Source organism: Ornithorhynchus anatinus, chromosome 12 (assembly GCF_004115215.2).
Source record: "Ornithorhynchus anatinus isolate Pmale09 chromosome 12, mOrnAna1.pri.v4, whole genome shotgun sequence".
NCBI classification, from domain to species: Eukaryota; Metazoa; Chordata; class Mammalia; order Monotremata; family Ornithorhynchidae; genus Ornithorhynchus; species Ornithorhynchus anatinus.
The window spans coordinates 58,745,677-58,886,240 of NC_041739.1; the positions used below are offsets into that span (position 1 = coordinate 58,745,677).

Here is a 140,564-nt window from a genome sequence, read left to right on the forward strand (position 1 = left end):
TGGGGTAGACACAGGGGAATCAGGTCGTCCCACGTGGGGCTCACAGTCTTAATCTCCATTTTACAGATGAGGGAACTGAGGCCCAGAGAAGTTAAATGACTTGCCCACAGTCACACGGCTGACAAGTGGAAGAGCTGGGATTCGAACTCATGACCTCTGACTCCAAAGCCCAGGCTCTTTCCACTGAGCCACGCAATAATAATAATGATGGTGTTCGTTAAGTACTTACTATGTGTCAAGCGCTGTTCTAAGCAGTGGGGTGGATACAAGGCAATCACGTTGAACATAGTCCCTGTCCCACATGGGGCTCCCAGTCTTGAACCCCATTTTACAGATGAAGTAACGGAGGCACAGAGAAGCGGAGCGACTCGTCCGAGGTCGCACGGCAGGCAACAGGTGGGGACCGGGGTTAGAACCCAGATCCTTCCGACTCCCAGGCCTGCGCTCTATCCACCAGGCCACGCTGCTTCCCGCGGCGTCGTTCTCCCCCAAGCACTCAGCACAGTGCCCCGCGCACACAGACTGCTCGATGAATATCACCGATCGGCCGATCGATTAACGGGACGGGCCAGGTCGCCAGGGGCCGGTGTGCCCTGGGCTGGCAGGGGTGCTGTGGTTTCTGCCACCGGTCAGCTGGGTGCCTCAGTTCCCTCATCTGTAAAATGGGGATTAACTGTGAGCCTCACGTGGGACAACCTGATTACCCTGTATCTACCCCAGCGCTCAGAACAGTGCTCTGCACATAATAAGCGCATAAGAAATACCGACATTATTATTATTCTCTGTGCCTCAGGTAGGGAAAGGGGCAGGGTATAAGGATATGAACGTGAGCGCTGTGGAGATGGGGTCGACTCCCCCGCACCGGGCCCTCCTGTCCCATCTCCCGCTCTGACCCCAATCCCCGTCTCCTTCTTCCCACTTGGATCTCCCCCCCCCCCCCCCCGCACCGAGCCCCAGCCCACATCTTCAAGCCCCAGTCATCCTCCTCCTCAGCACCTCCTAAATAACCACCTTTAGCATTCAGGGTTTTATTTGTTTGTTTATTCCCTGGGATCCAATATTTAAATTGCTCACACATTGGTTATTCTGGCTTACTTAACCATTTGGATCCACTCGCTCTCCTCCCTGAGAGGCCAGGGACCATTTCTCTTACTTCTTTTAGGCTTCCCAAATGCCCAGTAATAATAATGTTGGTATTTGTTAAGCGCTTACTATGTGCAGAGCACTGTTCTAAGCGCTGGGGTAGATACAGGGTAATCAGGTCGTCCCACGTGAGGCTCACCGTTAATCCCCACTTTACGGATGAGGGAACTGAGGCCCAGAGAAGTTAGTGACTTGCCCACAGTCACACAGCCGACAAGTGGCAGAGCTGGGATTCGAACTCGCGACCTCTGACTCCCAAGCCCCGGCTCTTTCCGCTGAGCCACGCTGCTTCCCGCAAAAGGCACCCGGTGCAGCACTGGGCACCTACTAATAATAATTATGGGATTTGTTGAGCGCTTACTACGGCCCAGGCACCGTACTAAGCCCTGGGGCGGATACAGGCAAGTCGGGTTGGACGCGGTCCCCGTCCCACGTGGGACTCCCAGTCTCAATCCCCATTTTACAGATGAGGTACCTGAGGCACAGAGAGGTGAAGTGACTTGCCCAAGGTCACACAGAAGACGAGTGGCGGAGCCGGGATTAGAGCCCAGGTCCTTCAGACTTCCCGGCCCGAGCTCTACCCACTGAGCCGCGCTGCTTCCCGTAGGCAGAGTTTACACACCTGACGTTACCTTCCTGTCAATCCGTCGGTGGTATGCGATCGCCGACCGCATGCAAGGGGCTGTACTGAACGCTCAGCAGAGTCTAGTCCGATAGAGTTGGTAGGGAGGATCCCCGCTTCAGAGGAGCTTGCGGTCTAGAGGGGGAAACCCGGAGTGTTTCCCGAGCCGGCCCGGCTGCCCGTCACCCTGGCCCGCCCCCAGCCCCACGAGCAGGTGGGCTCCTCTGCCCCCGGACCGTCCACCTCAAACAAACGAGACCGGCACCCGGCAAACCGTATTAATTGTCATTTATTGAAAGATAAAGATCTCCGTTTACAGGCTTGGAAATAAAATCCCCCTGCAGGGGCCTGACCATTTCATTCCCCGACCCCAACCCCCCCCACCCTCACCCCCCACCGGGCACCCCTCACACATTCAGCACACCATCGCTGGGAAACACTTCAGCTTTTATTATTCTAAAATAGACATTTGGGGACTTTTCAAAAGTGCAACAGTTAAACGTGCCTGTAGGGGACTATCACAGTCAAAAAAAAAAAAAAATTATAAACAAAAGGCAGTGATACAGCTTGTCATAAATGTTTTGGCAGTATTCTAGATGCCTATATAGAAATACATATATACACACCGATGTATAACATCACCATTATCGTCTAACCCTCTGGGCGAAGCCGGAGCGGTCTTCCCAAGCGGACACGCCACGTTCCTAAGGAAATCCTGGGTTGGGGAGGGGAGGAGAGCCATCTCCAGGTGGGAGGGGGCTTTGATTGTCGTGATAGAGGGAGGAGGGCAACCAGAATCTTCGTGTGGACAGAGAGGTCTGCCCCGAGGCGCCCGTCCCAACGCAGCCCGGGCCTGGGGTCGCCCAGAACGGAAGGCAGACTGAGGCGGGAATTTGGGGGGCTGCGGTAAGGGTGAAGCCTCTTGTCGGCTTCAAAGGTGGGACCGTCGGGCCGGGCCGTGAGTGAAGCTTAGCGGCCTGCGCGCCCTCGCGGTGCGGGGTCGGGACGTGGCGGCGGCAGCGTCGGGGGGCCGTTCTGGCCCTTCTGGAGCATCACCTGCCCAGAAGAAGGGCGGCAGGTCCGCCGCCTGCGACCCGCACGCGCCTGGAGGTGGCTCTTCCCGGGGGCTCCCGCTGTCCATTCAGGGCTGACCCTAGGAATTCCTGGAGGGGAAGCCGACCTCCCCACCCCCCGCCCCGTGGACCCACAAGACGTGGCTTCCTCGGCGCAGCAGGGAATGGACGGAAGCCAAGGGTCTGCTGGCGCCCGGGCTTCAGAGGTCAAGGGTGACCCGGTCGGGCCTGATCCAGGGCAGCGCTGGAGATTCTTTCTCCGCCCTGGCCCCGAGTCACCTTCCCCCGGTCTCAGCCGGCCCGGGGGCCCGGAGCGGTCAGTGGGCACGGAGGTGTCGGGGCTGCACGGGTTTGGGGTGAAGCCCGGGCCGGTCTGGGGGGGCGGGGGTGTCCGACGCCGCCGGGGAAGCCTACCGCCTCCGTTGTTCCGGCTCCAGAGGAACGGAGTCCCCGTCTGGACTCCGGCAGCGCCAGCTGGACGGGCCGGAGCACCTCCAAACACGGCAGCCCCTTCCCGTCGACCTCAGAGGGCGGGAGAAACACGGCCCCGCTCGGATCCGGGGACCTACCCCCCGGGGGGCACGGAAGAGGGGGCGCCTGCAAGGCGCAGCCCCTCCGGCCTCCCTGCTTTGGGCTCCCGGCGGGAGGACTTCCTCCTCGGACTCTCCGGAAGGCGCGACGTCGTGCCGTGCGCTCCGCTCCGCTCTCGACTCAGCCGCGGCTGCGACATTACGGGACCCTCAGAGAGACCTCCGGTTCGACGCTTCGAATCGTAAAGACCCGGCCCCTCCCGAGTCCCCGTGTGGGATTGTGCTTTAGCTGGAGGACAACGTGTCACAGGCTCCACGTCTAGAACTATCGAAGACAGTAGTGGTAGTAATATTATACACACCGTTAGTACACGGACAGACTTCCTAGGCTCGTCGCTAGTGGGAATCTATTCGGGGAGGGCTCCCGTCCGTCGCCGCCGTTGGCCTTCCGCATCCCGTGAATGTTAAGAAAGGAGGATGCTATCGTCCTGGTGCCCGGGAACGTCACAAGTGGTTTTGGCTCTTGAGCTGAGCCCGGGTCTGGAGGGGGAAGATTCCACAGGCGTCCGGAGCGGTCCCTTCTCCGGTCCAGGGCGGGCAGAGCAGCGGACGGCATCTTGGGGCGGACGGCTATTTACATAATTACAGGGGGCAGTGGGGGGGGGGGCGGCGTCTGCAGCGAAGGGTCGGGGAGGCCGTGGGCCAAGGGTGGGGCGTTTCCGGGCAGCCACAGATGCCGCTGAGATGCTCCCCCTTCCCCCAGCCGAGAAGCGCACACCGGAAAGGTCCACTTGGGCCCGGCGTGCCCAGTTCCGGGGGCCCCGTCGGGGCCACCCACCTCAGGCCGGAGGCTCCTCGGGGGCTTCTGCGTTGCAATAAAGTGGTTTTCGGCAAGGCGGGGAGGGGCGGCGGGTTGGGGGGGGACGTGGATGCGTCCCGGGACCGGGGGGCGGTGGAGGGTGGGGGACTACAGGAAGCTGTCCTCCACCAGGTCCGACGAGTCGATGCCGATGTCGTCATCCATCAGGTCGATGTCCTCGATGGTCTCGTCCTCCCTCTTGACGAAGGTCGAGCTGCTGGAGCCCGTCTCGATGGCGCTCTCCTCGGACGTCTGGGAGCTGGGGAGTGGGCAGAGGTCCCGTGGGGTCGGGGAGTCGGTGGGGGCGGAGGCAGGGAGGAAGGCCGGGGCTCCCCACTTCGGGGGCAGAGGGCTCCCCCTCCGGGGCAGAAGCGGCTGAGGGGACCCCGACCCCCAGAACGGTCCCACGGCCCCAGGGGTGTCGGAGGGACCGAGCTCCCAGCCCGCCACGCTCCTCCCGCCGCCTCCCCACTCCTTCCGGAAGACCCTAGGCGGGCGGGAGGGGCGGGCGGGAGGAGCAGGGGCCGCTGCCATCCTCCCTCGCTGGCCGTACCGCTCCGCGGGCCCCCGGGGACCGATGCCGGTCGGCCCCTCGAGTTTTCGGCGCCAGGGTCACACGTCTCCGGCGGCGGCACGATGGGAAGCAACGGCTCCTAGCCCGGGGGCTCGGGGACTGAAACCCACAAAACTTTCTCCTTCCCCCTCCTCCCTGCTTTCCTCGCCAACCTTCCCCTAGGGCCGGGAAGAACTAGAACAGCCTCTCTCGATTGATTTGTTCCCGTGAGCGGTCTGTCGCTTGGATTCACCACTCCCGTAAACCCTCGTATCCTTCTGATTGTGCGTCGGTGCGTCACTTGATGTCGATTTGTCACCCTCGTCAGACTGGGCTTCTCAAGGGTCGGAACTGCGTCTCTTGTCTCTGTCTGTCTCCCAAGCGCCTTCTGTTGTGCTCTGGGTGTCCAATACAGTACTCTGCCCACAGCGGGCACCCAGTACACTATTCACACTCCCTCTGCATCAATCTTGCCCTTAGATTCGCACCCTCCCTGAGCCCTACAGTACTTACGTACATATCCATAATTTATTTATGTTGACGTCTGCATTCCCCGCTAGACCGTAAGCTCTTTGGGGGCGGGGAATGTGTCTGTTAGAGCGTACTTTCCCAAGTGGTTAGTACGGTGCTGTGCGCACAGTAAGCACTGTGCGATAAGTACGATCGACGGATCGATCTGCACACGGCAGGCACCCGGTACACTGCTCTGCACCCGGTATGGTTCTGGGACAGTGCTCCGCATACAACGGGCTTCTAGTACAGAGCCTAGGGGAGAGGGAGGGGAGGCTGGCAATTATCTGAAGTCCAGACCCTATAGAGGGCCAATCCCAACCAATCGGGTTGCTCTTCCCTAATTATCGGGGTCAATGAACCGATCGACGGTACCTGTGCCGGTTCCTCTTGCCGAGTTCGTCCTCCAGGCCGGGTTCGAGGTCCGGCAGAGGGATGATGTAGCCGCTGTCGGCGCTGAGCCTCTGCTCGTCCAAGCCGCTCTCCCACTCCTTGAGCTTCTCCTCGTTCTTGTAGGTGACCCCCACGTACGGCTCGTCGCTCTCAACTCTCATCCGGGCCACGGCCGGGTGGTCGCTCTTCAGGAAGTCCCGGTGGATTTTCTCGTAGCTCTGGGGACACACGGCGGGCCCCGGTTACTACGGGCTGAAGCCCGGGCTGCGTTGGGCTTCGGAGTGACGGTGCTAGCGACGACGGGGTTTACTAAGGACGCGCTGAGTGCCGAGCACCGTGCCGAGCGCCAGGCTGGTCGCGGTCCCCGTCCCAGTCCCGGAGGGAGGGAGAGCGGGGATCTTAAGCCTCGCTTTGTGGAGAAGGAAACTCCCAGGGAGGTGAAGGGACTTGTCTAAGCTCATCCAGGGAGCTCGGGACTCCCGGCAGCCCGGATCCCTCTGGAATACCGCAGCCCGGCCCCTCCGCCCCTGCAGCGCCAGCCCACAGTGGGCAAACCTTCTTGTAGTGGCCGGGCAGCAGGCTCTCCACGATCTCGCTCAGGTGGTAGAAGGACGGTCTCTTCTCGGGTTCGCTGTTCCAGCACTTGACCATGATCTCGTACCTGGAGAGGGAGGGGAAGGAGGTGGGCCGGGGAGGGCCGCATGCAGGCGTTGGGGGGGGAAGGGTGCAGGGGCCCAAAAGGGAAGACGTATTAATATAATAATAATTGTGATATTTGTGAAACGCTTACTACGTGCCAGGCACTTTACTAAGCTCTAAGGTGGATATAAGCAAATCAGGTTGGACACAGTCCCTGTCCCACGTGGGGCTCAGGGTCTCGATCCCCATTTTACAGATGAGGGAACTGAGGCAGAGAGAAGTGAAGTGACTTGCCCAAGGTCACGCAGCTGACAGGCGGTGGAGCCGGGATTAGAACCTGTGACTTACACCTCGCTGGTGGCGTGGTCCGGCTTGGCCATGCGGTAGCCGCTCTTGATCTTGTTGTAGAAGGTGGAGTCGACCATCATGCCCGGGTAGGGCGTACCCCCTGTCGACAGAGCAGAACCGTTCTCGTCAACCATCGGGTGCCGTTCTGGCCACGGAGGGCCCGGCCCTAGGTGACCTAGCCAGCGCTCGGGGGGCTGGACTGCCAGTTCCATAGCCATGGAGGGATGGGCAGGGCGGATGGGGAATCCGTGGTCCCCAGAAACCTCGGCATCAGGGCGAGGGACTCTCACAAGAATGAGAAGCTGGCAAGGCCAAAGGGAAACACAAGGAAAGGGGGTGAGCACGGGACCCCCTTCCCCAAGAAGCTGCTCAGCCTGAAACACCAACAGGGACAGAGGAGATTGGATAGAGCCGTGGACGAGGAGTTCATGCTGGATCCGTGCCGGGGCACTGGAGGGAGAGTCGGGGGTGGAGAGGGGAGAATCAGGGGTCTGGGCTGGGTTGACTGGGTGGGGAGACGGGGGTCCGTGCCGGGTCACTGGAGGGAGAGTCGGGGGTGGAGAGGGGAGAATTAGGTTTCTGTGCTGGGTCACTGGAGGGAGAGTCGGGTGGAGAGGGGAGTGTCGTGGGGTCCGTGCTCGGTCACTGAAGGGACAGTTAGGGGAGGAGAGGGGAGAATCAGGGTTCCGTGCTGGGTCACTTGGGGAGAGGCAGAGATGAAGAGAGAGTTGCGTGCCCATCCACCTCTCTATGAGGGTGGGCGTCCAGGACGGCAGCTGGCATCCAGTCCCTTCCGGTGTGCCGGCGGGTGGCTGCCAGGGGCGGGGCAGGGGGGTTGAGAGGGACGTACCGAGAGAGAAGATCTCCCACAGCAGGATCCCGTAAGACCAGACATCACTCAGCGTGGTGTACAGGTTGTCGAAGATGCTCTCCGGGGCCATCCATTTCACGGGCAGGAACGTCTGCGGTGTGGAGGAAGGATGCAGAAAGGACTCAAACCCCCCCCCCCCGCCCCCCCCAGGAATAATAACAACAGGACTAGTCATAATTATGGTACTTGCTAAGCTCTTTCTCTGGCCCAAGTAATAATAATATTAATTGTGGTATTTGGTAAGGGCTTACTATGTTCCAGGCACTGTTCTAAGCACCGAGATGGATCCGAGCTATCAGATTGGACAGAATCCCTGTCCCACATGGGGCTCGTGTTCTCGATCCCCATTTTAGAGATGAGGTAACTGAGGCCTAGAGGCGTAAAATGATTTGCCCAAGGTCACCCAGCAGACAAGCGGCAGAGCTGGGATGTACCGTACTAAGCACTGAGGTAGATCCAGGATAATCAGGTTCTGTTGTATCGTGCTCTCCCAAGTGCTTAGTACAGCGCTCTGCAAATAGTAAGCCCTCAATAAATGCCGTGAATTAACTGAATAGCAAATCCTGTTAATGTTGACGACTGAGATGAGAATACCCTTCCACTCTCTTGCTTTCTTGGTTACAGTTAAACCCCATTCCCAGCCTCCCCGAGAGACCAATTCCCCCTCCCAGCCCCACCGCACTTATGTTCAGATTTGTAATTTTATTTTTTTATATTGATGTCCGTCTCCCTCTCTAGGCGTCCTCCCCCTCTAGCTCCTCGTGGGCAGAGAATGTGTGTGTTACATCGTTATATTGTACTCTCCTAAGCACTGATACAGTGCTCTGCAAAGAGTAAGCATTCGATCAATCCGACTGACTGACCGATTGACTGGACGTCTCCACCCTCAGTCCGCCCCTTCCCCTCTCCTCAAGCATCTTGGAGCTCCACGAGTTAAGCAACCTCCCCCCGGCCCCCAAAATCCACTCTCATGCCCACCCCCGGACACCGCGGGCCCGGCCTGAGCTCATACGTACGCTGCCCTTGGACACGTAGTTGGAGTCGTGCATGATGTCCCTCGCCAGCCCGAAGTCGCAGATCTTCACGATCTTCCCTTGGGCCAGCAGGACGTTCCGCGCAGCCAGATCCCGGTGGACGCACTTTGGGGACGGGGAGAGGCGTGGTCACTGCGGGAGCCACAGGCTCCCCAGTCCTCGGAGGCCGGCCGCTTATGGCGGACCAGGGGCTCTTCCCTCTGCCCAGCTCCCCGGGGTGGGGGCAGAAGTATCGAAATGCCGGAAGGGGATGTCTGGGTACATGGTGGGCAAGGGGTCTAGATGCGCCTGGAGATCTCTAGACATCAAAAGGCGGCATCTAGACTTTGGTCAGGGGCCCGCCGCCCTCTCCAGAAGTGACCATTTCCACCAGAAAAATGGGCCCTGGACAGGGAACCCCGAGCCTCCAACCCCTTCCCTGCATCGCACACTCCGTTGCACCCCCAAGAGACACGCACGTTTTTCGAAGCTAGGAACTCCATCCCGCGAGACACCTGGTAGGTAAAGCTCAGCAGGTCCAGCAGGCCAAGGCCTTCCGAACCATCGTCCGACAGGAGGTCCGTGACTTCAGAGTCTGCCGGTGGTATACGGGGCGAGAGGAGGGTAGGGAGGATGTCAGGAAGCTGGGAGTGTCCCCCCAATCAGAGCATTGCCGTCCTGGAGGGCCGGACTGGCTCCCCCAGAGAGGTCCCCGGAAAGGTTCTCCTGACCCAATTCTGGGCTCCGGGCCCCACCGTGACTGGAGAATGCGCCCTGCCTTCGAGACTGCCCTTCCCAGCCCCAGGAGAAAAAGACCGCTCCCGGTCCACAACCTCCAGCCCTCTATTCCTTGCCTTACTCTGATCCCCTGTCTCCCGCCACTTCCTTCCTCCTCCCACCCCACCTAGGGGAGAGATTATCATTATTATGGTATTTGTTAAGTGCTCACTATGTTCCAGGCACTGTCCTAAGCACTGCGGTGGATACAAGCAGATCAGGTTGGACACAGTCCCTGTCCCAGGTGGGGCTCACAGTTTCAATCCCCGTTTGACAGATGAGGTAACTGAGGCACAGAGAAGTTAAGTGACTTGCCCAAGATCACACCGTGGACAAGTGGAGGAGTTGGGATTAGGCCCGTGCTGTAGCCACTGGGCCATGCTGCTCCTCATAATAATAATTATGGTATTTGTTAAGTGCTTACTATGTGTCAAGCACTGTTCTAAGCACCGAGGTAGATACGAAGGAATCAGGTTGGACACGGTCCCTTTCCCACAGGGGGCTCCCAGTCTTACTCTCCGTTCTACGGATGAGGGAACTGAGGCCCAGTGAAGTGACTTCAGGGTCACACAATAGACAGGTGACAGAGCCGGGATTAGAACCCAGGTCCTCTGACTCCCATGCCCATGCAGAGGACTCGGTTTCCAAGATGGCAGAGCAAATGATCCCCGTAGACGTGCCGTAGCCCCAAAATGGCCTGGCATTCTCTGCCTGGTCCAGCCAGGCTCCACCAGTAACGCCCTCAGCCCTACCCCTGGACGTGCCCTCTGCCCCCAGCCCATCTCCCCACCGCCCAGTCCCACTCACCCGACACGGACTTCTTCTTGTAGGAGGCCGGCCGGTTGTACAGGGATCGCTGGATGTCCGAGTACTTGGACGACTCCTTCCTCTCCAACATGGACACGTACTGCGTGGCGTCCGCCTGCTTCATGTCCATGTAGTCCCCGTTGTTTTCAAATGAGAGGATGACGTAGCTGCGCCGGCCGAGGAGGAGTGTTAGCTGGGGGGCACGGCCCCTCCGAGGGAAACGTTCGTCCAGCAAACAGGCGTTTATGGAGGGGGGGGCAGGGGGTTGGCCCCGATGGCCTCTCTCTGGTTGGGATTCTACAGAGCGGGGCCTCTCCCTCCCACTTCGGCAAAGAGATTCCCGATTCCTCCCCAGCCCCGGGAAAGCCCCCAGGGGCCCAGAGACCACCAGGTCTTGAGCGATATCTGCCCGCCAACCCCCACGGGCCCCGTAGCCCGGGACTCTGACTCTAAAGGGCACCAGGTGCTTGAGGAACGACATGCTGGTTGTCCTCCTGGACACCCACTCTCACCGTTAGGGATGGACCGTCCGACATCCCTGACTCTCCCTCGGTGACCCAGCACAGACAGTCCAACACCCTTGCCTCTCCCTTCTCCGTTCTCGGCCATAAGGGAGGGCATTCAGGAGGGCAGCCAGTACACGGTCCCGCCCGCTCAGGTTCCAGGGTGCTACCCAACACGCCCTGCCCTAGCCCACCTCCTGGTGCTCTCGTCGGCAGGGCTCATGCCGAAGATGTCCAGCTCTTTCTTCGTCTTCTCCGGGTGGCGAGTCAGGAAGTTATCGCGGTTCTTGTGCAGGTAGTTGACCAGGTCGCCGTAGAAGCAGTACTCGGTGATGATGTAGATGGGTCCTGAGGCCGGGGCGATGGGAAGTGAGAGGGGTGGCGGCGGGGGGGGGGGGGGGGGTGCGCCCGTTGAGCCCCAGCCCTCCTCCCCAGTCATCCCTCGCACCCACACCCACCTGATTTGGTGCAGGCCCCCAGGAGGTTCACGATGTTCAGATGGGGGCCCAGATGCGTCATGATCTTCAGCTCCGACATGAGGGCCTGCTTCTCGCTGGATCGAGCCGTGGCTGTCGGGGTCAAAAATCGTGTGTCGGTCGGTCTGGGCGGTCAGGAGATGGAGCACCCACGGCACGGCTGCTGACCCCCAAGGGTCTCCCAGCACCCCAACTCCCAGCCCTCAGGATGTCCCAAAAAAAAAAGTCTTCCTCCTCCTGTAGACCGTAAGCGCCTTGCGGGCAGGGATCGTATCCACCAACTCTGTTATACCGTACTTTTCCAAGCACTTAGCACAGTGCCGTGCACACAGTCAGGACTCAGTCATTCCAAGCACTGCCCCACTCCCTTATGGCACACAAAGGCCTTTCCGTCCACTCGACTCTATGACCCGAACTCAACCACTTCCCCTAATGCCCAGAGCCGGCTGAGGGTCGCCAGTCTTAGAACGGGTTGATGGGTGAAAGTCGAGCCCCCACAGCCACAAAGAGGGGAGACCGAGGTGACAGAGATGCACGAGACCCCCAAGATGTGGGAGGAGAGAACCTTTCTCCAACCTTTCTGACCTTCCCCACCCCGGACCACCAATACTCGGCAATGGGATGGTCGTTTCACCCTTCCCATTTCCCTTCCCCGGCCTCGGAGAGGGGCTGACGGGGGGCAAAGGGCACTGGAGGGAGAACAGGAAGGGGAAGGTGGAGGCCTGGATAATCCACATGACGGAGAAGCGGTCCCCGAGAGTTGCCTGTCGCTCCCTTTGGTCACCGTGAGTGGCGGAGAGCAGTTGCGGTGGGCACTGGGGGCCCTGCTTGGACTGCACTCAGTTTAGGGGATTGCAGGGGAAATGTAAGGCAGATGCCCTGTTCTCAAGGAGCTCCCCCTAGTGGAGGGGGCTGTTCTACACGAGCTCTCCCTGGTACCTTATAGACAGACCTGGGCCCTAGGGAAGAGGAAGAGCCGGGAAGTGGTATGATGAGGGGGTGCGGCACGGGTGTGGTTAGGGGAGGCTTCCTGGAGGAGGGGGGCTCGGGAGAAGGGCTTTGATGGGAGCGGGGAGGGTATTTCAGCTGGGGAGAATGAGGGGCAGGGGCAAGTAATGGCGTGGGAGAGGGGATGGTGGTCGGGGAGGAGAGGCCAGCCAGCTACCGGAGAGCTGAGGGGCAGAAACTCAGTCCAGGAGAGCGGGCAAGAGCGTGTCGTGTGAGGAGGGGATGGGGGCCGGCTGGATGACCTCGAGCAAGTCACTTAACCTCTCCGGGCCTCAGCCTCCCCATCCGTAAAATGGCGGTGAGACTCCTGCTCTCCCTAACCGTTCAGCCGCGGGCCCCGAGCGGGACAGGGACTCTGTCCGACCCGATAATCCCGAGTCTACCCCGGCGCTCAGCATAGCGCTCGGCACGTAGTACGCCCTTTATCGACACCGTTACCAGGCCGCGACCGGCGAGACACGTAGGGGCAGGGAGGCGAGGAGCTGGGGAGACCAGCGGCACCGCCCACCCCGTCGCACCCCAAAAGAGCGAGTCGATCCCAGGGGGTTCGCCCCGGCGGGGTGGGGGGGGGACAGAGAGGGAAGTGTGGCGACGCCTGGGGGGTCTCAGAGGGAGCGCCCTCCCGGTCCCCCTCTGCACCATGGAAGCCCCCAAGGCACCGGGAGAGTCACTCACGTTTTAACATTTTCACGGCCACCTTCATCACGGGCTGGGAGCGGCTCAGCCCGTATGCAGTGCCTTCCACCACCTTCCCAAATGCTCCGGACCCAAGGATTCGGCCTGTGGGCGACAGGGCTGGTCAGAGCGTCTTCCTGGGGCCCTCCTGGAGGGCTGTGACTTGGCCCGAGGGCACGTGTGTATATGTGTGTGCGGATGTGAGTGTGCATTTGCGCATGTGCTGGCACGCGCGTACGCGGGGGTGGTGCACGGGCATGTGCGTATACGAGGGGGAGTGGGTATGTGCATACAGATCCCCACTCTCCCTCCCTTGTAGACTATGAGCCTCGGGTGGGGCAGGTTCTGGTGGTCTCGAGTCTACCCGGCGCTCGATTAAACGGCCCAAAAAGCCGTCATTAGTCTTCGCTATCGCTAGCCCGTTGGCTTCTCCCCCGAGGTCGCTCGCGTGGGGCGGGCGTCCCCGGGGCTCGGGGGCCGCGGGCCGGCCGGCAGGGAGGGCCCCGGGGAGCGTACCCAGCACCAGCCCGTCCCTCGGAAACTCCCAGCGCGAGTCGTAGGGGAGCTGCATCGGGTCCACGTAGATATACTCGTGGCCGTCCGGGCTGATGGACTCGATGACCCGCCATCGGATCTCATAGCGCGGCTTCTGCGAGGCGAGAGAGGCACCGGGGTCAAGGGAGGCCGGGCCGAGCGGAGAACCCAGTCGGCCGCCACGGAGGAGGCGGGGTGGGAGGGCTGTGCCCCGGGGGTGTCCCGACCTGTTTCCAGATGATGACCAGCACGATGAGGGAGACGATGACGATCACCAGGAGCACCAGGACGGCAGCAGCCACGGTCAACTCAGAGCGCAGGGCTGGGGGCGGAGAGGCCCGAGGGTCAGCGCGGCCCCGGACCGGGAGGAGGGATCCCGGCCCCCCGGCTCTCTGCCGTCCCCCCGCCACACCCCCGGCCTACCCGCCCCTCCCCATACGAGAGCCCCAGCTCCCGATTTCGGCACCGTCGACCCTGTTGCCAGCCAGGGCCGACGGGCCCGTGGCTCTCCGCAAGGCCGAGCTGAACGGTGTTCTGATTTGGGCGGAGGTCCTCAGAGGGAGGAGGAGGAAGGGAGGGTTGGCTCCACCTGTCACCATTCCCCTCAACACCCCCCACACCCCGCCACCGTCCCCTACCAACTCACCAGGGGCCACCAGCTTCAGCTCCCGCGTCACGGCCCCAAGGTGGTTCTTGGCCAAGCAGCGCACCGCCAGCGTCTCCTCCACCTGCTGGAAGGTCACCTGACTCTCCATCGTGTCCCTGTCACCCACGTGGGCCTCCACGGCGATGTCGGACGCGTTGGCGGTGAGGAGGGTCCACGAGGTCTCGTTGTTGCATCTGGGGAGAGCAGGGGGGCTGAAGCGGGAGGGAGGCAGGATTTTTCCGGTATGTCCCACCCCGACACCCCCGCTGGTCCCCACATCCTCTGCAGGTCATCCCAGAGAATAAAACAGGCCATGAGCTGCGCTGAGTCCCCAGTGGACCCCAGCTCCTACCCGAGAGCCCTACCGCCTCCGGTTTCCCTGAAACCCTCAGCAGCCCCAAGGTCCCTCGGCCCCTCAAAACGCATCCCCCTCCACCCGGGACCGTAGAGCTCAGGCCACCGGTGCGGACCCTCAGACTGAAGCGGTCCGGCAGCGCGGGCTGCTCTGCGTACTTTTTAATGTCCCTGCAAACCATCCAGTCGACGTCGGGCAGCGGCGTCCCTTCGGCGACACAGCGGACGGTCTGGCCCCCCGCCGAGCCATGGTGGTCGTCCACCAGATCCAAGATGGAGGCCGGCACTGGAGGAAGAGGTGGAGCAGGAGGGGTGGGGGGAGGAACGGCTTTCAGCGCTGGGCCTGGGGCACCTCAGGCGTGCAGGGCGCCGTGCTGGATGCCTACTCTGGGCAGGGCGCTGTGCTGGGCACCCTCTGTGTGAAGGACCCTGTGCTGAGGGGAGAAGCCCCATTTATACAAGCTCCACCCCCGCCCTATACGACCAGCCGTTCTCCCCCTCCATCGAGGACCGAGGAAATGGGCTCGAACCGCAGCAAGAGGCAAAAAGAGCGGAGACTGGCAGTGCCACAGGAACGGGGCTCCCGGGGAGCTTGGAGACTCCTCCTCTGGGAGCCGGCGTCTAGCAGGCGGAGAAATGAACCACCCCAAATACTCTCCACCCTCTTGGAAATAGCCATTTCTGGGAGTGGGGACTGGGGAGCCGGTGTGGTCTATTCTGAGCTTGTCGCTGAGCACCAGCCCCACACAAAGCTCACCAGCCTATGACTGGGGTGGCCTTTCTAAAAGAGCGTCTCCCCAGGAAGCCCTCCTGACTGATTCAATTAATCAGTGGTATTTATTGAACACTTACTGTGTGCCGAGCTCTGTACTGAGCATTTGGGAGAAGGCAGCATAATAGAGTCGGTAGGCTGGATCCCTGGCTAGACTTGATTCCTATAACTCCAGTCACATCAACCTGCAACACTTCCCCATTTTATTCCTATACTCAGCACTCATGCAGGCAATTGATTTAATCCGTATATCTTTATCTCTACGTTTAATTAGTTGTTCAGCCGTTTCAATCAATCAATCCATCATATTTACAGAGCGCTTACTGCGTGTAGAGTACTGCTGTTAATCCATAAATCAATCTGTGGTGTTTACTGAATGCTTACTGTGTGCAGAGCACCGGACTAAGCACTTGGGAGAGTGTGGTGTAAGGGATTTAGTAGATATGATCCCTGTAAATCATTTTTGCCAGCCACCCATAGTAGGTCATGAGCACCCCGAGGACAGGACACGCATCTGGCTGCTGTTGTACTCTCCCAAGCGCTTAGTACAGCGCCACGCACACAGCCAGTGCTCGGGGAACCTTGCCGATTGATCGACTGGCGGACTGGACGGGGAGGGGCTGCCCTGCTCTCACCCCCAGACTGGAAGCGATGGCCCTCAGCCTTACCTTGAACCAGCAGCTCAAAGGTGTAGTTCATAATATCATCCTCGTTTTGCACCACGATTGTGTAGTGCCCACTGTCTTCCTCCTTTGCTCGGATTAGCTTCAGCTTGCTCTGATACCTGGTGACATCAAAGAGGACCGACGTGAATGCACTCGTTAGGCACTACGGAAGACCCCCGCGTAGAAGGTCTCTAGCCAAATTATTCTGCAAAAGGTGAAAGTCTTCATCTTTGCTATTTCACTTCAACAGTAGGGAAGCCCAGTGGAAAGAGCACTGGCCTGGGAGTCTCTCACAGGGTGCCAGGACCGTGGGAGGAACCGCGTGCTGGTTGCCCCGCCGGACGCCCGGTGAGGACCAGGCCCACCCAGCATGGACCGGGGCCCAGGTGCCCACGCCTGTCCCAGGGCGGGCAGGGGAGGGGAAGACAGGGGGCCTTAATTCTAATCATTGCGATTCAGTTGTCTTGTTTTTGTCCGTCTGTCTCCCCCTATTAGAGTCTAATCCCGTCGACGGGCAGGGATCGTCTCTATCTGTTGCCGAATTGCACATTCCAAGCGCCTAGTGCGGTGCTCTGCACACAGCAAGCGCTCACTAAATAGTATTAAATGAATGAATGGGTGGCGACAGACCCGGAGGGCATCTTCTTCACCTGGCCCGGCCCAGGTGGGGCCAGTGGCTCCGTCCCCCACCGAACGGACATTTCAGGTGGAAGGGACCTTCCGTGTTCCGACTCTGAGCTCGTTGTGGGCAGGGGATGTCTCTGTTTATCGCACTGGACTCTCCAAAGCGCTTAGTACAGCGCTCTGCACACAGTAAGCGATCAAGAAGGACAGTTAAATGAGGGAACGAAATACCCCACACCGGGGCCAGAGCAATCCAGACCACTTTTGTGCCGTTCTGTCTGGGGCTGCTGCGGCGGTCTTAAGGGGGACCCGGGAGTCCGGGATCCCCGTGTGGGCAGCCTCCGGAGGAGGGAGCCGGCCAAGCTGGGGAGTTGGTGGGGTGTCGGGGGGCTGGGGGGTGGACCAGGTCTCCCCAGCAATGACATTACCCTCCAGCCGTGGAATCCCAGGGGCCCCGGGCCTGGCCGCTGCCTCTCCCCGGGCCGGGACCCCCCGAAACGTCACCCGAACCCGGGCCGGGCCGGAGCCCAACGCTCACGCTACGGGGCCAGAACCTCCTCAGATCCGCTCCCGGGACACTGTGGTCACTCCGGACCAGGCGTCCCCTCCTTCAACGAGGAAGTTATGGGCCACTAGACCAGAAGCTCCTTTAGAACAGGGATCGTGTCTCCTAACTCCGTTGGACTCTCCCAAGCGCTTAGTGCTTTTCACACCACAGCCCGGAGGCTCCCTGAGAGCAGGGACTGTGTCTCCTAACTCCGTTGTCCTTTCTCAAGTGCTTAATGGAGTGCTCTGCACACAGTAGACTAAAAACCCCTTGGGGACAAGGGTTGTGTCTTCTAATCCTATGGGACCCTCCTATCTAGTCTAGGTGCCCAGTACAGCATTCTGCACACAGTATGTGCCCAGTACAGGGCTCTGCACACAATAGGCACCCAGTACCGCTGCAAGAAGCCGCGTGGCCTAGTGGATGGAACACAGGCCTGGGAGTCAGAAAAACTGGATTCTGATCCCGGCTCCGCCAGTCGTCTGCAGGTTGACCTTGGGCAAGTCACTTCACCTCTCTAGGCCTCAGTTTCCTCATCCGTAAAATGGGGACTAAGACTGTGAGCCCTATGTGGGACAGGGACTGCGTCCAGCCTTGTGTCTACCCCATTGCTTAGTACAGTGCCTGGCACATAGAAAGTGCTTAACAAATGCCATAAAGAGAGACAGCACTCTGCACATAGGTGTTCAACATAGCGTAGGAGTCCAGCACAGCACTTCATACACCTAGGGATCCCCTAGTAGGGGGTGTCCAGCAGGGGCCACAGGCTCATGGAAGGGGGTGCGGGAGAGCAGTGGGGGAGACTCGGCGGGGGAAAGGCTCCGTTACCTGATCTCCTGGATCTTCTCCAGGCTGGTGGTGATCTCGGTCAGGTTCTCGGTGAGCGACACGTCGTTCTTCAGCCAGGACACCCTGGGCGGGGGGTAGGCCTCCAGCTCCACGCCAAAATGCCGGACCTCGTGCAGGTTCACGGCCTCCACGGGGCCGAAGCCGGGCTGGAGCCGGACGAAGCCTCTCTCTGGGGACGGGAGGGGGCTCGGTGAGTGGGGTGGTGCTGGGGGGAGGCCGGTCGGCCACGGGGCCCGCCCCGCCACGGGGACTCGGGGCTCTCACCGTACCGTGGACGGTGATGGTGACCTTCTTTATCTGCTTCGCCTCCTTGGTGGCGTGGCGGGCAGCACACTCGTAATCGCCGCCGTCCTTGGCCGTGGCCTCGGGCACCGTCAGGGTGTACACCAGCTTGATGGACGGGACCTTAATCTCGTCCAGCTTGATGATGCCCTTGTCCCTCTGTGCCAGAGAGAGGGGACGGGGCTCAAGACACCCCGCAGGGGAGATCGGGGGTCCTTGGGGGGGGGGGGGGCTGGATCTGATGTGCCGTCCTTTCTCCCCGAACTGGGGGCAGGGGTTGGACCGACAGGTGCCAATAGGTGAAAATGGGGGGGACGGAGGAAGAGGGTGGGAAGGTGGAAGAGGAGAGCGGGGGCAAAGGATCAGGAGGAGGAGATGAGGGGGAGACTAGGCAAGGAGGCGAGGGTGTGGGCAGTGACGGGGGAGAGGAGGGGAAGAGCTCTCTCCTGCCCACAAGGGCCTGCGAGGTCGCCTCCCCCAGACCTACAGGGGAGGAGAGGCCGTTTCCTGGACAGTGACCGTCAGCTTGGCTCCCCGACTCACGCTCCGCGCTCCTCCCCAGCAGAGGTTGGCCTCGCCTCGCCCACTTCTGATCCCTCCTCACGGCCCCGCCTGGGTCTGCAGCTCCTTCCCTCCTAACAGCTGCCCGACTCTCCCTGCAGACCTTCGAAACCTCCTAAAATCCCTCCTGTTCCTCCTCCTCCTCTTCCTCAGGAGGCATCTCCCCAGGTCCCAACCTCACAACAACATCCACCATAGCACCGGAGCACTTTTGTTCCTCTCAGCGTGCGTTCCCGGCTGCTCAATCACTAAGTAATTCACTTCTTCGCTTCACTCTGCTTCTCTCCGCCTGTCTCCCCAGTGAGACGGGAAGAAGTAGTAGTTATTGGTATTCATTAAGCAGTTACTGTGTGCAGAGCCCTGGATTAGGCACTGGAAATTAGCACACAGATAGGAGTTAGATCCGGTTCCTATCCCTGGAAGGGGCTCACAATCCATGAGGGCGGGGACCACGCCTTTTTCCTCCATCGTACTCTCCCCAGTGCTTTGTACAGTGCCTAGCACAGAGTAGGCCCCTAGGATGGTGTTTTACACCCCCAAGGCACTGAGTAGATTCGCAAAACAGTGCTCCACCCCCCCAGTAAATGCTTAATCGATTGATGGGCGGGGTGTCTCCACCACTTGGTGTCCCTGTCCATCGGGCCTGAGGTCGTGCCTCCGGTGCTCTGCACAGAGTAAGATCTCAATAAATACGATTGAATGAATGAAAGACTCCTTCTGCGTCCCCCTGACTTGCGCCCTTTATTCATCCCCACTCCTAGCCCCACGGCACTTACATCCGTATCTGTGATTTATATATTTCTATTAATGTCTCTCTCCCCTTCGTGTGGCCAGGTGTCGTTTCTCTTATATTATCGTATTGTACTCTCCCAAGCGCTTAGTGCAGTGCTCTGCACCCAGTAAGCACTCAATAAGTACGATGGACTGACCGACTCCTGCTCGAAGCCCCATCCCCACCCCGCCCTCCCCGGTCGGCGCGCCGGAAGCGGGACGTACCACCTTCCCCGGGTAGTTCCACTGGAAATCGACCACCTCGTTGTCCAGGACGGCGCAGGTGACCACGATGGTCTCGCCCGTCTTGTACACCGTCTTCGGGGCCTCCATCTCCACGACGATCTCCGGGGTGGCTGCAGGCGAGCAGGGGAGGTCAGGCGTGGGCGGGGGGATCATCATCCCGGTCTCTGCATGGCACCCAGCCCGGGGCCCCTGGGGGCCGGCGAGGACTAACCTCAAGGCCGAACCAGGGTGTCCCCAAATAATTGTGGGATTGTTAAGCACTTTTATTTGCCAGGCACTGGCCTAAACGCCGGGGTAGATACAAGCTAATCGGGATGGACACAGTCCCTGTTCCACGTAGGGCTCACAGTCTTAATCCCATTTTTACAGTCGAGGGAACTGAGGCACAGAGAAACGAAGTGACTTGCCTAAGGTCACGTAGCAAGACAAGTGACAGAGCCAAGATTAGAATCCAAATCCTTCTGACTCCCGGGCCCGGGCTCTATCTAATAAGCCACGCTGTTTCTGGCGCAGACCCACCCCACCTGGGACTCTTGATCTCTGATGGAGGGGGAGAAGCAAGGTTCTCGGCCCCATTTTACAGATCGGGAAGATGAGGCTCAGAGAGACTAAGTGACTTACTTTCAAGATCACCCAGCCGTCCAGGACTAGGAGTCAGGAGTCCCTGGGCCACACTGCCTCCCTGAAATCCTCCCGTGAGCAGGTGATCCCAGGGAACCATCCCCCCCTCGGAGAAGGAGGCGGCGGGCTTCCGGACGGACGCTCTCGGCCCTCCAGAAAAGGGACCGGGTTCGTCGGGCCTCGGGCGCTCAGGGACCCTCCCCCGTGGGACGGGCGCCGACTGACCGAGGGCAGCAGAGGTACCTCGCAAGGTGTAGACGTTGAACTCGAGGGTCTGGAACTTCCTGCCGCGGATGGTCGTCTCGCACGTGTAGGACCCCATGTCGAAGTGACCCAGGAAACCTTGGCGGCTGTCGTAGAAGGCAGAGACCTCCTTGCCGTCGCTGGCGTGCAGGGTCACCCGCGCCTGCGGGTCGGTGGAGCGACAGGGGATCACGGTGGAATCGTCTTCCTCCACGACGATGAAGTGGTCGACCATGACCGAGGGCACGAAGGCGACGTCGGGGTCTGAGGGGGGATGATGGCGGTGAGGGTGTTTGTTAAGCGCTGTTCTAAGAGCTGGGGTCGATCCAGGCTAATCAGGTTGGACACGGTCCCTGTCCCACGTGGGACTCACAGTCCTGATCCCCATTTACAGATGAGGTAACTGAGGCACAGAGAAGTGACTTGCCCAAGGTCACACAGCAGACAGGTGGCAGAGCCGGAATTAGAACCCAGGTCCGTCTGCCCTCAACGTGGCCGAACGACACCCCGCCATTTCCGTGAGGGGGCCGATCCGACCCCCCCACCCGCGGATCTCCCCTTTCCGGTGCCCCCGTACGGAGGCCGTGGTCGCCCCCCCACCCGGACCACCCGTCCACGGGGGCCCCCCCCCGTACCCACCAGGCACGTAGACGTAGACATCCCGGCCTTCGGCCTCGGCCTCCTGGGTCTGCGTGTGGTTGTAATAGCAGGTGTAGAGGCCGGTGTGCACGGCCGAGGCGTTGGCCACCTCCAGCACGGCCACGAAGGAGCCGCTGTTGTTCTCCTCACTGCGGACGGACACGCCGGGGCTCCCATCGTCCAGCGTGGGGAACTGCCAGCTGACCTCGCTGTCCCCGGTGCACCGCAGGGAGAAGGACATGTGCAGGGACACCACCAGCTCCTCCTCGTCCGGCACGATGGTGGGAAACGGGGGCTGGCAGGCCCCGCGTCGTAGCCCTGTGCGGGGGGAAGCCGGCGGGAGCCGGTCAGGAGAGGGTGGGCGGGCAGAGCCGGTCCAGTCTGGCCGGACCCTCTGCGAGGAACCCACCAGGGGATGCCCCATCCTTGGACTTGGGGGTTCCCTCTCTGGGGGATCCCCCAGACCTCCCTGAACAACAGCTATCGTGCCCAGAACCTCCCCCTCACCCGATCCTGCTTTCCAGAATCTGGGTCGGGGCACCCCGTATTGGCCCCGGGGAGCCAAGGATGTCCTGGGTTCAGCCCAGGGAGCTGTGACCGGGAGCCGGGCCCGGGTAATACGGCCCCGGGACCCCCTTCAGGAGCAAGCTCAGCCTCAGAGACCCCATCCCTCACCCCGGAGCCGGGCCCCTCTCCCGACAGAAGGAAGCCACGGAAATTCCTCTGGGCCACTGGCGATCGCCGACGCTCCTGCTGGGAACCCGAGCACCAGTGGCCGGGGGCAAAGGCAAGGGGAGGTTTGGCCCCGAAAGGGGTGCCACGTCTGGCAGAAGATACGACGGGGAGAGGAATCTCTCATTCCCCTGTGGCAGCTGAGACAGAATCCTGTCCTCTCCCCCGACCCACACTCGGGATCCCACCCCGCCAGCTGCAGACCCCTTGGGTCTGCACGCAGAAACGTCTAGAAGAGGGGAGGATTCTGACTCCCCCCAACTCCTGGCTCTGGAGGGACGTGATCCAAACGCCCTTCATGAATCCAACCTCCCACCCTTCCCCCCTCAACTGTCTTGGGCCTCTGGATCACCTCCCCCTCCCCATCCCCAGGGCTGGAGGGGGTCACGGGCCTTACCTGACAGCAGATACCCCAAGATCAGGCATGTCCATGGGGAAGGACCCATAGTCGCTGGAGAACTGGGAGAACCAAGACAGGTCGAAGTTAGATTCCACTCCAGCCCCAGGGATCCCGCTGATCCCTTCTCCCCCTTCCCACACCTCTTTCAGACTCCCGGGCCCCCCAGAGAGGGGGGGCCCTATGCCATTCCCAGATTTCCATTCCTAAGCAACACTGGGATGATCCAGCTCGCGTCCCCCCTTCCCACCCCCAGAACGGGAAGGTGACCAGTGGGGAATGAGCCAGCTAAGAGCTGGCCACGTCTCTTCTATCAAAGATAAACATCTTCCTTTTCCCTTTGATCTCGCCTTCCCGACTTGCAGACACCAGTAATAATAATTGCGGTATGTGCTTACTATGTTCCAAGCACTGTGCCAAGTGCCAGGGTAGATACAAGATCATCTGGCTGGACACAGTCTCTGTCCCATATGTGTGTGGCTGAAAAAATCCCAGCCACTAACTACCCTCTCTCTCTTTCTCTCCCCACCTCTCCCCCCAACTCACTCTCTAAAGATAATTATGGTACTTGTTAAGCGCTTACTATGTGCCGAGCACCGTTCTAAGTGATGGGGTAGATGCAAGTTAATCAGGTTGGACGCAGTCCCCGTCCCACATGCGGCTCACACTCTTATCCCCATTTTACAGATGAGGTGACTGAGGCCCAGACAGGTGAGGTGACTTGCGCAAGGTCACACTGCAGGCATATGGTGGAGCCGGGATTCGAACCCACGTCCTTAGACGCCCAGGCCCATGCTTTTCTCTCTCTCACGCTAATCTCTCTCTCATGCTCATCTCTCTCTCGTTCAGTTGCATTTATGGAGCACTTACTGGGCGCAGAGCACTGTACGGAGCGCGTGGAAAGTACAGTTCGGCAACCAATTGCTCTCTCTCTCGTTGTCTCTGTCTCTGTCAATTTCTGTCTCTCCCTCTCGCCCTTTCTCTCTTTCCTTATCGCACTGTCAGGAGAGAGGCAGTGCCCGGTACAGTTTTCACTTTTAATAATAATGTTGGTATTTGTTAAGCGCTTACTATGTGCCGAGCACTGTTCTAAGCGCTGGGGGACATACGGGTCATCAGGTTGTCCCACGTGAGGCTCACAGTTAATCCCCATTTTACAGATGAGGGAACTGAAGCACAGAGAAGTGAGGTGACTTGCCCACAGTCAGACAGCTGACAAGTGGCAGAGGCGGCATTCGAACTCATGACCCCTGACTCCCAAGCCCGGGCTCTTTCCGCTGAGCCACACTTTTGCTTCCTTAAGCCTCCATCAGTTTTCCTTTAAACACTTCGAAAAGGGGTTCTGCAGCCCTCCGCTGCTCCCCCTGCAAACAAACACGAAGACTTTAGCCGGGGTGAAAAAACTTTTTAATCCCCACATTAAAAAAAAAAAAAAAGCAAAAAAAAACCGGGCGGGACTGACTGGAAACCTTATTAATTAGGAATGTGAGACATATGCATAATATGCTCAGCCTCAAATCCCGAGAAAGGTTTTAATCCAAAACAGCTCAACGCCCCAGACTTTAACCCTTTCCTCAAAGGGCTCCCTTAAAGGGAATTTGCACCCTACAGATTTGGAGGGATTTAACTTTCATTTCCTCCATTAATCAGAATTGTCGAGCACCTACAGTGAGCCGAGAACTGCACCGGCCGCTTACTGTAGGAAAACTACGTACGGGGCCTCTAGAATTTGCCGAGTACTGTACTGAGCACTTGGGAGGGTACCATAGAGGTAAAAGGCCCCACCTTTTACCTCAAGGTGCTCACGGTCTAACGGGGGGGAGGCACTTAAGCCCGTCAAAGGGCAGGGACTGTCTCTATCTGTTACCGATTTGTCCATTCCAAGCGCTCAGTACAGTGCTGTGCACATAGTAAGCGCTCAATAAATACTATTGAATGAATGAACACCACTTAATTTTGAGATAGAAAAGAATGGAAAGATGGATGGTGTTTCTGTGGCAGAGTCAGTAATATCCCCGTGCCTTAGTTTTCTCATCTGTAAAATAGGGAATTTGACAATTCCCTTCCTCGTAAACTGAGCCCCCACCGAAGAACAGAGACTGTCCGACACGATTACCGCGTCTCTCCGTCTAGCGTTTAGCGCGTTGGATAAATAATAATGATGGTATTTGTTAAGCGCTTACTGTGTGCCAAACACTGTTCTAAGTTCTGGGGTCGATACTAGGTAATCAGGTCCTATGTGGGGCTCACAGTCTTAATCCTCGTTTTACAGATGAGGGAACCGAGGCACAGAGATGTCAAGTGACTTGTCCAAAGTCACACAGCCGATAAGTGGCGGAGCCGGGATTAGAACCCACGATCTGTGACTCCCGAGCCCGTGATCCTGGATTACTAGGGCTGGCGGCGGCCCGTCTCCCCTCGCTTTGGGCCAACCTAAGCCCCGAGCAGAGCAAATAAGACTACCGCATTAACAATAATAATAATAATAATAATGTTGGTATTTGTTAAGTGCTTACTATGTGCAGAGCACTGTTCTAAGCACTGGGGCAGATACAGGGTCATCAGGTTGTCCCACGTGAGGCTCACAGTCTTCATCCCCATTTTACAGATGAGGTCACTGAGGCCACTTGCCCACAGCCACACAGCTGACAAGTGGCAGAGCCGGGATTCGAACCCATGATCTCTGACCCCCAAGCCCGGGCTCCTTCCACTGAGCCACGCCGCTTCTCTGCATTACGGTCCTTCCGTCGGCCAGACGGCTTTTAAACCTTTTGAGGAAAGGTTTTGAAGGCGCCCACCGAGCCCAAGCTAAGCACGACATATTTGGAGTCTTTGCGCGACTTATTCCGGGAAGTGCCCCCCGGGAAAAAAGAAAACAAACAAACAAACCGAAAAAGAAAAAGCTTTTTTCTTCCTCTTTGTTTTTCCTGCCCTCCGACTAGCGCTCCTCCAAATGGCTAAGCATTTGATCCCATCCAAGGCCCAGCGGGGGAGGCCGTAGCGGGACTCATTTATTTAGCGGCGCCGGGACGGGGCGTGGGGGAGAGGGGAAGAAACTTTAGGGACCCCAAATTTCGACCACCGTGACTGACTCCCCACTTAGTACAGTGCCTGGCACATAGTAAGCGCTTAACAGATACCATTTTTATGATCATATTACCTCCCCACTCCCCACCCTCCCGGGCAGTTCGCCTTTTGGGGGGGGGTCTGTCTTGCCTGCCGGGGATCCTGGGCCAAAATCACTTCGCTTCTCCGGGCCTCAGTTCCCTCATGGGTAAAATAATCATTACCGTATTTGTCATTAATAACGATAGTATTTAAGTGCTTACTATGTGCCAGGCACTGTACTAAGCGCTGGGGTGAATACAACTAAATGGGGTTAGACAGAGCCCCTGCCTCGCGTGGGTCTCACCGTCTCCATCCCCATTTTCCAGATGAGGGAACTGAGGCCCAGAGAAGTGACTGGCCCAGGGTCACGCAGCAGACAAGTGGCGGAGCGGGGATAAGGACCGGCCGGGCCCGCTCCCCGTCGTTTCCAAGAGGACAACTGAGCCTCTCTAGGGGGGGCGACCCTGCCTCCCACTGATAGTAGACACCCCCGGCTACTTCCAGGCGACCCCCGGGGCTCATTTCTCCTGACGGACCCGCCGCCCCCCAGCTCCGAACCTCTTTAAAGTGCTCCTGGGGAGTCTGGCTAGCTTTCCTCCTGCCTTTTCAGATAGAGGGGGTCGAAGCCCCCGGCCCCCTCCCCAGAAACAACAACTACAACAAAATCCCAACCACCTGAACCACCGCGGGCCCCAAGAAACCACTCGGCCTGGACGGAAAATCCGTTCAAAGGTCGGGGGCCGTGGGTCAGGGGTCTCAGAGACCACCCACCTCTCACCGAGGATCGGAACGAGCGGGGCCATCTGGGCGCCGGGCCTGCCTGGGGCCTTCCGCTAAGCGGCTCGCTGTTCATGCGACCGTGGGGTTCATTAAACGCTTACCCTGTGCTGAGCGCTGTGCTGGGAGCTGGAATAATCAGGCGCCGGCGCTGTCCCCCTCGGGGTTGACGATCCACCGGGGAAGGAGGGCCGATGGCTCATCCCCATTTCCCGGATGGGGAAAACCGGGCCCGGAGAAGGGCAGGGACTTGGCCGAGGTCGCACGGCGGGCTCGGGGGCAGAGGCGGGACTCGAACCCGGGACTCCAGACACCGCCCTCCCCGCTTCAGGATCGGGCCCAGCGAACCCGCCCCGTTTGGTTTGGGGGCCGGCGAAATCTCCCGGCTCTGTCGCTTGCCTGCTGCGTGACCTTGGGCAAGCCACTTCGCTTCGCTGTGCCTCAGTCTCCTCATCCGTAAAATGGGGATGAAGACTGTGAGCCCCACGTGGGACAACGTGATCACCTTGTATTTATCCCAGTGCTTAGAACAGTGCTTGGCACGTAGAAAGCACTTAACAAATTCTGTTGTGCAATTGTACTTAGAAGCACGGGCTTGGAAGTCAGAGGTCATGAGTTAATAATGTTGGTATTTGTTAAGCGCTTACTATGTGCAGAGCACTGTTCTAAGCGCTGGGGTAAACACAGGGGAATCAGGTTGTCCCACGTGGGGCTCACAGTCTTAATCCCCATTTTACAGATGAGGGAACCGAGGCCCAGAGAAGCCAAGTGACTTGCCCACAGTCACACAGCTGACAAGTGGCAGAGCTGGGAGTTCTAATCCCGTCTCTGCCGCTTGTCAGCTGTGTGACCTTGGGCAAGTCACTTCACTTCTCTGGGCCTCAGTTCCCTCGTCTGTAAAATGGGGACGAAGACTGTGAGCCCTTCGTGGGACAACCCGACGACCCTGTATCTCCCCCAGCGCTTAGAACAGTGTTTGGCACATAGTAAGCACTTAAATACCGACATTATTATTACTTTCCAAGCGCTTAGTCCAGTGCTCTGCACACAGAAAGCGCTCAATAAATACGATTGAATGAATGAATGAACAAATACCGTTGTTATTATTATTAAGTCCAACCCGGCCGCCGTTTCAGCCCTTTGGCGAGAACAAATCCGCTCAGACGCCCCGCGGCTCGGAGAGCAAATAGATCAGCACAGTGTCTCAGTGGAAAGAGCCCGGGCTTAGGAGTCGAAGGTCCTGGGTTCTAATCCCAGCTCCACCACCTGTCCGGCTGGGTGACTGTGGGCGAGTCACTTCACTTCTCGGGGCCTCAGTTCCCTCATCTGTCAAATGGGGATGAAGACTGTGAGCCCCACGTGGGACAACCTGATGACCCTGTAGCTACCCCAGCGCTTAGAACAGTGCTCGGCACAGAGTAAGCGCTTAACAAATACCAACGTTATTATTATTAGGCCAAGTGGTGGCAGGGCGGCGGTTCCCGTCCCGGCCGCGAGGCGGCGGTGTGGCCCGCGGGCCCCGAGGAACTAATAACGGTAATAATAATCAGTAATAATAGTAATCAGGTGAGGGAAATGAGGCACGGAGACGTGAATAATAATAATAATGTTGGTATTTGTTAAGCGCTTACTATGTGCAGAGCACTGTTCTAAGCGCTGGGGGAGATCCAGGGTCATCAGGTGGTCCCCCGTGGGGCTCACGGTCTTCATCCCCATTTGACAGGTGAGGGAACTGAGGCACGGAGACGTGAATAATAATAATAATGTTGGTATTTGTTAAGCGCTTACTACGTGCAGAGCACTGTTCTAAGCGCTGGGGGAGATACGGGGCCATCAGGTTGTCCCCCGTGAGGCTCACGGTCTTCATCCCCGTTTTCCAGATGAGGCCACTGAGGCCCAGAGAAGTGAAGTGACTTGCCCACAGCCACGCAGCTGACAAGGGGCAGAGCCGGGATTCGAATCCATGACCTCAGACTCCCAAGCCCGGGCTCATTCCAATGAGCCACGCTGCTTCTCTGAATACCAACATTATTATTATTACTTTCCAAGCCTTTAGTCCAGTGCCCTGCACACAGTAAGCGCTCAGTAAATACGATTGAATGAATGAGCAAATACGGTTATTATTATTATTATCAAGTCCAACCCGGCCGCCGTTTCGGCCCTTCGGAGAAAACAAATCCGCTCGGACAGCAAATAGATCGGCAGCGTGGTTCAGTGGGCCTCTTTCCGCTGACTTGCCCGAAGTCACACGGCCGACACGCGGCGGAGTCGGGATTAGAACCCACGACCTCTGACTCCCAAGCCCGGGCTCCTTCCGCCGAGCCCCGCTGCTTCTCTACAAAACAAAACCCAAATCCTCGGTTCGACGGACAAGGTGACTGTGACCTTGTAGACCGTGAGCCCTTTGTCGGGCAGCGATGGTCTCATCCTTTCCAAGCGCTGAGTCCAGTGCTCTGCACACTTAAGAAGCAGCGTGGCTCAGTGGAAAGAGCCCGGGCTTTGGAGTCCGAGGTCACGGGTTCGAATCCCGGCTCCTCCACCTGTGTGACTGGGGGCAAGTCACTTCACTTCTCTGGGCCTCAGTTACCTCATCTGGAAAATGGGGATGAAGACTGTGACACCCCCCCCCCACGTGGGACCACCTGATTCCCCTGTGTCTACCCCAGCGCTTAGAACAGTGCTCGGCACATAGTAAGCGCTGAACAAATACCAACATTATTATTATTATTATTAGTTAGCACTCAAGAAATACAAGTGAATGAACGAAATGGATGAATAAAGCGCAGCCGCTTCCCCCGCTTTCATCCATTCGATCGTATTTATTGAGCGCTCACTGGGTGCAGAGCACCGTACAAAGAAGCACTGTGGCAATCAATAGGCCTGACTGAATGAAAGATTCCTTCTGCGTCCCCTGACTTGCTCCCTTTATTCATCCCAACTCCCAGCCGTACGACACTTACATCTTTATGTATGATTTATTTATTTTAATCGGTGTCTCTCTCCCCGTCTAAACCGTAAACTCGTTGTGGGCGGGCACTGTTTCTCATATTATTGTACTGTGCTCTCCCAAGCGCTTAGTACAGTGCTCTGCACACAGTAAGCGCTCAATTAATACGATCAACTGAGTGGAAACAGCCCGGGCTTGGGAGTCAGAGGAAGTGGGTTCTTATCCCCGCTCCGCCACTTGTTTGCTGTGTGACCTTGGGCAAGCCACTTCACTTCTCTGTGCCTCGGTGACCTCCTCTGGAAAATGGGGACTGGGAGCCCCGCGTGGGACAACGTGATGACCCTGTATCTACCCCAGCGCTTAGAGCAGTGCTTGGCACGTTATAAGCGCTTAACAAATGCCATAATTATTATTATTACTAAGCGCTTGGGAAGGTAGAGTACAGCAATAAAGAGAGACAACCCCTGCCCACACGCGCTCACAGTCTAGAGGTGGGGGAATTGTCCATTGCCGCCGCTTAGTACAGTGCTTTGCACCTAGTGGGCGCTCAATAAGTACTATTGAATGAACGAATGACTGACAGACGTCAATCCAAACAAGCAGACGTCAATAAAAATAAATAAAATGACAGATATAGATGTATTTGCTGTGGGGCGGGGAGAGGGAGGAACAGCCAAGGGAGTTCTCGGTGCCTCAGTTCCCTCCCCTGTAAAGTGAGGATGAAGACTGTGAGCCCCACGGGGGACAACCTGATGACCCTGTATCTCCCCCAGCGCTTAGAAGAGTGCTCGGCACATAGCAAGCGCTTAACAAATGCCGGTATTATTATTATTATTATTATTATTTTGCTGGGTGCAATCCGACCTCCCCAGCCGGTCCGGGGACCCCCACGCGCATCCCCCGAGGCCGCCACCAGAGGGCGCCCCGGCTCCGCGCATTCTCCGCGGCCGCCACCAGAGGGCGTCCCGGGCCCGCGCATTCCCCGCGGCCGCCGCCAGGGGGCGCCCCGGCTCGGCGCATCCCCCGCGGCCGCCACCAGAGGGCGCCCCCGCTCCGCGCATCCCGCCGGCGCCGCAGGGACCAGCCCCGCTCCTCGCCCGCTCCTCATTCATTCATTCACTCACTCATTCATTCAGTCCATTTACTGAGCGCTTCCCGTGCGCAGAGCACTGTCCGAAGCGCCTGGGAGGTACGAGCTAGAGACAGCCGATTAGACCGTAAGCCCGTCAAAGGGCGGGAGCTGTCTCTATCTGTTACCGATTTGTCCATTCCAAGCGCTTAGTCCAGTGCTCTGCACATAGTGAGCGCTCAATAAATACCGTTGAATGGATGAATGAACCCCGGCCCCACAACGGGCTCCCAGTCTAAAATCCTCGCCCGGGCCCCGTGGCCAGTCGACTGGGGGGGGGGGGGGGGGCCAGGCGCCAGGCCGCGACCCCCTCCCCGCTGGGCAACGCCGGGCAGGACGACGGCCGGAGAGGGGGAGAGAGGAGGGGGTCGAGAGGGGATATTAAGGCTGGGAGGGGAGGGGGAGACGCCCCCAGCCCCATCCCACTGCCCGGTGGTCAGCCCCAGGATGCCTTTTGATGTTCTCCCGCCCCGGGACCCTCAACAGGACGGGGGGGTTGCAATTCCCAGTGGGGAAGCCCCCTCCCCTTATCCCTCTCCCCCCGGGAGAGACCCTCGCAGAGGGGAAAGGATCCCGGCCCGAAGTTAAATCAACTGGAATTAAGACCTAGGCCGCTGAAGCGTCGACGACCCCCGGCCCCCCGAGCCCACCGCCGGTGTCCCCGGTCGCGACAGAGCTCGGCGACATCGCAGGACCGAGCCGACGGCCAGGCCGACGGCTCGCCCGGCTCTTACCTTGCGTTCGAGGAGGTGCGCTCCGCTCCCGACCGGTCCTTAGACTCCCGCCATGGGCCGGAGACCCCCGGACTCTTGGGTTCTTGGGCTTCCGCTCCCGCCCAGCCAGTCCCAGCTCCTCGGAGGAGGAAGAGGAAAAAATGGGAAAGAAAAAAATAAAACCACCCCCCCTCCCCCCCAAAAAAGGAGAAATCAGGCTCCGGGAAAAGATTCCCAAGGCGAGAGGGCGGCGAGGCTCACAATGAGCGCCCCCCGAGGGGAGCGGGACCCCCAACTCGCCCAACCCCCTCGAGGCTAAGGCTGCGAAGCTCCAAATGTGTTTCTTATTAGGGTCGGGGGGAGGGGGGGGGCCTTCTGGTCTTCGCCGCCCGGACCCCCAAATTCCCCCGCCCCCAAGGCCCCCGCCCGGATCTCCAAATTCCTCTCCAGGGCCGGTCCTTTCCCAAGCCCCCAGACCCCCCGACCCCCCACCCCCGGGGGGTCTCGTCCACGTCGCGGACCCGAAGGCTCCTCGGGGACGGGTGGGGAGGTGGTGGAATGGACCTCCCCCCCCAAAAAAACCCCGACGCCCCCTCCGCTTCCCAGAAGAGGGAGGATTCCTCTTTTCCCTCTTTTTTTTTTTTCAGAAAAACGAAGTCGAAGGCCCCGCACCCCAAAGCAAACCGCTCCCCCGTCCTCCGGGCCTGCCTCCGCCAGGTCAGTCCGGACCTCGGGGTGGACAAGACCAGGGGGTGGACGGAGCCGGGGGGGTCGACAGGGCCGGGGGTCGACAGGACCGGGGGTCGACAGGACCGGTCCTTCCCACCCGGGACACGGGGCGGCCACGCCGGCCGGCCGGGTCCGACGGCTCCCGGGGGTGGGGGGCTCGACCTCAGCCTCCTCCCTTACCTTCCCCGACCCCCCGAGTCCGGGACCCCGGAGTCCCGACCCCCGCCCAGCGCCTCCTCGCTCCGTCCGAGCCCCGCGCCGGATAATTGATTCAGCCCCGCAGTCCACTCTCCCCCAGACTAATCTTTTGGTTTAAGTAAATAGCTGTCAGGATATGAAGCACCCCCCCCCCTTACACACTCACACACACACACACACACACACCCTGCGCCCCCCCCCCCGCCCACTTTCAAACCCCCTTCAGAATAAGAGTCTCCCCTGCCCTGCCTCCCGCCCAGTCCAGGCCCCTCCGGCTCTTAGACAGACAGGGGGACCGGCCCCCAGCCTTCATCAACAACGGGGGGTCGGGGGGAGGGGGGGGGCCAGGCCATATGGGGAGGGGGGAGAGGCGGAGGGGGGGCGCTGCAGGGGGACAAGGTTTTCCTTAAAACCCAACTGCTCACTTTTTCATGAAAAGAGGAGGGTCTCCCACTTTGGAGGGGGGATGGGGGTTGCTCCCTTTTGGCCCCTGGCTCGGGTTTTGGGGTGGGGAGGGGGTCGAGGGAGGGGGGGGTCTCTCTCTGTCTCTCTCTCTCTGGGGTCTCTCTCTCTCTCTCTCTCTCTCTGGAGTCTCTCTCTGGGCCCTCGGATCGACAGGGGCGCAGAGCCGGACGAGTGCGAGCTGGGGGTCGCTGGGAACGTCCACCGAGAGCGTCGGAGGGCCGAGATCGTCTTGCCCCGGACGGTCCCCGAAAGGGCCGGGGGTCCGAAAGGACCCCAGAGATAGAGAAGCGCCGCGGCTTAATGGACGGAGCACCACCTGGGAGTCGGAAAAGTCATGGGTTCTAATCCCGGCGCCGCCACTCGTCTGCCGGGCGACCTCGCTTCGGCTCCCCGGGACTCAGTTTCCTCCCCTCTAAAACGGGGATGGAGACCGTGAGCCCCGCCTGGGGCAGGGACCGTGTCCCACCCGACTTGCTGGTCTCCGCTCCGGCGCTTAGTACGGTACCTGCTACATAGTAAGCGCTTAACAAGTGCCGTTATTTCCATGTTTTGTATCGTTAGTATTTCCATGTCTTATTCTTTATTGAGATTCGGGACTCTCCCTCCCCCGGGGGGGGGGGGGGAGAGAATGAAGGGCCAGAGAGGGGAGAGCCTGGGTGGGATGGGGGTGGGAGGAGGCGTCCAAAAAATAAGCGGTTGCGGTCGGAGCGAACCCACGAGGGGGCGCTGCGGCTCCAGGAACGCGGCCCGGCTGTGGGGGCGAATACCCGCTTCGTGTACCCGAGTGTACGCGCTCTTCTGGGTAAATGTATACGGGTGAGCCATTCCTTCCTTCCTCCCATCGTAGGTATTAAGCGCTTAGCGTGTGCAGAGCACTGTACTAAGCGCCTGAAATGTATGTGTGCGGGGCTGTGCGACTGTGGGCTTTGGGGTTGTGAGAGAGTGGGGGCAATTGAGGGAAAGGATGGTGTTTCGGGACGGTCCCCCGCCTCCCTTCCTCCTGTTGCCCTCCCCATTTGGCGAAGCTTCTCGTCGCCCAATCTTTCCCCCCCGCCCTCCAATAATAATAGCGGTCTTTGTTAAACGTTTACTATGTGTCCAGCACTGTACTAAGCGCCGGAGTGGATACAGGCAAATGGGGTTGCACACAGTCCCTGTCCTACGTGGGGCTCACGGTCTCCCTCCCCATTTTGAGGCCCGGAGAAGGGAAGTGACTTCCCCAAGGTCACACGGCGGCGGAGGCGGAGTGGGGATTAGAACCCAAGACCTTCTGACTCCCAGCCCCGGGCTCCACTCACTCCCCCAGGCTGCTTCTCGAAGGGCAAACCCGTCGTGTCTCCCCGGAGCTCAGGGGAGGGTGGGGGGTCGATGGGGGGTGGGCCCAAAGCTCGACGTGGGGAGGGGGGGCACCACCACCCTGCAGCCGCCTCTTCTCCCTCCTCCTCCCTCCTCCTTCTCCTTGTCCTCCTTGTCCTCCTTCTCAGTCCTCCTCTTTCTACTTCTCCTTGTCCTCCTTGTCCTCCTCTTCCCGCCTCCTTCTCCTCCTTCTTCTCCTCTTCCTCCTTCCTCCTCCTTTCTCCTCCTCCTCCTTCTTCTCCTCTTCCTCCTCCCTCCTCCTTCTCCTCCCTCTCCTCGTCCTCCTTCTCCTCTTCCCTCCTCTTCCTCCTCCTCCTTCTCAGTCCTGCTCCTCCCTCTTTCCTCCTCCTCCTCCTTCTCAGTCCTGCTCTTTCTCCTCCTCCTCTTCCTCCCCCTTCTTCTCAGTCCTGCGCCTTCTTCTCCTCCTCCCTTTTCCTCCTTCCTCCTCTTCCCTCCTCCTTCCTCCTCCCTCCTTCTCCTCCATCCTTCTCCTCCTCCTCCTCCTCTTCCTCCTCCTTCTCCTCCTCCTCCCCCTTCTCCTCCTCCTCGTCCTCCCTCTCCCCCGTTAGTCCCCCCTAAGTCCCCCGTTAGTCCCCCCGGGTCCTGCGGGCTCTGTAGTGGCCGCACATGTGGGGGCGATGGCCGGACGCGGGCCCCGGTGGGGAAGGCCGGTTACCGTAATGCCCGGAGGAGGCGCGCAGCCCCGCCCCACCCAGGCCCAGACCCCCACCCCGACCCCCACCCATCCCCCCACCCCCTAAAGCCCCTCCCCTCCCCCGAGGGGCCCAGTTTCGAAGACCCCCCCCGGAGCCCCCCCATGTCCCCCTCCCGTGTCCCCCCCCGGGCCTCTGTGGGTGTGGGACCCCCGGAGCCGCCCCTCCTCCCCCGCCCACCCGGGGTCGGGGGTCTGGGGGCGGGAAACGGACGAGGCCGCGGTCCGGCCGGTCGGTCTGTCGTCCGTCCCGCAGCCGCCCCTCTGGTTGTAATTACCTGCCTAATTTGAATGATGTCTTTGTTTTGATCATTAACAAACATTCGCTAAAGGTTTCCATGTGTGACATTCCGCGGGGGTTTGCCGGAGCGCGGGCTGACCCTCCCTGGGGGGGGGGCGCCTCGGGGGGGTCCCCCACGCCCCCCAAACCCAGAAGCCGGGGGAGGCGGGTTTACCCAGAAATTAGGGGGCAGATCCACCCCCTCCCCCAGACTGCCAACCCGTTATGGGCAGGGACTGTGTCTCTTTATTGCGGTATTGTACTTTCCAAGCGCTCAGCACAGCGCTCTGCACACAGTAAGCGCTCAATAAATACGACGGAATGAAGGAAATCGGACCCTTTAGACTCTGAGCTCCCTGTAGGCAGGGAATGGGCGCAGAGCTCTTAGTACAGTGCTCCGCACCCGGCAAGCGCTCAATAAATACGATTGAAGGAATAGTGTACTCTCCCAAGCGCTCAGTACAGTGCTCAATAAATATGATGGAATGAATCCGCCCCCGTCTCCTCCCTGCCCCGGTTCGACCGGTCCGGCTCCTCTTCTCTGATTTTGTCGAGGGGGGCGGGAGGGGGGGGGGTCACCCCCTGCCCCTCCCCCAGCCTCTGGACCCTGCAGAGTGGGACCCCGTTGTTGGGGCGAGATTGTCTCTCTTTGTTGCCGAATTGTACTTTCCAAGCGCTTAGTACAGTGCTCTGCACCCAGTAAGCGCTCAATAAATACGATCGAATGAATGCAGCTGCTCCCCGCCCCCCGATTTCCAGCATCTTGGACTGGGTGGGGGGGGTCCTTTTATTTATCCCCCACCCTCCAACCCCTTAGCACTTTTGTCCATATCTGTCATTTATTTATTTCTATTAACGTCTCTCTCTCCCCCTCTAGACGGTAAACTCGTTGTGAGCAGGGAATGGGTCCCAGTCTTGTTCCAGTGTACTCACCCAAGCGCTTAGGAGAGCGCTGTGCACCCAGTAAGCGCTCAGAAAGTACGATTGAATGGGGGCTTCGGGGTCCTGTCCATCTCGGGGTGGGGGGGGTTGGGAGGGGAACAGAAAAGAGAAAAACAGAGAAATTCGGAGTAACGTTCAAGAGAGAATCTCACTGTGGTGGGGGGGGTCCCTGTGTGTGCATGTGTGTGTCTCTAATAATAATGGTATTTGTGAAGCGCTTACTATGTGCCAAGCACTGTTCCAAGCGCCGTGTGTTGTCGATGGACGTGACCGTGTTTGAGGGCGAGCTGGGGCTTGTGTGCGAGGGTGTGCCTGACGATGAGGGGTGTAATTGCGGGGGGCTTTAAACATCGCCCCCTCCCCGGAGAGAAGGACAAGCCCCTGGATTTCGGACTCAGATCTTCATTATGAAATCCCGTCCCATCCGTGTCTCCCCCCTCCCCGGACCCCTCCCGCGCTGGGCCCGTCCAGGTTGACAGTCTCTCCCTCCCCCCGCCGCAGCGTTTGGGGGTCTTTCCTTTCCCCCCCCCCGACCCCCCCCCCACCCCCCATGCAAACCCCTTTCGTCCCAGGGCCCGGTTGGGGATGAGGATGGGGTCAGGGGGTGGATGGGTGGGGGCTATTTCTCAGAGGTGGCTAAAATCGGAGCCGGGCAAATGCCTGGTTGGGATGAGGATGGGGTCGAGGGGTGGGGGCGGGGGGTATTTCTCAGCCTCGGGGCGGGAAGGGGGGGAGGGGATGACACCTTTTCTTGGGAAAGGTCTTCGGCGACTGCGCGGATGTGGCGCCCAGATGTGAGCCGGGGGGCTGGGGGAGGGGAGAGGGGGCTGGGGGAGGGGGCGACTCCACCCCGACCTCGCAGCAGCCACCGAGGAGCCGGAGCCTCCAGGACCTCCCCGGGACCCCCCGCCCCCGAGCCCCCTCCAACCCCCAGCCCAGGTTTAGTCGCATTTAATTTGAAAATGAGGAGGGGGTGGGGATGGAGCCGTTGAGAAGTGCTGACGGGGCCGGGGCTGGGCCCGGGGAGGTCTGGTCTGTATTACAGGAGCCAGGCTGGGCTGGCTATCCATCTGCCGTTATTTGGGGGTGGGGGCGACACACCGGCCTGTCTGCCTGTTTCCCCCCCCCCCCCCCCCCCCCCCAATCCCAGGCAGGAGCAGACTACCCCTTCCTCTCTTTCCTCGTCCTCACTCCTGGTAGAAGGAGGGCTGGGCCACAAGGCTCCGGCCCCGCTTCCAATTTCAGGTTCTCCTCCTGTCTCCTCCTTCCTACCCTCACCCCGTTTTTCTACCTCCACATCAGACGGAAAGTCCTCACCGTTGGCTTTAAAACCCTCGATCCCCTGGCCCCCTCCTACTTCACCTCGCTACTCCCCTACTCCGACCCAGCCCGCACACTTCGCTCCTCTGATGCCAACCTTCTCACCGTACCTCGAGCTCGTCGATCTCGCCTCCGACCTCTTGCCCACGTCCAGCCTTTGGCCTGGAACTCCCTCCCTCCGCGCATCTGACAGTGACTCTCCCCACCTTTGAAGCACATCTCCTCCAAGAGGCCTTCCCTGACTAAGCCCTCTTTTCTTTCTCTTTAACTCCCTTCTGTGTCGCCACGACTTGCTCCCTTTATTCATTCCCCCCTCCCAGCCCCTCAGCACTTACGAACATATCTGTAACGTATTTATTTATATTAATGTCTGTCTCCATCTCTAGTCTGTGAGCTTGTCGTGAACAGGGAATAATAATAATGGTATTAGTTAAGCACTTACTACGTGCCAGGCACTGTACTAAGCGCTGGGGTGGATACAAGCAAATCGGGTCGGACCCGGTCCCTTGTCCCACGCGGGGCTCACAGTCTCAATCCCCATTTAATAGAAGAGAGTGGCACAGAGAAGTGAAGCCACTTGCCCAAGGTCACACAGCTGACAAGTGGCGGAACGGGGATGTGTCTATTATATTTTTATATTGTACTCTTCCAAGCTCTTAGTGCAGTGCTCTGCACTCAGTGAGCACTCAATAATTCTATGGACTGACTGACTCCTTAGCCGGGAGGCAGGCAGAGGGGCATGGGGAGCCGTGGGATGAGGAGGGGAAGGACTCTCTGCCTCTTTCTTTCCCTCTCAGATGTGGTCAGAGACGGACGGAGGGCAGGGGCTGTGTCTGCCAATTCTCTTGTACTCTCCCAAGTGCTTAACTCAGTGCTCTGCACAGGATAAACTGTGAGATCCCTGGGGGCAGAGTTGGTGTTTATCATGAGAAGCAGCGTGGCTCAGTGGAAAGAGCACGGGCTTTGGAGTCAGAGGGCGTGGGTTCAACCCAGCTCGGCCACTTGTCAGCTGGGTGACTTTGGGCAAGTCACTTAACTGCTCGGTGCCTCAGTTCCCTCATCTGTAAAATGGGGATTAAGACTGTGAGCCCCACGTGGGACAGCCTGATTCCCCTGTGTCTACCCCAGCGCTTAGAACGGTGCTCGGCACATAGTAAGCGCTTAACGAATACCAGCGTTATTATTATCTCTGTTGTCCTCTCTCAAACATTCAGTTCAGGGCGCTAAGTACACAGCAAGTTCCTGAGTGCGGGGATCATGTCTACCAACTGTATTGCTCTGCATCAGCGCTCAATAAATATCTTTGATTAGAGAGACTCAGGGGGAGTGAGGCCGGGCGTCCAGCTCAGAGAGCTGTGGGGAAGATGAGATCTTTGCTCTCACAGCTGAGAACAGGGCCTGGGACTCAAAGGACCTGGGCTCTAACCCTAGTTCCACCACTGTATGTCCTTGGGCGAGTCAACTTCCCCGTATCTCAGTGACCTCATCTGTAAAACAGAGGTTAAGACCGTGATCCGCATGCGGGACGTGGACTGTGACCCGCCTGGTTAACTGGAATCTACCCCAGTGCTTAGTACAGGGCCCGGCACACAATAACAATTACTGTAATTGGAGCATTGGGGAGCCGGGGGAGCGGCGTGAACCCCCTCTCCCGTCGGGGCTGAAACCGCGCTCACTCTCCAGAGCGGGAGAATGGTGGGTTAGAGGAGAGAGGCCTCACAACTCCAGGCCCTCCCCGCAACCCCTTCCCAGAAATGACAACCGTCCGGGACAAAAGAAAACCGCCTCGCGGCCTGTCATTCCCATTCAGCCTGACGAGATTAGACGTCCCTGTGCTGACTCCCGGGCACTCGCAGTTTTTAACAACATCAGAGCCGGTCATTCTGTTTGTTCAACTTCATTTAGCTCTGAATCGAAGGGGAGAGGCCAGGGGGATCCGAGGGAGACAAAAGAAGTTAACGGTCCGTTGTCCCCCTCCTGCCCCCCATCCCCACCCCCCAGCTCCGGGCCTTTTCCCTCAAAATCACGGTCACTTCTCTGGCCCGCACGGTCACCCGACCTTGAGGACTGAAAGTAGGGACTCGTGGTCCCCGGGAGAGACCGTCCCCCACATTCTCGTCTTTCAGACGGGTCGGATTCCCCGGCCGGGACGTCGATTCCTGACCTTGTGCTCCCCAGATTTCAGAGAAATGATAATAACGATGATGGTGGCATTTGTTAAGTGTTTACTGTGTGCCAGGCACTGTACTAAGCACTGGGGTGGATAGAAGCAAATCGAGTTGGGCACAGTCCCTGTCCCGTGTGGGGCTCACCGTCTCAATCCCCATTTTACAGCTGAAGGAATTGAGGCCCAGGAAATTGAGTCGGGGACCAGGGCCCTCTGAGGGACACTGACTTCCCCGACAATCTCCGCTGCTTGGAAGCAGTGTGGTCTAGCGGAAAGAGCTCGGTTCCGGGAGTCAGAGGACCTGGGTTCTAATCCCGGCTCTGCCGTTTGTCTGCTGTGTGACCTTGAGCAAGTCACTTCACTTCTCTGTACTTCAGTTAATTCATTTGTAAAATGGGGGTTGAGACTGCGAACCCCAAGTGAGACAGCGACTGTGTCCAGCCTGATTAGTTTGTATCTACCCCAGCATTTAGTACAGTGCCTGGCACATAGTAAATGCTTCACAGATACCATTAAAAAGTCATTTAACTTCTGCGCCTCAGTTTTCTCATCTACAAAATGGGGATTCAATACCCATTCTCCCTCCTCCTTAGACTGTGAGCCCCGTGCGGAAACTGATCATCTTGTATCTTGCCCAGCACTTAGTATAGGGCTTGACACATAGCAAAAACTTATTATGATTATAATCAATCGTATTTATTGAGCACTTACTGTGTGCAGAGCACTGTACTAAGCGCTTTGGAGAATAGAATACAACAATAAACAGCCACATTCCTTTTATTCTTTTCATTTTTTTCTCCTCAACCCCCAACTGATACCCGCCCCTAAGCAGTTAAGGATTCATACCTTCCCTCAACTGCTCTGTCTGCATCTTACACACTCCATCATTCAACTCCTACCTCGTGTGCCTTAGAAGCAGCGTGGCTTAGTGGAAAGAGCCCGGGCTTGGGAGTCCGAGGTCGTGGGTTCTAATCCTGGCTCCACCACTTGTCAGCTGTGTGACTTTGGGCAAATCACTTCTCTGTGCCTTGGTTACCTCATCTGTAAAATGGGGATTAAGATTGTGAGCCCCACCTGGGACAACTTCATAACCTTGTCTCTCCGCCAGTGCCTGGAACAGTGCTTGGCACATAGTAAGCGCTTAACAAATACCATCATTATTATCATTTCTCCTCTTCCTTCTTCCCCATCTGTGATTTTCTGGCCGATCCGTCTCCCCCTGTAGCTTGTACCTTCCCTGAAGAGGGGCATCTCATCTACTAATTCCACAGTCCTCTCCCAAGCGCTTAGTACAGTGCCCAACCCACAGCAGACACTCTGTAAATACCCTTGATTCACTGATTGTCATCTGGAGCAGCTGTGACATTCCCAAAGCAAACGGGCCAACTCCTCAACAAAAGGCATCATTCATTCATTCATTCATTCAATAGTTTTTATTGAGCGCTTACTATGTGCAGAGCACTGTACTAAGTGCTTGGAATGTACAAATCAGCCTGCAGCCCGGTGGTGTGTCGAGCTGAGTACGTTGCAGGGAATCCCCGTATTTAGGTATTTATACCTTTCCTGCTTTTGAAATGCAGCTTTAGTGATCTTCAAAAACCTTGCTGACATTCAGGTGTGACCAAACGATGGAGTCGTGTGCTCTTCCGGCCTTCCTCGCCTCTGAAGAAGAAAGCAGCCTTGGGGAGGGGCCGGGGGAAGGCCAGGGGAGGCAGTATGGCCTAGTGGAGAGAGCCCAGGGCCGGGAGGCCCGACTTCTAGTATCTAGCTAATAATAATAATAATCATGTTGGTATCTGTTAAGCGCTTACTACGTGCAGAGCACTGTTCTAAGCGCCGGGGGAGATACAGGGTCATCGGGTTGTCCCACGTGAGGCTCACAGTCTTCATCCCCATTTTACAGATGAGGTCACTGAGGCACCGAGAAGTTAAGTGACTTACCCACAGTCACACAGCTGACAAGTGGCGGAGCCGGGATTCGAACCCGTGACCTCTGACTCCCAAGCCCGGGCTCTTTCCAGTGATGACGGTATCTGTTAAGCACTCACTCTGAGTCATGCATGGTTCTAAGCGCTGGGGTAGGTACAAGCTAATCGAGTTGGACAGGGTCCCCGTCCCACATGAGGGCTTACCGTGTTATCCCCATTTTACAGATGAGGTAACTGAGGCTCAGAGAAATGAAGTGACTTGTCCAAGGTCACACAGCAGATGAGTGGCAGACCTAAGATTAGAACCCAGGTCCTTCCGACTCCCCGGCCCCATGCTCTATCCACTGGCTCTGCCCCCCGGCCTGCCGGGCGACCCTGGGCAAGTCGCTTAACCTCTCCGGGCCACAGCTTCCTCAGCTCTAAAATGAGGGCAAGGTAACCTGCCCACCCCCAACTCTTGGACTGTGAGCCCCTGGTGGGACAAGGACTGGGTCCAGATCCGATTATCTTATATCTAGCCCAAGGCGTGGTATGCAATAAGGGCTTAGGAAATGCCTTAACTAATTAACTAACTAAAGATAGGCCACCCCCTGCCTTGTTGGAGCCCCCAGCCAGCGCACTTGGGTTGGTAAGAATCGCCAAGGAGCCTCGGGCTGGCCCGACTGTACCCCGCAGGCCTGACTGTGCCCGGCTGACCGTACCCTGGGCCGGGCTGACCGTGCCCTGGGCCGGGCCGACCGTGCCCCGCTGGTCTTACTGTGCCCCGGGCCTGACCGTTCCCCGGGCCGGCTTACCTCACCTCGCTTCTCTCCTGCTACAGACCAGCCTGCGTACTTTGCTCTAACCTTCTCATTGTGCCTCCATCTCCCCTGTCCTACCACCGACCCCCGGCCCACCTCCCGCCTCTGGCCCGGACCACCGTCCCTCCTCGAATCCACCAGACAATAACTCTCCCCCCACCCTTCGAAGCCTTAATGATAATTAATAATAACTGTGGTATTTGTTAAGCGCCGACTACGTGCAAAGCACTGTTCTAAGCTCTGGCGGATACAAGGTGATCAGGTTGTCCCACGTGGGGCTCACGGTTTTTTAAATCCCCATTTGACAGATGAGGTAACTGAGGCACAGAGAGGTTAAGTGACTTGCCCAAGGTCACACAGCTGACTAGCGGCAGAGCCGGGATTAGAACCCATGACCTCTGCCTCCCAAGCCCGCGTTCTTTCCACCGAGCCACGCCGCTTCTCTATTGAAGGCAGGCACATCTCCTCCAGAGGCCTTCCAAGACTAAGCGCCACTTTTCCCCACGTCCCAATCCGTTCCACGTCACCCTGACTTGCTCCTTCTGCTCTCCCCCGACCCAGTCCCACAGCATTTATATATATAATAAAATTATATCTGTAATTTTATTTGTATTGATCTCTCTCTCTCCCCCTCTAGACTGTGAGCTCATTGTGGGCAAGAATTGTCACTGGTTTTTGTTATATTGTACTTTCCCGAGCGCTTAGTACAGAAGTACAGAAGCAGCACGGCATAGTGGACAGAGCACGGGCCTGGGAGTCAGAAGGTCATGAGTTCTAATTCCGGCTCCTCCACTTGTGTGCTGGTGTGACCTTGGGCAAGTCATTTCACTTCTCTGGGCCTCAGTTCCCTGAGCTGTAAAATGGGGATTGAGACTGTGAGCCCCACATAATAATATTGGTTGATATTTGTTAAGTGCTTACTATGTGCAAAGCACTGTTCTAAGCGCTGGGGTGCATACAAGGTAATCAGGTTGTCCCACGTGGGGCTCACAGTCTTAATCCCCATTTTACAGATGAGGCACAGAGAAATGAAGTGACTTGCCCAGGTCACTGAGCAGACGTATGGTAGAGGTAGCATTAGAACCCACGTCCACTGACTCCCAAGCCCGTGCTCCTTCCACAATGACCCACGCACACGGGACAGGGACTGTGTCCAACTTGATTTGCTTGTATCCACCCCAGTATAGAGAAGCAGCGTGGCTCAGTGGAAAGAGCCCGGGCTGGGGAGTCAGAGGTCATGGGTTCGAATGCCGGCTCTGCCGCTTGTCAGCTGAGTGACTGTGGGCAAGTCACTTCACTTCTCTGTGCCTCAGTGACCTCATCTGTAAAATGGGGATTAAGACTGTGAGCCCCACGTGGGACAATCTGATTCCCCTGTGTCTACCCCAGCGCTTAGAACAGTGCTCTGCACATAGTAAGCGCTTAACAAATACCAACATTATTATCAGACCCCCAGTATAGAGACGCAGCGTGGCTCAGTGGAAAGAGCCCGGGCTGGGGAGTCAGAGGTCATGGGTTCGAATGCCGGCTCTGCCACTTGTCAGCTGTGTGACCGTGAGCAAGTCACTTAACTTCTCTGTGCCTCAGTTACCTCATCTGTAAAATGGGGATTAACTGTGAGCCTCGTGTGGGACAACCTGATGACCCTGTATCTCCCCCGGCGCTTAGAACAGTGATCTGCACATAGTCAGCGCTTAACAAATACCAACATTATTATCATTATTACTGAGTACAGTACCTGGCACATAGTAAGCCCTTAAATTATCACAGTGCTCTGCACACAGTAAATGCTTAATAAATACAACTGAGTGAACGAATTGGGGCTCAGAGGGCTGACCGTGCCCTGCGGGCCGGACCTTGGCGCAGGCTGGACTGCCTGAGCGCAGGCCACCGGGAATCCTCGGTCCTAAGGACGAGGAGCTGGGAGGCGCTGCCTGCGGAAAACCCGAGCTCCCAACTCTGCTGACTCCATCCTCCGCTGGCGTCCGGTGCCGGGCCGCCAGCTCCGGCCCTTGGCTGGCTGGGGCCTGCCTGGACGCCGTCCCCCTGCCCTGCCCCGTCCGTCGCGGTGCGGTCAGGCCCGGTGGCCGCATCCTTTTGGGGGTCCGGGGGGAGGGGGGGGCGCCGCTAGAGGGCTCCCGAAGCCAACCCAGAGAAAGGAGGCCCAGGCCCACCGGCGGAGAGCGGGCACGTGGCCTCCTGCCCTGGCTGCTGCCCAATGCCCAGTGCCCAGGCCCCAGGGCCCAGTGCCCGGCCCTGGGGGTTTCTAGGAGCCCAGAGACGGGAGGGGAGACCCCTGGGGTCCCTGTGTGTGTGTGCGTGCGTGTGTGTGTGTGCGTGCACGTGCCCGCCCGCTTGTGCGCGACGAGGCCCTGTGAGCCGGTTGTGAGCAGGGACTGTCACCCCTTACTACTGAATTGTAGTAATACTGTACCGGATCGGGAAGCAGCGCGGCTCAGTGGGAAGAGCCCGGGCTTGGGAGTCGGAGGTCATGGGTTCTGCCACTGGTCAGCCGTGTGACTGTGGGCAAGTCACTTCACTTCTCTGGGCCTCAGTGACCTCATCTGTAAAATGGGGATGAAGACTGTGAGCCTCACGTGGGATAACCTGATTCCCCTGTGTCTACCCCAGTGCTTAGAACAGTGCTCTGCACGTAGTAAGCGCTTAACAAATACATTATTATTGTCCTCCAAGAGGCCTTCCCCATTTCCCTCTGCTCCCCCTCCACCCTCTGCTCCCTCCCCCTTTCCCCCTTCACCTCCCCTCAGCTAAGCCCCCTTTCCCTCTGCTCCTCCCCCCTCCCTCCCCCTCCCCTCAGCACTGTGCTCATTTGTATCTATTTTTACTACCCTATTTATTTTGTTAATGAGGTGTCCATCCCCTTGATTCTATTTATCGTGATTAAGTTGTCTTGTTTTTGTCCGTCTGTATCCCCCGATTAGACTGTGAGCCCGGCAATGGGCAGGGATCGTCTCTATCTGTTGCCGCATTGTACATTCCAAGCGCTTAGTACGGTGCTCTACACATAGTAAGCGCTCAATAAATACTATTGAATGAATGACTGAATATTGTCCTCTCCCAAACGCTTAGTACGGTGCTCTGCACTCAGTAAGCGCCCAATAAATATAACAGAATGAATGGAACCAGCCTCCTTCCACCCCAACTGGCGTGCTCGGTCAGCCTGGCTTTGGGCATCGCCGCCACACCCCCCGCCTCTGCGGCCATACCCCTGCCTCTACTGGGGAACAGCGGTGCCTAATAATGTTGGTATTTGATGATGATGGCATTCGTGAAGCGCTTACTATGTGCAGAGCACTGTTCTAAGCGCTGGAGAGGATACAAGGTGATCAGGTTGTCCCACATAATAATAATAATAACGTTGGCATTTGTTCAGCACTTACTATGTGCAAAGCACTGTTCTAAGCATTGGAGAGGATACAGGGTGATCACGTTGTCCCACATAATAATAATAATAATAATAATAATGTTGGCATTTGTTCAGCACTTACTATGTGCAAAGCACTGTTCTAATCGCTGGAGAGGATACAGGGTGATCACGTTGTCCCACATAATAATAATAATAATAATGTTGGCATTTGTTCAGCACTTACTATGTGCAAAGCACTGTTCTAATCGCTGGAGAGGATACAAGGTGATCAGGTTGTCCCACATGGGGCTCCCAGTCTTCATCCCCATTTTACAGATGAGGTAACTGAGGCACAGAGAAGTGAAGTGACCTGCCCAAAGTCACACAGCTGACAAGCGGCTGAGCCGGGATTTGAACCCATGACCTCTGACTCCCAAGCCCGGGCTCTTTCCACCGAGCCACGCTGGTATTTGTTAAGCGCTTACTATGTGCAGAGCACTGTTCTAAGCACTGGGGGAGATGCAGGGTCATCAGGTTGTCCCACGTCAGGTCCAGTCTTCATCCCCATTTTACAGATGAGGGAACTGAGGCCCAGAGAAGTGAAGTGACTGGCCCACAGTCACACAGCTGACAAGCGGCAGAGCCGGGATTCGAACCGCCTAGTGGGAGGAGCGTCCGTTTGGGAGTCAGAGGATGTGGGTTCTAATGCCACCTCTACCACGTCTGCTCGGTGACCTTGGCAAGTCACTTCATTTCTCTGTGTCTCATCTGTAAAATGGGCATTAAGACTGTGAGCCCCATATGGGACAGGGACTGTGTCCAACCTAATTACCTCGTATGTACCCCAGCACTTAGAACAGTGCCTGGCACGTAGTAAACGCTTAATAAATACCACAATTATTATTATTACTAAACCACCCCTGCCTCTACAACTCCATTCCTGCCTCTACTATCCCCCCGCTGCCTGTGGCAGCACCCACCCAACCAGCGGGCCAAGAAAGGGCTCCCAGAGGACCCCCTCCAGAGTCTGGGAAAGTCTCATGGCATAATGGATAGAGTCAGAAGGGCACAGGTTCTAATCCCGGCTCCACCATTTGTCTGCTGTGTGGGCTTGGGCAAGTCACTTCGCTTCTCTGGGCCTCAGTTACCTCATCTGCAGAATAGGGATTGAGACGGTGAGCCCCACGTGGGACAGGGACTGTGTCCAACCCGATTAGCTTCTATCCATCCCAGCGCTTAGTACGGTGCCTGATACATAGTAAGCGCTTAACAAATACTACAATTACAATTAGGGTCGGGCCCTCCCCGGGGGCCAGTCCCTCTAGCCCCCCGACACCCAGAACGCGGGAAGCCTCGCAGAAATGACTTGTTTCCCACTGCATTTCCAAGCGGACCCTAAATCGGGGCTGGATTATAAGTGTGTTCTCAAGACAACTTTACATTTAATCAATCTATAGTATTTTCTGAATGCTTACTCCTGGTGAGGTGGATAGAGCATTTGCCTGGGAGTCAGAAGGTCGACCTCAGTTACTTCATCTGTAAAATGGGGATTCATAATAATAAAGTTGGTATTTGTTAAGCGCTTACTATGTGCCAAGCACTGTTGTAAGCGCTGGGGGAGATACAAGATAAGATTAAGACTGGGAGCCCCATGGGAAACAGGAACTGTGCCCAACCTGATAACTTGTATCCACCCCAGTGCTTAGAACAGTGCTTGGCACATAGTAAGTGCTTAACAAGTACCATTATCATTATTATTATTATCAATCCCGACTCCACCACTCTGCTGTGGAGCCTTGGTCGAGCCACTTCCCTTCTCTGCGCCTCAGTTACCTCATCTGTAAAGTGGGGATGAAGACTGAGCCCTCACGTAGGGCAGGGACTGTGCCCAACCCAATGGCTTGGATCCACCCCAGTGCTTAGAACAGTGCCTGGCACATAGTAAGTCCTTAACAAATACCATAATTATTATTACTATATGATTCTACTTTTCGCTATTGTTCTTATCTGTCCGTCTCCCCCGATTAGACTGTAAGCCCGTCAAAGGGCAGGGACTGTCTCTATCTGTTACTGATTTGTACATTCCAAGCGCTTAGTACAGTGCTCTGCACATAGTCAGCGCTCAATAAATATTATTGAATAATAATAATAATGTTGGTATTTGTTAAGCACTTACTATGTGCAGAGCACATAGTCATTCTCGGTCATTCTCGGTCTCCTTCGCTGGAACCTCCTCCCCCTCCCATCCTTTAACCGTCGGAGTTCCTCAAGGGTCAGTTCTCGGCCCTCTTCCGTTCTCCATTTACACTCACTCCCTCGGTGAACTCATCCGCTCTCACGGCTTCGACTACCATCTCTACGCAGATGACACGCAGATCTACATCTCCGCCCCTGTCCTCTCCCCCTCCCTTCGGGCTCGCATCTCCTCCTGCCTCCGGGGCGTCTCCACCTGGATGTCGGCCCGCCACCTAAAACTCAACATGAGCGAGACTGAGCTCCTCGTCTTCCCTCCCGAACCCGGTCCTCTCCCAGACTTCTCTATCCCCGTCGATGGCGCGACCGTCCTTCCCGTCTCTCGGGCCCGCGATCTCGGTGTCGTCCTCGACCCGTCCCTCTCGTTCACCCCACGCGTCCTATCCGTTACCGAGACCTGCCGGTTTCACCTCTACGATATCGCCGAGATCCGCCCTCTCCTCTCCGCCCAGACGGCTACCTTACTATTACGGGCTCTCGTTATATCCCGGCTAGACTACCGTGTCGACCTTCTCTCCGACCTCCCTTCCTCCTCTCTCGCCCCGCTCCGGTCTATCCTTCACTCCGCCGCCCGGCTCATCTTCCCGCAGAAACGATCTGGGCCTGTCGCCCCCCTTCTCAAACGACTCCGGCGGTTGCCTATCGACCTCCGCTCCGAACAGAAACTCCTCACTCTAGGCTTCGAGGCTCTCCGTCACCTCGCCCCTTCCCACCTCTCCTCCCTTCTCTCTTTCTACCACCCACCCCGCATGCTCCGCTCCTCCGCCGCCCGCCTCCTCGCCGTCCCCCGGTCTCGCCCGTCCCGCCGTCGACCCCTGGGTCACGTCCTCCCGCGGTCCCGGAACGCCCTCCCTCCTCATCTCCGCCAAACTGATTCTCTTTCCCTCTTCAAAACCTTACTTAAAACTCACCTCCTCCGAGAGGCGTTCCCAGACTGAGCTCCTCTTCTCCCTCTATTCCCTCTGCCATCCCCCCTTTACCTCTCCACAGCTTAACCCTCTTTTTCCCCTTTTCCCTCTGCTCCTCCACCTCTCCCTTCCCATCCCCACGGCACCGTATTCGTCCGCTCGACCGTATATATTTTCGTTACCCTATTTATTTTGTTAATGAATTGTACATCGCCTCGATTCTATTTAGTCGCCATCGGTTTTTACGAGACGTTCTTCCCCTCGACTCTGTTTGTCGCCATCGTCCTCGTCCGTCCGTCTCCCCCGATTAGACCGTGAGCCCGTCAAACGGCAGGGACCGTCTCTATCTGTTGCCGACTTGTTCATCCCAAACGCTTAGTACAGTGCTCTGCACATAGTAAGCGCTCAATAAATACTATTGAATGAAAGAGCACTGTTCTAAGCACTGGGGTAGATACAGGGTCATCGGGTTGTCCCACGTGGGGCTCACAGTCTTCATCCCCATTTTCCAGATGAGGTCACTGAGGCCCAGAGAAGTGAAGTGACTCGCCCACAGTCACCCAGCTGACAAGTGGCAGAGCCGGAATTCGCACTCATGACCTCCGACTCCCAAGCCCGGCCTCTTTCCACTGAGCCACTGTACTAAGCGCTTGAGAGAGGACAATAGGGTCGGTAGACCTTTATTTCTCAAGCTCCTAGTTCAGTGCGCCAAACCACTCCTATATTTCTGCAACTACGACTTCGGCTACAAGCTCCACCTTCCCGGTGCGCACACAGGCCTGGCGTTGTTCTGGAAGCCGCTGGCAGCTGTCAGGTTTCCCTCCAGGCCCTCTCAACCAATCGGTTCTGTGACTTAATCAATCTCAGCCTTGGGCCCCCTTTCTGGATAAGGGACTGGTGCCCGCAGGGGAGAGTGGAGAGGAAGAGGAGGAAGAGGAAGAGGGTGGGAGGGGAACAAAGGAGCCTTCAGCCACCGGGGAAGGCCGCCCTCCCCGAGGCCAGGGGGACATTCAGGCCCTCTCCATCAGCGGAGTCACTCCCTGAATTGTAGGATTCAGAGGATTTTCCCCGGAATGTGCCCGAGGAGATGATCCTGGGGCAGAAAGCCGGGGAATGGGGGGGGAGGTCAAAGGGCACCCCCTCAAAATTAAACCAGTTCCTTTTTTTTTTTCCAGTTGTATTTGTTAAGTGCTTACTATGTGCCAGGGACTGTACTAAACTCTGGGGTGGAAACAAGCGAATAATAATGTTGGCATTTGTTAATAATAATAATAATAATGTTGGTATTTGTTAAGCGCTTACTATGTGCAGAGCACTGTTCTAAGCGCTGGGGGAGACACAGGGGAATCAGGTCGTCCCACTTGAGGCTCACAGTTAATCCCCATTTTACAGATGAGGGAACTGAGGCCCAGAGAAGCGAAGTGACTTGCCCACAGTCACCCAGCCGCCAAGTGGCAGAGCCGGGATTCGAATCCCTGACCTCTGACTCCGAAGCCCAGGCTCTTTCCACTGAGCCACGCCGCTTCCAAGCGCTTACTATGTGCAGAGCACTGTTCTAAGCGCTAGGGTAGACACAGGGGAATCAGGTTGTCCCACGTGGAGCTCACGGTCTTCATCCCCATTTTGCAGATGAGGGAACTGAGGCCCAGAGAAGTGAAGTGACTTGCCCACAGTCACACAGCTCACAAGTGGCAGAGCCGGGAGTCGAACCCATGTCCTCTGACTCCAAAGCCCGAGCTCTTTCCACTGATCCACGCTGCTTCTCATGCTGGACGTAGTCCCCTCTGTCCCTCATGGGGTTCACGGTCTTAATCCCCACTTTTACAGACGAGCTAACCGAGACACGAGAAGCGAGGGGTCTTGCCCAAAGTCACACAGCAGAGAAGTGGCGGAGCAGGAATTAGAACCCGGATCCTCTGACTTCCACTAGTTCCCGCTGGTTCTGTGAGCAAACAGCAGCAGGGTGAGGGTGGCAGAGTGGGGCCACATTCCAGAGGCCGGAGCATGGGCAGCTTCCAACCACTGACAGGGCAGTGCCCAGCCATGCCCGAGGGCGCCCGTCCCCCCCGGAGTCCTCACCCGCCGGGAACAGGAATTTACCGAATGGCCGACTGATGATTTGTGAGGGTTAATCGAGTGGTCTAGTGGAGGAGGTATGAACCTGAGGGGCAGGAGGCCCCGGACCAGTTCTAGCTCAGCCACCGGCCTGCTGGGTGACCTTGGCCAAGTCACTTTACCCCTCTGTGAGCCCTGTGGGGACAGGGACTGGAGCTGATGGTCTTCTCTCTACCCCAGAACCTAGTACAGTGCTTGACACATCGTGAGCGCTTAAAAAATGCCATTCTTCTTCTTCTTATTGATATTATCATCATTATTATTATTGATATTATTATTATTATAGCCTCAGGGTCCTCATCTGTAGAATGGGGAGAAGGTCCCAGCTCTCCCTCTAGTTTAGATTGTGAGCCTCATGTGGATGAGGAGCTGTGCTCCTTCTGAATGGAAGCCCTCAGAGGGTCGGGACTGGCTCTTTTGCTTCTGCTGTTAAGCTTATCACTTAAGCCGGTACTCTGTCCACAGTAGGTGCCCGAACCAGTGCTCTGCACATAGTAGGCATCCAGTATAGTGCTCTTCACACAGTAAGCATCCACTTCAGTGCTCTGTACAGTTGGCATCCAGTCCAGGGCTCTGTCTACAGTAGGGATCCAGTTCGGTGCTCTGTACGGTTGGCATCCAGTCCAGGGCTCCGTCTACAGTAGGCATCCAGTACAGTACTCGGCACATAGTCCCAATTTGTACATTCCAAGCGCTTAGTACAGTGCTCTGCACCTAGTAAGCACTCAATAAATACTATCGAATGAATAGTCGGTGCCCAGAGCAGGGCTCTGCACACAGTAGGCATCCAGTACAGTGCTCCGCACACAGTAGGCATCCACTCCAGTACTCTGCACATAGTAGGTGCCCAGACCAGGGCTCTGCACACAATTGGCATCCAGTCCAAGGCTCTGCACACAGTAGGCATCTAGTACAGTAGTCTGCACAAAGTAGACATCCAGTCTAGTGCTCTGCACACAGTAGTCGGAATCATTGAGAAGCAGCGTGGCTCAGTGGAAAGAGCCCGGGCTTCGGAGTCAGAGGTCATGGGTTCGACTCCCGGCTCTGCCACTTGTCAGCTGTGTGACTGTGGGCAAGTCACCTCACTTCTCTGTGCCTCAGTGACCTCATCTGTAAAATGGGGATTAAGACTGTGAGCCCCACGTGGGACAACCTGATTCCCCTGTGTCTACCCCAGCGCTTAGAACGGTGTTCTGCACATAGTAAGCGCTTAACAGATACCAACATTATTATTATTATTGTTTATGTTTTGGTTTTCTCGGCTTTGATATATTTCCACTTTCAAACCCTGCATCTCGAAAATAGCCATGATGAGGAGTTTGTCCGCTTATTACGGATAATTTCACCATCTACTTGCCACAAATAGAAGCCTCCCCTCTCCCTCCCAGCCACTCTCAGCTCTTCTACTACCCTTTCGGGTCCGGCTGGAATTACGATATAATGATTTCAAAAGCGGAACAGGCATCGTCCACTTGCGCTGTAGGCACGGCAGGCAGGGATAGAAAACACTTCATCCCCAGTTGCCACCCCGGGGCTTCCAGACCCCCAGAGAAGGGGATATTTGTAACCCCAAACTTCCTGAGTAGCTTTAATTTCTATCTGCGTTACAGTCTCAGCCCGAATCTTTGCGGTGTGGCTTAGTGGATAGAGCACAGAAGGACGCGGTTACTAATCTCAGCTCCTCCCCTTATCTGCTGTGTGACCTTGGGGAAGTTACTTCGCTTGTCTGCGCCTCAGTTACCTCATCTGGAAAATGGGGATTAAGACTGCGGGGCCTATGTGGGACAGGGAATGTGTCCAACGCAATTACCTTGTATCTACCCCAGCTCTCAGTAAAGTTCTTATCAAATATCGTTATTATTATCATTATTATTATTGCCTTTCCTCTGTCAGGGATCACGGTAGAAACACTGCCTCATTGCAGTAAGGAGTCAGAGAGACTCGTTGGGATAGGGAATGGAGCTGGGGAAGATGGGTTTTCTTAGGGAAGTTAGGGAAGTCCATTTTAGGAAACGTGTCAATTCGCTTTGGGCTTAGGGTCCTACATTTCTTTGTGCAGGTGGATCTTTGCAATTCACGGGATGTCCTCTTTGTGGGCAGGGAATGCGTCTGTTTGTGGTTGTATTGTACTCTCCCAAATGCTCAGTAAAGCGCCCTGCACACAGTAAGCGCTCAATAAATAGGACTGAATGAATGAATGAGTCCAGTCCCTCCTCCTCCTGCACCCAACAGCGTGTGGTTCAGATATGGAAAATGAAGATGGGAAAGTAAAGAGGGGTATGGGATGGTCTGTGCCTGATGGTTGAAAGGAGGGTCGTAGATGGAGAGGAGAGAGTCGGGGTGTCAGGTGGTCCATGCTGGGACCCTGAAAGGAAGAGTCAGGGGTGTTAGAGGATGTGTGCTGGATCACTGAAGGGAGAGTCAGGGATGGAGAAGGGAATCAGGAGTGTTGGATGATCCATGCTGTGTCCAGGGGAAGAGTCAGCGTTAGAATGGCTTCGTGGATAGAGCACAGGCCTGGAAGTCAGAGGGACCTGGGTTCTAATCCCACTCCCCCTCATCTGCTGTGTGACCTTGGGCAACTCACTTCACTTTTCTGAGCCTCAGTTACCTTATCTGTATAACGGGGATTAAGACTGGGCGCTCCGTATGGGCCAGGGACTGTGTCCGACCCGATTATTTTATATCTACCCCAGCATTTGGAACAGTGCCTGGCAAAGAGCGAACACTCAACAAATAACATAAAAAACAAGAGAATCGGGAGCGTTGGATGGTCCGTGCTGGATCACTGGGAAGAGTTAGGGATGGAGAAGACAGAGTTAAGGATATTGGATGGTCCGTTCTAGGTCACTGGGGGAGAGTCAGGGATATTGGATGATCCGTGCAGTGTCACTGGAGGGAGAATCAGGGATGGAGAGGGGAAACTGTAAGCTCACTGTAGGCAGGGACTTAGTACAGTGCTTTGCACACAGTAAATGCTCAATAAATACAATTGAGTGAATGAATGAGTACTGGGGCGCTGGATGGTCTGTGCGACTCCAAAGCAAGAGAAGGCAATTAGAGGCAGGAACCGGCTGTTGAAAGAGACTGAAACGCTCCTTTCCTGAAGTCCTCAGATGGATCCTCCCTCCTTCCCTCTCCCAGAAAGCTCCTTTCCCGAGACTCTACAGAAGGTGGATCCTCCGTCTGCCCCTCTTTCTTTTCTAGGACCTCTGGGTACCATCCTCCCTGCGAGTCTGGACCCGCTCGCTCTCTTTCTCACACGCACATTAAGAATGTGGGAAACATCATGCATCCATGTGGTCTTGCGATTCTGCCTGGCGCCTTTCAAAAACTGAGCATCCTAGAGCCCCTCCGTTCTTATCCATACATTGCCAGGCAGTTGGCACATCCAACATTAGGATTTCAGAAATCATCGGACGCGTTTATAATTTGGTGAAAAAGATGCTGCATTTTTCCAAGAAAGGAGCAGGTGTCTGTTTACCTTCTCTGCATTGTGCCTGCTTCCAGATGGCTGCTATTCACTTTAGACACTTCTTAAGAAACAGCTGTTCATAATATTTATATTTCACCTTATTATATTTTCCCGAAAATTGTGTTTTAAATATGGTTTCCTTTAAATTGAAAAAAAGATCATTTTTTCCTATTCACCAGAAAGGCCCTCTGCCTGGTTTCTCCCACTTCTCCCAGCAGTTCTACTGTATTATGCACAAATAAAGGTACATTAAATAGCCGTTTTTGAAAGAGAGATGAAGAAATCGTTTTGCTTTCAGAGTCCTCGTCGTGGTTGTTGGTAAGATGACTTTGCCGTGGTAAAAGGATCTGTTGTGTTTCCTTGAACGCCTTTTCTCACCGTGGCTGGAAGCCTTGCTCTCCACTGTCATCAGAAGATAAAATCCATCCAGCCGGGGCTTTGGGAAAGGCAGATTATTCCCTGTGCTGCTGGAAGGATTTTTATCTCAAAATTGATTTACTAAGATTGGAGTGTGAAGGGATTATAAATGGAGAATTGTTGAAGCCAGGGAAAGGAGAAGCAGCATGATCTAATGGGTAGAGCACGGGCACGGCAGTCAGAAGGACTTGGGTTCTAATCCCTGCTCCGCTACTTGTCTGCCGGGTGAACTTGGGCAAGTCACTTCAGTTCTCTGTGCCTCAGTTGCCTCCACTGTAAAACGGGGATTAAATTGTTTTTGCCTTGGCTGTTGGCAAAATGACGTTGCTTCGGTGAGAGATTCCACCGTGTTTCCCTGTACGAATTTTCTCACGGTGGCTCGAAGCCTTGCTGTTAGTCTTCTCCCCGAATCTCTCCCACGCCTCAGCCCACCCTGGGCTGGGAATGACTTCCCCATCCAGGTGATGGCTTGTTCGAGTGGGGCAGGAGCGTGGGGCTGAGAGTCAGGAGAATCCAGTTCCAGGTCGAGCACTGAACCTTTCTCTGGGCCTCAGTTTCCTCCTCTGTAAACTGGGGATAAGATCCCTGCTCTCCCTCCCTAGTAGATTGTGAGCCCCATATGGGACTGGACCCGATCTGTATATCCTGAAACAGTGTGGCTCAGTGGAAAGAGCCGGGCTTCAGAGTCAGAGCTCATGAGTTCGACTCCCGGCTCTGCCACTTGTCAGCTGTGTGACTGTGGGCAAGTCACTTAACTTCTCTGTGGCTCAGTTACCTCATCTGTAAAATGGGGATTAACTGTGAGCCTCACGTGGGACACCCTGATTACCTTGTATCTACCCCAGCGCTTAGAACAGTGCTCCGCACATAGTAGGCGCTTAACAAATACCAACATCATTATTACCTCGATGCTTAGGGAGGTGGTCGGCCCAGTGTAGGAACTTAAGAAAATACCCTCACTATCTTGATTTGGGAAGAAGAGTTGGAGTGTGCGTGTGCTGTCTGTTAAGGCAGGAGCCCTGCTTCTGCCTCAGCCGTGTCCTACACAGGGTAAGAACTTAACACAGGGCTTTGTGTTTCTTTGTCTGTTTGAAACTTTGTGGAATTTACTACAGTGAAACAACAGTGAGTAGCAAGGGAGAAAAAGTATTCTACTAGGGGGAGACTGAACAATTACTGAGGAATTAAAAAACAATAACTGAGGATTAAAAAATGTCTTTGAAGCACCTACCCTCTGACCCATCCATCTCCACTGGGTCAGTGGTTACTATGGTGGGATTTTCTCACAACACAAAGTTTTCCTGGAAGCCAGCTTGCCTGTTCTGGGAACACTGGGTGTATCAGTCAATCAATCAGTAGTATTTACCTGTTTACTTGCTTTGTTTTGTTTTGTTGTCTGTCTTCCCGCTTCTAGACTGTGAGCCCATTGTTGGGTAGGGATCGTCTCTATTTGTGGCTGAATTGTATTTTCCAAGCGCTTACTACAGTGCTCTGCACGCAGTAAGCGCTCAATAAATACAGTTGAATAAATGGATGAATAGTATTGATTAAGCACCTAATTGAGCACCTAATGATTAACTAATTGTTTGAGCACCTACTGAGCACCGAATATATGCAGAGATCGCTGTACTGAGCTCTTGGAAGAGGACAACAGGGTGCGGAGACATGATTAGTAATGATTGTGGTATTTGTGAAGCGCTTAAATCAGGGCAGCTACGAGATAATCAGGTCAGATACAGTCCCTGACCCACAAGGGGCTCACAGTCAAAGTAGGTGAGGAAACGGATATTGAATCCCCATTTTACAGAGAAGGGAACAGAGAAGTGAAGTGACCTGCCTAAGATCACACAGCAGGCAAGTGGGACGGTTAGGATTAGAACCCAGGTCCCCACTCCCAGGCCCGGACTCTTTCCACGAGGCCTCAGTTCTGCTCCCAAGAAGCAGGAGGACCTGGGTCCTCATCCCACCTCCATCATTTGCGCTTAGAACAGTGCTTGGCACATAGTAAGAACTTAACAAATACCATCGTTATTATTATTATTTGCCGTGTGACCTTAAGGAAATAACTTCACCTCTCTGTTCCTCAGTGACCTCATCTGTGAAAAGGGGATTAAGACTGTGAGCCCCACATGGGACAAGGGCAGTGTCCAACCTAATAATCTTGTATTTACCCTTAGTACGGTGCCTAGCACATAGTAAACATTACCATTTTTTTGTTGTTTTTAAAAAAAGGAGCTTGCGGCTCAGCAAGGGAGTCCGACACTAAAATAAATTATAGTTCACATGGGGGCTGGAGAAATCAACTCAGAACGAATTGCTAAGAGTCCCCCAGGATCCCACTTTCTGGGCTCCGGTTCAGTTTATGACCAAGCTCAGGGCGCTGCCTTCAGAAGAAAGAGTTCCCAGCGCACAACAAGCTCCTCGAATACCAAGCAGATTTCAGGGAGATGGGGTGGGAGGGAGGGAATGTTGATGAGCTAAGGGTAAATGAGATCATTAGAGTCATATGGATTAAATTTGCTTTAACTTAAATACGGGGGTTTGTAATTAAATAGGAAAGAGTGTTGGTCGTCGTCATTTATTTTCTGCTGGCAGAACCCCATGGTTGTGGTTCGTAAATTAATGTTGCTATTTAGCATATTTTCAGTACAGGGTTAGGAATCAGGATTCCCAGGTAACTAGGCCCGACTCTGCGTCAGCCTGCTCTGCGACCTTGGGCAAGTCACTGAGTTATATACGTTAAGTGACTACCCTATAGAGTGGATAGAGCCCGGGTCTGGGGGTCAGAAGGTCATGGGTTCTAATGCCGGCTTCACCACTTGTCTGCTGTGTGACCTTGGGCAAGTCCCTTTACTTCTCTGGGCCTCAGTTACCTCATCTGTAAAATGGGGAATGGGACTGCGAGCCCCATGTGGTACAGGGACTGTCCAACCCGATCTTCTCGTATCCACCCAAGTATAGTGCCTGGAACGTAGTGAAGAGCTTAACAAATACCATAATTATCATTATTATTAATTATTAGGGATTGCTAGGCTGGGTTGGGGCCGGGCTGGACTAGGCCTGGGGATTGCTGGGGCGGGGCTGGGGCCGGGCTGGACTAGAGCTGGGACTGGGCTGGGGTGGGGCTGGGGCGGGACTGGGGCTGGGGCTGGGCCGTGCTGGACTGGGGCTGGGCTGGGAACTACTGGGGTTGGGGCTGGACCGGGGTTGGGGCTGGGGGGTGGAGCAGACTTCCTATCCACTCCCTCCTGGCTCTCAGGGCCTTACCCCTCCCGGATCTCGGCCAGACCTTCGCTCTTCCATCAACTTCACCCGCCAAAATGCAGGACTCAAGAGGCCTGAGGCCTCCTCCTCTCTCTCTGTCTCTCTCTCTGTCTCTCCAGTCGCTCTCTCCCTCCCCTCGACTCTGTAGGTCTCTGTGCCTCAGTCTCTCTCCTTCGCCCCCCTCCCTCTCCCCTCTTTCCCTCACCCCCTCCGTCGAGCCCCTCCTCCTTCCCAGGATTTGAGTCACTATTTGAAACGGGAAGGCTAATACAAAGTCATCAAAGCACTATGGTTCTTGTCTTAAAGTGACAGCCCCCTTTAGGGGCCTGTTTGAAATACGCCCCCCGCCTTTCAATGTCGCTCTATCCATCTTTGTCTGCTCTGCAGAAAGGCGGACAATGTAGCGCGGAGTCTGGCGAACTCCCCACGCTCGGGACGGGCAGTGCCAACCTCCGCCTCCGAGCAGATTGCAGTTGTCACGGCTCCATCAATCTGGGGCGGCCGCCCCCCGCCCCCCACCCGAGCCCGAGCCCTCGGAAGGCCCTAACTTCCTATCCCCGCTCGTCTAGAGTGGGAGAATGCGCTCCTGGGTGTGTGTGTGGTGGGGGGACACCTGGGTCCGCAGGGGCCACCGTCAGGGCCACACACTGGAAACGGGGGTGAGGGTGGCAGAGATTAGGAGCTCCGCCACGTCCGCTGAGTGACCTCGGACAAGTCACTTCACTTCCCTGGGCCTCAGTTACCTCATCTCTAAAATGGGAATTGAGACTGTGAGGCCCACGTGGGACAGGGCCTGTGTCCAACTCCATTTACTTGTATCCACCCGAGTGCTTAGTACAGTGCTTGGCACACAGTAAGTGCTTAACAAATACCGTCATTATTATTGTTATTATTATTATTAGATGAGGAAGGGGTGGGGAAGATGATGTGCATATGTGCATGCGTGTGTGTTTGTATGTGTGCATTCAGAATCCACAGAATTCTGTTTGGAATCACCAGAGATGAGCATGGAATCATCAGATCTGTCTGCCCAATGTATGGATCAGCATTTGTCTGTCGGGTTATTGGTCTACAATATTTAAGCCTATTTCTGTGTACTCCTCAACTGCCTGTTTATCTGTAGTTATTAGCTGTACCCTTCTGTGACTATTACCTACTGCTCAATCATCATCAGTGGTACAGATCCGCACCAGATAGAAACTCCTTACCGTCGGCTTTAAAGCGGTCACTCACCTTGAGACCTCCTGCCTCACCTCGCCGCTCTCCTCCTCCAACCCAGCCCACACACTTTGCTCGTCTAATACCCACCTTCTCAGTGAATCTGGATCTCATCCATCTTGTCGCCGACCTCTCGCCTCTGACCTGGAATGCCCTCCCTCCTCAAATCCGACAATGACTCTCCCCTACTTCAAAGCCGTATTAAAGGCACACCTCCTCCCAGAGGCCTTCCATATCTAACCCCTCTCTTCCTCGTCTTCCCCTCCCTTCTGCATCACCCTGACTTGCTCCCTTTATTCATCCTTCCCTTCCGGCCCCACAGTACTTACGTCCGTATCAGTCACCTCATCTGTAAAATGGGGATTAAGATTGTGAGACCCGTGTAGGACAGGGACCGAGTTCAACCTGATTAGGTCGTAATTACCCCGGTTGCTTGGAACATTGCTTGACACCTAGTAAGCTCTTAACACATACCACCGTAATTATTATACATTATCTATTGTCTAATCCATCTAGCCGTCTGTCTTTCCATCCCTCTGAACTGCCGCAGCTCCCAAAGTATCCATCTTTAATCCTTTTTTTCTCTGGGGATAGTCCGGGCCCACCCTGTCCCGATCCGGACTCTCCTGACCCTCTGCCTGACGAGGCCTTGTTCGCCAGTCCCGAGCCTGCGCTCGCGGAGCGGGGCCGAGGAGTCCGGGTCAGTGGGGCCGGGCCACAGCGGAGGAGGAGAGGGGTGACCGGACCGGGGGCCGGAGTGGGCTCTGGGAACCGAGACCGAGGATGAGGTCAGTTTGCTTCTCCGGGCACCGTCCTGGAGTACTCCCACCCAGGAGGGAGGAGCAGGGAGGGAGTCAGACAGTCAATCGTATTTATTGAACACTTACTGCGTACAGAGCACTGTGCTAAGTGCTTGGGAGAGTCCATAAAACAACACATTCCCAGCCCACAAGGAGGAAGGTTACCGAGGGCAGAGCCGGGGTGTTTGAAAATCAAATGCTGCGTCACTTTAGTGATTTAACGGGCTGTTGGTGAGTTACTGTGGTCTGGGGAAGGGGGAGTGTGTGGCTAAGAGGTCCAGCCCTGGGGGTGAGGAGTCCAGACCAGGTTCCCGTCTCCAACAGCAGCACCGGGGCAGTTCAAAGAACTATGCGCTGGATACTCCCCCCATGGAGTGTCCATCCCTGACTCTCCATCCCAGGCTCTCTGTAGTGATCTAGCACGGACCATCCAACACCCCTGACTCTCCCCTCTCCATCCCTGACTCTCCCCCAGGGACCTAACACAGATCATCCAACACCCCTGACTCTCTCCTCTCCACCCTGACTCTCCCGAGTGCTCCTGCATGGACCGTCTAGATCTTACCGCTAGACTGCAAGCTCGTTGTGGTCAGGGAATGTGTCTGTCATTGTCCTGTATTCTCCCAAGTGCTTAGTACAGTGCTCCGCACACAGTAAGCTTTCAATAAATACTACCGAATGACCATCCATCACCCCTGACTCTCCCCCCTCCATCACCGACTCTCCCCCACTGACCCAACCAAGACCATCCAGCACGGACTATCCAACACCCCTGACCGTCCCCTCTCCATCCCGGACTGTCCCCCAGTGCCCCAGCCTGGACCACTCGCCCAAGATCTCCCCAGTCACTCAGGGATCTGCACAGCTCCCTGTGGGAGCAGATACCCCGTGCTCACCCCTCCTTCCACCGGGGAAGAAGTTTTGTTCTGATTCCGCCATCCTCCTGTTTGGATGGATGCCCCGCTCTCCGGTGGGGAGGGACTGGGGAGGCAGGAATTCGCCCTGTCCTCCTCTTTTCTGGATCAGCGAAGGGCAACGCCGAAGCCCCTCGGCCCGCCTCCTTGACAGACTGAAGGGGGCCGGGGATCAGGGATGTCGGGGACACTGCTGCTTCGGACCCCCTGGGCTGGAAAAATGGGGAGGGGGCCCGGCCATCCCCACCGATGGTGTTACTCCCAGCACCCGTCAGTGCACGCCGGCCTCAATGCCCACCACAGTGCCCACCACATCCACGCATCTGCAGCGTGGCGCGCACAGTGGCAATGCCATCGGTCGGGTGGCACGACGGGGGTCATCTCGAGGGCCGGGCAGGACCCTCCCCACCCGGTGGCTCCAGAGATCACCCCTCCCGAAAGCTCCGTGCCCCAGGACCCTCGACCTTTCTTTGACATCTGGTTCCCCGGGACTGTCAGCGCCCGCTGTGAACTCCCCCCCCCCCCCCCCGGCCCAGTGCCTCGCAGTAGCCCCTCCGGCAGGGCTAGGTGCCCGGGTATCCAAGGGTGGTCTCCGGCCGGTCGCCCCCTTGTCTGTCTCGATGTCCGGGAACTGGGCCTAGGCTAATGCCCCCCGCCTCTTCTCAGGAGGAGTTTTTCGAGCCGAAAATCGGGCGGGATGCAGAAAGGCATAGTGGATAGAGCCTGGGAGTCAGGAGGTCATGGGTTCTAATCCCGGCTCCGCTACCTGTCCGCTGTGTGGCCTTGGGCAAGTCACTTCACTTCTCTGGGCCTCAGTGACCTCATCTGGAAAACAGGGATTAAGACTGGGAGCCCCAGGCGGGACAGGGGCTGCGTCCTACCCGATTTGCTGGTATCTTCCCCGGCACATAGCTCCTAACAGACACCATCATTATTATTATTACCTGTCTGCGTGGGTGGCTAAAGAAAACTCCCCCTGAGAAAAACAATTTAAATCGGAAAGGGTCCTGCTCTCACCCCCGCCCCCCAGCCGGGAGAGGGATGGGCTGTGCCCTTCCCGGCAGAGGGTCCAGGGTCCGAGAGCTCTCTGCCCTTCTCTGCGAGCATCCTGGAGGACGCGATTTAACCGCCTTGGTGTCAAGGGTGGGAGCGCTGAACCGTTGGATAGGACGGCCCCGGAGCTGGAGGAGGGGTTCTAAATTGCTGGCTAGAACACCTCCGGAGGTGGACGAGGTGTTTTAAACCACTGGACGGGACGCCCCGGGGGAGAGGGAGGTGCTAAACCGCTGGATTGATAAGGCCCCCGAGCTGGAGGGGATGTCCTAAACCTCTGGATAGGACGCCGCGGGGGAGGTCGAGATGCTAAACTCCTGCCTATAATAATAATGATGTTATGTGGTAAGCGCTTACTATGTGCCAAGCACCGTTCTAAGCGCTGGAGTGGATTCAAGGAATTCAGGTTGTCTCACGTGGGGCTCACAGTGTTCATCCCTTTTTTTACAGAGGAGGTAACCGAGGAAAGGAGAAGTGAAGGGGCTGGGCCAAGGTCACACACAGCGGACAAGCGGAGGAGCCGGAATTAGAACTCCCGTCCTCTGACTCCCAAGCTTTCCACTAAACCACGCTGCTTCTCCAGGGCCCCGGAGCTGAAGGAGGGGTTCCCAACCACTGGACAGGACGCCCCGGGAGAGGAGGAGGTGCTAAACCGCTCTATAGGACGCCGCGGGGGAGAGGGAGGGAAGGAGGAGGTGCTAAACCGCTGGCCGGGATGGGTCTCCACTGCGGTGGGGGTCGCGGCTGACCCTTCCTCCTGCGGAAAGTGAGGGGTGACCGCCCACCTCGAAGCCCAGAGCCGATGCCCCCCTTGCCATCCCACCCCGCTCCTCCTCGCCCCGCGTTGGATCCCGCCCCCACCTCTCCGGGAGGAGATGATTACTGTGGTTATTATTACGACGTTGGTTTGTTTAGTCGAGCGCTGTTCTAAGCGCTGGGATAGACGTTAATCAGGTGGGACTCGATTCCCTCCCCGGGCGGGGCTTCCAGTCTAAGCAGGAGGGAGGGACAGGCATGGAATCCCCATTTTCCAGATGGGGAAACTGAGGCACAGAGCAGCTCACTGGCTTGCCGAAGTTCACCCAGCGGGCAAGTGGCAGAGCCGGGATTCGAACCCAGGGCCTCGGATTCCTAGGCCCGCGTTCTTTCCACCGAAAGTCCCATCTGACCGGCCTCTCCCGCTCCTGGGAAGGATCTGGGGACGCGGGGGAAATGGGTCAAACGCATCGTGCAGAGAAGCAGCGTGGCTTAGTGGCAAGAGCCCGGGCTCGGCGGTCAGAGGACGTGGGTTCTAAATACGCGCTCCGCCACTTGTCTGCGATGTGACCTTGGGCAAGCCGCTCGACTTCTCTGTGCCTCAGCGATCTCATCTGTGAAATGAGGATTGAGACTGTGAGCCCCACGTGGGCCAACCTGATGACCTTCTATCTACCCCAGCGCTTGGAACAGTGCTTGGCACAGAGTTAGCGCTTAACAAATACCATTATTATGATCATTATCATTATTATGACCGTGGCCACGTGGTTCTTCGGGGGCTACCGCCCAGAGGGGGTTGGGGTTTGGGGGCTCCTGTTTCGGCCTCAGATTCAGGCCCGGAGCGTCTTGAATCCGGCGGATCGGGCCACAAACCCTTGTCCCGAGCTCTCGGTCCCGCGGGGCCGTGGGACGAGGCGGGCGGGGCGGGAATGACCACCAAAAGGCCTTTTCCGCCTTCGTTTATTTAAATAAATATAAATAGAAATCTCATAGAAAACTATTCACATCCAAAGAAATTTCCCACCCCTGGTTCCGTAGCTCTCCAGAGGCAATCTCGGACCAAGGCCCTGCGAGGTTAAATCGGTGAATCGCCCCGTAAAAACAAACGAACGCGGGGGAGCGGGGCTTAACGCCACCGATGTGGCAGGGAAGAGGGGGGATACCTGGATGAGGGGGTGGGCGAGAGACAGAGATGGGGAAACAGAGAGATGCGGGTCTGGGGAGATTGAGAAGCCCCCCAGGACCTTTCCCCAAAGCCCATTTTCAGCCGTGGGCCTGCTGGGGTGACGCCCAGAGGGGTGTCGAGGCAGCAGCCCCCACTGACCGGGGATTGACCGGGGGCCAACCCGATGACCCCGCACCTCCCCCAGCGCTCAGAACGGTGCTCGGCACATAGTAGGCGCTTAACAAATACCAACATTATCACGGGCATCATCAGTCCTGGCGGCTACGGGGACGGTGGAGGGGACGGACGGTGTGGCAGGGGGTAGTCGGGGGGTGGGGGCGCCGGCCCCGTCGCCCCCCGCAAGCCGGACCCGGGGGGCTCACCGCGGGGAGACGTCCTTGTCCTCGGGGGCCGAGGCCGGGGAGAGGGACTCCTCGTCCTCCGAGCGCGGGTAGCGGGCGGGGGGCCCCACGCACTTGCAAGGGCCGTGGGCGCCCCTGGGCAGCCCCTTGCCCTCTTTCTTGTGCTTGACGCGCCGGTTCTGGAACCAGATCTTCACCTGCTTCTCGGACAGGTTGAGGTAGGTGGCGATCTCGATGCGACGCAGGCGGGACAGGTACATGTTGGACGAGAACTCGCGCTCCAGCTCCAGCAGCTGCGTGCTGGTGAAGGCCGTCCGCATCCTCTTGCCGTGCGGGAGCTGGCCGCCGTCCGAGCCGCCTGCGGAGGGGGAGGAGGGAGGCCACGGGCCCGTCGCGGACCCTCAACGCGGGGCACAGCTTCGCCCCCCCCCCCCCGCCCCTGCACGCCCCTTCCCGCACGCGGCCAGCCTCACGACCGTTAGCACACGCACACGAATGCATCCCCCCGCCTCGAAACACACCCACACACGCGCCTTTTACCCATTTTTCTAGAGACCCCCCCCCCACACTTCGCCCCCTGACCGAGGCGGCCTTGGTCCACGAGTGGGGTGTACACACCCACGCCCCCACACCCCCACGCTACCCCACGGTCATCGGCACGGCATCACCCCACTCCCCTCCTCGTGTTCTCGCACGCCCCGACGCCCCCAGCCCCACACCCGCCCCTCCCCACTTCCCCTTTTTCCGGTCGGATCCGACGAGTTCCCTGGGCATTTTCCCACGGCCGCGTCCCGGGGGGACCCCCCGTTTCCCCCCAGCCCCTGCACCGGGGCAGGGGTCGACCCCAGATTTAGCGTCATCCCCTCCCGGGCCCCCCGGGAGGCGAAGGAGGTGGGGACACCCCCATCCCCCCCCCCGCCCTTCCCCTCTCCCCCTTTCTCCTGTTGGATTCGATGAATTCCCTGGGCATTTTCCCACGGCCGCGTCCCGGGGGACCCCCACCGTCCCGACCCCAGATTTAGCCATCGTCCCACCCCGGGCCCTCCCGCCGCTGGGCCCCTAGTAAGCGCTTAAGAAGTAGCCGAACCGTTACCCAAGCCGAGGCAGTGGAAGCGCCGCGGGTCGGAGACGCCGTAGGCCGCGGCGGTGCAGACAGGTGCGTGGGGCGGCGGCTGCGGGGGCGGGTGCGGGGCCGGGGGCGGCGGGGGCGGCGGGGCCGGCGGCGGGGCATGGCTCAGGCGAGGGCAGAAGGGGCCGTCGGCGGGGGTCCCGGCGGGGAAGTGTCCCTTGAGGAGGGGCAGGGCCGCCCCCGGCCCGCCCCCCGCCGCCCGGGCGCAGTGCAGGTGCGAGGTGACGCACAGGGGACACACGCAGAAAGCCCCCGCAGCCTTGCGGAGGGAGCAGCCGGGGCCGGTCATCGACATGACCAGCGGCCCCGGGACCCCCAGGGGGATCAGCAGGTCCTGGCCCGGCCCGGACTCCGGCAGGGGCCCCGCGCCCGCACGCCCCGACTCCTTGACGATCAGAGAGTCGACATAGAAGGATCGCGACATGACGGGGAGGGCCGGGGGCGGCGGGGGGCCGGCCCCGGCCACCCTGGACGGTCCCGGACGGGACGGTCCTGGCCGGGCCGGTCCTGGACGGTCCTGGCCTGACCGGTCCGGTCCCGGATGGATCCTGGACGCTCTTGGACTGTCCTGGCCCGTCCCGTCCTGGATGGATCCGGGAGGCTCCTGTCCGGTCCTGTCCGGTCCTGAGGTCCCGGGGGTCACTCCGTGTGGCGAGGGCGCCGCTGTCGCGGAAGGCGAGGGGGGGGGGGTCCCGGGAGAGAGAGGGCTGGTGTGGAGTCCCCCGCCCGCCGGCCGGCTCCCCGCTCCGGCGTCTTATAGCCCCCCGCCCCCCGGCCCGGCACGTGATGTGCGCCCCCCACCCTCGGGATAGGCTGCCGCTCTCTATTCTCCACCAAAAGAGGAGGGGGCGGCGAGGGAGGGGAGGGGGCGGGAGAGCCACAGAGAGAAGGGAGACAGAGAAACTTTGCAAAGTATTGTTAAAGGAGACCCCCCCCCCAGCCCTCCCCTCTCTGGAGACCCCTCCCCCGCAGCCCCCGGGACGGGCAGGTGGCCGTTCGAGGCGGGCAGGGACCTGCCCCCCACCCCCCCGCCTCATTCCTTTAATCCTATTTATTGAGCGCTCACTGTGTGCAGAGCGCTGTACCAAGCGCTTGGAAAGGACAATTCGGAGAAAGACAGAGACAGCGAGACAGAGAGATGGAAGGGAAAGAGATGGAGACAAAGAGAAGGAGACGGCGATAAAGAGAGACGGTCCCTGCCCACCACGGGCTCACAGTCTAGCTGGGTGGGGGGAGACGGACATCAGTACAAGAGGCATCGATAGAAAGAGAATTATTCATTCCTTCGTTCATTCAGTCGTATTTACTGAGCGCTTACTGTGTGCTAAGCGCTCGGGAGAGTACAATACAACAGTAGAGACGATCCCTGCCCTCGACGGGCGCACAGTCTAGCGGGGGGACACAGACATCAATATAAATGATTAGAATTATTCATTCCCTCAATCGATGGTATTTATTGAGCTCTTACTCTGTGCAGAGCACTGTGCTAAGCTCTCGGAAAGTCCAATACAGCAGTAAGGAGAGACAGTCCCTGCCCACCACGGGCTCACAATCTAGCCGGGGACGGGGAGAGACGGACATCGAGACGAGTAAACCGGCATCACTATAAATACATAGAATTATCCTCGTCCCTCTGTCCGTTGGGGTCCAGTGGGAAGGAGGGACCCCGGAGGTCGGGGAGAGGGACCCAGGCGTCCCGGCGAGGGAAAGACGTTCTCCTCCGTCTCCTTACCCTGGCAAGGACCAGCCTGCATTGCATTACTGTACTGCACCGTCCAAGCGCTTAGTACAGTGCTCTGCACACAGTAAAAGCTCAGTCAGTAGGATCAGATGAATGAGGTAGGAGACTGGGGCGGGGGGCATTCATTTGCTGAATGAACGAATGCCCGTTATTGGGCAGAGATTGTCTCTGTTGCCGAATTATTCACTCCAAGCGCTTAGTACAGTGCTCTGCCCATAGTAAGCGCTCAGTAGGATCAAATGAATGAGGTATTGAGTGAATGAATGCCCGTTATTGAGCAGGGATTGTCTCTGTTGCCGAATTGTACACTCCAAGCGCTTAGTACAGTGCTCTGCCCATAGTAAGCGCTCAATAGAGACTATTGAATGAATGAACGAACACCAAGCTTCACAGCCTGCCGAGTGGGTGAGAGGTCTGGGGGACCCCACCCCCGGACCGTGGGCAAGTCACTTCTCTGTGCCTCGGTTACCTCGTCTGTCAAATGGGGATTAAAACCGTGAGCCTCACGTGGGACGACCTCATCACCTTTATTCCCCCAGCGTTTAGAACAGTGCTTTGCACATAGTAAGCGCTGAACAGATACTACGATTTTTTTTTTTTTAGAGGACGAGACGGAGATATCCAGTCCGGTCCCTTCTGCTTCCATCTCTGCCTGCCTGCTCTTCTGTCTCTCTCTGAAGGGCAACCTCTCGGTCTCCTTATTTTTGTCTCCATCTCTTTCCCTCCGTCTCTCTGTCCCGTTGTCTCTGTCCTTCTCTGTTGGCCTGCCTCTCCGCATCTAATGTTGGTATTTGTTGAGCGCTTACTCTGTGCAGAGCACTGTTCTAAGCGCTGGGGGAGATACAGGGGCATCAGGATGTCCCACACGGGGTTCACAGTCTTCACCCCCATTTTACAGGTGAGGGAACTGAGGCTCCGAGAAGTGAAGCGACTTGCCCACAGTCACACAGCTGACAAGGGGCAGGGCCGGGATTCGAACCCAAGACCTCTGACTCCCAAACCCGGGCTCTTTCCGCTGTGCTTCTGTCTCGGTTAGTCTTGTCCGTCTGTCTCTCTCTGCTTCTCCGCCTATCTCTTTCCCTCTCCGACTGTCTCTCTATCTCTGTCTCTCCTCTCCCCCATCTCCGTCTCTCCCTGGCAAGAGGGGCGGGGGGCGAAGCGGGAAGGGGGTCGGGGGGGGGGGGGGTGGTAATTGGTTCGAAGGGACACTCCGCGCTCGGGAGCTGAGGATTTATGGATGGCAATTAAAGTTTTATGAATTGCAGCTGAGGCTGGTTATTGAGCTATTTGAATGCGATTAGGATTCAATTAGAAAGTGTTTAGCGAACGGCGGGTCTCGGGCGTGTAAACAGACAGCAATTCCAGAAATGCGCTAATCCAGCATCTTGTGACAACCATTAGGCCTTCTGGAGGCTTAAAGCGGGTTAGCTTCAACTGCCTCCTACCCTAAAACCCCGGTCCCTCCCTGGACCGTGTCCCCTCTCCCTCTGTCGCCCCCCGACCCCCTCGCTCCTCCGGCCAGGGATGCACTGACGACGGGAACGCGGAGAGAAATTCCCGGCGGATCCAATCGCCTTTTCTCCGTATATCCCTCGTCCGGTCCTCCGCGGATAGTAATGATGGAGTTTGTTCAGCGCTTACTATGTGCCAAGCCCTGTTCTAAGCGCTGGGGGCGGGGGGGACGGGGACAAGGTAGATTGTCCCGCGTGGGGCTCACAACAGTCTCAATCCCCATTCTACAGATGAGGGAACTGAGGCACAGAGAAGTGAAGTGGCCTGTCCAAGGTCACGCATCAGACAAGTGGCGGAGTCGGGATTAGAACCCACGACCTCTGACTCCCAAGCCCGGGCTCTTTCCACTGGGCCGTAGACGGCCCGGGTCCAACCGCTGGACCGCCCATCCTCTCCCGCAGCGTCCCTCGCCCCCCTGGGTCCCTCGGACGAGACCCCTTGCCACGCACTGGCACTTAAGGGCTCAGCCCCCGCCCGCGGGGTCTGGGTTCAAGGATGCGCCTCCGTTTAGGGGGGAAATTCGTTGGCGTTTCCTTTCCGTGGTCCGTTTACCCCCGGAGGTCTCGGTTTTCGGCTCCGACTTGGGGGACCCCCCCCAGCCCCTCGCCTCGCCGATGGGGGACTCCGCCGCACCCCTGGAGAACGACCCCCAGAAGGGCGAGCCCCCCGGTCCTTCGGCCTGCAGGGGATTTCTCCCCTTTCTTCAGTATCTCCCGGCGGTTCTCTCTCCTTTCCCCTCAGCATCGCCGGGAGGCAGGGAGGCTCGGGCCTCACCCGGCCTCTTTGGCAGATGGGGACCCCGAGGCCTAGAGAGGTTCAGCGACGCTCTCCAAGTCACCCTCAGGGACTAGAAGCGGAGCCCTCTGACTTCAATCCCCGAGCTGTCCCCCACCCCCGACTCCCCGAATTCCCGGTCTCCCTGTCTCTCCCGTTCCCCGTCTCTGCATCCTCCCTGCCTCCCCCCGATCTTCCCAAGCCCCCGCTCTTCCTGTCTCTTCTCTTCCCCTTTCTCTCCATCCTCCCTGCCCCCCCCCATCTCCCCGAATTCCCGGTCTCCCTGTCTCTCCTGTTTCCCTGACTCTCCATCCTCCCTGCCTCCCCAAGCCCCCGCTCTTTCTGTCTCTCCTCTTCCCCTGTCTCTCCATCCTCCCTGCCCCCGTCTCTCCCCGAATTCCCGGTCTCCCTGTCTCTCCTCTTCCCCTGTCTCTCCATCCTCCCGGTCCCCTTGTCTCCCCGAATTCCCGATCTCCCTGTCTCTCCTGTTCCCCTGTCTCTCCATCCTCCCTGCCCCCCATCTCCCCGAATTCCCGGTCTCCCTGTCTCTCCTGTTCCCCTGTCTCTCCATCCTCCCTGCCTCCCTGCCATCTCCTCAAGCCCCTGGTCTTCCTGTCTCTCTTTCCGTCTCTCCAGTCTCCCTGTCTCCCCCCCCCCCATCTCCCCAAGCCCCCTGTCTCTCCCGTTCCCGTCTCTCCATCCTCCCTGCCCGCCCTCCTTCCCCAATTTCATTCCCCCATCATTTTTCCCGGTGACATCTCCCTGCTCATTAAGTAATCCCCGAAATGAGAGCTCTTATGAGCCCCTAATGAGCTCTGATTGCCCGGGTTGGGGCCACGTGGAAGGGTTTAGCAGGCATTAAGCGGTGGGGCCGAGCGAGCGGCCCCACCATCTCCCAGTCGCTGCTTTCATAATTCAAGGGGAAAATGAGCCCTTTTAAGGGAAAAGTCTTTGATTCCCTTCCTTCTGCTCGGGGGCGCAGCGCCCGGCTTCGTCTGCCTCGACCCCAGGGCCGGGGGTGTCCACGACGGGAAGCGGGCCGGGCCCCAGAGACCCCCGGATCGCCAGCTGGGATCCCTCAAAATTCCCAGTTCTGTGCCTGGAAGGGCGGGCACACGCCCCGACCCGAGTTTCCCTCCCAGCCTCAACTGCAGGGGCGATTCCTGACTCGCCGACCGACTGGCCCCTAAAATTTGGACCGTTGTCGCTGGCCCTGGGTGAACGCCATCCCCCAGCCTAAGGGCCAAGCCCGGCGGGAGGGGACAAGCGCACCCTGGACGTACGGGGGACCGGGGTGAAGACCGTAAGGGGGTCGAAGGGGGGGGATGGACAGGTGCGAGACATAGAGGGGCAGAGACGCTGTTTGGGGTTCTTCCAGCCACCCCCCGAAGCTCTCGGATGGGGTAAGCGAGGCTGGGACGCCTACCCAGACAGCTGGAGGGGGACCCCACGCCTGGGAACTGAGGGGTACTGGTCCTCATCTTCCTCCCAGCTAGGAACCCGGGCACACGGACACCACCCTGCCACCTGGCAACTAGGAACTCGGGGACACAGCCCCCCCTCCACCCCCAATCACTCCACAGCTAGGAACGCGGGGACACGGGGCCTCCATTCAGTTACAGGCCCATTGTCCTGGGTCTCCTGGCCCTGAGTGGGTGGTGACATCGGCCCATCTCTTGTCATTCATCCATTCAGTCGTATTTATTGAGCCCTTACTGTGTGTCGAGCACTGGACTGAGCGCTTGGAAAGTACAATTCGGCAACAGAGACAATCCTTAGCCAACAACGGGCTCGCAGTCTAGAAGGGGGAGACGGACAACAGAAGAAATAGCGTCAATAGCATCGAAATAGATACATAGAATTATAGATATTTACACATCACTGATGAAATAAATCGAGCGGTAAATATATACAAATATACAAGTGTTGTGGGGCGATGGGGAGGGGAGAAGGAGCTCGCCTGGAGAAGGTGAGCACTTAGTAGAGAGAGTCATCCACCCACCCACCCACCTCCTCATGTCCCTCTCGGGCCCGGCCGCCAGTCCCTCGGAGGGCCCGGGCCTGATCCTTGGCTCGGTGACACACCTTCCCCGATCCAGCCCGGATTTGCCCGTTACCCGTAACCAGGCAACCCGCGCTGAATACTCAAAACTGAAAAGAGCCGCTTAGTCTTCAAGAAAGTCCTCAATAATAGTGGGAAAAGAACAAAGATCCAGAGACAACAAAATGCCACGGGGGTGACTTTTCATGAGCAATTATCTCTCATTAATCAGGGGAACAGCTGCAATATTAATTTTCTCTCTTTCTCCCTCGCTTTTCGCAGTCCCCAACATTTGAATAATCATAAATTGCGATTTTCTGGGGGGTGGGGGTCGGGGGAGGGACTACCGCTTCTTCGACCAGGGCGAAACGCTCCCAGCTTGCGGCTGTCAGAAAGTGAGGGGGGAAAGCCCAGCGACGCACGCGCTCCTTTCTGCGCTGTGGATTTTAACTGGGGCACTGCCCCCCTCTTTTCCTTCCTTTTCCTTCTCCTTCTCCACCTCCTCCTCTTCCTCTTCTTCTCTTCTCCTCCTCCTCCTTTCTTCTCTTCCCACCTCGATCTTCTTTCGCTACTCTCCAACTCCTCCTTCTTCCTTCTTTCTTCTCTTCCCACCTCGATCTTCTTTTGCTACTCTCCAACTCCTCCTTCTTCCTTCTCTTCCTCCCCCTCCTCTTCATCATCCTTTTCTTCCTCCTCCTGCTTCTCCTCTTCCTCCTCTTCTTTTTTTCTTCCTTTTCCCTATTCCTACCTCTCCCTTTAGCTTCTCTCTTCTTCTTCATCCTCCTCCCCCTTCTCTCTTCCTCCTACTTCTTCTCATCTTCCCCCTCCTTCCCTAATCCCCCCTCCTCCTCTTCTTTCCCTTCTTCTTTCATTCGATCCTATTTATTGAGCACTTACTGTGTGCAGAGCATTGTACTAAGTACTTGGAAAGTACAGTACAGCAGTAAAGAGTGACAATCCCTGCCCACAATGAGCTCACAGTCCAAAGGAAAAGGCTTCTTTTTCCTTGTGTCTCTTGCTCCCCGTTTTCCCCACTTCCTTCTCTCCCTCTGGCCGCCGTCTGCTCTCCCTCTGGACCAAGTAGGTTCGTGTTGGATGAGTGTGGAGGACGAAGGTGGTTCGTTCTCACAAGGTCTCGCACGCCCTCCCACCCGCTGGCCGTTCAGTTTCCCCCACATAGTAACCCAGCGTTGCAGCCGAGAGCCCCCGGGACCATCGGGTGAAACTGCAGGAAACTGCGGGAAGAGATTCCGCGCAGAACCTGCGGTCAAGCGCTGTGGACGGGAGCCGTGGGGCAAGGGAGCTGCAGGAGGGACCGGCGGGTGAAAGGAACGGGAAGCTGAAGGCCAGAGCTGCAGTCAATAATAATTAATTATAATGATGGTATTTGTTAAGCACTTATTATGTGTCTAAAATTAAAAAAAAATCAGAGAAGGACAGGGTTTGGGTGGGAAGATAAGGAGTTCTGTTTGGGACATGTTAAGTTTGAGGTGTCGGCAGGACATCCAAGTAGAGTTGTGTTGAAGGCCGGGGGGGGGGGATGTGAGGCTGCAGAGGGGGAGAGAAATCAGGGCTGGAGATGTAGATTTGGGAATCAGCCACACATCCCTGACTGATTGATCGATTAGTAAGAGATCAGTTCATTCCTGGGCTGTAAGGATCTTGGACTGAGGAATTGGGGGATGAAGTTGAATTTCTGGGTCCCTGTGGTGGGGAGAAAGACGCTGTATTCTCCACTCCCTTGAAGCTGGAAGCTGGGGGATCAAGGGGCAGGAACAGGAGAGGGAGAAGGCAGTCACCAAGAAACCATCGACCAAAATTTCATCAGAGATAGCCCTTGTGCAAATGAGTAAAATGCTGATGGGTACAGTTATGGAGGCTTTGGTGGTGTCTTGTGCCTTTTTGGTAAGGAATGTTGGTCCCCCAAGTCTGCTTGGAAAACAGAGGTAATAATACTGATGATATTTGTTAAGTGCTTACTCTGTGTAAAGCGCTGTTCTAAACGCTTTGTAGTTACAAGCTAGTCAGGTTGGTAACAATCCCTATCCCATGTGAGGCTCACAGTCTTAATCCCCATTTTACAGATGAGGGAACTGAAGCACAGAGAAGTTAAGTTGCCTAAGGTAGCAAGAGCTTTCCCAGGACCAAGTGCTGTAAACTGAGTCCAGTTTCACTTATGTAGCACCCAGTAGGATTGAAGATGAGGTACAGACTAAAGTCTTAGTCATTGGGATGACAACAAGAACAACAGTAATAAAAATAACACCAGAAACTTGCAGAACGGTTTTATTTTTCCAAAGCTCTCTTCACTTTAATTTTCTCTTTCATCACATCATTCCCGGGAGATGGGGATTAATCAATCAATCAGTCATATTTACTGATAATTACTGTGTGCAGAAAACTGTACTAAGTGCTTGGGAGAGTACACTATAACAGAGTTGGCAGACACGAGTCTACCCAAGTGAGTCTGCCCAAGTGAGTTTACAATCTAGAGATTAGTCTCCCCATTTTACCCATGCGGAAACGGAGGCTCAGAGAGGCTAAGCGACTTGCCCGAAGTGACCCAGGAGCAGTGCTGGAAGCCCAAACTGGGTCTCCTGCCTCGGAGCCCTGGCTTCTTTCCACCAAGCCACGCTGTCTCCATCTACTCTCCGAACAGAGGGCAGAGTAGAAGCGGCAAAGAGACAGATTCATTTACTTTGAAAGGATGTTTCACTAGGCCATGCCATATGAGTTCCATCGGAAAAGCATAGTTAAAGGGTGAAGTTCCTTTTTATTTTGTTAAGAGAGGCAGAATAAACAAGTGTGGAACAGCAGTTCCGCCCACTTAGACACAGTACCTAATGTACAAAATGGAGATGCTCAAACTAAGGTCATGTAGCAGGCAAGTGTTCAGCCTCTTCCTTCCACTCCTTCTCATTGCCTCCCAGTCAAACAGTGACCGACTTTTAAAAAGTGACCACAAGCACTGCCATTTCTGGGTTAGCTCCACGATCCGTCTGGGTCAAGACGGATGGAGGACGCTGGAGGAGTTATGTGTGGTCACCCTCATGGACACTCATCTTCAAAGTTAAAGATGGACTATCTGACGCTCCGACTCTCCCCTCTCCATCCCTGCCTCTCTCCCAGTGACCCAGCACGGATCATCCCACAGCCCTGACTCTCCCCTCGCCATCCTTGACTCTCCTCTAGTGACCCAGCACAGACCATCCAACTCCGCTGAATCTTCTCTTTCCATCCCTCGCTCTCTTCCAGTGACCCAGCACGGACCCTCCAACTCCCCTGACGTTCCCCTCTCCATCCCTGACTCTCCCACTGGGCATGGACTCTCCCACACTCCCAACCCACCCCCTCCATTTATAAACTCTCCCCAAAGCGACCCAAAGGACTCTCCAATCATATTGATTATGGTTTTTATTCAACACTTACTCTATGTCAAGCACTTTTCTAAGCACTGGGTTAGGTACACGACAAGCAGGTCGGACAGCGTCCCTTTCCCAGTTGGGGCTCACAGTCTAACAACGGGGGAGAACAGATAATGAATCCCCATTTTACAGGGGATTCAAACTGAGGCACAGAGAAATTAAGTGACGCCTAAGGTCACACAGCAGGCAGGTGGCAGAGCTGGGATTAAAAGCCAGATCCTCTGACTCCCCAGACCCTTGCTCTTTCCACTCATCCATGCTGCTTGCTCTGATTTTCTCCTCTCCGTCCCTGACTCTCCCCCGTGACCCAGCATGGACCATCCAGCACCACTGATTTTCTCCTCTCCATCCCCGACTCTTCCTTCAGTGACCCCTTCTGACATAGGCCTGTCCAAACCCCTGCAACTTGAGGCACCACAATAACTTCTCTGAGGTGAGAACAAAAATTCATCTAAGGGAACTGCCTCATGGAACAGAATTCCTGTGAAATGATCTTAGGTTCGGGAGAGAGCCCAATGGAGAAAATGTACCATCAGTATAACTTGGTGCTTGTGAAGAAATTGGAAGCAGGAAGAATAATGCCCGTTGCTGGCTAGGGATTGTCTCTATCTGTTGCCGAATTGTACTTTCCAAACGCGTAATCCAGTGCTCTGTACACAGTAAGTGCTCAGTAAATACGACGGAATGACTGAATGAATAATCCAAAGGACACAAAAATCATTCTCCTGTCTAGATCCCCCTTTTGCCACTGCAGATTCTGAAGGCTTTGAGGATGTTTGGCTTTAGATATTCATCCTCCTTCAAGTTGGGAAATAGTGACCGCCCTATCCCTGCTGTGCCATATGACATCATTACGTGACATTCATATTTTACCCCAGGCATTCAACCTAATGTAATGATGTCATTCGAGTCCGCCCAAATCCCCGAGCCTAGAACACGTGCCCAAGGCAAACCCTGATCTTTCCCTTGCTTCAGAGTCTTTAGGTTCCCTTCCAAGGTTCCTGTTCACATGTTGCACAACTTCTGTTTCTGGTGGAGGAAACGGGGCCTTTTGATTTTTTTTTATGGTATTTGTTAAGTGCTTACTATATGCCAGGCACTGTTCTAAGCACCGAGGTAGATACGAGGTGATCATTTTGGACTCAGTCCATGTAATAATTATGGTATCTGTTCAGAGCTTACTTTGTGCGAAGGGCTGTACTACGTGCTGGGGTAGACACAAGATAATCAGATTGGATACTGTCCCTGTCCCACATGGGGCTCACAGTCTTAATCCCCATTTTACAGATGAGGGAACTGAGGCCCAGAGAAGTGAAGTGACTCACCCAAGGTCACACGGCAAACAAGCGGCAGAACCGGGACTACAACCCAGGTCTTCCGACTCCCAGGCAGTGCTCTATCTACTAGGCCATGCTTCTTCTATTTATTGAGTGCTTACTGGGTGGAGAGCACTGTACTAAGCGCTTGGGAGAGTACGATATACCAGAGCTGGTAGACATGTTCCCTGCCCACAAGGAGCTTAATAAATACTACTGACTGATTGATGCTGGAAGACTTGTAATGGTATCAATTCTGTGGTTTCCTTAACCCCGATTAGACTGTAAGCCCGTCAGTGGGCAGGGATGGTCTCTATCTGTTGCCGAATTGTACATTCCAAGCGCTTAATACAGTGCTCTGCACATAGTAAGCGCTCAATAAATACTATTGAATGAATGAATAACCACCATCGTCATCATCAGAGTTGATTTCATTGTGTGCAAGAAGCAGCACTGGGGTGCTTTGGAGCGATACAGAACTATATGAGTATATACAGAAGTATATGAGAAGCAGCGTGGAAAGAGCCCGGGCTTGGGAGTCAGAGTTCATGGGTTCGAATCCCGCCTCTGCCACTTGTCAGCTGTGTGACTGTGGGCAAGTCACTTCACTTCTCTGGGCCTCAGTTCCCTCATCTGTAAAATGGGGATTAACCGTGAGCCTCACGTGGGACAACCAGCGCTTAGAACAGTGCTCTACACATAGTAAGCGCTTAACAAATACCAACATTATTATTATTATAAGAATTAGTCCCTGCCCTCAGGGAGCTTATTTCCAGCTCTGCAGATGGAGAAGGGGACAGAACGCGGCTTAGTGGACAGAGCCCGGGCCTGGGAGTCAGAAGGACCTGGGTCCTAATCCCAGCTCTGCCACGTCTGCTTTGTGACCTTTGGCAAGTCACTTAACTCCCCTGTGCCTCAGTTTCCTCATCTGCCAAATGGGGATTCAATACTTGTTCTCTCTCTTCCTTAGACTTTGAGCACCATGTGGGACCTACTTATATCTACTCCACTGCTTAGTACTGTGCTTGGCATATAGTAAGTGCTTAACAAATATCATTATTATTATCACGATTGTTGCTAGTCCCTGTACCACAAGCCGGCGGGTGCAGCTTCCTCTCAAAGCTGGGGATTCAGAGAATGATCATAATAATAGCAATAATAATAGTATTCATTAAGCATTCACTATGTGTCAAGCACTGTTCCAAGCGCTGGGAGAGACACATGTTAATCTGGTTGGACACAGTCCCTGTCGCACATGGGGCTCACCGTCTTAATCCCCATTTTACAAATGAGGCACAGAGAAGTTAAGTGACTTGCCCAAGGTCACACAGCGGACAAGTGGCAGAGCAGGGATAAGAACCCAGGTCATTCTGACTCCAGGCCCCGGCTCTAGCCACTAAGCCATGCTGCTTCATTTCTCTGGGTTACTACATGGAGGTCAGAAATCCCGGCTCCACCACTTGTCGGCTGTGTGACTGTGGGCAAGTCGCTTCACTTCTCTGGGCCTCAGTGACCTCATCTGGAAAATGGGGATGAAGTCTGTGAACCTCACGTGGGACAACCTGATTACCCTGTATCTACCCAAGCGCTTAGAACAGTGCTCCCAGACTGAGCTCCCCTTTTTCCTCTGCTCCCTCTAACCCCCCCACCTCTCCGCAGCTAAACCCTCTTCTCCCCCCTTTCCCTCTTTTCCTCCCCCTCTCCCGTCCCATCCCCTCGGCACCGTACTCGTCCGCTCGACTGTATATATCTTCATCACCCTATTTATTTTGTTAATGAGATGTACATCACCCTGATTCTATTTATTTGCTATTGTTTTAATGAGATGCTCTTCCAGTCGAGTCTATTTAATGCCATTGTTCTTCTTTGTCCGTCTCCCCCGATTAGACTGTGAGCCCGTCAAAGGACAGGGACTGTCTCTGTTACTGATTTGTCCATTCCAAGCGCTTAGTACAGTGCTCTGCACCTAGTAAGCGCTCAATAAATACTATTGAATGAATGAATGAATGAATGCTCTGCACATAAAGTGCTTATACCAACATTATTATTATTATTATTATTACACCTATCCCAGAGGAGGGCTGCAGCTGAGTAATAATAATAATGATGGCATTCGTTCAATGCTTACTATGTTCTAGACACTGTGCTAAGCAGAAAGGGTGAAAAGGGGCAAGGTTGCAAAGCCTCGAAGGGCTTCCTCCCTCCTGGGATCCCACGGGGCTGGACCCTGGAGTCCCCACTCCCCACGCTTCCTTCCCAGTACAGGCCTAGTGGAAAAAACTCGGGTCTGAGAGTCGGAAGGACCCGATTTCTAATTCCTACTCTACCACTCGTCTGCTGAGTGACCCCTGATAAGTCATTTCACTTCCCTGTGCCTCAAGTCCCTCATCTGTAAAATGGGGATTAAAACGGAGCCATATATGGGACAGGGACTGTGTCCAACCCGATTGTGTTGTAGCCACTCCAGGGTTCGGAGAAGCAGCGTGGCTCAGTGGAAAGAGCACGGGCTTGGGAGTCAGAGGTCATGAGTTCGAATCCCAGCTCTGCCACTTGTCAGCTGGGTGACTGTGGGCAAGTCACTTAACTTCTCTGTGCCTCAGTTACCTCATCTGTCAAATGGGGATTAACTGTGAGGCTCACGTGGGACAACCTGATGACCCTGTATCTACCCCAGCGCTTAGAACAGTGCTCTGCACATAGTAAGCGCTTAACAAATACCAAATTATTATTAATATAGTGCCTGGCACGTAGCAGGTGCTTAAAAAATACCACAATTATAGGCTATAGTGTGGTAGGCCCAGAGCTTTGGGCATTTTTTAAAAAATGATATTTGTTAATAGTTTACAATGTGGCAGACACTGTTCTGAGATCTGGGGTAGGTACAAATTAATTAGGTAGGACACAGGATCTGTCTCAGTAAGCTCGTTGTGGGCAGGGAATGTGTCTTGTGTCTTGTGTCTTATCATTGTATTGTGCTCTCTCAGCGTTTAGTACAGTGCTTTACACACAACAAGCACTCATTAAATACGATCGAATGAATGAATGAACAGAGGGCTCACAGTCTATGAGGGGAAACAGGCATTTAAGCTCCCCATTTTACAGTTGAGGAAACTAAGGCACAGAGAAGACTGTGACCTCGTTGTCAGTCTTCACTGTTGTATTGTACTTTCCCAAGCGCTTAGTACAGCGTTCTGCAGAGAAGCAGCGTGGCCTAGTGGATAGAGCAGAGGTCTGGGAGTCAGAAGGTCATGGGTTCTAAGCCCGGCTCCTCCACTTGTCTGCTGTGTGACCCTGGGCAAGCCACTTCACTTCTCTGGGCTTCAGTTCCCTCAGCTGTGAAATGGGAATGAAGACTGTGAGCCGAAGAGGACGGGCTTGGGAATCAGAGCTCATGGGTTCTAATCCCGGCTCCACCGCTTGTCAGCTGTGTGACTGTGGGCAAGTCACTTCACTTCTCTGTGCCTCAGTTGCCTCATCTGTAAAAATGGGGATGAAAACTGTGAGCCCCATGTGGGACAATCTGATCACCCTGTATCTACCCCAGCGCTTAGAACAGTGCTCTGCACATAGTAAGCGCTTAACAAATGCCAACATTATTTATTTATTTTATTCTCTGTGCCTCAGTGACCTCATCTGGAAAATAGGGATGAAGCCTATGAGCCCCACGTGGGACACGCTGATCACCTTGTGTCCCCCCCAGCACTTAGAACAGTGCTTTGCACATAGTAAGTGCTTAATAAATGCCATTATTATTATTATTCAGGACGGGGACTGTGTTCAATCTGATTTGCTGGCATCCATCCCAGCACTTAGCACAGTGCTTGGCACACAGTAAGCACTTAAACAAATACTGTTTAGACTGTGAGCACGTTGTGGGGCAGGGATTGTCTCTCTCTGTGGCCAAATTGTCCATTCCAAGCACTTAGTCCAGTGCTCTGCACATAGTAAGTGCTCCATAAATAAGAATGAATGACGCAGCGTGGCTCAGCGGAAAGAGCCCGGGCTTGGGAGTCAGAGGTCCCGGGTTCTAATCCCGCCTCTGCCGCTTGTCAGCTGGGTGACCTTGGGCAAGTCACTTCTCTGGGCCTCAGTTCCCTCATCTGTAAAATGGGGATGAAGACGGTGAGCCCCACGTGGGACAACCTGATTCCCCTGTGTTTACCCCAGCGCTTAGAACAGTGCTCGGCACATAGTAAGCGCTTAACAAATACCAACATTATTATTATTATAATTAACCTGATGACCTTGCATCTCCCCCAGCGCTTAGAACAATGCTCGGCACCTAGGAAGGGCTTAGCAAATACCAGCATTATTCATTCAATCGTATTTATTGAGCGCTTACTATGTGCAGAGCACTGGACTGAGCGCTTGGAGTGGACAATTCGGCAGCAGAGACCATCCCTGCCCAACGGCAGGCTCACAGTCTAAACGGGAGGAATAATAATAATGTTGGTATTTGTTAAGCGCTTACTCTGTGCCGAGCACTGTGCTAAGCGCTGGGGGAGACACAGGGTCATCGGGTTGTCCCACGTGGGGCTCCCAGTCTTCATCCCCATTTTCCAGATGAGGTCACTGAGGCCCAGAGAAGTGAAGTGACTTGCCCAAGGTCACCCAGCTGACAAGTGGCAGAGCTGGGAGTCGAACTCATGACCTCTGACCCCAAAGCCCAGGCTCTTTCCACTGAGCCACGCTGCTTCTCGAATAATCTCTCTCCCTGGGATTATTATTATTATGATGATGATGGGATTATTATGATGATGATGATGATGGGGGGGCATTTGCGCGCATGCGCGCGCTCGAGCACCGGCCGGGCCGCGCAGGCGCACCGAGTCGTCCCTCCTCTCCCCTCCAAAAGGGACCGCGCAGGCGCGCTGAGTCCCTCCGCCTCTCTTTGCTCCCAGTGGGGCCGCGCAAGCGCACCTCGTCCCTCCTCCTCTTCTCCCCAAGTGGGGCCGCGCAGGCGCGCCTCCTCCCTCCGCCTCTCCTTCTCTCTCCCAAGCGGGGCCGCGCAGGCGCGCCTCCTCCCTCCTCCTCTCCTCCCCCGCAAGCGGGGCCGCGCAGGCGCGCCTCCTCCCTCCGCCTCTCCTCTCTCCCCCCCCCGGTGGGGCCGCGCAGGCGCACCTCGTCCCTCCTCCTCTTTCCCCAAGCCGGACCGCGCAGGCGCGCCTCCTCCCTCCGCCTCTCCTCTCCCCCAAGTGGGGCCGCGCAGGCGCGCCTCGTCCCTCCTCCCGTCCCTCCCAACGGTACCGCGCATACGCGCCGAGTCCCTCCTCCGCTCCCCAAGCCGGACCGCGCAGGCGCACCTCCTCCCTCCGCCTCTCCCCGAAATGGGGCCGCGCAGGCGCGCCTCGTCCCTCCTCCCGTCCCTCCAAGCGGGACCGCGCATGCGCGCCGAATCCCTTCGCCTCTCCTCTCCCCCTCAGCGGGGCCGCGCAGGCGCACTTCGTCCCCCCTCCTCGCCCCGAGCGGAGCCGCGCAGGCGCATCTCGTCCCTCCTCCTCTCCCCCGGCTCTCGTGCGCGGACGAAATCTCGCGAGAGCAGGGAGGGGGCGGAGGAGAGGGAGGAGGCGGCGGCGGCGGCGGGGAAGGACCGGCCCGTTGCCGTGGTTGCCTCAGCGGCGGCCGAGGGACGACCAGGAAAACGGCGGCGGCGGGAGGGAGCGGATGCTGACAGGACGGTGGTGTTGGCGCTCCCGGTAATGGCGGCGGGCCTGTAGCGCGGCTCCCACCCTCCGCGCCACCCTCCGCCCGCCCGGCATGGCGGATTTCGACGAGATCTACGAGGAGGAGGAGGACGAGGAGCGGGCCCTGGAGGAGCAGCTGCTCAAGTATTCCCCCGACCCGGTCGTCGTCCGCGGATCCGGACACGTCACTGTGTAAGCCCCCCTCCCCTCCCCCCCCCATCATCAGCATCATAATCAATAATCACCATCGTCTCATAATCAATAATCACCAGCGTCTTTAGGAAGCCCTCACTAGGGGCCAGGCACCTATTCTAAGCGCTGGGGTAAGATACGAGGTCATAATAATAATCATAAGCGCTTACTATGGGCAGAGCACGGTTCTAAGGCCATAATAATAATCATAATAAGCGCTTACTATGTGCAAAGCACTGTTCTAAGGCCATAATAATAATAAGCACTTACTATGTGCAAAGCACTGTTCTAAGGCCATAATAATAATAAGCGCTTACTATGTGCAAAGCACTGTTCTAAGGCCATAATAATAAGCGCTTACTATTTGCAAAGCACTGTTCTATGGTCATAATAGTAATAATAAGCGCTTACTATGTTCAAAGCACTGTTCTAAGGTCATAATAATAATAATAATAAGCGCTTACTATGTGCAAAGCACTGTTCTAAGGTCGTAATAATAATAAGAGCTTATTATGGGCAGAGCATTGTTCTAAGGTCATAATAATAAGCGCTTACTATGGGCAGAGCACTTCTAAGGTCATAATAATAAGCGTTTTCTCTGTGCAAAGCACTGTTCTAAGGTCATAATAATAAGTGCTTACTATGGACAGAGCACTTCTAAGGTCATAATAATAAGTGCTTACTATGTGCAGAGCATTGTTCTAAGGTCATAATAATAATAAGCACTTACTATGGGCAGAGCGCGTCTAAGGTCATAATAATAAGGGCTTACTATGTGCAGAGCATTGTTCTAAGGTCATAATAATAATAATAAGCGCTTACTATGTGCAGAGCACTTCTTAGGTCATAATAATAAGGGCTTACTATGTGCAGAGCATTGTTCTAAGGTCATAATAATAATAAGCGCTTACTATGTGCAGAGCACTTCTAAGGTCATAATAATAAGGGCTTACTATGTGCAGAGCATTGTTCTAAGGTCATAATAATGATGATAAGCGCTTACTATGGGCAGAGCACTATTCCAAGGTAGTAATATAATAATAAGCGCTTATTATGTGCAGAGCACTGTTTCAAGGTAATAATATAATCATAATAAGCCCTTACTATGTGCAGAGCACTGTTTCAAGGTAATATGTAATAATATAATAATAATAAGCGCTTACTATGTGCAGAGCACTGTTCTACGGTAGTAATAATAATAAGCGCTTAGTATGTGCAGAGCATTGTTCCAAGGTAATAATAATATAATAATAAGTGCTTACTATGAGCAGAGCACTGTTCTAAGATCATAATAATAAGTGCTTACTATGGGCAGAGCCCTGTTCTAAGGTCATAATAATAATGAGCGCTTACTATGTGGAGAGCACTGTTCTGAGGTCATAATAATGAAAAGCGCTTACTATGTGCAGAGCACTGTTCTAAGCTCATAATAATAATAATAAGCACTTACTATGTGCAGAGCACTGTTATAAGGTCATAATAAGCGCTTACTATGTGCAGAGCACTGTTCTAAGCACTGGGGGAGAGACAGGGTCATCAGGTTGTCCCATGTGGGGCTCACAGTCTTCATTCCCATTTAACAGAGGAGGGAACTGACAAGGTGACAAGTGGCAGATGTGGGATTAGAACCCACGACCTCCGACTCCCAACTCCTGCCCTCTCCAGGCAGGCAAGCCCACATGGCCACCCCTCCTTGGGTCATTGGTGGTTATTATAATAATAATTGTTAAGCTCTTATTCTGTGCCAAGAACTGTTGTAAGCGTTGGGGTCGATAGAGGGTAATCAGTTGGTCCCACCTTGGGCCCCGCGGGCTCAATCCTGCTTTTCTAGACTTCACCCCAGAGAAGCAAAGTGACTTGCCCAAGGCCCTCCAGCGGCCAAGTGGCGGAGCCGGGATTGGAACCCACGTCCTCTGACTCCCAAGCCCCGGCTTCTGCCACTAGGCCTTGCTGCCTCTCCTGCAGCCAGGTTTGCGGCGGGACTTCCCTTTCCCCACTTGCGACCCGGCCCTCTTGGACCCTCACCCTAATTCAATAATATTTACTGAGCGCTGACCATGTGCAGAGCGCTGTACTAAGCGCTTGGAATGTACAATTGGGCAACAGATAGAGACCATCCCTGCCCAACGACAGGTTCGCAGTCTTAACGGGGGAGACAGACAGCAGAGCAAAGCAGAACAAAACAAAAACATCAACAAGATAAATAGAATCGAGTGGATGTTTACCTCATTAACAAAATAAATAGGTTAATAAAGAATATATACAAATGAGCCCAGTGCTGGGGGAAGAGGGAGCAGCAGAGGGTTGGGGAGGCTGCCCGCCCAGAAATAAAACCATCTGTGGGGTGTGTGGATGTGTTTTGTGTGTGTATCTCTTGCTCCTTCTTCCGGGTTGGTTAGTTTCGGAAGGGGCGGCTCTCTTCCTTTCAGAAACGTGTGGAGCCTGGAGGAAATTGCTTATGGAAGAACATAAACAAACCGACCGGTTTCTTTTCGCCCTGCCCGGCGGTTTAACAATGCGCCTTGGTCGGGGTCGGCGGAGAGCTCGGAACCTGCTTCCTCCCCCTGCCCTTCCTCTCACTCTTCCAAAACCAAACCTCCCCTCAAGGCCGGGCTCGGGGAGGTGGGTCAGGCATCCTGCCCGGCTGCGTTGGGAAACCCGCGTGGCGTTGGTGTGACAACGGGAGAGAAATTTCACCCCAGTCTAGGCCTGGGAAGAGTTGGACCGGAGATCGGATCGTACAGAAGCTTGGCAGTGTTTCTGTGGAAAGCACAGAGTTTGGCTTGGGACATTTACCCCGAATTCCTGTTGTTCGTGATCTCTTGGCACAACTGCCGGGGGAAACCAGAAATCAGATTTGCCAGTTAATTCTTCAACGTCTTTGGCAAAACGCAGGGGCAGAGAGTCTGATTAGTAATACTTTATGGAGTGTGCAGTGTATGTGGCCAGATATGCGAGAGTTTTCATTTCTGAATGCTTGCATCTCTCCGGATTTCCTTGGGCCTCGTGGCTGTTGGGAGTAATAATGATGTTGGTATTTGTTAAGCGCTTACCCTGTGCAGAGCACTGTTCTAAGCCCTGGGGTAGATACAGGGTCATCAGGTTGTCCCACGTGAGGCTCACGGTTAATCCCCATTTTACAGATGAAGTAACTGAGGCACGGAGAAGTTAAGTGACTTGCCCACAGTCACACAGCTGACACGTGGCAGAGTCGGGATCCATCGATCCATAGCATTTACTGAGCGCCGTTATGTAAAGCACTAATTTCTTTAGCGTGTATAGCTCTCTATATAGGTGATAGTTACGGGTAACTGTCACACCCTACCCGATGTATAGTTGTCGTTCGCACTTGAAGGAGCTACTCGTGGGTAGGTGGGAGACTGAAACAGCACTACTCTAATGTAGAATCTGTCACCACAATAAACAACAGTTTAATGATTTAACTAACACTGTCAAAGTTTCAGACGTGCAGAATGTAATAAATGTGCCCATAAAATGTCCCAGAAGTTCCCCAGTATTGTAAGGGTTATCATTTGACCCCTTAATAATAATAATAATAATTATGGTACTTGTTAAGCGCTTACTACGTGCCAAGCAATAATAATAATAATAATGTTGGTATTTGTTAAGCGCTTACTATGTGCCGAGCACTGTTCTAAGCGCTGGGGTAGACATAGGGGAATCAGGTTGTCCCACGTGGGGCTCACAGTCTTAATCCCCATTTTACAGATGAGGGAACTGAGGCACAGAGAAGTTAAGTGACTCGCCCACAGTCACACAGCCGACAAGTGGCAGAGCTGGGATTCGAACTCATGAGCCCTGACTCCAAAGCCCATGCTCTTTCCACTGAGCCACGCTGCTTCTCAAGCACTGTTCTAAGCACTGTTCTAAGCACTGTTCTAAGCGCTGGGGGAGATACAAGGTAATCAGGCTGTCCTACATAGGGCTCATAGACTTAATCCCCATTTTACAGAGGAGGTAACTGAGGCACAGAGAAGTTAAGTGACTTGCCCAAAGTCTCACAGCAGACAGGTGGCAGAGTCGGGATTAGAACCCACGACCTCTGACTCCCAGGCCCCGGGCTCTTTCCACTAAGCCATGCCTTAGGAAAAGTTCCCTTTCCATTTTTAGGTAAACAGATTTTCTGTGACCTTTTTACCCTGAGAATCAGGAACGGGGGATCCTTGAATTAGAACCTAGAGTTTGGGCCCCCAAATTACGATTCCCAAATATGCCATCGACTCATTTTTGAAGTTAGAACCTCTGGGTACCATTTTCAAATGACATGCGAGGGGTTTGGACTAGAAATGAGAATTTACCAACTAAGCCCAGTTAAATGCTGAAACGGGGCACTTTCCTGGGGAGAGGAAGGCACTCAGGAGGGGTGATTTCACCTGCTGCCGGTACCCAGGCTCCAATCTGGACGAGGTCTTTAAAATCTAACTAACCGTTAGGGTATGCCGGCATTGGCCAGGTGGCCAAGAGTACGGGCATCACTTGGAAGGTCCAGGCGACTTGGCGATCTTCATTTTGGCCGTGAAAATATTCAGGCTGCTTGATGGGACCCTTTGGTCCGGGCAGATTTGTGCCCGGCAATGAGGCAGCCCTGGACCCCCGCAGCCCGGAGTCCAAGCCAGATGTGGTGAGAGGGGTGTCTTCTCTTCTAGGTCTGGGCTGGAAGGCCAGGTTCAGTGGGTTCCTGCGTTTCCTGGGGATTCTGATTGTTTTAGGGGACTTTTTGTGTGGTCCTCTTCTCTCCTGGCCAGCCAAGCTCTCCCGGGAAGGACCACAGCGAGCCTAGGGGCCCCAGACCTGGTGGCTTCACCGGGGTGGGGACCAGGATCACCTAAAAATCCCAACTGGAAGCAGTGTGACCTAGCGGATAGAGCAGGGGCTTGGAAGTCAGAAGGATCTGGGTTCTAATCCTGCCTCCCCCATTTGACTGCGGTTTGGCCTTGGACAAGTCACATCACTTCTCCATGCCTGTTATCTGTAAAATGGGAATTAAGACTGAGCCCCATGTGGGACAGAGACTGTGTCTAACCTGATTAGCTTGTATCTACCCCCATGCTTAGCAAAGTGCCTGGCACATAGTAAGCGTTTAACAAATACTACTTAAATTAAATAAAAGGCTGGAGTGGCATGTAGGCCCGACTGGGTTGTTTCCCTCTGCTCGGCATTTTGGCAGCACGAATCATTGTGCATTAAGCTGTGGTCCTTGGGCGTTCCCTAGGAGGTGTTTCAAGGGTGGAACCGGAGGTAAACCTAGCTGAACGGGAGGATGACCTCCCTATGTCCAGTGGGTGACCTGAGAAAAATCAGTACCCCCCCCCCCCCCAGCTCTCCTGAGACGCCTGGGTTGTGTTCTCGCCAAATCCTGCGTGGAGGAAAATTCTGGCCGCAGAACGCAGCCATCCCAGTGTGGGCACACTATGGTGGTGTGCTGCAACCAAAAAGCTTCTAATGCTCTAACAACCTTTGAGCCAAAAAGCAGAATGGGAACACCTGTTGGGGCAGAGTGGAGGGTTAAATGAACCCAGTTTATTGCCTGTGGTAAGAAGAGGGTTAGGCTCCAGACCCAAAAGGAGCTGCTGGCAAGACCAGGGCTGAAGGAAAGGGCATCAGATGCTTCCCCGGTTTCGATATGGAAAGGTTTTCTGAAAACCCTTCTGTGAAAGCCAAGGCTAACCCTCTTTTCCAAAGACCACTTTTCAGGAGAAATTCCAGACACACATTCCCTGCACGCAACGAGCATCAGCAGCTCGTTTAAGGAACCTGTGAGTTCTGGGCCCCCCCGGGTTGTATTATTGCCTAGGCAGTATCAACTCACGGCTCAGAGATATGGCACTGGGAATTCAGTGTAGACTGAACTCGGTTTTCCAGAGAAATGAGCGAGTCTGGGGTCAAGACCAAGCAATATGGAGAATTGTAAGATGGTTTTAAAATATTCAGTAGAAAGGGAGAGGAACGCCATGGAAAGCTGGATAAAAGTGCGCTTGACTCCCGTCCCCTTCTCTTGTTGTTGTGGATTTGGCTGAGAGAAATTCCTGCGGAAGCTGAACAAGCAGCGTGGCCCGGTGGAGTGGGCTTAGGCCTGGTAGTCAGAGGACCCAGGGTCTAATTCCAGCTCTCCCAGTTGTCTATGTGACCTTGGTCACATAACTTCACTTTTTTTCTCTCCGTTACTTCATCTACAAAGTGGGGATTAAGACTGTGAGCCCTATGTGGGACATGGACTGTGGCCAACCTGATTAACTTGTATCTACCCCAGCACTTAGTAAGTGTCTGGCACACAGTACGTGTTTAACAAATACCTTAAAAAATAAACAAAAGAGCCAACCAGAAAGGGTAAAACAGAATGATTTCTTTTAGGTCTGAGCTAATATGCGCAGGAACCAACTTGGGTGAGGCAGGGGAGTGGTGACAGCTGTGGGTTTCCAGCCGTGGAGGTGAAGTCATTGTTTCACAGTTTGGGGGGGCTGGTCCTGCCACACCCCGGGTCTCCGACGTGAGAGTTTCTGAGCAAAACAGAAAAGACCCAGACTTGGACCCGTACGACCCGTTAACTTTTTGAAGCCTGGATGCCATTCCCAAGCCCCACCTCTTCTATATGCTCCGCGCCTCCCCCCCCTTCAAAATGAAGAGTTGGCACCTCTGCTCATGTTTATTAGCAGGCCGAATCTGAGACATCATTCCTCCATGTAGGGGTGCTTGTATGAATTTAGTAGTCATTTAGAGGCTGTCGAGTAGAAACCGTGTCCTTGAGTGGTTAGCTGTAATCGAGACCTTCTTTCTCTTTCCCTTCCTCTCTCTCTCTCGTAAGGAAACGGGATCTAGGAGAAAAGTACTCTGTCTCGAACCCATCTATTACTCCAAAGAAAATTTTCCTGGATTTGCCCTTTGCTAAAATCAGGCGAATAGTGATAAATTGTTTTCATTTGAAGTTTCCTGGCAAAAGATAATCTAACAGAGAACGCGGGAGGCAAAATTTTAACTGAGAACATTTATTTTGTTGGGTAGCTGTGTGCGACACCCTTGGAGTCTCTGTTCTCCAACCTATCCTCCCCAGCCGCTCTCCTTTAGGCCAATCTGCAGCTTCGTTTGATCCATCCCAGGGCAGAGCAGTCCGGATGGAAAGCAGTAGTTAGTAACGGTGTCCGGGTGGTTTTTTTGCTTGGTGATGAGAGGTTCGAGTTCCCTCCTCTGCGACGGCATTCAAACGGCGTTCCCTGTGCTGAGGCCAGATCCAACAAGCCCTGCCTTGGGGATGGGCCAGGGGCAAGAGGAGCCAGAACTACCCTGCTTCCTTCTCCAGCGCCACTTCTGAGAGCAGTCGGTAATTGGAGCACGAGTACAACAGTCGGCTCCCTCCCGCCGTGATACCTGCCTCTTTCGTTATATAAACTGGGTACCCAGTTCAGCTGGGGCGAACTGGGACCGTCAGTCAATCAATATTTATCGAGCGCTAGCTGGGTGCAGAGCACCCTACTGTGCTCGGCACTGGGCTGCGGTCATAGCCTTCAAAGAGTCCCGCACGTCACACTCGGCAACGCGCCATGCCCCTGCTGCCTCTTCCCTCGTTGCACTCATTCATTCATTCATTCATTCATTCATTCGTATTTATTGAGCGCTTACTATGTGCAGAGCACTGTACTAAGCGCTTGGGATGAATAAGTCGACAACAGATAGAGACAGTCCCTGCCCAAACTTCCTTCCTCCACCACCGCCATTATCATGTCTCCCCTGGAGCCGGTGCTCCCTGCCCGTGTACCTCAGCGTTTTGGGGAGAAATCACGTGAGATCCGAGGGACCGGCTCACCACAATTGGCGATCGCAGCTGGTCATTGGGATCGGCCGGCGACTCTCGGCCTATCTGGGGCGGCGGCTTTTGGGTTGAGCCGGTGCTGCTAATCACCTCCCTCCATTCTGGGGGGCCTGAGTCCGCACCTGGTGAGAGCGGATGCCGTTGTCCCAGGTACGGGGTGCCCTTTGCTCCAAGCGTTGGCAGTTCCTCTCCCGAAACAGCAACTAAGGGTCTGGCGTTGGTCTTCGTCCGTCACCGTAACGTTTAGCAGCAGCATAGTTACCGCTTGGTGTGGAGCATGCAAGGATACTGCTTTCGACCCCAGCTTAGCCGGCTCGGGGTCTGGAAGTGGGTGATGGGGAGAGGACAGAACAGCTCCGTAGGGAAGACTGTCTGGTGGAATATCAGCGAAAACAGCAGTGATTAAAAAATAGCAGCCCATTGCTCACTTCGAGCGCTTCACCGCGCCGGCAGGACCAGCCTCACCGTCTTTCCTGATGTTCAGAGGTTGGGGCACTCATCTCGGCTCCCGTGAATCTACTAAAATTCACGCGAGGCCATTTCAACTTTAGAGACTGGATTGAGCACAATCAAGCAGAAACTCCTGGTCATCTATCAGCCCTCTCCCCCTACACCCGCAGTTTTCACACTTTTTCCTCTCAAGTCAGTCTACTCACTGTACTTCATTCTTATATCTCCCACCGCCGACCTCTTCCACTCTCCCCTTTTCGTCTGTCAGATACCAGCTCTCTCCATCTTTGAAGCCCTTTTGAAATCACACCTCCTCTAAGAGGCCTTCCTCAATTACTCTCTAATCTCCCCACCTTTATAGCCACCCTTTCTGCCACATCAGCTCTCTCTGCCAGCCAAGCATTTGGGTACTCACCCCTCCTCCCAATCCCCTTAGCCCCCAAGTAGTCATTTTGTGATATCGTTATACTCCGTTGCTTTTTTATTTTAGTGTCTGTCTCCCCTGCTAGATAGTAAGATCCGCGAGAGCAGAGATCATGCCTACTAGTTTACTCTCCCGAGTGCTTATTACAGAGCTCTGCACACAGAGAGTGCTCAATAAATACCATTTATTGATAGATTGATTGACCCCGTTGCCACTGTCGGAGATGGAATATTGGGCAGGGTGGACACTGGCGTGTTTGTCCAACGGAAATGTTTTTGTCCATTTTGGTAAAGGAAATCCTTTCACGATGTTTATCAGGGAATCTGTGATGTAAAACTGGATAGGAAGGAAATGAAAAATCATGGACGGGACCAAGACATTGAATATATCATATGGGAAAGCTTTCGAAATGGGGGCTTATCAAGCTTACGCTGTTTTCACATTGAAACGTCCCTGTTTGGGCTGCAGTTCACCCTTTCCAGTATTGTGTCTCTCCCAAGAAGGGAAATGTCTCCGATCTTCTCAAAGTGAATAGCTAAGTGAATGGTGAAGAATAAATGATTGATCGACAATGGAAAATAACTCATCTGCGTGCGTTATTGTAAAAGAAGACTTCTAGCCTGAAAACAGCTCGTTAAAGCCCAGACTGACGTTAATTCTTTAATTAGTGTTTTTAGCAAGTCTAAAATCCAGTATTATGCAGAGTCAGTCGAGTTTACGCTGAGGAGAGCCATCCAGTTCTTCGTAATAAAAAAAAACAACTATCCCCGCTCTGCATTTCCAACCCATTGCGAATCTGGGACCTGGGAGAGTTCATTCTCTGTGTTAAGCGCTGCCAAGGCAGGCAAAATGACAGAAACACCAGTGTAAACCCCTTAGGAAAAATTGGGATGGAGCTTTTCCATCATTTGTCTAGGACCCAGATCCCCAATCCTGACCAGGTCTAGATCATGGAGCCCAGTACATTTATGGGCAAAGTACCTTGATCCGTTCTCTGCAACTTGGGACAGTGTGCAGTGTTTCCCCAAATTCTCAAAATATCACCACTTTTCCATTCTACGGCATTTCAGCCCATTCTTCCTCCTACACATTTCTGATTAAGTGGCTTTTTGTAAGACTTCATGCCCTGGGATGTATTCCTCATATTTTTATATTAAATTTGCTTTATTAGAATCTGTGGAAGCCATTACCAGGTCAGTTATCCTCTGAGAGAGAGAAACTATTTTGGCAGGGTCTATTGTAAACCAGTTCACTCTTGGGCTTTGTCCTCCAAATCATCAGTTATTATAATTTATTTCCTTTCAGAGGGCCTGCCCCCCAAATATAGAGTACTGTCAGAAAAAGTGTGTCTATACCAGGAAAGACGGCTTTTAAATTCGGTTGAAACGCACAACGAATCTGCGAGGGACTTGAGTTGATTCAGTTGAGGTCCTATGCTTTTAGAAGTTAAGCACAGTTAATTTATGGGTGATAACCAAGATAGTGACAAGCTCCCCATAGTAAAAAGTCACAAATAGGCCAGGAAAGTAAAAGTATAATTTTTAATATTACAAAGAACTGTAGAGCTCGGCAAATACTTGCTCTGTTCACCAAACAAAATGACTGGATTCACACGTTCTCCCCAGCCACCAAGCAAGCACTCATCCATCCGTGGGTTCGTGGGTAAGGCCCCCCACCCAAGTATGAAATACTTTGCACTGAGACTAATAATAATAATCACTATGGCTTTTGTCAAGCGCTTACTATGTGCCAGCCACTGTATTAAGCGCTGGGGTAGATACAAGCAAATCCGGTTAGACACAGTCCCTGTCCCCCATGGGGCTCATAGTCTCAATCCCCATTTTACAGACGAGGTCAGTGAGGCCCAGAGAAATGAAGTGACTTGCCCAAGGCCACACAGCAGACAAGTGACAGAGCCAGGATTAGGACCCGTGACTTTGACTCCCAGACCCTTGCTGTATTCACTTGGCCATCTGTTTTCCACTATGCCATCTTGTTTGCTAAGGGAGCGAGGTGTCCCAGTTTGTCCCAAGGGGTTCTCAGTTAAAACAAGGTCAGGAGCAGCAGTTCAGTCAATAGTTGAAGTTCCTTTGGGCCCTTTTTTAAGTTTCCATCACCCTTATCCCTGTGGATGCCAACCCATTGACCTCAGATAGACTCCTGCCCACTTAGGGCATCTGCCCTAGGAACGTGGGGCACCCAGCTATTTTCATGATTTTAGAATATGTCATCAGTAATTTGCCTGCTGAATCTGTTTTGGTGTTGTCGAGGTCATCGTGGAGCTACTAGGTCACTGATTTGGCCGGGGGGGTGGAGAGGTGGAAGGGCGGGGTGGAGGAGGTGCCTCTCCGTAAGACATAGGAGTTGGTGAGCAATGGAAGTGACTAAAAGTCTGGGAAATGGGCCTTGTCAGGAAAAGCTCCAGGAATCGGGATGATCAGGCTGGGGAAGAGATGGCAGAGGGGGTCGGTCTACATGTCTCTGGAGAGAGATTCTCGGGCAGTGGTCAGCATCTGTCTTTTGTCAGTGAGGCCGCGACCACGGGGGAGGGGGTAGAATCCAGACGGAAACCAAAGGAGCTGGAATTTCAAGGTCCAGATATGAAGGGAAACCTCCCTTTAAGGACCGCGGGCCTTCAGAAGCGGAGGGAAAGGCGGGCAGCTGTCCAGAATTGGGTGGGGGTGGTCAGGAGAAGCTCTGACCAAGCCCTACTTGGAGACCCAATCAGTCCCCCAAGAGCAACCTGAGGATGGTGTTCCCGACAAACCCTGTGTTGGTCGGGCTCACTGTTCCACCGATGCCGCACGCCATTCCGTCCAGATGGACGCGTGTGGTAGAACGTTCCTTATCCAAATCACAGACTGAAACCCAGCACGATGGCAAATGTGACTCAGGGGAAGCACTGTGTGGCTGATTGCTTGATTTTTATTATTATTTTCTTATATGGTGTTTGTTAAAGTGCTTACAATGTGTCAGGCACTGTACTAAGCTCTGGGAGAGATATAAGCTAATCAGATTGGACACAGTCCAGGTCCTAAATGTGGCTCGCCATCTTAAACCCATTTTAATAATAATAATAATGTTGGTATTTATTGAGTGCTTACTATGTGCAGAGCACTGTTCTAAGCACTGGGGTAGATATAGGGTCATCAGGTTGTCCCCCGTGAGGCTCACAGTTAATCCCCATTTTCCAGATGAGGTAACTGAGGCACAGAGAAGTTGTGACTTGCCCACAGTGACACAGCTGACAAGTGGCAGAGCTGGCATTCGAACCCATGACCTCTGACTCCCCAGCCCGGGCTCTTTCCACTGAGCCACGCTGCTTCGAGGCAAAGAGGAATCAAGTGATTTGCCCAAGATCACACAATAGACAAGTGATGGAGCTGGGATTAGGACTCAGATCCTTTTGACTCCCAGGCCTGTGGTCTGTCTTCTGGGCCATGCTGCTTTTCGCAGCTTAATCGTATTAATAATAATAATTATCATTATGGTATTTGTTAAGCGCTTACGTTATGCCAAGCACTGTTCTAAACTCTGGGGTAGATACAAGGTAATGGGGTTGTCCCATATGGGGCTCACAGTCTTTAACTTCATTTTACAGATGAGATAACGGAGGCACAGAGAAGTTAAGTGGCTTGCCCCAAGGTCACCCAGCAGACAAGTGGTGGAGCCGGGATTAGAACCAATTGAGCGTCTGTTGTGTGCAGGGCACTGCACTAAGCGCTTGGGAGAGTACGGTATAACAGAGTTGGTAGACATGTTCCTTACCCCCAGTGACTTTACAGTCCAGAGAGGGAGACAGAAATTAATATAAATTACAAAGAAGGACATAAGGGCTGTAGGGCTGAGAGAGGGGTGAATAAAGGGAGCAAATCCAAATGCGGGGACGAGGCAGAAGGGAAGGGTAGAAGGGGAAATGAGGGCTTAGCTAGGGAAGGCCTCTTGGAGAAGATGTGCCTTCAATAAGGTTCTGAAGGTGGGGAGGGTAATCGTCTGATGGATACGAAGAGGGAGGGCATTCGAGACCAGCAGCAGGGCATGGGTGAGAGGTCGGCGGCCAGAGAGACGAGGTGGAGGAACAGTGAGTAGATTAGCAACAGAGGAGTAAAGTGTGCAGGCTGGGTTATAATGACAGAGCGGTGAGGTACGGTAGGAAGGGGCAAGGGGATTGAGTGCTTTAAAGCTGGTGGTAAAAAGTGTCTATTCGATGTGAAAGTGGGCGGGCAGCCCCTGGAGGTCCTTGAGTGGAGAAACACGGACTGAACGTTTTTATAGAAAAGCGATCCGGCCAGCAGAGGAAAGTCTGGACTGGAGTGGGGAGAGACAGGAAGCCGGGAGGTCAGCAAGGAGGCTGATGCGGTCAGCAAGGTGAGATTGGGTAAGTGCTTTCGGATTAACGTGGTAGTGTGGAGAGGAGTGAATGGATTTTAGCAATTGCGAAGGTCAGACCCGCAGGTTTTAGTGGCAGATTGAATATGTGGATTTATTGAGAGAGAGAGAGGAATCGAGGATAACACTAAGGTTATGAGCTTGTCGGAGGAGAAGCAGCGTGGCTCAGTGGAAAGAGCATGGGCTTTGGAGTCAGGGCTCATGAGTTCGAATCCCAGCTCTGCCACTTGTCGGCTGTGTGACTGTGGGCAAGTCACTTAACTTCTCTGTGCCTCAGTTCCCTCATCTGTAAAATGGGGACTAAGACTGTGAGCCCCACGTGGGACAACCTGATTCCCCTATGTCTACCCCAGCGCTTAGAACAGTGCTTGGCACATAGTAAGCGCTTAACAAATACCAACATCATCATCGGGAAGGATGGTGGTGCTGTCTACAGTGATGGGGAAAGTCAGAGGGAGAACAGGGTTTGGGTGGGAAAATGAGGCGTTCTGTTGGGGGATGGCTTTTTGAGATCTGTTCAGGTCTTCTCTCTGCCTCAGTTCTCTCATCTGGGAAATGGGGATTAAGACTGTGAGCCTTATGTGGGTCAGGGCCTGTGTCCAAACCAAATACCTTGTATCTACTGCAGCGCTTAGTCCAGTGTCTGGCACATAGTAAAAGCGTAATAAATACCACGGGTATTATTATTATCGTCATTGGCTTGGGGGGGGCCACACGTAGGCACTTTCCGCTCGCCCCGGAGGCTGAGAGTGCCTGGAGATGGTAGGGGCAGTCGAGCCCGCTGCCACGGGGTCAGGAGCGGCAACCTGGATCTGGAAGAGGCAGCTGCCTTGGGGGCCCATTAGAAACTGCCCTGGTGCCCCAGGGGCAGTGGCAAGTCACCCCAGGCTTGGCAGAGCAGGCCTCCCAGGGGTGGGTGTGCCAGGGAATGCCTCTCTTTTCAAAAGAGGTCTCCCTTCCACAAAGCATCTTGGAAATCCTAGCCGTTGGACAAGCGTGGGCCCGTACGGGCCAAGACCAGCGCCGGGATGTTTGTTAAGCCTCGGCGGGTCAGCCAGAGGGGCCTCCCTCCAAGGTTGATGAATCCTCCATCCTGGGAACGTGGCTACCTTCCCAGACCCAGTCTTGGAAGCGATCGTAACCTTGGGTCTGATGGAGTACTGGGGAGAAGGAAAGCCCGTCTTTGAGGGCTCTGGTTAGTTCGGTCAGTTTTCACGAGACCCTTTTTAACGGGATTTCGGATGAGCTGGTGAAGAGCCGTGTTTTTCCGGCCAAAGCGCCAAGTCTGCGCTGGCAGGAAACCCGTGGTGTAGCTTAGTGGGTAGACCACGGGCCTGGGAGCCTGAAGGACTTGGGTCTAATCCTGGCTCCGCCACATATCTGCTGTTTGACTTTGGGTAAGTGACTTGCCCAGAGAAGCAGCGTGACTTAGTGGAAAGACCCCGGGCTTGGGAGTCAGAGGTCATGGGTTCGACTACCAGCTCTGCCACTCGTCTGCTGTGTGACCTTGGGCAAGTCACTTCCCTTCTCTGTGCCTCAGTTACCTCATCTGTAAAATGGGGATTAAGACTGTGAGCCCCACGAGGGACGACCTTGTCTCCACCCCAGTGTTTAGAACAATGTGTGGCACATAATAAGCACTTAAGTACCATTATTATTATTATTATTTCTTGTCTGCTGTGGGACCGTGGACAAATTGATTAACTTCTCTGAGCCTCAGTTACCTCATCTTAATATGGGAATCGAATACCTGTCCTCCCTCTTACTTGGTCTGTGAGCCCCATATGGGACAGGGACTGTGTCCCATCTGATTAACGTCTATCTAACCCAGCGCTTAGAACACTGACACCATAGTAAGCACTTAACAGATCCCATCAAGTGTCTTAAAATAGTGGGCAACAGTTCAAATTACATAGGACAAATGAGTGAAAAGGTTATTCTTTTGTGTATGTTCTGCTATTTACCCAAACCCCGTCCTCCCCCTGTCTTTTCTATCACTTTAGACAATCCCACCAATCCTCCCTATCTCAGCAAGCCCATAACCTTGGCTTTGTCCTCAGTTCATCTCTTATTCCACCTACGTAGTCAGTCACCAAATCCTGTCGGTTCTGTCTTCCCAACATTGTTAAAATCCTCCTTCTTTTCCACCTAAACTGCTACCGCGCTGTTCAATCAATCAGTGGTATTTATTGAGTGCTTACTCTGTGCAGAGCACTGTAATCCAACCACTTATGCTATCTTGCCTTGACTACTGCATCTGCCTCCTCCCTGCCTCCTGACTCTACCCACTCCAGTGCATACTTTATTCTGCTGCACAGATCATTTTTCTAAAAAAAAAAAAAAAAAAATCAGTCCGTCTCCCCACGCCTCAGGAACCTCCAGTGGTTGCCCATCCACCTCTGCAGCAAACAGAAACTCTTTACCAGTGGCTTTAAAGCACTAAGTCAGCTCTCCCCATCCTACCTCACCTCACTAATCTCCTACTGCAACCTAGCCCGCACATTCCACTCCTCTAGCGCCAGTTTACTCATCGTGCCCTGATCTTATCTATCTTGCTGCTGACCCCTTTCCCACATCATCTCCCGGGCCTGGAACCCCCTCCATGTATGCGACACCGCCACTGACCCCACCTTGAAAGCATTATTCAGGTCAACTTCTCGTTCAAGAGGGCTTCCTCAGTTAAGCCTGCTTTCCCCTGGCTCCCTCTCCTTTCTACACCATTCATGCACTTGGATCTGTGGCCTTTGGGCATGATATTCACCCCATCCTCAACCCTGCGGTACTTATGTACGTACCTTTAATTATATAGCATAAATCACTGATTTATATTAACATCCGTCTAGAGAGTAGACTATAAGCTTGACTCTAGACTGTAAACTCGTTGTGGGCAGGAAGTGTGCCTGCCCAATCTGTTGTATTGTAATCTCCCAAGCGCTTAGTACAATGCTCTCCTCATAGTAAGTGCTCAATAAATGCCAGTGAATGAATGAAATGCATGAATTTACCATTTTGCTTCTTGTTATAACAACTGGGTATGATTTAACTGTCAAAATCATTGCTTAAAAGGGTAGGCTGCAGATATTTCCTATATTGCTGGCTGGAATGTTTGTGAAAGGTATCGATCCTATGTGTGTGTGTGTGTGAGAGAGAGAGAGAGACCCACACAGACACAGAGAGAGACGTAGGGAGAGATCATGCTTGCTGGGCAACTGACACCAGTTTAAATCCAGAGGGATCTCAAATCTCAATGTCATGGACAAGCAGGTATTGCGGTAGCCACTGCTTTTCTCGTGTGATGATTTTCTGTTTTTACTTTCCCAGGTTTGGACTGAGCAACAAATTTGAAGCTGAATTCCCTTCGTCGTTAACTGGAAAAGTGAGTGTCTTTGAGCGATTGACGTCGGGGCACCCCTACCAAGACAGCGGGATGGGAACCTAGGTCATGGAAATGTTTCGGTCGATCCCAGGGATAGAGAGCCCCCAAGGAGCGGTGCCTGTTGGGGTCTCTGGTCCCGAGGGTCCGTTAATTGCACGCCCCCTCCCTTGGATTTGACAGAGCTCCTAGTCCTCCGGGTCTCAGTCAGTCAGTGGTATCGGTGTGTGTGCAGAACACTGTCGTAAGCACTTGGGAAAGTACAGTAGAACAGAGTTGGGAGACAGGTTCCCTGCCCACAGTGGGCTTTCAAGCTAGAGTTGATGGGAAAGTGGCACAGAAGGGGCATGCAGGAGGGGTTTCCCCAGTGCCCACTTGGGGCTAGCCTGAGGAAAGCCTTCTAGTGTGCCACCCAGAGCACACACTCACCACTTTGCTCCTTTAACGCTAACCTTCTCTCTCTACCTCAGTCTCGTCTGTCTCACGGCTGACCTCTTGCCCACATCCTGCTTCTGGCCTGGAATGCCCTCTCTCCTCATATCCCACAGATAATTACTCTCTCCCTCTTGAAAGCCTTATTGAAGGCCCATCTCCTCCAAGAGGCCTTCCCTAAGCCCTCCGTTGCTCTTCTCCCACTCCCTTCTGCGTCATCCTGGCTTGCACCCTTTATTCATCCCCCTTCCCAGCCCCAAAGCACTTATGTACATATCTGTAATTTTATTTATATTAATGTCGTTCTCGCCTGTAGTCTTTAAGCTCATTGTGGGCAGGGCGTGTGTCTGTTTATTGTTGTACGGTACTCTGCCAAGTGCTTAATATAGTGCTCGGCACACAGTAAGCGCTCAATAAATGCGATTGACCGATTGACTTTCTCCGGCTCAGCAGAACCAGGGAAACCTGGGTAAATTGCTTACAGAAAGTGACACAAGCATAGCAGCATCAATTCGTCTCCCGGTCGATTTACAGTATTTTTTGAGCTCCTATTGTGTTCAGTGTCCTGAGCGCCTGGGAGAGTATAACAGTAGGCACGATCCCTGCCCCCAAGGGGTTTTCGGTCTAGCAGGAGAGAGAGGCCAAATAGATTACAGATAGGAAGAAGGAAAGGATCTATGAGTGAGGTGGGTGGAAAAGTGCTGCAGCTGGGGGGTCGATCTCGTTGGTTCATAGGGTTGGGGTGGCATTTGCAGGGGGAGAGGAGAAAGTCATCAGAGAAGACATCTTGGAGAAGTTGAGATTTCAGGAGGACTTTGAAGATGGGAAGAACTGGAGAGGCCTCCTCTTTTCCACTGATGTTTGAGTGCGTTTTCTTTTTTAACTTGCAGGTTGCCCCAGAGGAGTTTAAAGCCAGTATCAACAGAGTGAACAGCTGTCTTAAGAAGAACCTCCCCGTGAACGTGCGCTGGCTACTTTGTGGCTGCCTTTGTTGCTGCTGTACGTTGGGTTGCAGTATGTGGCCGGTCATTTGCCTCAGTAAAAGAGTAAGTCGGATTTTATGCTGTGTTTGGAGCTATGTGGTTCACCCAGGACATCGGGTGTGGTTACCTCTGCCTTATTTCATAGCTTTCCGGAACTGACGTGACACGGAAAACTGTCTGAGCGATGGAAGTGCTGTCAGCTCTTTCCATTTTTTGGTCCAGTGGCATTAATCTCTCCAGGTGAATGAATTGGTCATTTCAAGTTGGTTACAATGAAGCCGCCAGTTAAAATGATTTACTGGCTCATAGACACATCCAGATTGACTTTCTAGTGAGCTATGTCCTGATCCCAACCAAAGAATTAAACTAAACACACAGCAGTCTTACAGCTTCAGCGACCAGCGATATTCGAAATAAAGGAATGAGATGGAACGATGGTCTCTCATCCCCCACTCCTGTGCCTTCTCCCTCTGACTTTTTTAATGGTATTTGCTAAATGCTTTCTGTGTGCCAGGCACTGTACTAAGCGCCGGAGTTGATTCGAGCTAGTGGGGCGGACCCTGTCCCGCAAGGAGATCACGGTCTTAATCCCCATTTTGTAGATGACATAACTTAGGCACAGAGAAGTGAATTGCCCAAGGTCCCACAGCAGACAAGCAGCAGAGCCGGAATCAGCACCCAGGCCTTTCTGACTCCCTGACCCGTGCTCTATCCATTAGGCCGAGCTTCTTCCCCACTTGGTGGAAAGGGGACATTTCTGTGCCTGTTATACCTTTGCCTTCGGACGGGGCAGAAAATGAAAGCCAACTTAATAACTACGGAAAAAAGCAAATAGTCAAAAATGACTGGAAGAAAAGGAAGGTCTGTGTTAGATTGTAAGTTCCCCGGGATGAGTGGCTGGAGGTTGTGCTGTTTAGCAGCTATTTCCTTTGGGGCTGTTTGCAAGGAGGCCCATTAGGGGAAAGATAGACACGAAATTGGCCCTAGCCATTCGTGAGTGATGGACGCAGAAGCATCGTGGCTTAGAGGAAAGAGCACAGGCTTGGGAGTCAGAGGATGTGGGTTCTAACCCCGGCTCTGCCGCTTCTCCGCTGTGTGACCCTGCGCAAATCACTGAACTTCTCTGTGCCTGTTACCTCATCTGTAAAATGAGAATTAAGACTGTGAGCCCCACATGGGATGACTTGATTACCCAGTGCTTGGAACATAGTAAACACTTAACAAATACCATAATTATTAATAATACACAAATCTTTCTCATAGCTAGGTAACCTTATTTCCACATAGTGCCAGCACGATCATTTTTCGTTTTCCTCTTCTCTGACATCCACTGTATTAAAAACAAAACAAAATTTTAAAAACCTCAAAAAAGCACACCTGCCCAACAAATCAATTTCTGAACATTAGATTTATTGCTTATGGAAGTAGAACATTTAGCATTAGAAGACCACCCAGGGAAGCGTACTGGTTGGGGCTTCTGAAATAATGTGTTTAAAGAGGATAAGGGTTCAGATCTGTTAACAAAGCAGTGTTTTTTTAGGAAATAAATCCGTGGTAAAAGTGAGCTCCAGAGGATTCTAAGATGATAATTCCGTGCTCTCTGGACTCCTCCCGCTTAAAGAGTAGAAGGGAGCAGCTGTGTTGTCAGTCCATGGTATATATTGAACTCCTGTGTGTTGAGCATTATGTAAGAGGTTGAGAGAGTATATTAGAATTAATTACAGTGACCCCTGCCCTCAAGGAGCCTACAGGCTAGCAGGGCAAACAGGCCCCAAAATAAATTACTGGTATGGGGAAGCAATAGAATATATATATACACACACACACACACACACACACACACACACACACAATGTATATAAATGTTGGAGGTGGGTGACTGCCTAAATGCTTAGGAGATGAGATAGTGCACAAATAGCACTAGGGGGTGATATAGGGTGGATAAGATGAGTGATTAATCAGGAAAGGCTTCCTGGAGGAGATGTGATTTCTGAAGAACTTTGAAGAGGGGAGAGCTACAGTCCGCCGGGGTGGGGAGGGGGAGGAAGTTCCAGGCTGAAGGTAGGGGGGTAAGCAATAGATTGCTTCAGGAAGAGAAGAGAACAACGTACATGAGTAGGTTGACTTAAAGGGAATGAAGCGGACGAGCTGGGGGGGCGATAGCATGCAAAGAGAGACAGGAGGCCGAGAGTTAATTATCTCCGAGCTGGTTGCCAGAAGCTTGTGTTCTCATAAAAGGGGAAGGAGCTTGTGAAGGATCCTGCTTGCTCAGCTTCCATTTCTTCCCCTAGAGGGAAGAAACACGGCCCAGCGGATAGAACCCGGGCCTGGGAGTCAGAAGGATCTGGTTCTAATCCCGGCTTTGCCACTCGTCTACTGTGTGACCCTGGACATGTCACTTCACTTCTCTGGGCCTCAGCTATCTCATCTGTAAAATGAGGAGGAAGACACTGAGCCTCATGTGGGACCTGGACTGGGTTCAACCCGATTAGCTCGCATCTCCCCTAGTGCTTAGTACAGTGCCTGGCACGTAGTAAGCGCTTAACAGATACCATGGAGAGAGAGAGAAGGAGAGAGACACCTTCTGACTCAGGTTCCAACTCTGCAAATCTGGGAACATGAGGAAAGTGGGAATTCCCCAAGCATTTCTGGCCCCGGGGCTTATGTGGAGGTGCTTCAGAATTCCAAGAAGGAAATTCAGATTTAAAATACACCCCTCCGTGTAACCGGGGTGATCAGCGACCTATATTCAGAGAACCCTTTTGGGAAGGGCCATCGGTCTCCAGCACCCGTTTGTTTTTTGCCATTTGCCTGGTGAAGCCACTTCTCCCCGGGCCTTTCTGCAACAGGATTTGCTGATCCTGAAACCTGTGCTTCAGTGATTTACGGTTTCTCATGCGAGTCCCCTGGGAGAATTGCTTCCACATGACGCTGAGCAGAGCAGAATCAGAGAGTCACTCATTGCGGTTCAGATTTCTTCCTCGCGGCAGCCCGAGCGTATGTTCGTGACGTGAAACGAGGCGACAGAGCTTTGAGGTTCAGGGGTTTGAGGAGGAGGGGCAGATGTGCCTGCCGCCCAGAGCATCTGACAGTATTTCCTGGCCCTGGCTGCCGGTTTGGGAACTTTCATGGGCCACTGCTCCATCCCACCTCATTCACTCTTCTGTACATCTCTCCCTCTCTCGGCCTCACTCTCTCCTCTCTCTCAATTTGATTTGGATATCACTTCATTTTCGGATGTTTACGTGGCTATCTTTTTTTTTTTTGCAGGGGGTGGGCGGGTATTTATTAAGCACTTACTAGTACCAGTTCTAAGCACTGGGGTAGGTACAAGGTAATCAGATTGGACACAGCCCCTGTCCCACCTGGGCTTACAGTCTTAATCCCCATTTTACAGATGAGGGAACTGAGGCACAGAGGAGTGAAGTGACTTGCCCAAGGTCACACAGCAAACAAGTACCAGAGCCAGGATTGAAACCCAAGTCCTTCTGCCTTCTGGGCTCTTTCTACAAGACCATGCTGCTTCTCAAACCCTAGTAAGGAGATTTTAGAATATCCGCTTGCCTTCTTGAAAGGTATTCATCACCTAACTTTGGGGAACAGATGTAAGAATTAGTAGAAAGAACTTGGCACTGGGAGTTTGGAGACTTGGATTCTAGTCCCAGCTTTAACCCTGTTTTGCTGTGTGACCTTGGACAAGTCACTTTACCTTCCTGGGCCTTGGGTTTCTGTTGCCCAGAGATCCTGCTACTCTGCGTCTCTCTAAGATGGGGCAAGGACAGAGTCCGATCTAAAATATCTCTACCTACTCCAGCCCTTAGAGTGGTTAAGCACTAATAATAATAATAATAAAATTGAAAGACCCAGCTGAGCTGGACACCCACCCTGCTGTGTTGTTCGTATTTGGAAGTAAACATATTTATAGAATTAATCATAGGTCTTATTAATTGCAAGATCTAAATGATCACAACTGTAATATCCGCACCGCGGCTTAGTAAGTAGAAGGAACATTCCCTTGAAAACTGGAAATGCTAAATTGTTAAATGGACTCTTAAGGATTTTCCTTCTTGCTGTGGGGCCTTTTAGGTCTCTAAATGTCCTTCGGTGGGTCTCTTCCCGAAATTGGGTGTGATATTCTTGAATGTAGAAAAACCCTCTTGTGTTCAGTGAGCAATGTCAGTCATTTGATAATCCAGGCAAATGTATTCCATGAGCAACCCTTGGGGGTTTGGGATGTTTTAACATGTAGAGCAGCCTGCAGAAACGATGACGGGAGTAGCACATGGGTTTCATTGGGCCGTCTTTGGCCCTCTGTGTGTCTCCTTTTCAGTCTCCTTTGGAGGTCGACGACTTTTAGCCTGCCCAGTGTCCGAGCACCGTCTCTCGGCGGTCCTTTTAATATCTCGACTAGACGCTTTGGTTCCTAGAAGTACAGGGATGTGACTATTCTAATTTCCAAACTTCTCTCCAGCAGTATGTGAGTGCATTTTAAATTGGTCTGTGAGGTACTTATCTAGTACAATTTTAGGGGCGTTTATTTAAAACTTTTTCAGTTGTCCTAGAGTTAATTACTATTTTTTCTCCGTTTTGACCCTCTTAACTTCCTTGGCAGTGAGGGCTAAATTGGCCTGTGAGGTGAAAGCTTGTATTCATTCCTTCAAGAACTTTTCTAAAATTCCCTGATTCGGTGGGTCGTGTTTGAGAGTTTCAAAGGTGACAGCTCTCCCCCGCCAAGCTACTTGTCTATAGATGCTGTAGGAGTGGTATATTGGTCTAAAAAATGTTCAGAAACTGAAACATAAGTATTCCTTCCAGCCTCTTAGACTAGAAGCCGCCTGTGAGATGGGTACTCTGTCCAATTTAATGGTTTTATGTTTGTTCCAGAATTTAGCACAGTGCTTGGCACCTAGGGACCACTGGATTAACTGATTGAGACCCCGATCAATCAGTCAATTAATGGTATTTATCGAATGCTTATTATGTGCAGAGCACTGTTCTAAGCGCTTGGGAGAGTACAGTGCAACATAATTAGCAGACACGTCCTTGCCCGTAATGAGCTTACAGCCTAGAGGGGGTGGCAGACGTAAGAAGAAAGCCCCAGCATTGGTTCATAAAAATAGTAATAACTTCAACTTCTTACATGGCCTTTCTCCATCCCCCCATCCCGATCCGAGGAGCGGGCTCATTTTCAGACTGTGTATTTACCATAAAACAAAGGCAGATCCCTGAACGTTGATTTCAGGCAGCAGACACTGGGAGACCATGAAAATGCCAAGCCAAATCAACAAAACATTGTAGGCTTTTTTTCTCTTCTCACCACCTCTCCTCCTCAGTGCTCTATGTGCCAAGCACTGTTCTAAGCACTGACGTAGACACAGTATAATCAGGTTGGACACAATCCTACATGAGGGTTGGGGTATTGGGTCCCTGGTTTCAGATGAAGAAATTGCCGCTCGGAGAATTTACGTGACTCACGCAGGGTCACCCAGCAGGCAGGCGGCAGAGGTGGGATTAGAACCCAGGTCCCCTAACTCCCAGCCCCGGTTCTCCGTGGAAAAATACATCTACAAACTGAAGTTGCACAGAAATTTCAGAGCCTCTCCAAGAGGTCTCCTTTTCAAAACAGTAAGGGAAGTTTTCCAGTTAAATTATGCTACAGTCAGAAATCCCAGCCCCGCATTGTAAATACGAAACTCAAGCAGAAAAGACTCCACCGTGGGATCTGCTTTCAAAGCGTAGCGCTGGTTGTTTAAAGATGAGTTCACTGGTAGCAGTTCTCCGAGACATCAAGCAAAGAAGGAGCTTTTTAAAAGCCGGACTCAACATCAGACGGCAGAGATTAAGAGCTGCTGTCTCTATTAAGGCCTCTCACTCATTTTAAGAACCGGGTTGCCTGCGTCGCGCGTTCAGGAGAAGCTGTTGAAAACCGTTTAAGTGTTCGTTGAATTCTGACAGAGGTTCATTGAGTGAGCTTTCCTCCACGAAGCTCATGGAGCCAAAAGTGCTGAATTAGTGCCGGGAGGATCGTTGTCCCGTCCGCCTGGGAGTGCAGGCAGAGCGTTGTGGTTTGAATCTTCCTATTTACTGCTCCATTTCTTTTTCTCCTTTTTAATGGTGTTTGTTAATATGCCAGGCACTGTTCTAATCACTGCGGTAGATACAAGGTTGGACCCAACCCGTGTCCCACCTGGGGCCCACGGTCGTAATCCCCATTTTACAGATGAGGTCGCCGAGGCCCAGAGAAGTGAAATGACTTGGCCAGGGTCACACAGCAGACAAGTGGCGGAGCCGGCACTAGAACCCAGGTTCTTCTGACTCCCAGGCCCACGGTCTATCCAGTAAGCCACGCTGCTTCTTACCTGTTGAGGGTACAGCAGAGCCGTGTCTTTCAGCGGGGAGCTGCAGGGTCCAGAAACAGGCGATCAGTATTTATCGGGAATGAGGGTTCATGCGTGACGGACTCATATTCTGCTTATGGCATTTATGAAGCGCTTACTAGGTGCCAAGCACTGTGCTCAACGCCGAGGTTTAGCTCGAGATAATGAGATTGGGCACATTCCCTGTCCCACATGGGACCTACAGTTAAAGAGGGAGAGAGGGCAGATATTTTCCCCCCATTTAAAAAATGATGAAATGGAGGCACAGAGAGGTTAAGTGGGGTCAGCTGAACCGTGTCTAGTCTCTCTCCTGGTTCCCTTTGCCGTGTCTGCTAAACTGCAACGCCTTCCTGATTTTGCCCTACCTGTGTCCTGCTCCTCTTTCGCATCTCATAATAATAATTGTGGTATTTGTTGAGCTCTTACCAGGTGCTAAGCCCTGTACCGGGCAATGAGGTAGATATACGATAATAAGGCCTGACGCAGTCCGGGTCTCACATGAGACTCAGTCTAAGGGGGAGGGAAGAGAGATACTTAATCCCCATTTTACAGGGGAGGTAACTGAGACCCAGAGAAGGCAGGTGACTTGCTCAACATCACTCAGTGGACAAATGGCAGTACCAGGATTAGAACCCAGGTCCTCTGACTCCCAGGCTCACGCTCTCTCCACTAGGTTGCACATTTTGCGGCGAACCACCCGACAGTTTTGCCTGTCGGAACGGGCCTTTTTCCCACTTCATCTGAGCTCTGTTCATCTGCCCAGCTCAGGTTGCCAGCTCAGACCTCTGGTATTTAATTCAGGCCGGGAATTGACACTGGGGGCACCCCGTTTAAGGGTTTCCCCAGTTTGCAACTCAAATCGTCGATAGCCTCCGATCAGTTGGGCGCTCAAGCAATGTTATTCCTTTTTAGATGGAAACAATAAATCTGTGTTTGAGTAAGATATACAGACGTTTTATCATCCGTGCCTCACACGTTTCTTACACCTTAACAGAGGGATCTTCCGTATTGAATTTCTCTAGACGTTATTTCAGCCCGAAAGAGCATCTGTGCCAATACTTAAATGATTTCCTCTGAAAGGTGTATGGTTTTGCCTTTTTTGAAGACAATGTTGCTCTTTCCGATTTTTTAATCTACTTATTTTAGCACTGCTAATTTGCATAGAGTTGAAAAGACAAGCATGGTATTGGCATGCTCTTTTTGAAATTAATTTATTCAAGGTGTTACATGTTAAAACCTCATTAATCCATTATAAACTTAAAAGGCCTTCATTTTTACAAAGCGCTTATAAGAACTTAGAGATTAGAACTTTCGTATCCTGTGATACTCTGAATAATGTCAATTTACCATTTTAAAACCACACAAGTGAGACCTCTCGCCTCAATATAGGAGGTAAAAACTCTTTTATTTCTGCATCTCTGTCAATATAGAGCTTTTTAACAAGTCTACATGTAAATGTTCTTGTTACACTTATTGTTCCTGAGAAGAATTTGGGGTAAATTTCCTCATTGTGACTTCCTCTGGTACATTTTCCAATTAGATTTTTTTTTTTTTTTGGCATGTGTGTGACTAATCTCCAAGCACTTTTTGTTCTTTGAGGCTGGGAATCGTATAAACTCAGAGGGTTGTTATTGTTATTGACTCCGACTCCACTGGTGAATCAACTTTTCTGAGACCGTGCTCCCATCTTTTGGAGGAAAATTATCTCTTAGAGAGTAAATGTTCCTGTTCAGTGAATTAAGGGGGAAGCAGTGTGGCCTAGTGGAAAGAGTATGGGGCCTGGGAGTCAAGAGGACCTGGCTCTGCCGCTTGTCTGCTGCTGCTGCTGTGACTTGGGCAAGTCACTTCTGTGGGCCTCAGTTGCCTCATCTGCAGTCTGGGGATTCAGTACTGTTAGACTGGGAGTCCCCTCTGGGACCTGATGATCTCGTATAGTGCTTGGCACACAGTAAACCTTTAACAAATACCACAGTTGTTATTAAAGGATTCCTCATCAGGTTGTTTTCGTGATACACCGACTGGTTTTTCATGTGTGTGTGGGTGACACAAGCCCAGTCCAGGTTCCCTTCTCAAGCCCCGGGGCGAGCGGAGTAGGAGGGAGAGATGGGTTGGCTGGTGTGGAGGAAGAGTGACAGGCAGGAATGGCCCCAGAAGGTGGGGAAACTCTGTGTGTGTTGGCGTGTTACTCCTGGCACGCTCCGTCCACGCACAGGTGCGAGTCTGCCGAGGAGCGTGCCCGGAAAGTGGGTTTGGGGACGGTGTCCAATATGGTGTCCGGGGCCCAAAGGGCTCAGTGCGACAAATGCCCGGCTGGGCCGGGAGTTAGCTGGGGCCAGAAAATGGCTTATTCACTACCGGGGACCCAGGCCCATTGGTAGGACGGACCAGGAGAGGGTCTGGGACAGACCACTGCCTCTCAGTTGCCGGGAGTGCTCTGAGCTTGATCGTCCAGGCCTCCTTCCTAGCCGGCTTCCTGCCGGCCTGCTGCCCCTCAGCAGGAAATAAAGGGAGGCAACTCCAACCAGTTCACATGACTCCTCGTTAGCAGCTGCAGCCTGAGGCTTCCTGGAAAGGGATTGGGGGGATGTGGGGGGTGGCTTTGAGTTTTCGCCAGAACCAGTCGTTTGGATTAGCTGCAGCTTCGAGCGATGCGGGCCATCCCCGTCCCGGAGAGTTGCCGCCCGGGTTTGGAGTTAGAGGGGAAAGGCCGTGGCATGAAGAAAAGTTGAAATGGACGTATGAGAAAAGCCGGGCGATTGAGGGTTGATGAGGAGGAGGATGTGGTGGTGGAGGCTCCCAGCTCTAGGACACGGTTTGGCAGACCGTGGTCCCGCCCGAGCCTGCCGGGGCTCCCCTTTCCGAGGCCCTGCGTCCCGGGTGCCGGGCTCAGTGGGAGGGAATGCAGGGTCACCCGGCTCCTTTTCCCCCGTGTCCGGAATCCCGTGTACCTTTAACTCACTCCTCACTCGCCATTCAGCTTAGCAGAGGGGCTGGGGTGGGCGGCTCGGATGGCAGAGAAACTCCTCCGTGTTCTTCCCCCCCTCTGCGCTTCATGCCAGGATGTAGGCCCAAAAAGGATTCAAGGCACACTTGTGGGCACGGCGGGCAAGTGGGCACCGGTGCCCTTGCCTCGCTGTTCTTCCCCGTGGCCCGAGGGTTTCAGGGCACTAGATACTCAATCCGGGGCCCCCTTCACACGCAGAATTCAGGCCATTAGTCAAAGGTGGGAGTTGGCCAGAGACTGGTGCTTCCCGGGTCTTGGGGGCGAGGGGAGGCACTGGGGTCAGGCTGAGCAGACCCCCACCCTCCACACTGCCCCTCCCTCTGTGATTAATAGTCATATGTTTCCTGCACCCCGGGGAAGATTGAACGAAAATAAACATCTCCGTCGCAGAAAGCCTGTTGAACTTAATTGTACTTGATTCGACCGGAGAGGCCAAACACCCCCGATTGGCTGTTTCGAGCTCGGTTTTCCGTTGGGTCGAAGCATCCGAGGGCCCCGTGGATGTCGCGGTAGCTTCGTTTTTTTGAGGGGAGTTGCGAGACCCTTGCGGCGATGAAAGGCTCCTAATTCAATCCAGCTGCCACAGATGTACTTTTCCCAAAGTCTGTTAAATTAGCATTGTATTTGTTTGTGAAATGATATTTTGATTTCCGCGAACAAAATAATTGCAGAGTATTAAACATTCCCGACAATTAAGGCGCGCTCCCAGTGAATTTGCAGTGCTGCTGTTGTGACTATCAAATCATTTGAGGACGGAGGGGTGGGGGAAGAAGGAGGGGGTCGCGAGCCTGGGGTTTCGCGAATTGGCGCTGCTCGAGTCTCTGGCCCGGCCGTCTCCCCGGGCTGGAGGTGCATCTCCCGGAATGGGGCGTGCCTCTCGGGTTGTTTTGGTGCGTCGTCCTCACCTGCTCCCCACCGGAAATCCTGGAGCTGCCCGGCACGGTGATTAATGGAGCTACACGTGCACGGGCTTTTGTTCACCTGTCAGAGCGGGAAACAGGTCTCGCTCTAGGTGTCGGCCCACTCTACCTCCTCCGCGGGGCCAGCCCGGGCAGAAACACACCGGTCGAGTCCCATTCGGTCATTCGTATTCGTTGAGTGCTTGACTGGATGCAGAGCACTATACGAAGCACTTCATTAATTCATTCATTCGTCTTATTTATTGAGCGCTTACTGTGTGCAAAGCACTGTACGAAGCACTTGGGAGAGTACAGTATAAGAATACAACAGACACCTTCCCTCAGTCAGTTGTATTTACTGAGCACTTACTGTGTGCAGAGCACTGTACTAAGTACTTAGTAAAGTACACTATAACAGACACATTTCCTCAGTGAGTTGTATTTATTGAATGTTTACTATGTGCAGAGCACTGTACTAAGTACTTGGGAGAGTACGTGGGAGAAGCAGTGTGGAGTAGTGGATAGAGCATGGGCCTGGGAGCCAGAAGGTCGTGGGTTCTAATCCCAGCTCTACCACATTTCTGCTGCGTGACCGTGGGCAAGTCTCTTTACTTCTCTGTGCCTCAGTTACCTCATCTGTAAAATGGTAATTGAGATTGTTGAGCCCCACCGGGGGACAAGGACTGTGACCAACCCGATTTGCTTGGATCCACCCCAGTGTCGAGTACAGTGCTTGGCAGAGAGTAAGCACTCACCAAATACCACGATGATTATTACGCTATAAGAATAAAGCAGGCACATTCCCTCAGTCAGTCGATCGCATTTATTGAGTGTTTCCTGTGTGCAGAGCACTGTACTAAACACTTGGGAGAGTACAGTGTAACAGCCCTCAACGAGCTTGAGCCCAAAGAGCCCCGGGTGGTTCCCGACGTAGAAAAATCCCAACCGTCACCGGGCCGGTTGCGACGGCCTCCGTCGAGGCGGAGTTCTGAAGCGAGCCGGGACCGGTGTGTGTGGGCCGAAACGACACCCTTTCCCCAGGTGCCCAGAGCCGGATTCGAAGGCGCCTTCTAGAACCAGGGTGAAGGATCAAGCGGCGTGGGCCTCTGCGGCCTCGAACGAGCAGCCAGTGGCGAAGCCCCCGTCGCCGGCTGGGCCGCGGGGGAATTTGGGCCGCCCCCGTGCCGCCGAGTCCCGTTCGGGACGCCCCGTTGGAAAAAGTAGCCCTTGGGAAGCTTGGGGTGGGTTCCCCGCCTCTCTCCCCCCCTCCCCGCCCCCACCCCTCCACCTCCTCTCCTTTTTCCAACCACCAGTAAAATTAAAACCTTAAATTGTGTAGTAATCTTAATCTATTCTTAAAAGGCCCCAGAAAGGCCGGCTACAAGGTAGACTCAGGTTTTGAATCGGTTTTGCCATTGGTCTAGCAGCGGGTGGGCAGGCAGATGCCTGCTCCGAGTAGACCCTATTGCCATTTTTCACCATTGATAGAGTAGCCTTTCAGAGTCAATGAGCTCTGTCAATGTGAGCTTGTCAAGGCTACAACTTCATAGACCTGAGAGGCGGTTTGAGAGGTCAGCCCTTTTCAGGTTTGCTGTGATGCAAATGAACTTTAATGCTTAAACAACTATTGGAATTTTTATGTCTGCTCCTTGTCCTTTTTTCTTCACAAAGTCATTGACGAGACATTCAGTGCTTTTTAAATTGGAAGTTGCATTGTGCTAAAGACCTAGTACAGATTTACCGAGGGCTGAAAGCAGTTAGATCATGTTCTTTTCATGGTGCGATTAGAATCAAATCGATTTCCCTACAGCCTTCAGTATTCAGATGGCAATTTTAACAAAGCTCGGGGGCTAGACAAGGGACAAAACGACTGAACTGAATGTTAATTACACTCTGCAGCCTTATTTTCTTTTGATTTGGAGCTGACTGGCAACTAAATTAACAAAAAGTGTGACCCTAACTGCTGCCCTATTTTCATTTAAAAGGGGAGCACCCTCTAAAAGGCTATCTTTACAAAGAAACAAGTGAGGTCTGCCTATCATTGTTAACAAGGGCACTGTTTCTGGAGGAAAGAAAATAAAAAAGAAGAAGAAAAAAAATCTGGCCAAAAAGACCATGTTCAAAAAAAAAAAAAAGGACGGGGAGAGGCGATAAATTAGCGGCTGGCACACCGCTACCTAGAAAGTAACTCCGGCTCCTGCTTTTCTGATCCAGCGTAGGGGGACGTAGTAGTCATCCTTAGATGGTTATGAATCGCAGTTGGCACCCGGAAGGCTCCAGTGGAGCCGTCCGGGCCTCTGGCACCGAGAAGTGGCACGGTAGCCGGATGGCAACGGACGCTGGACGTAAACACGGGCCAGTGTAATTAAGAAACGCCAGACCGGTCCACCCCGGCCGTCCGTCGTTACTTACCCACAAATCATCCCTGCCTGACACCCAGATTTGCAGCGGCCGCTTGTTTGTGTTTGTTTACGGCGACTCCGTTGTTTTCCAGTAGCGGCGGCGGTGTCCGGGGCGGGGTGGCGCCCCCTCCCCCCTCGCCTCCGCGGCCTTGTAAAGGGGCTGCAGCTGCACCGAGTCGCCGTCGCTCCTCGTGGCGGAGCCCGGTCCTCCTGCACCTGCAGCTGCGTCCGCCTCGTCTTAGGCACCTGGCACCATGAATTATCCTCCCTTTCATTCTCTCGCCCGAGTCGGGCGCATTCAGGGCTTCGGCGGTCGGGGCGGTCCGGGGGCACCTACCGAAGCGGGGTTCGCCCAACGGCCCCGCCGGGGAAGAAGCTCAGGATGCGCGGAAAGCCCGTGTTTGAACTTTGGGGGGCAGAGAGCCGATGGCTCCCGCCTTCGACCAGCCCTCGGCCCCGACCGGCGGCTTCCTGGAAATGGCATTCGGTAGGGCACGGGTGAGATCTGACTCCGAAACGTGGAGCAGATGCCACTTTACGGGCCGTCCGCGTTAATGAGCCATAATATACGCATGGATCTCTGGGTGCCCGTGATTATTATCTTGTCCCGGGGTAATTTAGATCTGCTCTCCGGCATTGTGAAGAGTAGCCTGCCATTCGGTTCAGTAAGCGAAACCCCAAATGGGAACTCAACCCGGATTCGTGTGCGTGATCTTAGGGATACGTCCCCGGTGGCACACATCGCTGAGAAAGCGGAGTTACAGGACAGGACATTCAGACGGATGCCGTTGGAGGATCATCGACTTTGCCCTCTGAGTTCTTTATGTTTAAGATCCACCCGCTTCAGCCCCGAAGGGACATTTATAAAACTCTCGAGTGCTCCAAAGACCAGGATTTTGGGGGAGTGTGGGGGGTGTGTGTGTGTGTATGTGTTACTGCTCCCGTGCCAATTCATTCAGTCGTAATTATGGAGCACTTGGTGTGTGCCGAGCACTGTACGGAGCGCTCGGGAGAGTGCAGTACAATAAACAGAAGCTAGCGTTCAACACCCGAGAAACTCTGTTCTCAGCGCCCGCTCTCGCCGCGGCCCACCCCGTACTCAGTCACTGTCCCGCACCTCTCCCCCTTTCACACCCAAAGCAGCTGCAGAACCAAGTGTTTCTAAAACCAGTCAAGAGTAAAATTTTTTCCCATTTGTCTTGCAGACACGAAGATCGATTGAGAAGTTATTAGAATGGGAAAACAATCGGTTATACCACAAGGTGAGTGCCGCAGGGAGCAGCTTCGGACTGTTGCGGCTTGAATGGCACAGTATGGAAACAGATGCTTTTGTTGAGCTAAAAATATGAAAGGTGGACAAATGGGCGAGTCTGCGGGCCGCAGTAAAACGGGCCTCATTTTTCTTCTTTTACTCTCCTCCTTGTCTAGCTGTGCTTGCACTGGAAGCTGAGCAAAAGGAAATGTGAAACGAATAACATGATGGAATATGTAAGTTAAAGGGCTGTTTTGTGAGTTTCTCTATTAAATGATCATTTATTTTGCCTCTGATCTTATTCTTTGCATGATTATTAATCAGCAAAGGTGTCAGGAGCTTAATCTCCCGAGCGCAAGGGATTTTCTACGGTTCACAGATGCATGGTCTCCTGTGCAAGGCTGATTTATAAAGTTATGAATGACTTGAAAACAAGGCTTCACTGTGTTCTGAAAAATAATAAATTAATTGCCAAGATAAAATGGCCTGAACGTGTGTTGATGGAGTGTGAAATTTTAGATTCGGGATAAAGAATAAGCGCAACTTTGGTTCCGCAGCAAGTCAGATATGGCCGGTTTATATAATGCTAATCAGGTCTCTGAGGATGGGAGGAGACCTTTCAGCCAAGCTGCTGGAGCTGAAGAAACCTTTAGCCTTTATAGATTTTAACTGCCCCATACCTCAGCACCCTCCAAAGCAGCTTTGAAAGTGTCACCAGAATGTTGCTCTTATTCAAGTTCATCTTGAAGTGAAGCCACAGGACGAGACCCTCTCTTACCGGGTTTGCGCCTAAAAGGATTTGTGGCGCAGCCGTTATTGTTCCCTCGGTGTTCGAGCCTTTGAGTTTGGGTTGGAATTTCCCCGGCTGTCTCCCCTAATTCGTTTTATTTTTGAAAACTTTCAAAAAAATTTCAGCGGAGGCGGGGTGCGAGGGGAGGGTTGGGGGCCGGGAGAGAGGGTGTGCGTGTGGAGGGGGGGTGGCGGATGGCGGGAGGAACGGCCCTTCTGAAAAACGCACCGACCATAAACAGGAAATTTTCTTGTCGACTTAATTCTGCTTTGAAACTGGGCTCTCGGTCTGAGATGCGGAGGGGCTTCCAGTTGAGGGAGAGATTCCAAAGAAGGGGTTAATCGTTGAAAAGGAAGACCAACCTTCAAGAAGTACCTGGCACGCGGTCTTTTATGAGCCGATGATATTCTGTCTAGTCTGGGAAACAATGCAACCATCAGAGACAATATGAGATAGATGGGTTAAAGCGGTGTTTAAATAGTTGGAAATTAGCCTAAAAATCCTCTTTTCTCTGTTAGTATTTCCCCTTTCTTCCATTTTCTTACCGTTGAGTCCTATTTGTAGCCTAGAAGTATAAAAGACCTTTTTTAAAATGCCTCTTTTTTTTTTTTACAGAATAGCTCTATTCAGTGAACCGAATAATGTAGATTTTTTGTATCATTATCTATTATATCAAACATGTTAATTTATGATGATGAGAGAAACACACGATACTTCTAAAACCATAAAAAAAACCCCAAACCCTAGTAACTTGTTTTAAGCTTGACCTATGAAAACGGTGCTCTTCTTTTCCCCAGAAACCTGATTTTTTTTTTCTTTTAGCAGAAGTGGTTAACACACCGTCACCCCAAACGCTTTTCTCATTTAACTGAAACTTTTGCAGACTTGAATTTGCCATTGAGAACGAAGCACAAAAAGCCAAGCTTGCACCGTTCAACTTTTTGGGCTGCATTTGTACATAGTAACTCTTTCCCTCCCTGCTGCTGATTCGAATGAGCGGCAAGCCCAGGACTGAGTCATGATGACTGGAGGCGCTAATAAGTAAGAGAAGGCTGAGCTGGGTACCCCATCCCAGCAGTTCCTTCATCCAACTAATACGCCTCTATGAAGCATATTTCCCGGCACGGGGCCTTCCAGCATAAAACATTTTTGACTAGAGGGTTCGGCTGCATTTCGTAATTGTAGCTACCCGTGAAAACTTTTTTTTTTTTTTTAAATGATAGTCGAGTTTTCCCCGAGTTTTGCTTTCCTACAGCAATTTATATGGTGAAGGCCCGTTTGGGGAGGTGAGGAAGCGTGCAGGCGTGGAAATACCGCTGATTGACGGATGGATTGTGTCTGAGGCACTCAATCCATCGATTGTATTTATTGAGCGCTTACTGTGTGCAGAGCACTGTACTAAGCGCTTAGGAGAGTACGGTATGACTACAGCAGAGTTTGTAGAAACGTTCCCAGTCCACGACAAGCTTTCACTCTAAGGGGAAGCGCCTAGGCATCCCCAAGAGGAGGTCCCAGAAATCAGAGCCTGACTTCCCCTGCCTAATCCGATCTGGACCCCTTCCCAAGCTCAAATTCCATATTCAGGAAGTAAAAGACTGCCGCTGTTCTCAAAGGACAGACAAAACAGACCCACCCCTCCCTCCTCCTCCTCTTCCTTCTCCTCCTCCTCCTTCGCCCTGTGGCAAGTCAGGAGGCCGTCAGATGACTTCCACTTTTCTGTTCTTTGGAGGCGAAAGGGGGCACCGGGCAGGTACGAGCCCTGACCTTCTCGATTTGGGGAGACCAGGCCGCTGTCTCCAGGCTCTTTCTCATTAATGAGAACCAAGCCGGTACTGGGGCGGAGCGTTCGTGGCCAAATGCCATAGGCTGGGCTCACTGTGGCCCCGTCCCCCCCGTCCCCCTCCCTTCCGAGGACTCTGGGACCAGAGCCTGGGCCTGCACCTTCTGCTTGGCTGCCTACCAGCTCTCCTTGGGACGGGGCTGGGGGCATAATTCAGCCATAAGTCACTAATGAATGTTTGGCATTTGCCTCCTTATGACTCGTTCAAATATTTGAATGAAAATAGCATTTGCAGGCATTAGACGTGCTGATTTGGTCTTCCTGCCATCGATGTTGAAATGTTTTGTAAGAGGAAATGTCTGACAGAGAGCTGATTTGCTGATTTGTTGTGTGTTGGGGTTTTTTCTTGGTTTTTTGTGGGTGTTTTTTTTTTTGCCAGTGAGCAGTTTGCAGGGGACTCTCTTGAAGCTGTGAAGTGATCTGCCAGCCTCTCTGGTGGGCCCTAGACGGCCGGGGTCGGGAGTTGCTTATTCCTCTTCAGACTCTCCTCCCGTCTCCTCCCCGTCCACCGTCCCCGGGTCCTCCTCCGCTCAGAGACGGGAAAGGGCCAGCGTGGCGTTAGCCCGAGAGAGAGGCAGGCTGGATTTCAGCCACTGCTCGGCCACCCGGACCGATCCCGATCCCTCCCCTGCGGGCAGAACCTCTGCTTTGTGGCTTGGGGTAGGGGAGGAGAGAAGAGTCACGGCCCCTTCCTGGCATTTAAGCATCGGAGGGGAAAGGGACAGTAAGGGATGGTTTGTTCTCCCGGGGGTTTCCGAGTTTTTTTGTCCAGTTCGGCGATCGGAAAAAGGCTAGCATTTTGCTCAGCGAAATCCGCCCTGACGAATTTTCCCTCTGTTCTCTTTCAGGTCATCCTCATAGAATTCTTACCAAAGACACCGATTTTCCGACCCGATTAGCATTGTGCGTTTTTATTTATAGAGACTTACCCAAGTACATTGTCTTTCCAACGGTGCCTTGCGTGGTGCTCTCCTGGTGGTGGCATAGCATTCGCCCTCCAGAATGTCGTGGCCTGGGCTTTGGGGTTTGTAACCGCATGTTCCCAGTGTGCGTCTGTGTCCGACTTTGCGACCGTTCTATCATACGTGTGTTAAATACTTAAGTTATTGTGCTTTCTTTCTGTCGGGGGATCCGCATTTGTTTGCAGAAAAGAAAAAACAACCCCCCCCCCTTTTTTTTCCTTTGTCACGCCTTTGAGCAAATACATCTGAACGTAGCCTCAAAATGGCCAGGCCTTTTGATTTGAAAACTGATACACATAATCTCATTCTGTAGCTCCCTCTGACCTAGAACAAAGTGGCTTCCCACTCCTCGTCACCTTTCCAGGCACTTCAGTTTGCTGCTTCTAAAATGTCACCTGGACGTCATACCCGCTACCATCTTTTTGAACTTTCCCCTTCGCCCCCTTTCAGGTCCTTGAGTATTACCTGTATTCACTCCCGAACGAGCCCTTCCTGGCTTCGGTTCTCTCTTTGGTTTTAAGAAAGAAGACGGTGAAGTATTGTATTTAGAATAGAAGACCCAGTAAAAGATTTGCATGCAGCTAATGGTTTTTAGAGTTCAGAGTCACAAAAGCATCATAGCACCACATCTTTGTTTTCCAAGGCGACGTCATGAATAATGGCCTTACTTGCATTACTCTTTATCGTTTACGAAACCTCCTACGTAAAGGTGCAGAGAGATTCTTTTGCCTCATCGTTTGTCCGAGGACAACTTGTTTTTTCTGTCGTTCCAAAAATCTTTATTTTGTCGTAGAAAAAACAAAAAACGAACAAAACCCTACGGCAGTGACATTCTGGGTGCAAATGTAGACAAGTCCAGCGTGCCAGAGACGCCGAGAACCCGAACGCTCCGGGCCCGGTCGGCCTGGGGGAGGGAGGTGTGATGGGCTGCAAAGCCCAGCCTCAAATCCCCACTGCCTCTCCCCTCCCGCCGGTGCACAGAACAACAGGAGGGTGCTGAGGGGAGGGGGCATCCCCGGGATCTGGGCTCGTAACCTCTCTCTCCCTCCGTCCCCCCCATCTCTCCAACTCGGAGAGAGCTACCCAAGGCTCCAGAGTTTCACCCCGATTGGCACGGGAGCCCCACAGAGAATGATGATTCGACCGGTAGACCTCCAGGTGCTATAGATGGATCTGGTCTTTGCCCGTGGGGTCAGCTGGTTCGGTCTCTGCCGCTGCCGACCCGTTAAGAAAGACCGGACGAGACCTGTTTGTTAGTTTCAGGCCAGTGATGTCATTGTAGTTCCTTTTCTGTTGGTTGTATATACCTTCTTGCATTTTTAAAAGTTTCTCTATCTCTCTTTCTCTCCCTCCCTTTTTTTTTTAAAAAATAACCAAGTGGTGTATGTGTAATTTTTTTTTATAAGCCTGGAATTATATGAATTTTACTGTCTGTTCAGAAACTGTTCCAAACAGCTGTGGTATCGAGCAATAATGTGAATAACTTTGGAAAAACTATATACTCTGCCTAATGATTTGTATTGAGTTGGTACCACTACAGAATCCCTTCTTCCTTTTATTAAACCTTTTAAATACCAGTTGTGTTAATTTATGTCCTTTTTTTTTTTTCTCCGTGACCTTCTGTCATCTTCTGTGTACCGTAATGTACTGTATAGTTTATGAAGCGTAGTGGTCAGCTCTTCTGTCCCGGGCTATTCGGCTTCAGATATTTGCGTCAGAAAGGTCAAGCACTCTTTCCCTTCTGAATTCCCCCGTGTCACACAGTCACATTCTCAGTACTGGAAGCAACTTGGGTTCATCTTACACCTTTCTTCCAAAGAGCTCAAAGCGCAATCCGCCGAAACGCAGATCTCAAGTGATTTAGCAGATGCCTTTGACCAGTGCAGTTCAGATGCTTTCCTATTGAAAAAAAAAAAGCCCTTAATGTTCTCCTGCTTTTTTATTCTTGGGGTGTTGGGGGAGGGATGGCAGGGGGAATGTCGAATCTGCCCCAGGGCTTGCAAACCAGCAGAAAGTTGAGTTACTGGGGTGTGTATGGGGGTGAGGAGAATATTGTGTGACATATTTCCAAATTCAGGGCTTCACGCCCGCTGTGTGAAGGAGCTGTGGCGCTTGCCGATAGCCTCCCTCCCTTTCTCCCTTCCCCCCTCACTGTGTCGTAGCGGTCGAGGCTTCCAGGTCAGGGAAAGAGCGGAGCCAGGGACTGGAAGTGGGAGAAATGAAAGGTGTCGAAGGCGATGTAGTGAGAGAGAAGGCAGGGAGGTAAAGAGGAGGGGCCTGCTGCAATCCACCAGTCAGGAGCTCCTCTTAAACCGTAAGACTGTGTCGGGCAGGGACTGTATGACCTGATTATCTTGTACCCACGCTCGGCTTTGTATAGTGCTCAGCACACAGTAAGCGCTTAACAGATATCACAGTTATTTTCAGTAATAGGCAGGAGAAGCAGCCATTAGAGATTCTTAAGGAGGTCAGTACTCTCTGATTTTAAGTGCTCAATAAATATGATGGAATGAATGAATCTAAAGTAGTTTAGGTAGATGATCCCGGATATCAGAGTTTAGGCAATAGCAGAAGACATTTTGAAGACATCTGTAGACTTGTTTGTTAACTGTAAATCACTGGATAAAATTCCATCTTGATTCTTGTTTGTCCAAGAGTCTTCCCCAGACTGCTCTCTGGATAAAACTCCATCTTGATTCTTGTTTGTCCAAGAGTCATCGAAGACGTCCATCCTGCTGTCCAATGGAAAGCATTTCCCTGACTATTAACCCTGCCCCTCCTTTTCTTGGAGTGGGAAGTCCGTCCCGGGCCTGGTGAGGCCCAGATTGCTCTCGGCCCCAAGGAGGGCGTAAGATCCGTCAAGAATAGTAGAAGCGACCTCAGAGTGGAGCGGTAGCACGGCTTCTCGGGGACCCAGGCTAGAGCCGGGGGGCGGCGAGGGTCAGCCACTGGAATCTAGCTGGGGACTAGCTGCTGACCCAGAAAGTGACCTCCACTTATCCTATCTTGCCTTGACTACTACTGCATCTATCTCCTCCCTGCCTCCTGACTCTACCCACTCCAGTGCATACTTTACTCTGCTGCGCAGATCACTTTTTCTAACAACAGTAACAAAAAATCAGTCCACGTCTCCCCACGTGACCTCCACTCCCTAGCGGATAGGCCGTGGGCCTGGGAATCAGAAGGACCTGGGTTCTGATTCCAGCTCTGCCAGCTGTCTGCTGCGAGACCTTGAGCAAGTCACTTCACTTCTGTGGACCTCAGTGACCTCATCCGTAAAATGGGGATTAAGACTGTGAGCCCCCCCGTGGGACACAGGGTGTGTCCAACCTGATTAGTTTGAATCTACCCCAGCACTTAGTACAGTGCCTGGCACATATAAGCGCTGAACAAATACCATAAAAAAAGGAATTGTCAAATTGGGCATAAAAATTGCATTAGAACCTCTTGCCATTGAAGAACTCATTGCATAATGGAAGACATCCTCTCCTCCCAACCGAACACCAGCTTTTGATATGAGCTTGAATATGGAGTATCTTCCTCTGTCCACAAACCAACAAAAATGCTTAAGCACAATCCTCAGGTGATGGTTTCTTCTGGTGTGGAAATAAGTTCGTGGGAAGAGAATGTGTCTTTTGTTATATTTCACTCTCCCAAGCGCTTAGTACAGTGCTCTGCACGCAGAAAGCACTCAATAAAAACGATTGAATGAAAGAACGAACGACTAAAGCCTGTGCCCTTGAAAGTGGTTTTATTTGACTTGCACGGTAGGACTCCTGCCCTGGGGGATGATGGGCAGTTGGTTGTTTTTCACTATTGGTCTAGTAGTGAGGGCTGTAACAGTGGCCGATTCCCAGTGTTGGTAAAAAAAAATAAATAAATGGTCCCTTCGTGGTCCACAAAGTTAATAAGATGCAGCGTGGCCTAGTGGCTAGAGCCTGGGCCTGGGAGTCAGAAGGCCCTGGGTTCTAATTCCAGCTCTGTCACTTGTCTGTTGTGTGACCTTAGGCGAGTCACTTCACTTCTCTGGACCTCCATTGCCTTATCTGTAAAATAAGGATGAAGACAGTGAGCCCCATGGGAGACATGGACTGTGTCCAGTATTAGCTTGCATCTCCCCCAATGCTTAAGTACAGTGCCTTGCACGTAGTAAGTGCTTAACGAATACCATAAAAAAAAATGAAAGGCAACCTTGTGTTATGGGGAAGTCACTTGACGACCACCATTATCCCCAGGACAATGAATAGTTTGGAGATGGGTGGCTTCGAGACCCCACCGTGTTTCACTGTTTTATGATACGTATTACCCTACCTTTGTGAACACCGCTAACCGAGGCTCTGAGAAGTGAAGTGGCTTGCCCAAGGTCACATAGACAACTGGTAGAGCTGGGATTAGCTGTTATCCACTAGGCCACTCTGTTTCTCAGGCCTAGCGGGAGAAATGGTTCCCCGCGGCCCTGTCCCCCGGAGCCCGGTGACAGCCTTAAAGTCTTCCCCGTGTCGCTACAGCTCGGGGAGCCCTCCGCAAACCCGGGCTCGTTCGGACCAGAGGAGCCCGAGCCCCTCGAAAGCCCGCGTCTCTTTTGACATCAGATTAGGCTTTGTGGGAGTGAACGGCCTCGAACTCTCCCACGGGAGTTAAGCCCTGCGAACGTGAGCAGGGGCGGCGGCCGGAACAAGGCCGTGGCGGCGGGGGGGTGGGGGCGGGGGTAGGGCAGGCCGGGATGGCCGCTGGGGAGGCGGGAAGCCGGGATGGGCCGGTCACCCCGCCGCGGAAGATTTCGCCGTGGTCGGTGGCTGCCGCGGGTTTAATCCCACTGTCCCCTCGGTTCTCTGAATTTCACCCCGGTGGGGATCACGTCTTCCCTTAGCCAGAAGTTAGGAGGAATGGTGCTCGCGTATATGTCTTTTAAAATGGGGAGATCAGCTACGCACAGAGGAGTACGTAGTTAGGGTTGTATCGTCCTCTTCCAAGCGCTCAGTACAGTGCTCTACGCATAGTAAGTGCTCAATAGATACGATTGATTGGGCACATAGAGCGATGTGATTGTCTTGTATCTCACCCCGGCTCGTGGCGTAGCGCGTGACGCATCGTAAGCACTTAATACGTTCCATCACTAAAGTGGCAGTAAGCCGGAGCGTAGTTTAAGGAGTCGACTTACTGTTGTTCAAAAACTTCTCAACGTTCCCTCTCTTTTCTTCATCACCTGTGGTGTTTATTGAGTGCTTGCCGTGTACAGAGCACTGTACTAAACACTTGCAAGAGTACAATGCGACAGAGTTGGGAGACAAGTTCCCTGTCCGAAACGAGCTGAGTCGAGCCGGGGAGGCAGACGTTGATATAAATAAGTAATTTATAATTTATACATGTGTACGTAAGTGCTGTGGGGCTGAGGGTGGGGAAAATTATGCTGGGTTAGGTGGGTGTAAAGTTGAATCTGACTCAGGGGTCCAAAACCAGCAGAAAGTGGGATCGTTTGCAGAGGATGGCAGAGTCCCAAGCCGGTTCCTTGAGCAGCGACTGGTCTATTTTGCAGAGAAAATACTCGACTGTTCCGACAGCTGCCTTCTCTGAGGAATGATCTCTAGCTACACTGGCAGGCGACAAATTCGTAAGGTAAGCGATATTCTTCTGGTCGCTCTCTCGAAGACGCTTTCGTCAGATGTGCGGTTTTTCAGAGCGGCCGATCAAAGTTCGTCTGGTTCTTCTCCGTCTCCGGGACACCCGTGTTGAGAGCTGCTTTTTGTTAGGTGTCGAGAATTTAAATGAGAATTTTTTTAAGTGATTTTCAGGTGTGATTACAGTGCGGCATTTCGTGGTCTCAAAATGCTCATCGTACTAAAAGAGAGCAGCGGGTAAATTGTTTCAGGTAGCCAATGAATGTCCTAATTGAGCGTTTGAGGGGTTTTTTTTTATGGTTTTTGTTAAGTGCTTAATATGTGCCAGGCACTGTACTAAACTCTAGGTTAAATACAATCTAATCAGGTTGGACACAGTCCCTGTCCCACGTAGGGCTCACAGTCTTTATCCCCATTTTCCAGATGAGGTAACTGAAGCCCAGAAAAGTTAATTGTCTTACCCAAGGTAATGGAGCAGACAAGTTTACACGGATTAATAAAAACATTGATTCCTGCAAAAACGTACTCTTCCAAGATCTTGTCGGGCACCAGCCTAAAGCACGGCCTGAATTTACTGCATATTGGTCTCCATAGATTATAGAATTTTGAAACCAGTTTGTGTGATGGGGACGATCAAGGACTTTAGAGAAAGTGAAACTAAAGTCCCCGATCTCCTCTTCAGCTGTTTCTGTCGAATTGGCCAAACAGGCGACCCTTGAACAACCCATGAATGTAGATTCCTCATATCTGCACACTGGATCAAGGATGAGCCTGCCACCCCGACAAACTGGCTGTTTTGGCCATGTGCTGTATTTAGGGGCTGCCGGTGTACGTTAAGCACCATTACAAGAAAAATAAGTGCGGTTGCAGCTGTGAATGTCCTTTTTCGAAATAGCCAAAAACAAGCCTCTTTTCTCCTAACCCCGTATTGCTAAGGGCCGGGCTTGTGCTGTTTTTAAATGAGGTGTAGGGAAGCAGCGTGGCCTCGTGTAAAGAGCACGGGCCTGGGAATCGGAGAACATGGGTTCTGATCCCTGCTCCACCACGTGTCTGCTGTGTAAACTTGGACAAGTCACTTAACTTCCCCGCGCCTCGGCTACGGCATCTGTAAAATGGGAATTAAGACTGGGAGTCCATGTGGGACAGGAACTGTGTCTGATCCAATTACCTTGTATCCACCCCAGCGCTTAGAATGGTGCTTGGCACACAGTGAACGCTTAACAAATACCTCATTTGTTATCATTATTGTCCCGTGTTGCATTAGTGAGTTTCTCCAGTCCCCTTCTGTGAACGCGGGGCTGTTGCGCTTTCTACTTTTAGTGAAGGGCCGAAATCCTACCAAACCGACCCAGCTGCCCGTCAGCATATTTAGCCAGATCCAGCCTCGTCCGCTCCCGTTCCCCAAGCTCTCATCCAGCACCCCTGTGCCCGTGACTCGATTTGGAACCGAAACGTCTTGTTCTGCTCCCAGGTCCGGATTGGGGCCCGGGCAGACCACTGCTCTAGTTTACGTGTGCGTAGGAGGCGTGCTTTAACAAACTCCAGTTATTTTTATTAAGAGGAGGAGGAAAAGAGGCGTAGTGGTATTTACTGAGCACCCGCTGGGGGTATTGCACGGTACTGAGCGCTTGGGAAGGAACAAACACAAAGTGTGTTTTACTGAGTAATGAAGTCCCCCGGACCCTTCTGGGAGGGCACGGTGCTTTTTTCCCACTGGGTTCAAAGTGCTCCGCGTAGAGGTTTTTTATTTAGCTTCATCAGTGGCGCCGTTGAAACCCGGCAGTCAGCGAGCCCCACGGCAGTATTCAGAAGCCTCGGAGGGGCTTCGGTCACTCATCCTATCCCGCCTGGATTACCGCATCAGCCTCCTTACTGACCTCCCAGCTTCCTGTCTCTCCCTACTCCAGTCCATAGTTGATTCCGCCTCCCAGATCATTCTACTTCAAAAGCGTTCAGGACATATCTCCCCACTCAGAAAACTCCAATGGTTTTCCGTCTACCTCTGCATCAAACAAAAACTCCTCATCATTCACTTTAAAGCACTCAATCGCCTCGTCCCCCTCCTACGTCACCTCGCTACTCTCCTCCTACGACCCAGCCCGCGTACTTCGCTCCTCTAATGCCAACCTTCTCACTGTGCCTCGATCTCACCTCTCTTGCCACCGGCCCCTCACCCACATCCTGTCTCTAGCCTGGAACATCCTCCCTCCTCAAGTCCCACAGACAATAACTCTCCCCCCCGCTTCAAAGCCTTATTGAAGGCACATCTCCTCCAAGAGGCCTTCCCTGATTAAGCCTCCCTTTCCTCTTCTCCCACTCCCTTCTATGTCACCTTGACTTATTCCCTTGGTTCTTCTCCCCTCCCAGCCCCGCAGCACTTACGTACGTATTTATAATTTATATTAACGTCTCCCTCCCCCCTAAGACTGTAAGCTCGTTGTGGGCAGGGAATGTGTCCGTGTATTGTTGCATTGTACTCCTCCAAGCGCTTAGTACAGTGCTCTGCACACAGCGCTCAATAAATGCAATTGAGCAAACGATTGAGGGGCTTGGCCGCAGTGGACCCTGAGCCCGTTTTGGTGTTCCCGGACTTGAATTTCCTCTCCCTCGGTGGAAACGGTGCAGCTTCTTCCCCGAGAACTAAGCAGGAGATCCCTTCCCCCCAAAGGATGGACTCAGTTCAGGTGGGGTACACCGGCCCCGGACCCGGGGGTCGACACCCGCCCTCCTCGCCCGAGGCCGGCCCTTCGGCGACACGGCGTTGTATCTGGCGGCCGGTCGTCGGGCCAGGAGACGCCGTCCCCTCTGTGGGCGCGGTGCCTGTCCGCCGAGGCTTTTTTGATCGCCCTCCTAAAGAAACCCCAGCGCCCTCCTTACAGAGAAAAAAGAAAAGCCCTGTAACAGCTCCCGCGAAGCATGCAGGGGGTTGTAATTTCGGCTTGCAAAGCAGTATGATACAATGTTGCCGAGCAGAAAAGCACACGATAGATTTAACGTGGCCAATTGTGGACCTCTGAAAAAAAGAGTAACTGTTCCCTCCGAGTTCATTTTGGATTTTTTCAAAATCTCTCGTCGAGGTTTTTGTGCCGGATTCTTCCAGACAAATGCGTGTTCCGTGTGGGGCAGTGGTCTGCTAAATGCTCTCAGTTTTCTTTTGGCGATCCAGATTATGTTGCTAAGGAGATTTTGCTTTTATTGGTGCCATTGATTTGTGTTAATACGTTTTGAATACCTCTCGGTATTCTTCCGTAGACAAGGCCAAAAGAAAAACTTCCCCGAGTTGCCCCATTTGCATGACAAACGGGTCGGTGGTGTAATGAAGCCGATATAAAGTGGACAGTTGAAAGGGAAGCAAAGGAGAGCACTCAAGTGAGAAATGAAGAAATGTGCCGAGCGCAGTCTACAGGCTGCCCGCGCCCCAGCTGCAGGAACTAGCCCCGGCCAGAGGCCGGGGGAGAGAGCGGGGAGTAGGGCTTCCCTCCTCGGGGACCACCCACTCTCGACTGGCACGCCATGGATTACCTCATTGAGCGAGGCGGGGCCGGGACAAAGCGTGGGACCCGGCCCTCCCCGGGGTCGGGGAGGGACGGTTCGAACGGCCCGGTACCACCCGGGGCCCAGCAGGTAACTGCCGGAGAGCTCTGATGCCGGGCCGGCCCGCTCCGCCGTCCGGGGGACCCTGAGATCTCGGCCGGCCCGGTAACGCGCCGGGGCAGCCTGACGCCGGTGCTCGCTCGTGGCGTTGGGGCCGGATGGACGTGGTTGTCCCCCGACGTGGCTCCTGAGCTCAGCCCATGGGTCCGGCCACACCCGTCACCCTGGTCGACGGGGCGCGTTTTGGAGCCGGGCCACTTGCCCTATCTCCATCCTCCGGGGCTGGCTTCCGACCCCGCAGGCGGAGCGGTTTTCCCGAGTTCGGGCCTGTATGGGAGCGGGAGGAGGGCCGGTGACGGCGGGACAGCGACGGAGGGCGGTCGGCCGGGCCGGCTCCCGATTCCAGCAGAAGGCGCCTGCGAGGGAAGCCGTGGACTGGACCGTGGCCTGATCTGTAAGTTGCCGTGGCCAGGCTTCCAATCCCACCAGTGACCAGTCCCTTCTCAAGGTCTGGAAAAGGGAGCGGGGCCAACCACTCAGCAGCCTACGAAATGGGCTGCATTCCCATACGTTTCCCGCCCCACTGCAGATATGACGTGGCCTGGGCATCGCCCTTCTGGGCACCAAGACGTTGCGGAAAACAGCTCAGTGTACGGCCAAGTCTCCGTGCCCTGCCCTCTGCGGGTTTGATCCATCCAGAGCCCCGAGCCGGACTCGGCTGGGGAAATGGGACCTGCCTTAGAAGCTAACCAATCCATCGATCGATCGTATTTATTGAGCACTTTGTACGTGCAGAGGCTAACCTGTCCTGAAGCAACTCCGTCTGAGACGGTGGTTTTAGTGTGGTGGGTCGTAGGGCAAAACGAACACTCACACGTCACCCCCTCGCCCGCCCAACCCCCAATCCCGGCTGACGGCTTTCATTCTAAGCACAACACTCGGCATCCCGACAGGGCCCGTGTCCACTCACAAATCTGGTACGCACATATGCATGCTCAGCGGTCCCGCAGCGTGTTCTCACTCCGTTTTTCGGACAGGATGCTGTAATTAGGGATCTTCGGGCCGGCAACATGCGTGCGCCTTTTTAGAATGTGACGTGGTTGTGCAACCGGGCATGACGCGCGTCAAAAACGTAACCCCCGCTTCGTCAGGGAGCACTGGTGAGCGCGCGGTTCTTTTCTCTCCCGCTTAGGATTTTGACCCTTCGAGTCGTCTCGAGCTGGGACCTTGAGGTGCCTTCATGTGCTTTACTCTACCCTTCCTGGTCTGGAGACAAGTCCGGCCGGCTCCGCCGGGGTAATCGTGCCCCTTTCCCACGTGCCCACGCACCCGTCCACTGGTCCAAGTGTCCCACCGTCTGGGGAAAGAGTGACCTCTTTATTATTGCCTAGTCTGAGATCAGACAGCTGGGCCCTCCATACCTTCCACAACAGATCGGATAGAGCACGAGCTGGGAGTCAGAAGGACCTGGGTTCTAAACCCAGCTCCACCACTTGTCTGCTGTGTGACCTTGGACGAGGCACTTTCCTTCTCTGGGCCTCAGTTACCTCATCTGTAAAACGGGGGTTAATACCGTGAGCCCCATGTGGGACGTGGACTACGTCCAACCTAGTGAGTTTGTATCTACCCCACTGCTTGGTATAGGCCTAGCACATAGTAAGCCATTAGCAGGTACCATTTAAAAAATAAAATAAAAGATCGATTTAGGATTTGACACTCGGACTCTGGCTCTCTGAGAGCTTTAAAAATCAAAAGCATCGATTGAAGTAGACCACTGATAAGCCTGCCCAGACCAAGTAGAAGGCAGTCACTCTAATAATAGTAATAATAATGATAATGTTGGCATTTGTTAAGCGCTTAATATGTGCAAAGCACTGTTCTAAGCGCTGGGGAGGATACAAGGTGATCAGGTTGTCCCACTTGGGGCTCACAGTCTTACAGATGAGGTAACTGAGGCCCAGAGAAGTTAAGTGACTTGCCCAAAGTCACACGGCTGACAAGCGGCGGAGCCGGGATTTGGTATTTAAGTGCTTACTACGTGCCAGGCAGTGTTCTAAGCGCTGGGATGGATATAAGCAAATCAGGTTGGACGCCGTCCCTGCCCCATGTGGGGCTTACGGTCTCAATTCCCCATTTTGCAGCTGAGTTAACTGAGGCCCAGGGAAGGGAAGCGACTTGCTCAAGGTCGCACAGGAGACTAGTGGCAGAGCTGGGATTGGAACCCGTGACCTTCCGACTCCCAGGCCCATACTCTACTACGCCATTTTGCTTCTTATTCCACCATGCTGTGATAATAGCAGTTGTTGTAGAAATAGGAGCAGCAGCATTTATTGAATGCCCAGTGGGAAAAATGTACTGTCCGAAGGTACTTGGGACATACAAAACAATCAAGTACCGTGTTCCTTGCCCACAGAGAGCTTACGCTAATGGAGCACTTGTTTTGCTGCTACAGTGCTCTGCACATAGTAAGCGCTCAATAAATACTATTGAATGAATGAATACAGACACATAGAGACGCGCTACCTCAGCGTCTTAGAGAGCCGGGGATGTAGAAAAATCGGAAAGAATGAAACGATTTCATCCCCCAGCTCCCCACCAGCACGTCATCGATCCGGGAGGAACAGCTTCTTCCACATGTGAGGAGGCTGCCCGGTTTCTCTGCGTGTGTGTATTTGTGTTTGGAGGGGGGAGATTTAAGTCACCGGGACGGATGAGGCGGGCAGTAGAATAGACCCCACCTACTGGACCAGCCCGGCTACTCTTCTCAATCAATCCGTGCTCTATTTTGAGTGCTCACTATGTGCAGAGCACTGTACTTAAAATGCTCTGGAGAGTACAACAGAAGTGGTAAACATTTACTCTGCCCACAAGGAGTTTACAGTCAAGAGGGGGCCGTAGACATTAATATAAATCAGTAAATCAAGGATATGGAGAACAAGTCCTGGGCTCCTCCTCCTCCCCCTCCCTTCACCTCCCTTCCCACTACTTCGTCCTCTGTTAAAGAAAGGAAACATTTTAGTCAGAACAGATCGTACTCTTCTGGCCGTGTCTGCATCTCCACGGTCCCGGAGGCCTGCAGTGTCCTTCGGCCTGTCGTATCCAGCTATTTCCCACCCTGCCCTCCCCAAACCTGCCAACGGGAAATAATCCAGACCATTTTTTGATCCTCGGTGACCCCGGTGCTGCGCGGGCCGCACCTCCCTTCCGAGAGGCAAATCTGCAAACCCGAACGTGTGGTCCCTAGGTGTTTCGGGAGTATCCTGCCCACGGCCTCAGCCTTCCTGGAAGTGCTGGAGGGGGGAAAAGCAACACGCAAACGCTTCGGGAGTCTGGCTGCCCCCTGGAGATCCGCAGCACAGGCTAGACGGTTCAGAAGCCAACTTCACATCAAATTAAGCTCGTTCTCTGCCAGAGGGAATGACCTAAGATGGAGACATTATGATTTTTATCCCCCAAAATGTCGGGGTGGAGGAGGGAAATGCAGAACTCTCCAACTTCACACTCATGTTCTCTTGGGATGGTTTGGTTCTTGCATGGTACTCGTTAAGTGCTTATCATGTGCAAGGCACTGTACTAAGCACTGGGGCAGATACAAGCCATCCAGGTTGGACGCCGTCCGTGTAATCCCTATTTAACAGATGAGGTAGCTGAGCCCCAGAGATGGTCACATAGCAGACGAGTGGCAGAGCGGGGATTAGAACCCAGATCTTCTGACTCCCAGGCCTGTGCTCTATCCATTAGGCAAGACTGTTTAGCTCTGTTGTGTTGTACTCCCCCGAGCACTCAGTACAGTTCTCCTCACACAGTAAGTGCTCAGTAAGTACCACTGAGGTTGGGGAGGGGAGGACACGTCCCTACAGGAATTAAAAACAACTCTTCCGGAGCTCAGACGTGACCGGAGCAACATTTATCGATTCTGTCCAGGAAATTACCATTCTCGTTTCATTTTTCAACAGAAAAGGTTGAACATTGGCAATTAGACCTAATTAGATACCAACTAATCAGGTCGGACACGGTCCATTCCCCTTGTGGGACTCACGGTCCTAATCCCCATTTTACAGATGAGGTAACTGAGGCCCGCAGAAGTTAAGTGACTCGCACAAGATCCCACGGCAGACAAGTGGCAGAGCCAGGATTAGAATCCAGGTCCTTTTGACTCACATGTCCGTGCTTTATCCACTAGGTCATGCTGCTTCTCAGGAATCGTATCAATCCATCAATGGTATTTATTGAGTGCTTACTGCATGCAAAGCACTGTCCTAAGCAGTAAAGAGCCCGGGCTTGGGAGTCAGAGGTCATGGGTTCGAATCCCAGCTCTGCCACTTGGCAGCTGTGTGACTGTGGGCAAGTCACTTCACTTCTCGGTGCCTCGGGGACCTCATCTGGAAAATGGGGATTGACCGTGAGCCTCACGTGGGCCATTCTGATGACCCTGTATCTCCCCCCGGCGCTTAGAACAGTGCTCTGCACATAGTAAGCGCTTAACAAATACCAACATCATTATTATTATTATTTTTCCAACAGAGTGGGTAGATGTGACCCTGACCCACAACGACCTTACCGTCTACAGGGGTAGAAAAGGTATATATGACAGCCCTGGCCTTGGGCTACCATGGGCTAGATGCCAGAGACATTCATTCATTCAATCACATTTATTGAGCGCTAACTGTGTGCAGAGCACTGTACTAAGCACTTAGGAGAGTACCGAATCACAATAAACAGACAAAATCCCTGCCCACGGTGAGCTTCCAGTCTAGAGGGGGAGACAGACATGAATAGAAATAAATAAATGACATATATGTACATAAGCGTTGGGGGCCGGGGGCCGGGGAGTATGAATAAAGGGAGTAAGTCGGGGCGACAGAAGGGACTGGGAGGAAGCTCAGTTGCCTTATGCCGGTATGGCTCAACAGGAGGGGACTGCAGACGGTGACTGGTGTGGGTGCGTAATAATAATGATGATGACGATGATACTCGTGAAGCGCCTACTCTGTGCCAAGCACCGTTCCGAGCAGTGGGGTAAATACAAGCTAATCAGGTTGTCCCAGGTGGGGCTCACAGTCTTACTCCCCATTTTGCAGATGAGACAACCGAGGCACAGAGAGGCGAAGTGACCTGCCCCAAGTCATACAGCTGACAAGTGGCGGAGCCGGGATTTGAACCCACGACCTCTGACTCCCGAGTCCGGGGCCCTTGCCGCTCAGCCACGCCGCTAGGGCAAGGCTCCCCCTGACAGTGGATGAGTGACCTTAGGACCCCCGCCGGAGGACTGATGTTGGGGGGTCCACCTCCCACCCCGAAACCCCAGGTCCACCCCCATCTCCAGGTCCCACCATCCCCAGGGAATGAGTGGCTCGGAGAGGGGATGAACGGAGGTGTCGGAGCGATGTCCGGGCAAGGCTCCCCGGGGCCGGGGACCGGAGGAAACCAAAGAGGCTCCGCCGCTTTGTGTTCGAATAACATTTAAGCCTCCGTCCCGTGTTTGTTTGGACAAGTAGCTCCTTCTGCTTTCTCTTCCTCCGGAGAGGGTTTAGGGCTTAAAACTTCTGAGCACTCTGGAAAACCAGACCCTCCACCTTTGAGAGGGAGCTAAGCGTGTTTACTCAAGGCTGGAGCCTCGTCCCTCGGGAGCAGAGACAATGCCTAATGCAAGTCAAATAGAGAAGCGTGTGCGCCTGGCCTCCCGCCTGCCCCGTCCCGCTCTCTTGCCACCGAGGAAATCGAGGCAGGCCAGGCCAGAGGAGACCGGGGTGGGGGTCGGGCTGAGGGTCCGGGCGGTCTCCGGGGCTTTTCTTCCTCACAGCCCGTTCATTCTCACCGAACCCTCTCCGAGGCCGGTTTGGCTGACCCGACTTCCTCTTCTCGGGGTAATTTGGGTAACGACCTTGGGGCTGGGGGAGGAGGAAATTGGGCGAGGGAGGACCCAGGTGGCCAGAGGGGTTTGTTTTCTGGTATCTGTTCGAGCGCTTACTACGTGTCAGACGCCCTTCTGAACGCTGGATTACATACAAGTCCGTTGGGTTGGACACGGTCTCTGTCCCACGTGGGGCTCGCAGTCTAAGTGGGAGGCAGGACGGGAGAACTGAGGAACAAAGTGAAGTGACTCGTCCAAGGTCACACAGCAAGCGGTAGGCAGAACCGGGATTAGAACCCAGTCCTCTGACGCCCAGGTCCGTGCTCTTTCTACTAGGCCAGGCTGCGTCTTCTCCGGCCCCCAGCTGCATCCTCCTGCCCGGCCTGGGGTCTTGGGCAGCCCCTCCAACTCAATCTCGCGGTATTAACCGAACACTCACTGAGGGGAGAGCACTAAGTGCTGTGTACTCGTCAATCCATAGTATTTATTGCGTGCACGTAGAAAGTGCTCAATAAATGCCATCGATCGATTGATTAATTGCAGAGCACTACACTAGGCACTTGGGAGAATATAACGTAGCGGACACGTTCTCTGCCTGTAACGAGCATACGGGCCAGAGGGTGAGACTGGACTATAGGAACAAACAGGTAATTTACAATATGTAATTTAAAGATACGGACATAAGCGCTGTGGGGATTGGGGTGGGGTGGGTATCGAATGTCCAAATAATAATGTTGGTATTTGTTCCAGAGATCAGAGATCCGTGTGCAAAGATGATGCAGAAGGGAGAGCGAGCTGGGGAAAAGAGGGCTTAATCAGGGAAGGCCTCCTGGAGGAGATGTGACCTTAATAATGCTTCGAAGGCGGAGAGAGTGGTGATCTGGTGTATATGGAGGAGGATGTGGGTTTTTCCCCTTAGAGAAACCTGGGTTCTAATCCTGGTTCTGCCACTTGCCAGCTGTGTGACCTTGGGCAAGTCGCTTCAGTTCTCGGTGCCTTAGTTACCTCATCTGTCAAAAATAGGGATTAAGACTTTGAGCCCCGAGTGGGAGAGAGACCGTGTCCAACCGGATTTGCTTGAATCCATCTCAGCACCTAGTACAGTGCTTGTCACATAGTAAGTGCTTAACAAATGCCATCGTCGTCATCGGTATTATCACAATAATAATGTTGGTATTTGTTAAAGCGCTTACTATGTGCAGAGCACTGTTCTAAGCGCTGGGGTAGATGCAGCAGCGTGGCTCAGTGGAAAGAGCCCGGGCTTCGGAGTCAGAGGTCACGGGTTCGAATCCCCGCTCAGCCACCTGTCAGCTGTGTGACTTTGGGCAAGTCACTTCACTTCTCGGTCCCTCAGTTACCTCATCTGTAAAAAATGAGGATTAAGACCGTGAGCCCCACGTGGGACAGCCTGATTCCCCTGTGTCTCCCCCAGCGCTTAGGACGGTGCTCGGCACATAGTAAGCGCTTAACAAATACCAACATTATCATTATTATGCAGGGTCATCAGGTTGTCCCACGTGAGGCTCACAGTCTGCCTCCCCATTTTGCAGATGAGGTCACCGAGGCCCAGAGAAGTCAAGTGACTTGCCCACAGTCACACAGCTGACAGGTGGCAGAGCCGGGATTTGAACCCATGACCTCTGACTCCCAAGCCCAGGATCTTTCCACTGAGCCACGCTGCTGCTTCTCTTAGGAAGGTGGACAGAGACCCCCTGGCCTGGAACTTCCACTTCAAGCCTGTCAGATTAGGGCTCACCCCATCTTCAAAGCTCTTCTGAAACCCTTCTGAAACTCCTGGAGGAGGCATTCCCCTAATTAATCAGTGGTATTTATGGAACGCTTACTGTGGGCAGAGCGTTTTTCTCAGCGCTTGGGAAAGCACAGAATAACAGAATCCGTAGCCTAGGACTGCTAATCTCCTCAGGGCATTTCCCTGCCATAAACATAACTCCAACGATTTCGTCTCTTCCGAACCATCTGAACACTTGGAGGTTCTCATAGCACTTCCATAAATACCACCAACCCCCGTACCCTATTAATTTACTATGTCCCAGGCACTGTACTAGACGCTAGCGTAGATACAAGATAACCAGGCTGGACACAGTCCGTGTCCCACATGGGGCTCACAACCCAGAGAAGTTAAAAGTTAATAATAATAGTGGTATTTGTGAACCGCTTTTGTGCCAAACGCCGTCTTAAGCGCTAGGGTAGATACAGGATAATCGAGTTGGACACAGTCCCTGTCCCCCGGGAGGCTCATATACAGGAGGTGGGGATTCAGCCCCCCCAGCACTACCCTCTCCCCAGCAGCGTGGCTCAGTGGAAAGAGCCCGGGCTTGAGAGTCCGAGGTCATGGGTTCGAATCCCGGCTCTGCCACTTGTCCGCTGTGTGAGTGTGGGCAAGTCACTTCTCTGTGCCTGTTACCTCATCTGTAAAATGGGGATGAAGTCTGTGAGCCTCACGTGAGGCGACCTGATTACCCTGTATCTCCCCCAGCGCTTCGAACAGTGCTCTGCACCTAGTAAGCGCTTACCAAATGCCAACATTATTATTATATATTCATTTCGTCGCATTTACTGGGCACTTGCAGAGTTCGGAGCACTGTACTAAGCATCTGGGAGAGTACACTATAGCAACAGACACGGAGAAGCGAAGTGACTTGCCCAAGGTCACACAGTAGGCAAGTGCTAGGACAGGGATTAGAACCCATGACCTCCGACTCCCAAGCACGTGCTCTTGCCACTAGGCCATGCTGCTCCCCAAGGAAGCCAGCCCACAGACAGCCCGCCCGGAGACCCCTTCGCTCTCTCCACTCCCTCGCCGAGGGTCTCTCCGAAGACCCCTGGCATTCATTCATTCATTCAATAGTATTTATTGAGCGCTTACTAGGTGCAGAGCACCGTACTGAGCGCTTGGAATGGACAAGTCGGTAACAGATAGAGACGGTCCCTGCCCTTTGACGGGCTCACGGTCTAATCGGGGGAGACGGGCAGACGAGAACGATGGCAATCGATAGAATCGAGGGGAAGAACATCTCATGAAAACAATAGCAGATAAATAGGATCAGGGTGACGTACATCTCATTGACAAAATAAATAGGGTAGTGAAACAGATAGGGTAATGGACAGCGGCCCCGAGGGGGCAGCTGGAACGTGGCTAACACCTTCTCTAACCCCACTTTTGACCCCCACGGTGGCCGAGGGCTGGCTGTCATTTCGTAACTCGGACCCTTGAGCCGCCTGGGACGTTGGGCTTTAATGAGACCCATTGTCTTGCCTCCCGAAGCCATTCCCAGCGCATTAACCTAATCAGGAAAATGAGTGCGTGTTTGTGTACGCGTGTATACGTACGCACGCATCTGCGGAAGATTCGTGGGTCCCCCGAGGAACTCTGCCCCGGTGCCACCATCAATAATAATAATCACCAGTTGATCCGTTCAACATTTACTACGTATCAAGCTCCGTACTAAGAGCTGAGGTAGAGTACGGGGGGGGGGGTGGGGGGGGGTGTCAAAAACAGCCCCCGTCCCACACTGGGCTCACAGTCTCAGTAGGAGGGAAACCCAATATTTTTGCAGATGAGGAAACTGAGGCCCAGAGAAGCGAAGCGACTTCCTGCGGTCACATAAGCAGACACTTGTCAGAACGCGGATCAGAACCCAGGTTCTCTCACTCCGAGGCTCTTTCCACTAGCCGGGGAGCTGATCCATGGCCCGTGAAGTTGACGGTGAGGAGTTAGTGCTTGATGGGGAGATGAGTGGGCACTCAGTACACGGTCAGTACAGTTATTAGCCCAGGAGGACACCGATCGACCACTGGCGCCCAGAGTCCCGGTGACCCTGTGACACCGGTCTCCCCCTTTCCCTCGGCCCCCCGAGGCCACCCGGGGTCACCTCCTGCAGGCCACCCCTGCATGGGGACGGCGTCTGGGCAGCTGCCGGAACCTGAGTTGCTCTCTTCCAATCTGGTCGAGAGGGCGTGGGGTGGGTGGGCTCCAGCGTGGGGCTTCCAGTGAGGGGGTCCAGCTCCCTCTCGGTCAATCTGCTCGGAGAGCCTGGGGCCCCGAGCCCCTCCGAGAGCGGAAATCTCCGCGGGGAAAGATTCACTAGGTCTCCGGAACCAACCGCCGGTGCCCACGACCTGAGGGATGGGGGTGAGGGTCCTGCCCGGTAGAAGCGTCACCATCCCGGTGCAGACCTCCCCCCCGGCCCCTCCCCGCACGCCCTCCTCCCTCTCCCCCCTACCTGGGGCAGGGCAGGGTCGGGTCAAGGGGAGAGCCACAGATAAGACCACACAAGGCCAGTAATTGGGTAAGTATTGTTCCAGCAGCGGATACCTTGTCTTATCGGCCTTGTCAATGGGCACAGTCCGACCACCTTATCTTCCCGCTTAGGCTAATTGGGATCCAGTGACCTTTCCAGGCTTCCCTCCCTTCAGCCCCCAGCCGTCCTGGGGGCTTCTTCCTGTCCGGCCCCTCTCGCCCGCAACTGTCCTAGAGGTCGCTTCCTGCCCGGCCCCTCCTGACCCCAGCTGCCTTGGGTTGTTGTTTTTTTTTTTATGATCTTCGTTAAGCGCTTTGTGCCAGGCACACGGTAGCTACAAACCGATAAGGTCGGACACAGTCCCTGTCCCACATGGGGCTCACGGTCTTAACCCCCATTTGACAGATGAGGTCACCCGGGCCCAGAGAAGTGAAGTGACTTGCCCGAGGTCACACAGCAGACACGTGGCAGGACTGGGATAAGAAACCAGGCCCTTCCGACTCCCGGGCCCATGCCGCGTTCACTAGGCCATGCTGTACTACTACTAATAATGTCGGTATTTGTTAAGCGCTTACTAGGTGCAGAGCACCGTTCCAAGCGCTGGGGGAGCTACAGTTTGTCCCACGTGAGGCTCACGGTCCTCCTCCCCATTTTACAGATGGGAGAACTGAGGCCCAGAGAAGTGAAGTGACTTGCCCGAGCTGGGATTCGAACCCATGACCTCTGACTCCCAAGCCCGGGCTCTTTCCGCTGAGCCACGCTGCTTCTCTACTGTGAATGTACTGTACTGTAAAGTGCCTCACAGCACTCATGTCCGTATCTTTAGTTTTACTTATTTGTAACTGATGTCTGTCTTCCCCCCTTCTAGACTGTGAGCTTGTTGTGGGCAGGGCATGTCACCGCTTATTGTTGCTTCGTGCTTTCCCAAGCGCTTAGTACAGCGCTCTGCACACAGTAAGCACTGAATAAATAAGATCGAACGTATCCTGGGTAAGCTTGCTAACATCTGCCCCGTCCCCGTGAAGTTGACCTCTCCAACTCCAAATGAAGCGACACTGCCTGGTGGATATGACGTGGGCCCAGGAGCCGGAAGGACCCGGGTTCCAGTCCCAGCTCTGCCACTTTTCTGCTGTGTGATCTTTGGGAGAGTCACTTCACTTCTCGGTGCCGCCATCACCTCATCCGCAAAACGGGGGTCGAGACTGTGAGCCCCGTGTGGGACAGGGACCGTGACCAACCCGATTAGCTTGCGTCTACCCCAGCGCTTAGTGCTCGACGCACAGTAAGGGCTTAATAAACACCTCCCCGGACAGAGGCATCTTCGCCTGGGACCCTGAAAACCCAGAGCCAAAGCGCCGACCTCAGTCGGGGATCGGAAGCGTGAAGTGAGCCGGGTTGGGTCGCGGATCCGGGGGCGACGGGGTGTGGGCGGCCGCGAGAGTGAACTGGAGAGTCTGAGGAGAGGGGAGAGGAGACTGAGGGTGGAGAGGAAAGGAGGCGCCGAGCGGCTCCGTCCACCCCCGGGGTCTTGCTCAGGGAATGTGGAAGGACCCTCCTTCTGGGGCGGGCGCTCAGCAGGGGTGGGATGAGGAGATCAAGTGACTTCTCTTTCGCCCCACCAACCCCAATCCCTAAATCTGCTGCCTCGGGTCAGAGGGCGGGGGAGATGTCGCGCGTCCTCCGGGCTCGAAGGGCGGAGGCTGGGGTGAGGCCTCCTCGGGCCGGTCAGCCTCCTGCTCTCGCCTCCGGCTCCTTCTGTTACTTGGTCCTCCTCACCCGCCGGTCTCCGGCCTGCCTCCGGCCTCCTCTGCCCCCCCTCATCCTGACCTCCGGTCTTCTCCGCCCTTCTAGGAAACTGGCTCCCAGAAAGTGGGGTCCCCCCCGGTTCCCTCAGACAGAGCCTCCGGCTGGCGGGAGTCAGGCCAGACTGCCGGGCCCAGCAAGGGAGAGAGCCTCATGGGTGACCTGGGCCTGGTCCTCCGCAATATATCGGCCCCCCCCCCGCCCCGCCCCCCAGCCCGCTCACCAAGAACTCGGAAACCGTCTCCTGGCCAACCTCGCTCGGCGTCCAGTGCTCCCAGTCAGAGCCTGGCTCAGTGGAAAGAGCACGGGCTTTGGAGTCGGAGGTCATGAGTTCGAATCCCAGCCCCGCCACTTGTCAGCTGGGTGACTGTGGGCAAGTCACTTCACTTCTCTGGGCCTCAGTTCCCTCATCTGGAAAATGGGGATGAAGACCGTGAGCCCCACGTGGGACGACCTGATTCCCCTGTGTCTACCCCGGCGCTTAGAACGGTGCTCTGCACATAGTGAGCGCTTAACAAATACCGGCATTAATCAGGTTGTCCCACGTGGGGCTCACGGTCTGAATCCCCGTTTTACGGGTGAGGTCACTGAGGCCCGGAGAAGCGAAGTGTCTCGCCCAAGGTCACACAGCAGACAGGCGGCGGAGCCGGGATTGGAACCCACGTCTTCCGACTCCCAAGCCCGTGCTCTTGCCGCTGAGCCGCGCCGGAGGGCGAGGGTCTTGTCCCCATTTGACAGGTGAGGAAACCGAGACCGGGGCGATAAAGCGGCTTGCCCAGAGTCGCACAGCAGGCCAGAGGCAGATCCGGTTCTAGAACCCCCGGCTCCAAACTCCCAACCCTGCGCTGCGTACTGGAAGCGGCGTGGCTCAGTGGAAAGAGTCAGGGCTCATGAGTTCGAGTCCCAGCTCTGCCACTTGTCGGCTGTGTGACTGTGGGCGAGTCACTTAACTTCTCCGTGCCTCAGTTCCCTCATCTGTAAAATGGGGATTAAGACTGCGAGCCCCACGTGGGACGACCTGATTCCCCCGTGTCTACCCCAGCGCTTAGAACAGAGCTCGGCACATAGTAAGCGCTTAACAAATACCAACATTATTATTATTATTACTGTGAGCGCCTCTCTGGACCGTAAGCTCCTTGTGGGCGGGGAACGTGTCTACCACCTCTGCGGTGATAATGGGGGGATTTGTTAAGCGCTTATTATGTGCAGAGCACTGTTCTAAGCGCTGGGTAAGCTAAGAGTGTTGTACTCTCCCAACTGCTTAGTACAGTGCTCGGCCCACCGTAAGCGCTCAGGAAATAGGAACGATGGATCGATTGGTTTTCCCCCAGGCCAGGCTGCCTTCTGAGAATATGGGGCCTGGGCGGCAACTCCTTGCAGGGCTCTGTACGGGACTCCTGCTCTGTGCAGAGCTCCGTGATAATAGAGGAGCAGCGCGGCTCCGTGGCAAGAGCCCGGGCTTGGGAGTCAGAGGTCGTGGGTTCTAATCCCGGCCCCTCCGCTTGCCAGCCGACTTTGGGCAAGTCACTTCACTTCTCTGGGCCTCAGTTACCTCGCCTGTAAAATGGGGATTTAAACCGCGCGCCCCAGGGGGGACAAGCAGCGTGGCTCAGTGGAAAGAGCACGGGCTAGGGAGTCAGAGATCATGGGTTCAAATGCCGCTCCGCTCCTTGTCGGCTGTGTGACGTGGGGCAAGTCACTTCTCTGTGCCTCCGTTACCCCGTCTGTAAAATGGGGACGAAGCCCGTGAGCCCCATGTGGGACAACCCGATCACCTCGTATACCCCCAGCGCTTAGAACGGTGCTCTGCACATAGTAAGCGCTTAACAAATGCCAACGTTATTATTATCGTCACCCCGTACCACCCCCCCAGCGCTTGGAACGGCGCTCTGCGCATAGTGAGCGCTCAACAAATGCCAACATCATTACTATCATCACCCCGCACCACCCCGCCAGCGCTTAGAACGGTGCTCTGCACATAGTGAGCGCTCAACAAATACCACCACTATTCTAATAGGGCCCCTGTGAGTGCCGAGAGCAGGATGAGGGGCCATCCGTGGGCAGAGCGGCGAAACCGGGGGCCTGGTGTGGACTGAACCCTGAAGGAGTGCAGAGGTCTGTAAAGGGCTCCTACTATGTGCGAAGCGCTGAGCCCGGGACAACACGCGGCAAACAGCGCCCTCTTTCGGTCCTGGCGGGTTTCTGCCACGCCGTGGTGGGACGGAGCAAGGGGGAGAGGCTTGTGCGGGCCTTCTTTCAGTCATTAATAATAATAATAATAATGTTGGTATCTGTT

General features: G+C 54.1%; 3 protein-coding genes across 6 annotated transcripts; 1 reads left to right on the top strand and 2 right to left on the bottom strand.

The window, feature by feature from the left end:
• Nucleotides 1-2,195: 2,195 nt before the first annotated feature.
• PDGFRA (platelet derived growth factor receptor alpha) lies at nucleotides 2,196-32,009 on the bottom strand. Of its 3 annotated transcripts, none has more exons than XM_029076463.2 (24): nucleotides 31,867-32,009; nucleotides 30,979-31,093; nucleotides 22,284-22,345; nucleotides 21,155-21,472; nucleotides 20,516-20,779; nucleotides 19,631-19,761; nucleotides 18,061-18,232; nucleotides 17,771-17,960; nucleotides 15,775-15,890; nucleotides 14,494-14,620; nucleotides 13,981-14,174; nucleotides 13,562-13,656; nucleotides 13,317-13,449; nucleotides 12,801-12,905; nucleotides 11,100-11,210; nucleotides 10,836-10,989; nucleotides 10,139-10,305; nucleotides 9,034-9,149; nucleotides 8,558-8,680; nucleotides 7,521-7,632; nucleotides 6,671-6,770; nucleotides 6,239-6,344; nucleotides 5,666-5,901; nucleotides 4,336-4,486 (listed from the first exon to the last, which is right to left on the bottom strand). In XM_029076463.2, exons 3-24 carry the CDS (start codon nucleotides 22,330-22,332, stop codon nucleotides 4,336-4,338), a joined length of 3,270 nt encoding a protein of 1,089 aa, XP_028932296.1. In that variant the 5' UTR covers nucleotides 22,333-22,345; nucleotides 30,979-31,093; nucleotides 31,867-32,009. The 3 variants fall into 3 exon arrangements, with proteins under 3 accessions (XP_028932297.1, XP_028932296.1, XP_028932298.1); XM_029076465.1 differs by having other exon boundaries at nucleotides 30,979-31,096; nucleotides 31,867-31,950; XM_029076464.2 differs by lacking the exon at nucleotides 31,867-32,009 and having other exon boundaries at nucleotides 2,196-4,486; nucleotides 30,979-31,124.
• A 31,929-nt stretch (nucleotides 32,010-63,938) lies between these two features.
• On the bottom strand, nucleotides 63,939-65,474 carry GSX2 (GS homeobox 2). The gene is made up of 2 exons (XM_029076553.1): nucleotides 65,015-65,474; nucleotides 63,939-64,279 (listed from the first exon to the last, which is right to left on the bottom strand). Exons 1-2 carry the CDS (start codon nucleotides 65,472-65,474, stop codon nucleotides 63,939-63,941), a joined length of 801 nt encoding a protein of 266 aa, XP_028932386.1.
• A 15,940-nt stretch (nucleotides 65,475-81,414) lies between these two features.
• Nucleotides 81,415-118,714, top strand: CHIC2 (cysteine rich hydrophobic domain 2). Of its 2 annotated transcripts, XM_029076470.2 has the most exons (6): nucleotides 81,418-81,735; nucleotides 98,145-98,199; nucleotides 99,519-99,674; nucleotides 113,499-113,555; nucleotides 113,722-113,781; nucleotides 117,024-118,714. In XM_029076470.2, exons 1-6 carry the CDS (start codon nucleotides 81,617-81,619, stop codon nucleotides 117,072-117,074), a joined length of 498 nt encoding a protein of 165 aa, XP_028932303.1. In that variant the 5' UTR covers nucleotides 81,418-81,616; the 3' UTR covers nucleotides 117,075-118,714. The 2 variants fall into 2 exon arrangements, with proteins under 2 accessions (XP_028932304.1, XP_028932303.1); XM_029076471.2 differs by lacking the exon at nucleotides 113,722-113,781 and having other exon boundaries at nucleotides 81,415-81,735.
• Nucleotides 118,715-140,564: the final 21,850 nt, after the last annotated feature.

What these genes read in the sequence shown, in the direction of transcription:
- PDGFRA (XM_029076464.2), bottom strand. Translation starts at nt 22,332, where the DNA reads ATGGGTCCTTCCCCATGGACATGCCTGATCTTGGGGTATCTGCTGTCA. An exon ending in TGCCCGGCCACTACAAGAAG is followed by an intron (nt 5,902 to 6,238) that starts GTTTGCCCACTG and finishes GTGTGTCCCCAG; the next exon opens with AGCTACGAGAAAATCCACCG. An exon ending in GGCAAGAGGAACCGGCACAG is followed by an intron (nt 4,487 to 5,665) that starts GTACCGTCGATC and finishes CCCACTCCCCAG; the next exon opens with CTCCCAGACGTCCGAGGAGA.
- GSX2 (XM_029076553.1), bottom strand. Translation starts at nt 65,474, where the DNA reads ATGTCGCGATCCTTCTATGTCGACTCTCTGATCGTCAAGGAGTCGGGG. An exon ending in CTTCCACTGCCTCGGCTTGG is followed by an intron (nt 64,280 to 65,014) that starts GTAACGGTTCGG and finishes CCCCCTCCGCAG; the next exon opens with GCGGCTCGGACGGCGGCCAG.
- CHIC2 (XM_029076470.2), top strand. Translation starts at nt 81,617, where the DNA reads ATGGCGGATTTCGACGAGATCTACGAGGAGGAGGAGGACGAGGAGCGG. An exon ending in TCATTTGCCTCAGTAAAAGA is followed by an intron (nt 99,675 to 113,498) that starts GTAAGTCGGATT and finishes TTTGTCTTGCAG; the next exon opens with ACACGAAGATCGATTGAGAA. An exon ending in CGAATAACATGATGGAATAT is followed by an intron (nt 113,782 to 117,023) that starts GTAAGTTAAAGG and finishes GTTCTCTTTCAG; the next exon opens with GTCATCCTCATAGAATTCTT.